Source organism: Dermacentor silvarum, chromosome 2, assembly GCF_013339745.2.
Source record: "Dermacentor silvarum isolate Dsil-2018 chromosome 2, BIME_Dsil_1.4, whole genome shotgun sequence".
NCBI lineage: Eukaryota > Metazoa > Arthropoda > Arachnida > Ixodida > Ixodidae > Dermacentor > Dermacentor silvarum.
Genome location: NC_051155.1, coordinates 43,011,311 through 43,128,776, shown reverse-complemented (window position 1 = coordinate 43,128,776; position 117,466 = coordinate 43,011,311). Strand labels below are relative to the sequence as shown.

General features: G+C 47.1%; 1 protein-coding gene, 1 long non-coding RNA gene and 1 pseudogene across 3 annotated transcripts; 1 reads left to right on the top strand and 2 right to left on the bottom strand.

Annotated features, from left to right (window-relative positions):
• Positions 1-39,289: 39,289 nt before the first annotated feature.
• On the top strand, positions 39,290-77,008 carry LOC119441426 (uncharacterized). Of its 2 annotated transcripts, none has more exons than XM_037706048.2 (6): positions 39,290-39,458; positions 58,602-58,888; positions 60,140-60,238; positions 75,671-75,748; positions 76,018-76,083; positions 76,276-77,008. In XM_037706048.2, the coding sequence occupies exons 2-6, from the start codon at positions 58,655-58,657 to the stop codon at positions 76,324-76,326; spliced, it is 528 nt and encodes a 175-aa protein (XP_037561976.1). In that variant the 5' UTR covers positions 39,290-39,458; positions 58,602-58,654; the 3' UTR covers positions 76,327-77,008. The 2 variants fall into 2 exon arrangements, with proteins under 2 accessions (XP_037561976.1, XP_037561977.1); XM_037706049.2 differs by lacking the exon at positions 39,290-39,458 and adding an exon at positions 52,021-52,146.
• Positions 77,009-87,795: 10,787 nt separating this feature from the next.
• LOC119439985 (uncharacterized) lies at positions 87,796-94,773 on the bottom strand (annotated as a pseudogene).
• A 234-nt stretch (positions 94,774-95,007) lies between these two features.
• LOC125942987 (uncharacterized) lies at positions 95,008-97,885 on the bottom strand. The gene is made up of 3 exons (XR_007465463.1): positions 97,671-97,885; positions 96,530-96,563; positions 95,008-95,184 (listed from the first exon to the last, which is right to left on the bottom strand). It is a non-coding gene; the product is annotated as an uncharacterized LOC125942987 (long non-coding RNA).
• Positions 97,886-117,466: the final 19,581 nt, after the last annotated feature.

Sequence of the window (117,466 nt, the reverse complement as noted above, 5' to 3'; positions counted from 1 at the left end):
GTCCGCGAGTATAGCTTTGGATTTCCTGACGTTGAAATAGCTAACACATCATGAACCGCCGTAAAGCTGGCGTACCCCGGGTTTTGATACTGAGAACGTTCTGTATAAACGTCGCAGCCTCGGCCAGGCGGCGCTACTGAGTCCTGGTAATGCTAAATACAAAACGTGTATAGCATACCTGATTAAATCAAGTAGGCTAGGTGACTTATTTGTCACCGCCCGTTTCAAAGGGGATGCCATGGATGGATGGATCCTATGAGCGTCTGGGTGGCGGGTTGCACCACCAAGCAAGCTGTTCTTATTTTGCATAATGTCCTACCTATATTCTTTAGAAAGCACCCAGGTAGAAATAACTCCCAGCATCGAGCTTTTTGAACCATTATTGGGAACTCTGTTTTTGTATGCCTCGGTTCTTTGCGGTCTCCCTACTTTTCTGCCGCCAAACCTCGTATCGCCTCTTCCGAAGCTCTATTGCAGACATGTTTCCTTTCCCCCTGCCATCCCTGAACCCAAGGGCTTCAAGGAGGCCAGAAGAGCCTAACCTGGCAGCTGGGTAGATATCTTCACATTCCAATAAAAAAAATGTTCCATCGTTTCCCTAGCTTTAGCGCAGCAAGCACATGCGTCTTCGTCCTTGGTGTACCTTGCTTTATAACTACGCGTTCTAAGGCACCCTAATCTTGCTTCGAAAAGTAACGAGCTTCCCCTTGAGTTATCATAAAGTGTTTCTTTCCTGATTTCGTTGTTTTCTTTGAGGTAGTTAGCCGTTAAATCATATGAAAGCGCCCCCTTGTTTAGAAATATGTCCCTGGTCGGTCGCACACGGTACCCGCCGCGGTAGCTCAGTTAGCTAAGGCGTTGCGCTGCTGAGCACAAGGTCGCGGGATCGAATCCCGGCCGCGGTGGCCGCATTTCGATGGAGGCGAAATGCAAAAACCCCCGTGTGCTTGCGTTGTAGTGCACGTTAAAGAACCCCAGGTGGTCAAAATTAATCCGGAGCCCTCCACTACGGCGTGCCTCATAATCAGAACTGGTTTTGGCACGTAAAACCCCAGAAAGAAGAAGAAGGTCGCACACGGTGCTCCGTCGGCTTTTTGATTACATTGCCGCTGCATGCTCTCTCTTGGCTCGTGGCGCACGTGCTGCGCGTGCTCTGTTGCTGGTGGCGGTCGCGCTTTATGTTGAACAGCAGCGCGCGTGCCGATAGATCGTATGCTCACTCAACCCGATGTGAAACTGCTATGCTTAGGTAGCTGAAAAGATGCGGGCGCATCAAGTTAACGCTCTTAGGCAAGTTGCCGATGAAACCTAATATTTTTCTATCTATGCGAGGACAAAACGCCTTTGTTGTGCGCTTTATTTAGGGGCGTAGCCAGGAGCCGCATTCTGATTCTGTAACGCTTCGCTTTTCGAAGAATACTCTTTGCGAGCAGCGATTGGTGCCGCCTGCGTGACGACATCGCATCGGCGCGCCCACGCATAATATGATGACGTCACGCACCAGCAATCGTTATTCCGTATCGTTCAGACTCCCGACTTTCACCGGGCCTCCTCACTAGCCAGGGGCCCACGTAACAGCACCAGCAGCGCGCAGAACTGTTGTCGACGCCGTCCGCATTTTGCCCGCGTTCGCAGCGAATGCGCGCGGCGTCCGCGACTGTTGCCGGTGATTCTTGCGGCGGCTCGGAGGTTTTCGACCGGATCAGAACTGGACACTCGTAGAGCAGCGTTGGAATGAATGAATGAATTCTTTTATTAAGAAAAGGGAGGACCGAAGGTCGCTGGTGGGGGAGGAGGGACATACGAGGAGAGGTAGACACCCACTAAATCGCGCGAGCCAGGCCGCTAGCAACGCCGAAGTGGGCTAATTTTACCAGGTGATCGGGGTTTTCGAGAATGTCGTTCTGAAAAGCTTCAATGTGGCAATGCAGAAAGATGTTGCTGTCGTCTCGATACATATCTAACGTGGGACAGTGTAAAATGAGATGCTGCAAGTTGGCTTCGCATACGGAGTGGCAGAAGGTGCATATTGGGGGGGAAGAGGCGTCAATGCCCTTCTTTTGGTCAGCCACTGTCTGCCATTTGTGAATTCTGTCAGGGGTAGTAGCTGTGTTGGCAAGTATTTTATTTATAAATGTTTCCTGGGATCTGCTGAGGGCGAGGTCCTTAAACATGTGAGGAGGAGTGAGATGTTTGAGTCTCTCCCTGTTAGCGTACTTGAGGAAGCGACGTATTCGTGCCATTTCGAAATGAGAGTTCGGCGACAAATCCGCATAGGGGTGGTCACCAAGGTCGGGAGACCCGTGTAGGAGAGGTTGGAGACGAAAAGGTAAAACTCCAGATTGTGAGGTGGCAAGACCATGCGCCACCTCGTTACCTCCCCCCTGGGCCCCCACGTGTCCCGGCGTCCAAGCGACCCTAACGTCAATGCCATTCTCCTGCTTGTGCTGTAGAATATGGCGGATGCGTAGAGCAGTGATATCTTCCACACGGGGCTCCTTAATGTCTTTTAATGCTTCGAAGGAGTCGGTGTAGATGGTGGATGGCGCTGCATTGTCTTGTAAGGCGGTCCAGATGGCCAAAAGTTCTGCCTGTGCAGGTGTCGCGTAGTTTAGTGTACAAATATAGCGCCTGGCCTCACCGGTCGAGGGTTTGAACTAGGCCAGAGCCATGCGGTCGCCATCGAGTGCGGCGTCAGTAAATATTGCGTTAGCGTCGCACTGATTGTGTCTGTGAGAGAGGCGCTGTCTGGCCGTAGTTGCCCCTGTTGCGAGTGGCGTAGACATCTTGGAGGGGTAAAGGGTAGGAAAAGCAAGGGTGGTTTCTTCGGCTGCAGTGTTCCGCGGTTCTACGCGGACGCGTCCGGTGTCCCACAGCAGTGTGTCTTGGCCCTGTGTCGTGAGATGCAGTCGATTATTCAGTGATGTCTGAGCATGTTTGATGATGTCGTCGATGGATGGCAGGCGCGTTAAGTCTTGCAGTTTGCGTATATTCGTGAACTTCCGGAGACCTGTAATTGTCCGAAGGATTTGTCGGTAGAGTACCTGAATTTTTTTTCGGCTGTTTTTGATGGTGTTACGACTGTGCTTCCATAGGTGATTTTACCAATTGCGATGGATCTGATGAGGGTGGTGCAGGCTGCCTGCCGTGCCCCGCCGAAATTGTTGGAGACGCGCTTTATAGTGTGCAAGAGCCTGGGTCATTGCTTTTTGAGCTCAGTCGTCCAAAATTGTCCCGTATTGCAACTGTGGATGAGAATCCCAAGAAAATTAACGTGACTGTGGGTGGCCCTGAGTTCATGCTGACCCAATGTCAATACTATTGCTTGTTGTGGCAGGAGGACGATTCGTCTGCCATTGACACATAGAAGTTGCGTTTTCTCAGGTGCTTAAGTGAGTCCCAGTTTAGGAAGGGCGTGTTCGAGTGCAATAAGGGCAGCTTGAAGTTCGGTGGTCATGTGCTCAATATTCCCGCCATAGTATTGTGCTTCTGTCCAAATGGTTATGTCATCCGCATATATGGTATAGCGGGCGCTAGTGCTTGTCTCTAGTTCGCGGGTAAGCATGGCCACATTAAAAAGCAGTGGTCCCAAAATCGTACCCTGAGGGACTCCTCGATCAAGATAGTGAGTGGCTGGAACGGCATTGCTGTTGCTGCGAAGTCGAATGGGTCTGGCTTCAAGAAATCTTGCGATCCAGTCGATTGTTCGTTGGCTGGGATATATTCTTGCTAGATTTGAGAGAATTTGATCCTGCTTGACATTGTCAAATGCTTTCCGCATGTCGACAGCTAGGATGTAGTCCGGTGGCCCACTCCTTGAATTCATATTTAGGACCCTCCGAAGCAGCCAGAGGTTATTGTGGGTTCCCATGTTGGGTCTAAATCCGGCTTGGGACGGATGTAAGCCTGGTTTGCGATATTCGATGTAGTGGGTTATCTTGGTATGTATCATCCGCTCAGTGAGCTTACATATGGTTGGTGTAAGCGATATTGGGCGGAGATTGGCGATTTTTGTAGAGTCTTTCCCTGGTTTTGGTATCGGATTGATTATTGACAGGCGCATGTGATCCGGAATAATTCCTTGGGACCACTGCTTGTTTATGACTTCTAGGAGAGCCATTTCCGTTTCTTCTGACAAGTTTCGCAACATTTTCCAGGTAATACCATCGTGACCTGGTGCAGAATCGCTTCTACCCTGTTTAATGGCGGCATGAAGTTCTCCCAGCGTAAACGGGGTATCTAGGTCACGGTTCGTAGAGTCTAGCTTTGGCGTTTCGAGGCGCGTGGGCGGCGTAGTTTATGCGTGAGGGAAGAATGTTTTTATGATTTCCTCTTCGTGCTTGCCGGTGCCGTGTCGGAGTGTAAGGGTTTCTAGTGGGGATTGTCCTCTGCCTTTGCAAAGCATTTTGCGAAGGATCCCCCAGAGCTGTTTCATGCCGTTGATCTTGCCTAGTCGCTCGCAGGTAGAGACCCATTGCGCTCGACTGAGGTCTTCGCCATGCTGCCTGATAAGGTCGAAGTTGCCTCTGATGCGACGGAGAGTCTGATACCTTCTACCATTGGTCTTGTACTTCTGTGTGAGCTTGTTAGCTTTCTTCCAGAGAGCAATCATCCTGGAGTCTATTACTCCCTCGTCTTCTTCCCCAAGTGTTTCTTCGGTGGCAGAACTGAGGTTGTCGCGCATAAGCTGAGCGAATTCTTCAATGGATTCGAATTTATCTCCGGCACTCTCTCGGAAGTGCGACCAGTTGATAGTGCGAATAAGTTCGCGTTGTTTGCGAATCTTCTTATTGATGGTGAAAATAATGGGGTAGTGATCACTGCCCCATGTGGTAGGATGAGTTTCCCAGCGTTTTACTACTTTCGGGTGTGGTATCGGCTTGCTTCGCATGAAGCCCGGCTCGGGTATGCACCCCTATGGTGTTGCAAATATGAAGCGGTAATGACTCTAATTCATCAGCCAGGATGCGTCCTCTTGAATCGGCGGTGGGATATCCCCAGATACCATGTTTGGCATTGAAGTCGCCTCCTATGATGATCTCAGTGCCGTTGGCCTCGTGCAACAGCTTCGGAATCTATGCGTAATCGTTCGGCGATCTAGTGCCACTACGTGGTCGGTAGTAGACCGAGGCCACCACCAACGAGTGCTGTTTGCCTTTGCCGGGTAAAGCAAGCTTGACTGCCACGATTTCTCTGTAATGATTGCTAGCCTGCGTTGTATCCATGAGTATTGCAGTACATGACGTGTGAACTAATACTGCTGCCTGCCCTTTCTGCAACGGCACAAGGTCTGTGCCCCTTCCGGAAACGTAAGTGATAGTTGGGTGCGTGAAGGTCTGATAATTATGTATTGAAACTGGGCCCCAAGTTTCCTGAAGCAGAATGATGAGGGGTTTGTATTGATCAACTTGATACCTTAACGCTCGGACATTCTGAGAGATGCTCCTGCAGTTCCACTGGATACATATATTGTTGGGAGTTTTCATGATTAATCCCTGCTGCGGTTGCGGAATCGCCGCCAATTCCTGTTGTATTCGTCTAAAGTAGCCTTATGCTGGGCAAGCTCCCGCTCGTTGACCTTTTTGCGCTGCATGATAACCTGTTCTTGTTGTTCGATGGCTCGCTCAATTGCCTCCATACGGGAGTTCAATTTCTCGAGAAGTTGCATGATGGAGTCAATTGCCCGGTCCACTGTAACGGGAGATTTTCTTTCGACAGAAGCCGGGGAGTTCTGAGACGCACACTGCGTTTCGGTGTTTGGCAGCGACGTAGCTTTAGATTGCAAGGTGTGCTCTGGTGGAATTAGAGACGGTTTCTTAGGGGGTGCTGGAGCAAGTGGCTTTGTAGCTTTTCCGAGTTGTGGTGGGTTGATTGCTGCTTGTGCGTGTTGTCCTTGGGAGGCTTGTAACCAAGATGTGATCTGCTTTTGCATAGCATCTAATTTCTGCTGCATTAAGTTTTCCATTTGTTGTTGGAACTTGCTCCAAGCGCCTGCCGAGACTGCTTGGACTTGCTCGAAGCGTTCGGTCTTATCCTCTCCCTTGCCGTTACTTTTCACTCTGTTCGAAGTCATTACCTGCAATCATGTCTTGAGAGGAGTGCCTGTACTATTAACTAGCGGTAGTTCCTGCTCTCCACGTTCTGTTTCAGTAGCAGGAGATTTCTTGGGACGTGGTGAGCTTGCAGCTTTACACGCTCTAGTAGGGCAGTTGGGGGGCAAAGAAATAGGCCCCGCTGCCTGGCAGGCAACGCAGAATGGTGTCTCTTCACATTGGCTATCTTCCTTATGCGTTCGACCGCAGTGATGACATACCGCCGGCGAGAGGCAGAACTTGGCCATGTGGCCCAGTCCGTGACACCGGAAGCATACCAGGGCCCTAGGTCGGTGCTCGTACACTGGGACAATTTCGTAGTCCAAGGAGAGCCTTCTAGGAGGATGTGGCGTATCAAACGTGACCAGAAGCATCTGTGTCTTTCCCATGATTCGAAATCCCAGAATGTTAGCGGATTCGCAGCGAATGTGATTGGCGATGTATTCCTCGGTGTGCTCCGGTCGAATTTTCACGACCCCCTTGCTAGTGACTTCAGCAGGTTGGGTTGCATCCACTATTTCAACAGGACTCCTATGCGCCTCACCTGAAGTTCCCGGCGTTAGTGTGAGCTCGCGCTGTGCCAGCAAATTGTTCAAGTGCTGTTGATCCCAAATGGAAAGTCTAACTGCATTGGCTTTAGGTATGTACCTAAATGCCGAGTGTTCGGCTGCAACGCTAGTAAGAGCAGTTTGTCCAATGAGGCGGGTAATGGTTGACTTTGGGACCTCTTCTATAGACATTTGAATAAGCGGCCTGACGAGCACGAAAAAGTGACGCCTACTCACCCGCTCCGATCGCAGTTCGCCCTTGAGTCTTCGCGTCGTGTATCTGCGGTAGTTGACCGGGCTCCAGTCCGATGTGTCATCATCTTCATGCTCCATGTTGTCCTCCAGGCTCGTCGTCATGACCGGCGTCGCCGTCAGGGACGCCGAGCCGGCCGCATCCACCTTCGCGTCTACCTCAGATACCGGGCGCGTTCCCGGCCGCGTTGAGTTGGCGTTCTGATGTTCCACGGTGATTTCATTCGTATGAGAGGTCATGGTTGAATCCGTGAGGCGTTCTAATTGCTGAATTGACCCTGTGATGGGTAGAGGGGCTTTCATCGAGTCCATGACGCAGTTGGCCTACCCGCGACGGCCAGCTGGCACGGCTGCACTCGAGCTAAGCCTAGACGCGGCTATAGGCGTAACCAGTCGATTCGGAGCACAAGTGGTCCATTGAAGAACACGTCCAAAAATGATCAAAAATGGACACTGTCCACTCACTACGGAGGGGTTCACGGTCCTGTGACCGAAGATTCGTAAGTACACTGTGAGAATACTCACCGAAATGCTGAAAAAAAGTTGTCCAGCTTCACCCGAAAGGCGAAGCACCAATTGCGATAGCAAATTATTAGAGCTGTACGGAGTAAGTATAGTAGTTTTATCAGCTGTATAAACTTGGACATGCAGCAGCACCACTAACGCGCAGAACTGTTGTCGACGCCGTCGGCGTTTTGCCCGCGTTCGCACCGAACGCGCGCGGAGTTTTTATATAAATACGTATTTGGTGCCGCAGCTAAACATCGCCTCCCCTCCCTCCCTCCCGTCTCCCCACAGCCATTCGTGCGACGGAGAAAGTTGCGTTTGCTCTCTATATATGGAAAGGAGGAAAGAGACGCTTACTTCTGCGGGCCTTCAGGGAGCCCGGCGCATTTTGGCGCTGAGCCGTGCTCCCTCAAGGGCTGCAGAAGATAGCGCCAACCTTTCCCTTTCCCTCAAGAACCACTTATCATCATCCCGGCGCAGAACGCGCGTTTGCTCTCCGACGTGCGTTCGCTCCCCGTGAAAGCGCGCGTCCCTCGCACCCTTTCCCTCGCACATACAGCGTCCGGAGCGCGGCGACGATTTCATCGCCGTTGACGTCATACGGAACCTCACGGCGACGGCGACGCCAGAAATCTGGTTTGGAGTGTCCATATAATTGCTATTGCAATAAAACGCAGAGCCCATACGAAGCACGTCTGATCCGGCTGCGCGTTCGAAGCGCCCTCAGCAGCGTTGGAAGTCTTTGCCACCTACTCGCCTCGCAATGTTTCTATATAAATAAGTTTCTGTTTGTAGATGAGTGCTTACTCGTGGTTGAGCAACTTCTTCACGTGCAACACATGCACGCTAGATCTACAAGTATAATGAAGTGCCAATATACGAGAAATTAGGGAAGAATATAAAGAATATCAGCGAGTAATTAGCATGAAATTGTGATTTTGCACAGTTCGGTGTTATGGGACACTTAGAGTCCTTCACTGCAAGGGTATCACACGAACAAGTCGTTAGTATGGTAATTAAATCATGGTTTATGGGATCTCATATGCTTTATTTATTCCGTAGGGATTACATATCACGTCAGATTTCCTGGTATGTCGCACATATTCAAACTGCTGTAATGCGCTTGGAAGCGAACATAGTGATGACGGTGCTTGAACTCACCTGTAAAAGTATGTTTAAAGTGCTTTCAGAGGCTTATGATGTAATTGATGATCCGCGCTGCAACAGCGACGGCTTTGAATTGTTCATGAAAATACTGACCATAACAGCTATGAGTAGATCTGTGAGAGACAAGCTTTATTAATGTCAACTAAAGCACTTTCTTTGAACGCTATTCACTTTCATTTGCGTGCAGCACTGAGATGTTTTGACATATCGGGGCACTCTAGGACAGCTTGCCCAAAAGTGTAGTTGTGCCGGACGTAGGCAGCGACCTCAACGAACATTGCCCGGCGATGCCGTTTCTTGGAGATGCCCGGTGGTGCCGTGGAAAGATCATCTCGCCGTTTTTCTAGAAAAACCTTCTTGACACCAGCCTTGAACTTCGAAAAAACTTTATTCGATTGGATTGAAGTATGGGCTGTGCGGCGGCAGCCGCTTCACTGAGTGCTCATTGGTGGCGAGGACAGCCGCCTCAGCACGGCGGTGCGCTGGCGCGTTGTCGAACAAGAGCTCTGCCTCAGCGCCAGCTAGGTTCCTGATGTCCAGAAGTTAGTTGAATACCGTCCAGAAATGCGTTGAATGCCGACCGGGGGACCTTGTCCACTAAAGCGTAATGCAGTAGGCCGTTTGCAGACATGCAAGCCAAAACACTTATATTTGCGTCCTTTTAGCTGGTTGCACGACGAATAGCAGGGGCACCTCGTTTTGCTCTGCTAAAACATATTGCGCACCACACGTTGAAATTCGTGTCGCGTCAATGTAGTACCACGTGACTGTGGTCCCCTCGTTTTGAAGACATTGACCGAACTTGCGGTGCTCTTCCTGGACATCAGGACGGTTACGGTCAAGCGCGGCCTCTGAGTTATTAACTGAAGTGTTTAACCATGGCCACCGAGAAGCTGTCCATGGTCGATTTGTTGATTTCGGTACCGGGAAACGTCTCCGTCAAAGATATTCTGATTTGCATAAGCGTGAATGATGGATTCTTTTCTATAATTTCCCTAACGGTCTCCACCACATCTTGGCCAAACTTGTTTGACGAACCACCACGTTTCTTGGTTATTTCGCGTTTCGCTGCTCGATTCGTATCGATTCAATGGCCTGGCATCTGTGCGAAGTTCCGTCGGTGCAGTCGGATCATAATGCGCTAAAATAGGGGAAGTCGTGAGGGCATCGATAAGCGCTGAAAAGGCAGCAGCTTGAGGTGAGCCCCAAATTAAAGCAACGTCTTTTTTTAGGAGTGCAGTAAGGGGACGGGTAATGTCGGCGAAATTACGAATGAAACGTCGGAAATAGGAGCACAATCCTGTGAAACTGCAACGACGACACGGTGGCAAATGCGATACCGCCAGGTAGCACGTGGGTAGAAAGTCCAAAGCTCAAAAGAGGTAGGCGGGATTTGTTGTCGCGTACGGTAACCACAATGGGTGGGAGGACGACAGAATGCGTCAGGACCATGTCGAGAATCGGAGAAACAACGTATTCACCATCACACACAGGAGGAGAGGGACTTAATGGGACGTACGTGGAGGCTTGCGGCGGCAGGTGGAGGAACTCGATAGAACATAAGCAGCTGGGAGTGCCCGATAGTACGTGGGCGTCAAAAGGGAGCTCCAGTTGAATTACACCTGTGGAGCAGTCGATAAGGGCTGAGTGCGTCTAGAGAACGTCTAGGCCGAGGATCACGTCGTGGAGACACTGTACCAGCACGGCAAACAAACCAATGATCTGATGACCAGCTATGCACACTCTAGCAGGGCACATTGCAGAATGGCAGACGAGCTGCCATCAGCGACCCGTACTGTGCTCTGAATTGAGTGCGTAATCTCACTTTGCGGAGCTGTGTACGGAGAGCAGCGCTATTTATTGAAATCTGCACTCTGCTGTCTATGAGGACCGTAACGGTAACATCCTCCACTTGAATGTCCAGAAGGTTTTGGCGCGTAGGTGCAGTCAACAGAGGATTTGTATATCGGGTCCCTGATGCAGCGTCACCTCCGAGAGCTGCACGGCTCAGTTTTTCGGAGCGTAGGTGCCAGGCCGTGAAGGGGACGATGACCAGTATGGTCGTGGCGATCAAGGTTGACGGCCTTGTGTGGACGGTGAGCGGCTAAATCTGGTGTGTGGAAGGGGAAACTGTGGCAGTGAAGCAAAGTGTCCAACGCGAGAGCAGTTGAAACATATGGGTCGGTCGTCTGCCGTCCTCCAGTCAGTCGGGTTTCTGTAGCGCGAAGGGTAGACTTGGTTCTGGGTGAAATTTGCAGGAGTACGTTCTGGTGCACGGATGGAACAGACGGCCGGTGATAATCCCATGTTCGCAAACTCCTGGCGGACGACTGCTTGTATGAGCGACACGGTGGACAGGTTGGCTGACTGAACGTGTGGAAGGACGGCCGTAGGAGCTAGTGCTTCGAGTTCGCGGGGACAATGCGCGTTACATCTTCCGACGCTGTAGCCTGTGCAGGCATCGGTGGGTCTTCGCATGATGATGTGGCGGCGGTGTTAGGTAGCCGAAGGAACTGGCGGGTGATGCGCCGACTCTTCGCTTGTTCAAAGCGTTGACATTCCTTAACTATGGCGCCGACCGTCGTACAATCCTTAAATACAAGTAGATTAAACGCGTCGTCGGCTATTCCTTTCAAAATGTGCGAAATCTTGTCAGTTTCGGTCATTTTTGCGCCAGATTTTTGACAAAGGCCCAGTGCGTCCTGTATGTACGAAATGTACGATTCAGTGGTCGTCTGCACACGATATCCCAGCTCCCGATAGCGGACGGCGAAATTATCTGCCGCATAACTCACGCAGCTTCGCCTTTCAAGCATCCAAACTTGTAAGATCTTTTTCATGCGTCCGGTATCACAAGGGTGCCGTTCATTTCAGATAGAATATCACATTGGCTAACATCACTGTGGGGTCCCACTTGTTGTGGTTGCTGACGCGTTCGTACATGTCGATCGATTTTTCTATATCCAAGCCACCCGTGCAAGAAAAGGTTCCCGGGTCTTGTGGGTGCAAAAGAATCACAGGAGCCGTTGCCTGCTGCACCGTTGGCACTTCGCTGGTCATCGCGGAGCAACCAAGACGGCGACCGCTTCGAAGTTCCGTGCTTGGTTGATGGAGCCGACACGTTGGTAGGTTTACCCAGCACCTCCACCAAAAGATGATAGCGGAATAACGTTTATTTAGAAATTTTAACTATATACAAGGTTTAGACAAGCAACCGCGACGGATGTAAGGCTGTCGCGCCCCTCTGGCCACTTCGTCGCCGTCGTCTCCGGCCGACCGACAGTTTCAGCCCCTTCACTGTCTCGTGGCAATATGAACGTGTTCTTCAAGTGCAAAAATAATTGCCTTTGTTTTACCTTCGTTAATTTTTAGTCAATTGTGCAATGACCGTTTCATGAATAATGAAAGAACCCTATTGGCAGTGTCAGTTATTTTCAGAATGTTATTCGACGAAAAAATCATGGATGTATCATCTGCATGTATAATGAATTTTGCCTTGTTAGTGATATTAGTAATGTCATTGGCATAAATGTGAAAGAGCAGAGGTCCCAATAAACTGCCTTGCGGGACGCCATTTTTTATTTGCAGGACTTTAGGAAAGAGAAGATACAGCCGTCAGGGTACACGTTACGCCGACATAAGGTACCATCCTTCAGGGTGAACATGTGCACAGATACGTCGCTGAAACAGGCTTCCAGACGCTTGATTATTTCCCTTAAGTAGCCATCCTGACGCTCATTGTAGGCGATGGCAAGCAACTGGCTCACAGAAAAGACGCATTCTAGGGATTCAGTGCGCGAAGTGTCACAGTCGGCCACAGGTTCGCTTTACAAACAATTCGCATCTTTGTGCAGGCATCGGTCCATCTCTGAGTTAGAAGCAACCGTGTAGGTGCACTCTTGCAGGCTCAGGGCCCATCGAGCGAGTCTGTCTGAAGGATCTTTCAAAGAGGCGAGCGAACGAGGGCATGGTAGACAGAAACTGTGAACGGTCCGCCAAATAGATAAGGGCTAAATTTTGCAAATGCCCATACAAGAGCCAGGCACTTGTGTTCTGTAATGGATTAATTTCACTCCGATGCGGACAGCAGCTTGCTGGCATAAGCGATGCATAGTTCGTTCCACCTTGACGTTGGGCAAAACAGGCCCTATCCCGTAATCAGTCGCGTCATTGCGGACTTCGGTTTGAGCGGATGGGTCGAAGTGGGCCAAAATGGGAGGCGTTGTCAGGAGTGCGCTTAACTCGGAGAAAGCCGCAGCTTGTGCAGGACCCCAGGTAAAAGGGGCGTCTTCTTTTAGACGATCTGTGAGCGGTTCCGATATCACTGCAAAATTCTTCACGAACCGACGGAAAATAGGAGCAGAGCCCCATAACGCTGCGAACATTTTGGCAGATTTTGGCACAGGGACGTGTTTCCTGGCTTCAATTTTCTCTTCGTCAGGTTGTACGCCGGATGCGTCAACAATATTACCAAGGATTGTAGTGCGGCGACGGTCAAAACGGCACTTCGATGAATTCAACTGGAGTCCGGCACGGTGGAAGACGTCAAGAATCGCTGAGAGGCGTTCGAGGTGTGTATCGAACCTAGGCGAAAAACAGAATCAAGGTCATCATCAATTCGTGCTAACGGGTGAGCATCTCTCTTTGTAATGTTGCTGAGGTAGGCAATAGTCCACGCAAAAGCACCACGATTCATCCTTCTTTTTAACTAAACCTACAAGGGATGCCTAGGGTCTACAGGATGGCTCGATGATGTCCTCCGCAAGCATGTTGTTGACTTCTTGGTGAATAACGCTTCGCTGAGACGCGGATATTCGATAGCGGCGCCCCTGAACAGGGATGGCATCACCTATATGTCTGCGGTACGCGACAACGGACGTCTGGCCCAAAGTCAGGGGTATCTCGTCGGGCCAATTTAGATCACGGGTATCTGACATTGCAAATGTGCCGTTCTTCCTCAAACTTGAATCACTGCGTAGTCTATGGTCTAGTGGTTCACAGCATCGTGCTGCTGTGATCAGGGAACCGAGTTCGAAAGCAATCGTGCACCAACTTCGATCACGGGTATGTCACGTCGGGCCCCTTTGTATCAAGGGTATTTGACATTGCATATGTGCCGTTTTTCCTCCAACTGGTTGACTGGATAGTCTATTATCTTGTCGTTCACAGAATTGCGCTGCCGTTACTTGTGAACAGCGTTGGAAAGCCGTCGTCGTACCTACTTTTATGACGGGAACCTGAAATGCTATATGTGCCGTTTTCCTGCTAAATTGGATAACTGCGTACTCTATGCTCTAGTGGTTCGCAGCTTCGCGCAGCTGTGATGAGGCAATCGGGCTCAAAGGGAATCGTCGGGTTAACTTGGATCAAGGATATGTGACTGCATATGTGCCGTTTTTTCCGCAAAGTTCTGTTACTGGTATTAGATATCCTTGGAGGCTTGGAGATATCTTGGCAGGCGTTGGTTGCGGGAGTTGGGGGGCGTTGAGGCGGACTTGGGGGACACAGGGTTTATTTACATTATTTACAGTGAGCATATACAAAGTAATGAACAGTCATACAGTGATCGACGGCCGGCAGCAAATCGGACGCTGCGGCCCGTGGCAAGAAGAGGAAATTCCTTCTCCTTGATTTGTCCATATTCGGCCAATGGGGACGCTCCGAGGGCTCCATTGTCCGATGGTTGATTTGCCCCGGCGTTGCCTCCTCGCCTGGAAGCGCTCAGCTGCAGGAGACCGGATGTTCTCGGAACGATCCTCCAGAGCTGCAAAACCGCTTTGCTCTCGACCAAGGCCTCCTACCTGGAACCGTGCCCGTCTCCCGTTGCACTTTTGGGAAGAGTCAAGCAGGATGAGAGGCAATAGCTTGATGTGATGCGCATGAGGGGGAGGGTGTCGCCAACCTGTCTAACGGGTCCAGTAGCGTGGTTGATGCGCCCCGGCGCACCATAATTGGAACGCGACGGCGAGTTCATGTAGTGGGGGAACTTAGGTGATTCCGGGAAAGGGTCCGTATCTAACAGCTCCTCCTCGCCCCGGAAGTTCGGAATGGCCGGTGAACTCAATTCGCTGGCCATGAGGAACGCTGAGGGAACATGTAGAGTACTGGTGACGAGCCTTCTTGTGACGAATCTCAAGATCCCGGGTCCTGGAGAACGTACGTAAGACAAACGAAACAACATAACGCTGCACCACGTGCAAGCGCAGGCTCTCCACCCCCGACTCGCCAGGTTATTACTCTATAAAAATCAACCCTGTGCTTTTCTTCTCTTTACCCAATTTTGATACAGCAGTCCCAACCACCTTTCTAAACAGCTTTCCATACCTCTCCGAATGCCGACAAGCCCAGAATGCTATTGTCGCAAAAGAATCGTGAGGAAACGGAACAACCAATGGAAACAACCATTTCAGTCATAAGCAAGCGAAGTTTTGACGCTACGAGGATGACTTCCAGGCCATAATACTATGCCATACATCGTTATTCAAATGAATGAAGGCAAGACGTATAACCAAACAAAATTCCATCAATAACCAATGCTTCAGAACATCTTAGGCGGCCTCACTCCACGAACAGCCTGTTCATAAACTGTCACGATGGGCGACTTTTCGCGCGTACTGAGGACAATGAACAGCCTCGCCAACCTAAGGATGCATAATTAAAATCACTCGAATTTTGCGGGCACTTTTCTTAATGCCTTCTTTGCGTCTCACGCAGACGTTTTCTAACGCTTACTGAGGTTCCTTCCTTTCGTCCACATAGGACATATCTTAAATGAACAACAAAATTAAACTTGCGTAATTTACGCACTCACAAGAACCTTTAAGAGAAACCGCGTCTGCTATTAACTACTTGTACGCACGCTTAATAGAAAACTCGGAACACTGCCGCCCTCAACACACACGAGCCGACCCAGTCACAAAAGTCCTGGTTCCTTCTGTCCGCGCAGGACATGTGCTAAGTGGTATCGTACCAACGCTTCTCAATGCAAATTATGCCATTACGGAAAACTAACGCGCTTAACCTTAAAAGATAGAAACTTATCCTTTTAACCAAGGTTAATTGATACACACGCGCGTTACTATCTGCTTTTCTTCTTCTTTCTGGGGTTTTACGTGCCAAAACCAGTTCTGATTATGAGGCACGCCGTAGTGGAGGGCTCCGGGTTAATTTTGACCACCTGGAGTTCTTTAACGTGCGCTACAACGCAAGCACACGGGCGTTTTTGCATTTCGCCTCCATCGAAATGCGGCCGCCGCGGCCGGAATTCGATCCCGCGACCTCGTGCTCAGCAGCGCAACGCCTTAGCTGACTGAGCCACCCCGGCGGGTTACTATCTGCTTTTAACAAATGACCTAGACGTTTGAAGTCACTCACAAAATAAAGAAAGCCTAATTACACCTTAATGGTTACATGCGCGATACTAACGCTTAACTCAAAGCACATCTTTCAAACTACGGAGCTTTTCAAACTAAAAAATAAACAAAGCTCATAACTTACATTTTGAAAGAAAGTCTAATTGAAATCGCGAAATTTTTCCAATGCTCAAAAATAAACAACCAAAACAATGTTTGCTTCTACGGAACCGCTATTTTTGTCTATCGTTCCGACTGTTTATGACGAACTCGTTTTTTTTTTTTTTTTTAGCCGTACACGAGGTGGTCGCACGCTGAAAGCTATTCTAGCTAACCAGGGACAACAAAAGGCCTGACCGCCCATCAGCTCTTTAGAGACGTCACGGTACCCTGTCAATTTGCGTCCCAGCGACACGCTTTGGCCATGACCTCGTCTGACCGCGTCGCGTCTCCTTAGAACCTCCTCTCGTCCTGCCAACTTGCGCTTTCTTGGAATGCGTGCTGCACCCCGAAAAGATCGACGGAATGACGGGGACACTACTTGCCCCTTGTCCTTTTTCCGCACCGAACACGCTTCTCTGACTCGTTTTCTCCGGTGGCCCGGATGCGCTTGAATGGAATCGCACCTTTCTTTCATTTGCGCACCGCTGATGGCGTTTGACACTTGTCACTTTCTTAGGCGTCGTCACACTCTTCGCCGCATTCTGATCTTTACATCGCTGCTTTCTAGGGCGCTTTTTCCTAGTGCTCCTTTCTGACCCACGTGCTCACGCCTCGTGCTGGCCGTTGCACACCTCGTCGGGTCGGATCTCTGTCTCATCCGCACAGTCCGAGTGATTATCAATTAAATCATCTCTCTCTTTGCCTTGACTGGCGGACAGCTCGACCGATTCTGGTACAATGCAGCAGGCTTTACTCGAGCTACGCAACTCGCTCTTCTGCGAACTGCGCACTACTACATTCTCCAGCTCATTCTGTGTATCGGCACACAGCACTGCGGTCTCGATCGCTGTCTCACTCGCACAGTCTGAACGATTCTCGCTCATTTGGCTATCTGGACTGGCGGACAGCTTAACTGATCCCTGAACAATACAGTTGTCTGACCTTGAGCTACTCAGCTCGCACTCTTGCGGTCTACCCTCAACAACATCGTCCAGCCTGCACTGCGCTCCGGCACTCAGCCCTGACTCGACATGGGTGCTCATGTCGGTCGGGTCAGCAGCATTCACTATTTCGTTAACGACCTTGTTAACATTACATGCGACGTACACACGCGGTGACTGTGCCAATTCAGTCACAGCTGGCCTAGCTGTCTCTACGGTGCTCTGTTGGCACAGCACCTCGTCGCTCTTACTACGGCCTTCAACGGCCTCCGTTGCCACTAAGGCATTGCTAGCAGATAACACTTTTGGTTCACTTATGAACATGCTGCTAAACTCACATGAGTTACTCTTCGGCTTTTGACGAAAATCTGCTAGCGAGTCCCTCATACTTTCTCTGCGCATTACCTACAGATTTTTTTGGCTGCGGTTGTCTTGGTTCGATCAACGCTTGAATCTTTTTGTTCAAGGCTGCCATTACCTTTTCGTGCTCTTGCCGTTCTCGCTCGTGTTCACTGTCACGCTCTCGTTCTTGACGCTCACGCTCGCGTTCCTGACGCTCGCGCTGTACTACCTCCCAAGCAATCTCAATGCTTTCATCATAAAAGCCACTATATATTATTGCATTTTCGATAGCTGGCCTTTCCATTGTTTCTTCCGCCTCAACTCCCAAATCCTCGCATACCAACAGCAAGTCTGCCCTCGTCAACCTTCTAATGAGATCCATGGTAGCTGCCCCGACTGGTGGTTACAACTGTTTCCTTAATTTGTGCAAACTCAAAATATGCTACAAATGCCCGATTCCCAGAACAATCAAAATCAACACACAATATTTGAAGTCTGGCGAATCACAGGATAAAACCACGCATCACGCATTTATTCTTTTATCCACGCATTTATCCTTTTATCAAAGGATAAAACCAAAGTAATGTCAGTGATTATATTGTGAAGCGACTATACGTCGCTGCGCGCTAGGACCGGTTGGGATTGGTGGCGGGGGATGTTAGCTTACGCAAGCACGGACGCTTTATCGTCTGCTACCACCTAGAGAGGCTTTTCCGTGAAACTCGTTTTAATTTCCCATGCGAGCCGCAATGCAGCGCTCGTTGGAACAAAGGATTGCCTTCAAGATTTGTGTGAAACTCAGCAAGTCCGCAGTGGAAGTATTTCCTATGATAAAGACGGCCTTTGGTGATAACTGTTTGTCAGAACGTCAAGTCTAACAGTGTTGCTTCAAAACTCCAATGAAAGAACATCCTTTCGGGACAGTTCACAAACTCAAAGAGGCTTGCACCAAGGCTGTAAAGAACATTCCGGAGGAGGCCTACCGTGATGCCTTCGATCCCTGAAAATCTCGCTGGAAGTGATGTATCGAGGCAGGAGGAGCCTATTTTGAAACCTTTTAATGGGTTGCACTGATCTGAGCAATAAATTTTTTTTTCGACTCACTGACATTACTTTTCGGACATACCCTGTACACCACAACACATTTAAAAGCGTTGTGGTGTCTACGCCACATGTTTGTACATATCTGACGCATCACTTCGCGCTTGTGAAGTACAGCCTGGAGCGTTGCGAGCTGGCTAGAATATAGCGAAACAACTTATTTCGCTGAGAAAAGGGCTTACTTGAGGCTTTCTGCACCGTCGTACTGGATCAAAGTACAGAGCGCGGTAGAAAATACCTACAATTCCAGTTTGTAAATGTACTCTGTTATAGTTGTCGTTGATTCATTCTGCCGCTTTCTTTACAGACAGGCACACCACGTTACTGGGTGTCTTAGTTTATTCATATGGCCATAGTGAGGTATGTAACCCAGCCAAGCAATTACCGCCAGGCTTTGGCCCTTGATCAGAAAAGCAAGGCGGGAACTGAAGTTCATGATTTCAGCATGCATGCCTCCCTGTATTTGATGTGTGCGTAATCAGGGCTCTTGCAAAGCAAGCCATTCATAAATGCTACAAAAGGCATTCCCGAAGAACCCGTACATAGTGCACACTCAGCACGCAGCACTATTTACACCCGCTCAGTTGGAAGACTCATTTTGTTTTTAAGCACTTATTAATCTTGATGTCTAGACTAAAACCTGACAGCTGAATCTCTACTGAGTATATTTTCCGCGTATAATATTTTCCTCTTGAAATAAGGTTATATTCGGCAAACATGTCGAGGCTCTATTGCCTGGCGGGAACAGCGCGCCAGAAAAAGGCGTGCGATTAGATTTATCTATCGTTGTTTTTATCGCCTTCTTCCGCTGACTGGTCCGCACGCTTCCTTGACTCGCAAGAGAAGGACGCTACAAGTAAAATAAAATCGAATAAAGCGTTTATTCCATTCGGAAAACTTTAAGGGATGCCAGGGCTCCAAATAAGTGCTTCTTGGTTCCAAATAAGACCGTGTTCTCATAGCACCGTTGCAGTGTACGTTTTATGAAAGCGAAATATGGTCATGTATGTCAGCAGCTCGAAGGTGTAAGAACAATCCAGCGCTTTCTTTCTGCCAGTCCTTCAAAATCTTTCAGAGAAACCTTGCGAGTTTTCGTTATAGCTTCCACAAAACTTCCGCTTCCCCGTTACCGATTTTCGCCATACTGATTTGCTGATGTGCTTTGTAGCGCTTGGAAGCGTCAGTGGCTTGTTTGCTATGATGGCAGAGCGCAGCACCGTCTGTGCACTTCTCACACATTGTCCTCAGCAGCGTCGGTTGTTCGCAATCTTGGGATGAATCCAGAAAAGTCCGCTTGCGTAGCTACGTGTAAATGTACCTGTGTAAATACAGGCGAGAGTCAATGTCACACTGAGCTCCTGCCATATCAGCACGCAGCCTCGAACGAGTGCGAAATGCTCTACTGCATCCGTCCGGGATGTAAACATCTTGCGAGCTCGAAAACAGACGTCCGCGTTTCCGGTGATTGCCTGAGGTGTGTCAACGTTCGCTCGCCGTATTTCTCTCCAGTATTCACTTATGACTAGACTACCGAGAATGAGTTCCCGCCGCAGTTTTAGCATTCTTTCGGCCCTGCCTTAGTCATCGCATTTTCACGTGAAAACAATACAGAAGGCATGGGAAGCGAGCACCGTTCTAACCAAGTGCTTGCAGCAATGGGCCTATTTGCACTTCATGCAGTGAAACCGGGCTTAAAGATAAACGCCTGCTGCACGATAGTCGGCACCACCCTGGGCTCCAGCTAGAAGTTTACAAGTACACAAAGTCTGGTGATATTGTAGGAGTTCATGGTTGACCCACAGCGCCAGTTAAGTGAAAACAGACAAGAGAAAATGACGTCATGCGCTAACTCTGGGGTTAGCGCATGACGTCATATGTTCGGAGAAGGGCAGACAGAGGGGGGCCCCGACTATTTTTAGTTTTAAGTAAAATTTTTATGAGGCAGGAAAATCTCTCGGTAGAAAGGAATCAACCTTCATTTTGCGAAACTTAGTACGGATTTCTTGAAAGAAAATTCGCTAAAGGTACAAAAGAGGGTTTTAATGAGCTGCAGATGTTACACATTCCAAGGCCTATCACTCTCATATTACCGCATTGTACCCCGCCAAATATTTTCGGTAAATCTACACCACTAGTACTATTGGCCCACAGGAAATTAAATTTGTGTCACCCACAGTATGTTTTGAAAAACTGCCTAAACTGGTCCTTTAACAGCTGCCTCAGATTGACCTAGAAATCAGGGTTTTGGCAGGCCATTTTAGCTAAGGCGCTAAAGCTTGAAAATATTTCTGGCCAATGTTCAAAACGTCTCTCGCAATGTAAAAAAGCAGTATGCAACTACACCACGTATTTATTCGTTATAAAATCCCAAAAATGCTAACATTGTATAAGCAGCAAATATTGGAACATTTTAGACACGTTTTAAAAATTTACCATCGCTGATTTTTCGGACAATTTTATAGAATACCCACCAAGGACTGGTAAAACTAGTACAGCAAGAAATATGTCGCATTATTTTATTTTAGGTGAAAAAATTGAGCCTATCTTAACACACATGTATGGTCATCCCAACGACGTGTCTCGTTCTATTAATAAAATAAAAATTGTCTCATATTCAATTCTGAACTCATTCTTCTTGCTGTAGTAAAGAAGAGTGATTCAGATTGCGTCTTTTTTGCCTCTTTTTAGTCATGAAATGACTTCGACTACGCTACGTTCAGGTAGCATGCACACGAGAGCGCGTACAGCAAGTTCTTAAAGAATAGTCGGGGGAACCTATATCTGGCATTGATCTCTAATTGCATCTGAAATGATCCCCGCGTGTACATGAACGACGCACCAGGCTAGCGGGAAAGGGCGATGACGCCACTGCAGTGGATCCGCTGCAGCTTGGCGCAGTCACAAAACGGGTCCTGAATATTTTTCATTCTCACTTAAATTTGTATATTGGCCATAAAAATCTGTCCACACCGCGGAATTGCGATCACATTTCCAACACACATTTCTTTTTCAGACACAGCAGCCTTAACTGAGACAAGGTGCAAAAAATTCGTTATCGAGTGGCAAAAAGTTTTTATTTATTTTATTTATACAAGTACCTGCAGCGCCACAAGGGCATTATTGCGACGGGGAGGGGGGGACATCTGTAGTGAAAAGAGAGAGATAAGCAAAACACGAGGTGTTTCGAAGAAAGCATAGAGCAAGGCACAAACGCAACCTAAAAAAGAAAGCAAAAAAAAAGGAAAAGAGAGAAACAAAAGCCTGGCAATGGGCTGGCATGCGCATTCACATCAAGTGATAGGAAAGGTTGCTTTTCGTACGAAGCGCAATGATATGCGTTTACGACGGGTTAGACGATAAAAACGACAGAAACTCAGAGCACGTTTTATATCGAACTATACTCTTAGGCATATTCGGGTGGTCGTGGTAGAGCCCTCTGGTACCGCTACAAAGGTCCTGTGAAACCGCTACTAAACGCTTGCATAAACGGCTTGCTCTAATGATAACGAAGCAGGATCATCACTTCCATACCCGGTTATTGTCGTAATACCGCTTTAAAGTTGCTTTTCACCACTTTTGTAGCACGGCCAGAGCACTCTGAAACGACCACTCGAATATGCCATTAGGAAGCTCATTCCAGTGCGTTGAAGTAAGCGGGAAAAATGATTTGCGGGATACGTCAGTGCGACAGAATGTTTCAAGAACTTTATAAACTCGTGATCACATCGCAAAGAATTGAAATGGGACGGAAAAGTGTTCAAGTTCTCGTTTATTCCTGTGAGACCAGAGTAAATTCGTGAACTAAGTTCTGATTTCCTAACTAAGCGGTGTTGTACTGGTATTTTCCAGCCAAGTTTTCCATTATTTCATGTAATACTGCTGTGTCGGGGAGCTGTAATTAAAAAAACTGCCAGCGCGGTTTTGCATGCGTTAAAGTTTTTCGATAAGATAACATGTTTGAAGGTGTCAAACCGCGCAAACGTATTCGAGTATTGTACTAACATTTGTGTTGTAAAGCTGATCATTTATACTTTGGGGGGCTTTATGAAAATTACGTCTAATGAGGTTGAGCATTCTTGATATTAATGTCAGATATTCAATATGTCTATCCGCAGTCAAAATTTCTGAAAAGTAGACCCCAAGATATTTATAATGTTAAACCCGTTCAAAAGGCAGTCCATACAAATCATAAATGGTCTTACAGGGAGGCGTTTACGGGTGAAAGACATCAGTTTACATTTTGCACTGCATAAATACATGCGAAACTTCGAGTACCAACCTCTAATTCTGTTTAAATCAATCTATAGGCAGCTAACATCATGATCGTTTTGTATGACGCAGTCGTCTGCATATAATCGCACTTTGCATCAAGTCCTTGCACAATATCATTTATCTGGAATAAAATAACGAGGGCCCCAAAACGAACCCTTCGGGCATGCCAGAAGTTACGGTGAGACCAGTTGAATTAACTCCGTAGCTCCGGTGCTGCGTTCGCCCAGTCAAGTAATTTCTAAACCAATCGACTATAGCAGCACGAATGCAGATACATGGTAAATTATGTAAGAGCAAGGCATGAGGAACGGTATCAAAGGCCTTTCAGAAGTACAAAATAAACACTCTATCTGGTAATCTAAGCCGAAAGAGAAAAATACATCATGGCAGCCAGTAGAGTCGTACATGACAAGCCAGGCCTGAATCCATGTTGGGCATTTGAAAAGAAACTCTTGCTTTGCACGTTTTCCATAACAGCACTGTAGATAATGTGTTCAATTATTTTGCATCACACGGATGTTAGAGACAACATCTATGAATGAGCGCTACAATCAGCTACTTTCCATTGTGCAGCAATTGAACAGCCAAGTAATGATATATTGAACAAAACAACCAAGAAATAAGCAATTTCTTGAGAGCAACATATGGTTACTCGGAATGGGATACCGTCAAGACCTCCAGCAGATATTTTTTTTCATTAGAAAGCAGCTTCAGAACACCGTTATCGGTGACAGTAATCATGGGCATATCCTCGTGGGCTATTTCATGCATTTCAGGAAGTGGACTAGTGTATGCGGATGAAAACTGGCATTTAAAATAGGGATTAAGAGAGCAAGCCTTCTCATAATTGTCAGGCACCGTTTTACATCGAGAAATAAATTAGGGACTGTGGTCATTTCATTGCTGTTAATTTTAACAACGTTCAAACTTTAAGAGCACGTGGTATAAAAAACAGTTTTCTGCACGTTAGCCATTTTAAACCACATCTATACCCCCGCTCACGCGAAATTAAGATAATTTGAATTTAATTAGTCTGGGGACGGTGCGGAAAAAAACAGCGAATGTTCTTTTTTTTAAAGAACAAGGCGGAATTTGGGGTTTCCAAATCAATGTTGATGGTAGTTTACGAAAAAAGGTGCAACTGTAAGTATTTTAAATGCTTGTATGAAACGCGTCTCACATTACGTCTTCTTTGGACAAAACTGCAATATTCAAGAGCATAGCCTGTGGTGATCCCAGCAACATCAGCAAAAACTGCGCTGCTTAGCTTAAGACCAACAAGGAAACAATGGAACTTGTCATTCAAGTGTTCTTGAGAGCATTTTTGAGAGCAAATATTCTGTGAACAGTGTAGCTGGCAAACTTACAACCGTTTTCTTACTGCACATGATGAAGCATGAAAGAGAAGCCTTCAGAGAGCAGAACAAAGAAGAATGTAAACGTTTCAGGCAGGTGCAAGAAATTCAGACAACCGGCATGTGGAAGAACGTAAGATCTGACAGAGGAGATTCCTTGTACGTAGCGTAGTGCGTAAACACAGAATGGAAGAAGCTGTAAATCTGCACTTTGCAAAACATTATTGCCGACTGATTATTACTGTGTTGTGTATAATTCAAATAAACTCTTTCATAAATGTTAAACCTGATAGTGTGGACCGTGGTTGCTGCACTTTTTTTTATTCACTCATACTGTAGGCCAATAGGCCGTTACAGGGTGGATCAAAAGCAGCATTTCAGCAATTAGCAGAGTACATGAATAAGCTAACATAAGCATAACAGTAAAAACATGCGCGTACATAAGCGAAATATTCTGTGCATACACCGATCAATGATAAAAGACTATAAATGCAATATTAACAAACGAGCTCATACACAGCCAACAGAAGTGGTGAGCACGTGTACATGTGTGCACCTTTCAATGTAGTTTTACGTTTTTCTCAAATTGTTCTACACTACTTTCTTGCGTTAACACCGGTAATTCATTCCATTCTTTAATGGTTCTTGGGAAGAAGGAAAATGCGTAAGCGTTAATGTGCATCTCAGGTACTTGAAAACTGCCATCTTCGCTTCTCCATAGCGTTCTATCATGTAGTGCTATCAAATATTATTTACTATTAGTGTTAAATGTGTTTTAGTGAGCAGGAAAAAGAACTTTAACCTAGCTATGCGCATGCATTCACTAAGCTTAGACATATTCAGCAAATTGAGCATTTCAGAGACTTCCCCACAACCTCCCTTTCAACCCACGTTGTGAATGATAGTCAACCTGTATTAGCCTGGCAATAGCTTCTAAATAACCCTGTAATACGATAACACAAGGACTGGCTGTGTTTATTGTGATCAAGTCCAGTCACCTTGAAGATCATTCCTTTATAAACCAAATCAGGATGAGTATACGCCGTTGACCATGATAATTGAAGCGGATCAAAATTTCTAGTCTACATCAAATACATTTATTAGTAATAGAGTATAGCAACACAATTTTTGCACGAAGTTCATCAAGAGATGGTCCGCAAGTAATTTTACAGAAGTTAGATTTTTTTTATTTAGAGAAAAAAAAACTAGGCGCAAACCTTACTTTTCATGCCCTCTTTTTGTAACTTGGCGTCCAGTTTCAAGCAAAAGCAAGAAATTGGTGAACAAACTATTTTGTAAATTGTGTGGCATTGAACAAACAATACAGCAAGACAAGTTGAAGTTGAACCCCTAACCCAAAACACCTTTAAAAAACGCCCAAGTAACGCTCTTTTTCCCATATTGTCGCATCAAGACTATTCAGTTCGCCTTAATTTCGTATGAGAGGTGATAGAGATGTGGAGTAAAAGAGTTAATGTGTAAAAAACTATGTTCTCCATACCGCGCGCTTCCAAAGTTTGCAACGTTTTGGGACTCTATAACAATATTTTTGCACCTTCACTCATTTAATTAATTAATTTGTAAAGACGTTTATTAGGCACCAGCCTTTTGGACCGACCGTTAGTTCAAGGCCCGAGATCTCAGCACGAGCGGCGTTTCTCGAGGAGAGCCCAGGAGGGATCGACCCACTAGAAAGGGCTGGAGAGCATGACCCACTATGGCGTTCGTATCCTTCGCTACAATCACCCCCGGGAGCGAAAAGGGAGCCGTCGGGCGACCTAACGGCTGGTCACTATGAGTGGGTCATAGTAGGTTTTGAGGCGCTCGACGTTGACAATGTCGCGTCCACGGCGGCGCATGTCCGTAGAAGGTTCAACTGGTTCGATCAGGTAGTTGACGGGAAATGAGCGTTCGACGATACGGTAGGGGCCTTCATACTTGGGCACTAGTTTGGATGATAGACCAGGTGTAGTGGAAGGAACCGAGAGCCACACAAGCGCTCCAGGAAGGAAGGTGGGTGTAGAAGTGGTGTCACCGCGTGTGCTCTTCTGGCGCTCTTGGTCACTGGACGAAAAGACCCGTGCGAGATCGCGGCACTCTTCAGCGTGTCTTGCCGTGTCAGAAATGGGCGCACATTCGAATGCATCCGGCCGGTACGGTAGAATTGTGTCGATGGTGTGCGACGGATGCCGACCGTACAGTAGGAAAAAAGGTGAAAAGCCAGTGGTGCTCTGAGTGGCGGTGTTATAGGCGTAAGTGACGAAGGGCAGAATGGCGTCCCAATTAGTATGGTCGGAGGCGACGTAAATAGCAAGCATGTCCCCGAGGGTACGGTAGAAGCGTTCGGTAAGGACATTGATTTGGGGGTGGTACGCCGCAGTTGTGCGATGAACAACGTGGCACTCCTTGAGAATGTCTTCAACGACTTCGGACCGGAAGACAAGTCCGCGATTACTAAGCAGTTCCTGGGGTGGCCCATGTCGCAGGATGAATCGTCGAAGCAAGAAGGAGGCAACATCGCGCGCTGTAGCTGCCGGTAGGGCGGCAGTTTCGACGTATCGCGTCAGGTGGTCGACTGCCACAATGGCCCAGCGATTTCCAGCCGACGTCAGTGGAAGGGGCCCATACAAATCGATGCCGACGCGTCCAAACGGCCGGGTAGGCCAAGGTAAAGGTTGCAGACCGGCCGGCGAGAGGCGGGGCGAAGATTTCCGGCGCTGGCAATCGGGACAAGAGCGAACGAACTTGAGAACGTAGCTGTACATCCCGCGCCAGTAATACCGCTGTTGAAGACGCTGGTAAGTCTTGAAAACGCCGCAGTGCGCACACTGTGGATCAGCGTGGAAAGCTGCGCATACTTCGGAACGCAGACTGCGGGGTACCACTAACAACCACTGGCGTCCATCGGGGTTATGATTGCGTCGGTGAAGCAGGTTGTCGCGAATGGCAAAGTGGCGTGCTTGGCGACGTAACGTGCGAGTGATTGATTGGGCCGACGAACCAGAAAGCAAGTCTAGAAGGGAGGCAATCCAATGGTCCTTGCGCTGCTCAGAAGCGATGGTGTTAAGGTCGAGCGAAGAAACAATAATCTCGGATAGGGAAGAGCAGGTATTGTCAGGAAACGGAGAGCGCGAGAGGGCGTCGGCGTCAGAATGCTGGAGTCCGGTGCGGTACAGCACGCGGATATCGTAGTCCTGCAAGCGAAGTGCCCATCGAGCAAGACGGCCAGAAGGGTCCTTCAAGGACGACAGCCAACATAGTGCATGGTGGTCCGTGACGACGTCAAATGGACGGCCATATAAATAAGGTCGGAACTTAGTCAGAGCCCAGATGATGGCTAAGCATTCTTTTTCTGTCACACTGTAATTTGTATCAGCTTTCGTAAGCGTGCGACTTGCATAGGCGCGACATATTCAAGAAACCCTTGTTTGCGTTGGGCAAGAACAGCGCCGAGGCCAACGCCGCTGGCATCTGTATGCACCTCAGTAGGAGCTATCGGATCGTAGTGGCGCAAAATTGGCGGGGAGGTAAGCAGATGACGCAGCTTTGCGAAGGCCTCGTCGCACTGGGACGGCCACAAAGTGAGGGGCCCGTTGCGTGCAAGCAGTTTCGTCAGGGGTGAGATGATGGCGGCGAAATTGCGAATAAAGCGTCTGAAGTAAGAACACAGACCTATGAAACTGCGCAATTCTTTGACGAATGTTGGCTTAGGGAATTCAGCGACGGCCCGAAGCTTGGCTGGATCGGGGAGTATCCCGTCCTTGGATACGACGTAACCGAGGATCGTCAGCTGCCGAGCTGCAAATCGGCACTTCTTGAGGTTTAGTTGTTGGCCGGCGTTTGTTAAGCATGTCAAGACACACCGTAGGCGTTGAAGGTGCGTTGTGAAGTCCGGCGCAAGAACAACAACGTCATCAAGGTAGCACAAGCATGTGTGCCACTTCAAGCCACGCAAAACGGTGTCCATCATGCGCTCAAATGTTGCGGGCGCATTACAGAGCCCAAAAGGCATTACGTTAAATTCGTATAAGCCGTCGGGTGTTACAAAAGCTGTCTTTGGCCGATCGGCGTCAGCCATGGGTACTTGCCAATACCCTGAGCGCAGATCTAAAGATGAAAAAAATTATGCGCCTTGTAGACTGTCAATGGCGTCGTCTATGCGCGGGAGAGGGTAGACGTCCTTGTGTGTGATCTTGTTTAGGCGCCGGTAGTCGGCACAGAACCATCTTTTTTCGTAACGAGGACCACAGGGGATGCCCATGGACTGTTGGAAGGTCGTATCACCTCGCGGCGAAGCATGTCGTCGACTTGTTCGTTGATTACACGACGCTCTGCAGGAGATACACGATACGGGCGTTGCCGCAATGGCGGTTGCGAGCCAGTGTCGATGCGGTGAGTAACGGCTGATGTCCGGCCTAGGGAAGCTTGCCCGACATCGAAAGAAGAACGAAATTCTTCTAAGAGGCACAGAAGTTGAGATCGCTGGACCGGCGTAAGGTCATCGGCAATGGAAGAATCAAACACATCACTGGACGGTCCCTCACAGGCAGAAATAGCGGTGAGCGCATTAGAACTAGCGCAGTAATTGTCATCGGGCACGTCCATAACTTGCACATCTTCAATCGCTTCGACATTGCCTAGACATTCCCCTCGGAGCAGCATGACAGGGTAAGGGAACGGGTTGCTAACGAAAATGGTGCTATAGCTGTGCTTGATGTCCACTGTCGCAAAAGGTAGCAGCAGGCCTGTCCGACTGAGGAAGCGGTCAGATGGAGACAGCAGCGCAACAGCCTCTGAGATTCCGCTGCAGTACATGGTCACGACTGTTGACGCGCGGGGAGGAACGTGGGTGTCGTCGTGGACAATTAGCTTGCTCGACAGGGAAGTATTGTCGGTGATCGGCAAGTCTAACAGTGGCGATAGTTCCATCTCGGCCCGTGCGCAATTGATAACGGCATTGTGGCGCGAGAGGAAATCCCAGCCGAGGATAACGTCGTGAGAACACGAGGTGAGGATTATGAATTCTATGACGTACAGAACGGCGTCTATAACAACACGAGCAGTGCAAGCCGCTAAGGGGTGGATATGCTGAGCACTGGCTGTGTGGAGGGACAGTCCTGAAAGGGGCATCGTGACTTTCCGAAGTAGGCGGCAAAGCTTAGCGTCCATAACACATACGGCGGCTCCAGTGTCCACGAGTGCAGATGCGCGAACACCGTCAACAAACACTTCGATCACATTTGAAGGACTGCGTTGAGGACTTCCACGTTTCGACGGCGCCGCAGCCCTTGCCTCTTGGACTACGACGATTAGTTTTCCTCGTCCCGAGTTACGGGACGGGGTCGCATCGGCGACACTGAGCGACGGCATGGAGATGGTGAACGGCGGGCTGTTGGCGTTGGGCGCGAAGTCGGTGACATAGCCGAATGGGGTTCGTAATATGGACGGTTGAACTGGCTTGTGACGGCTGATGCGGCGCTAAGCGGCTGAGCGCGATTACAATAACGAGCGACGTGACCGGCATAGCCGCACGCAAAGCATATCGGCCGGTTGTCGGAAGTACGCCATCGGTTCGCTGGGGCAGGTCCCATCCATGTAAGAGATCGTGTTGTACTGGGCGGATGCTGGTATGACGGCATGGCGGGCTGCGGTCGGGGCCTAGCCGCAACGTCGCAATAACGGAGAGGCACACTCGGAGAAAGTGGTTGAGACCTCGCGACGACTTCAGCGTAGCTGAGTGGTGCAGCCGTCGGAACATGTGGGGGTGTCGTGACGACATCGGCGTAGCTTAGTGGAGCGGCCTCAGGACGATGGCGATGCTGGTCTGGCAAGACCTCGGCGATTTCCTGCTCGATCGCGCGACGGAGCGTGGGCATAACATTCGTTGCGGGCTGTTGCACATGCGGTGGCTGAGCGAAGGTTAGCAAGGAGAGCTGGCGTGCAACTTCCTCCCGAACGAACGCTTTCACTTCTGTCAGCAGTGCTGTCTGGTCGGAGATGTTGGCCAAACCAGCAATGTGTCCGTCACGCGATGAAGGGCGACGTGTCAAGGAGCGCTGCCTTCGTAGCTCCTCGTAGCTTTGGCATAGAGTGACGATGTCAGTCACGTACTGAGGATTCTTCGCAAGCAGCATGTTGAACGCATCGTCTTCAATCTCTTTCATGAGATTTCTTATTTTGTCGGATTCCGACATCGTCGCATTGACTCGTCTGCACAAGTCCAGACCATCTTCGATGTAGCCGGTAAATGATTCACCCGGCTGCTGTGCCCGTTCTCGCAGACGCGATTCCACTCGGAGCTTGCGCACCGCAGGGCGAACAAACACCGCCACCAAAGAAGTCTTGAACGTGGACCACGTCGGAAAATCGGTCTTATGGTTGCTGTACCAGAGACTGGCGACACCCGCGAGATAGAAGATAACATTGCTTAGCTTTGCGGGGTCGTCCCATTTGTTGTGACGGCTGACACTCTCATACGTTGTCAGCCAATCCTCCACGTCGGTTTCATCCGCGCCGCTGAAGATGACAGGGTCCCTGTGGCGAGGCACACCAGAGCACATGACAGACTGAGGAGGTGCTTTCTGGGACGCGTATTCTGGCATGGTTGAGCGAAGGGTACTGGATCGAAGCTCCAGGATTCACGCTGAAGGCAGAAGCACTCTCCACCACTTGTAAAGGCGTTTATTAGGCACCAGCCTTTTGGACCGACCGTTAGTTCATGGCCCGAGATCTGAGCACGAGCGGCGTTTCTCGAGGAGAGCGCAGGAGGGATCGACCCATTAGAAAGGGCTGGAGAGCATGACCCACTATGGCGTTCGTATCCTTCGCTACAAATTAATTAATTTATTTATTCAAAATACCCCTAAAGCCCCTCGCGCAGGAGGGTATTACATAGGGGGTGTTCAATACAAAAAATGTTGTACAGTGGGATAAGTCAAACGCGCAAAGAACAGCGCATGAGCGAACAAAAATATCACAAAATAATATTAGCTCCAAATAACACAAAGATAGACATGGAAGAAGCAACAACAAAGAAAGAACAATGTGTCTGAAGTTATACAATAAACATAGCGATAATTTTATTTTCATTTCACAACTTCTGTCAGTATTAGTTCATGAAATTTAACAGAATCAATGACGGTGTCTATGTGTGATGGCAGTGCGTTCCGGTCAACGATTGTACGTGCAATGAATGATTGTGAATAGTTGAAGGTAGACACGCAAAACGCTTTACTTTGAAAGAATGGTCACGTCTGGGAAGGATGGCAACTGGTGATGAAAAGTCGTCATGAAGGAATGGGTGATCATGAAGTGTGTGAAACAGTGATAACCGTGAAGCTGTGCGACGTTACAATAAGTCTGGCAGTTCTGCACAAATTTTCAATGCTGAGACACTAGAATGACGGGAGTAGTCTGAAAAGATGAAGCGAACTGCGCGGTTTTGGAGTGATTCGATGTTGTTGCTTAAGTAAGCTTGGTAAGGGTCCCAAATGGAACATTCATACTCGATTTTAGGCCGTATTAGGGTGATGTAAGCAAGTCTACGTAGGTGTGATGGAGCATGCATCAAGTTATGGTTCAAGAGACGTAGTGAGCGGTTAGCAGATGCGAGTATGACGTTGATGTGATGATTCCAGGATAAGTCTGTACTAAGGTAAACACCAGGGTATTTGTAAGTAGTAGTAAGTTCAACTGTAGTATTATTTAAAGAGTACGAGGTGGAAATGGGATTAGGGCGTTTAGTGAAGGACATAAGCTTAGTTTTAGAAGTATTATAGCACATTAACCATTTAGAGCACCAAGAGGTTACGCAGTCCAGGTCACCCTGTAGTGTCCGTTCGTCATCTTTACACGAAATTTTGCGATAGATCACGCAATCGTCCACTAAGAGCCTGATTTCGGATGAAACTTTGTTAGGCAAATCATTATTAAAATTAAAGAAAGCAATGGGCCCAGGACGCTGCCCTGAGGAACGTCTGAGTACACTTTCCCAAGGGATGAGGAACGGTTATTGACGGATGTGAATTGGACTCTCCTAGAAGGGAAATCTTTAATCCATGCGAGTACAAGCGGATAAATATTAACCTGTGTCAATTTGATTAGCAAACTGTGACGAGGCACACGGTCAAAGGCTTTGGAAAAATCAAGAAAAAATGCGTCAGTTTGTATGCCAGCGTCAACGGAAGAATGTAAATCATGAACGAACCCGGCAAGTTGAGTGTCGCTTGAGTAGCGCTTTCGAAAGCTATGTTGGTATTTCAAATCAATGTAATGCTCTTCCAGATAGTTAATTACCTGCGAGTGAATTACATGTTCGAGAAGTTCGCAAAATGGCGCTAGTTAATGATATTGGTATATAATTAAGTGGGGATGAACGATCTACAGATTTAAAGATGGGTGTTATTTTAGCGATTCGCCAGTCTTCAGGGATTAAACCAGACGACAAGCACTGAGTAAAGAGAGCAGATAAGATGTGATGAATGCCCTGAGCAACATTTTTTAGTATCTTGTTATTGAATCCAAGGTGATCATTCAGATGCTGAAGTCGTTTGAAGTTTGCTGAGTAAGGAAAAGATACCGGCATCGTTAATAACTATTTCAGGCATTGAGTTAACGGAAAACGGGATTACAGCTGGCGATGACGCAACGTCCTCTCGAGTGTATACTGACAAAAATTAATTATTTAGGACCTGCGCGCACTCGTCCTCCGGAATCGTGTCACTGGCAGCATTTGAAAGAGTGATGTCGGGATGATTACAAGGCTTTATTGTGCACCAAAACTTTCTTGGGTTGTTGGCTAACATTGATGGCTAATCGTGAGTGAAAAAGTTACGGCGGGTTGATTTTAGCAGCGATTGGTACTGAGTGTCACAAAATTTGTACCGGGACCAGGAAGCCGATTCTTTATGTTTATTAGCTGGCCTGTAAAGGCGTTTCTTTTTTATATTAAGTCGCGGAAGCTGATTATTAAACCAAGGAACTATGTTAGTACATGGAATTGTTATGACGGGTACAAATTTCTTTACGAGTTCGGCAAATTTAGTTTGAAACAAACTCGAATTTTCATCTAGTGATTGGGTTTCATGATCGTCGAGAAACACTCCTGCGAAAGTGGAAAATTCCGCGTTTATACTATCGTAGTTAGCTCTACCGAAACACCTAATTTGCTTTTTAGTAACGCTTCTTTAAATGGGTGAAATTCAGGTTTTCTGTGATAATGGAGTGATCGGAAAGAGCAGCATGATGTACAATATCTGAACAAAGATTAGGATAGTTTGTTAAATTTAGGTCAAGGATGTTAGCCGAGCTTGAAGAACGTCGTGTGGGCAGACTGATTAATTGAAACAATGAGAAATCAAGGCAGGTGTCCAGGAAAGCACGAGGCTCCGATTCAGATAAGGTAGACCAATTGATAGTGGGAAAATTAAAATCACCAAATATGACTAGCGTTGGATTAGACAATTTCGATGATATCTCGGCTAATACTCTGCGAAATTCGACTGTGAACATTTCGTGACGAGAGGTGGAGTTTGCGGACTGGGTGTACGGGACCTGATAGGGGTTGAACGCATGAGGTTCAAGGCTCCAGCACCTCCACCAGTGTCGCAACGTCAAAAATAGAGGTCGTACAGCCCTGATCAAGAGGAACAGCAGCAGGTCGCCTGTTTAATACAGCGCGCTACTGCACAGCGACTTCTTCTTCACCGCACCTGGATAGAAACGCGCATGCCAGCTGGCATAGTCCTCCTCTTCATCAGAGTACAGGCGCGGCAATATTATCATCATCATCAGCCTATATTTTATGTCTACTGCAGGACGAAGGCCTCTCCCTGCATCTCCAATTACCCCTGTCTTGCGTTAGGGTTTTCCAACTTGCGCCTGTAAATTTCCTAACTTCATCCCATCTGGTTTTCTGCCGACCTCGACTGCGCTTACTTTCTCTTGGTATACATTCTGTAACCCTAATGGTCCACCGGTTATCCATCCTACGCATTACATGGCCAGCCCAGCTCCATTTATTCCCCTTAATGTCAACTATAATATCGGCTATCCCCGTTTGTTCTCTGATCCACACCGCTCCCTTCCTGTCTCCTAACGTTAGTCCTAAGTTACAACAAAGAGGCAACAAAGGCACAATCTGGGTCACTCTTCTTTACTACAACAAAAGAATGAGTTCAGAACTTAATATCAGTGTGATTTTTATTTTATTATTAGAACGAGACACATCATTGGGATACGCATACATTGGTTTTAAAATGGGCTCAATTTTCTCATTTAAAATAAAATGATGCAACATATTTCTTGCTGTACTAGTTCTGCCACTCCTATAAATGGGTATTCTGTATTATTTGCATATAATTCGGCGATGATATTTTTACACGTCCCTAAAATGTTCCAGTTCTCGCTGTTTTTGCAATTTTGGCATTTTGGAGATTTTATAACGAAATAAATACGTGGTGTAGTTGTGTACACTATCGTTTTCTTTTATCTGGCGAGAAACATTTTAAAGATTTGTCTGAAGTAGTTCTAGCAGCTTCATCGCCTTCGATGAAATGCCCTCCGCCAAAGAAAAAAAAAACGGCTTTCGGGGTCAGTCAGAGACCAAAACCTTTGCTCAAAAACCAAAGTTTGACAATTTTTCAAGAACGCAGTGTGCGTGACAGAAATTCTATTTATTTTGCGTGACTAGTACTAATGGTGTAACTTTGCCGAAAAGATATTTGCCGGATACAATGCGTTAATTTTTTGAGTGGAAGGCTTTCGAATTTTTAAAATCTAGAAGTTGTTAAAACGCTATTTCCCACCTATTGTGAAGAAGAACTTAGTTTCAACAATGCGTGCTAAGTTTCGCAAAACGAGGGCTGATTCCTTTCAACGCAGGCATTTTCCCACCTCATAAATTCTTTTGCTGACAACTAAAAATAGTCGGGACCCCTCCTAGTATTTCCTTACCTGAAGACACCCTTAGGCTTCCATGTAACGCTTATTCCATTAAACAAGCTGCATTGAACCACCGTAAAAACATGGTCGAAGCCAAACAAGCCAAGGCTCATGCGCCCAAAACAGGCCCGAACTAAGGCAAGGACAGTACGCGATGATAAAAGAAATGACTTTTCAGGATACACCAGGTTATTGCCAAACAGGTTTATCGAAGCATCGCTAACACACGTGGCGCTATTTATTTAATGTGGAAGGCGCCAACAGTTTCTCCGGGTTATACCACCTGGGTGCTTTAATCCAACCGAAGTGTCCTGCAATAGAGATTCGTACCCGCATTCGCGACAATCTAAAACAAGATGCGAACAAGGCGCCCTCTTTAGCGAGCTGTTAAATTTACTCACTGAGCCTCATAATCAAACAGATATCTATGTGTCCAAAGCAAACGCGCCGACATAAAAAAGGAATGTGGCAGACTACGCAACCTACAAATGCACAAAAGTTTAGTCCATGCTCAGTGGGACTGTGTGCCTTTTCACGCATTCTTTTCCTGCGGAGGCCCTTTTCAGGACTGGACAAATGTCGCCCAGCTTGCTCCTGTCCGATAAAAAAACTACGCCTGCATTTTATCGGGCAACAACGTTTTCTAGTCGATGCAATAATAGCCCGTGAACACCTTGGAATACCATGAACTATTGTGTTCCTGCACCCAGTTATAACTCCATGATGGTCGTTAGTGCGATACGATAGACCTCTAATTTCATCTAAAATTAAAGAACAATCGTTGCTTAGTTACTTCTCGCCGTTTCTCCAGTAGCTGCCGTGCCTATTCGGTTCTTCCCAACCATTACATCATCCCTGGAATTTTGTTCGCTTCGTCGTGTCTTGTTCTTTCGATCCATTGCAAATATGTAAAGGGACAGGTATAGCGACAGACATAGGGGCGCTCCTCCAGCTCCTCCAGGCGATGCCTGTGTATGCAGAGGCTATTGCTTGGTAAAGAGCGGCCCCACATTTCACCACCATCACTCTATTTTATGTCCAGCATGTCCAGTGCAAGACGAAGGCCTCTCGAGCTCCAATTACACCTGTGCGAGTAGCACCCGACTATTGCATCATATTCCTGCAAATTTCCTGACATAATCGCACCACCGAATCTGCTGCCCTGGAATGCATTCTACGCACCCATTGGTGGCCATTCTCTTAATTTAGTAGACCATTGGTCGTCCGTCTGTTGTATCCATTACATCGCCTGCACAACTTCACTTTTTTTGTTTGTCTGAAACGTAATATGAGCTGCACCTGCTTCTTCTCTAATACATACCTTTCTCCTAACGTAACGCCTATGTTGCGTTTTTTTTCATCCCTCTTTGAGCGCTCCTTTGCTTCTTCCCAAGCTGATTTGGTTATCTCCAATTTTCAGCATCAAACTTTAGTGGAAGTATGATATACTGATTGTATACAAAACACTGTATGTGTACTCGTGTAAGAGATGCACACTTTTTTTTCGCTATCTGTATCAGGTGCGGCCGTTACACGGGGGCAGGCCTCCTCGCACCATGCGCAATAACCGTGATTCGTCTGTGCAAAAAGAGCGAAAGCTATTCTTTTCATGACACATTTATTTGTTCACGCGTGTACGTTCCACGCAGCTGGTTCTCGTCTGGTTCTTCTCACACGCTGCCGCCATCACCGCTTTTCAGTGTCGGTTCGGTAGAACTCTCGGCACGCTCAGTATACGTAGGACAGCGTGAACAAAAGACGAGGACGGACGAGACAAGCCAAAGCGCTTTGGCTTGTCTCGCCCGTTTCCGTCCTCTGTTCAGGCTGTCCACTAGGGGCGCGATCTTGTACGCGTTCCAAAATGGAACGGAGGCGTTCCGTTCCATCGAGCCGCACACGATTTGTCAATTTGAACGTCGCGGTTGAAATTGACCAATCGTGTGCGGCTCGATGGAACGGAACGCCTCCGTTCCATTTTGGAACGCGTACAAGATCGCGCCCTAGGTGGTGTTCAAAACACAGCGTCCATGACGTGTTTCTCGCGCTGCAATTTGCTTCCGGCGCATGACAGCCAGCGAAAGCATAGCCTTTGAGATTCGTTTACGCAACTTGGAGGGAGCCGTCACGGAGCCATGGATATTAAACAACACCTATTCAGTACTAACTGTACACATTTACGTATATCTGTAAGCTGCTGCTCATAACTTCCTTGCCCTATGCTCTTAGCTCATTTCGATTGGCTTAGAAATTTCTTTCTCGTGATCTGGATCCGCCGTTACTTCTCCTCTAAAATACTGTAGTCTTGATAACGTGTACATTTTCACAGCGTGACCCCGGACACGGGAGGGACGGCAACAACATATAGCTTTGTTATTTCTGTGTACTGTGTCGTGCAGTTGAAATCTGCTATATTGCCAAAATGTGCCAGCCAGTCAAAACTCACCATGCTGTTAAATGCCTTTTTGCACGCCTTCAAGAAGCTGACTACCAATCACAAATTCTTATTATCTTTGCATTCTTTGAAAATCCCGCTAGTTTCTTGCATATTTATCCCCTTACCTATGCCATGATACTTTGCCGTTTAAGGTCTTCGATCATTTGTTGTAAGTCAACCCGCACCCTATTGAGAAAAAAAAAACATACTATTCTTTACTACAACCGCCGGGGTAGCTTATCGACTATAGCACAGCGCTGATGCGACCCAGGACGTGGGTTCAATCCCGGCTGTGGCGACTGCGTTTCGATGGGGTGCAAATGCAAAAACGTCGGGTATTTTTGATTCAGGTTGATGTTCATTTATAGGCGGGTGGATCGCATTGAAATTATGCTTTCTCATTTTTTTTTTTAAATGCCTCGGTATTTCTAAACTTGAATCTCTTATCTGTTGATGCCTTTTCCTCCCCTTAATTCCTCGCTGTCCACGACCGTGTTGCTGTCATCTGCAAACACTCTACTGACGAGATATTACCCGTTTATCCTCGCACCTATTCATTCCCAAAGCAGCACTTCGAGTACTCCTTCCAAGCATGCAGTGAATAGAATCGTAAAGGATTTGCCTCATCGCCTGACAGCCTTGTTACTCGGTATACTACCGCTTTTCTTCTGGGGATTTATCACTCTCGTGGAATAGATGCATTTGTTTCCAAACATAATTCCGTATGCTTACTCTACTCCTCACAGTTCTGTTGCGTCGACGCCATATTTGGGCGGGTGACAAATAACCGAATGAACTAACGAAAACAGACTTGGAGGATCCTGTATTACTCACTTATTATATACGTAAATCACAGTTTGCACGCGTCGAATTTCCCACTGTCTTTACGCCTTCAAGCGTGTACCCGCCGTGGTTGCTTAGTGGCTTTGGCATTGCGCTGCTGAGGTGGCTGCATCAAATCTCGGCCGCAGCAGCCGCATTTCGATGGGGGCGAAATGCAAAACACTCCCGTGTAGCGTGTATCGGCTGCACATGAAAGAACCCCAGGTGGTCAAATTTATTCCTGAGTCCCCCACTACGGCGTGCCTGATAATAAGATTGAAATTGTGGCACGTAAAATCCCAGAAACTATTACTTTTGTGGGGTGAACGTATGACCAACTATAACGAAAAGCTCGGTAGACGCAAATACCCCCCACCACCACACACTAAATTAAGTAAGAAGCAGATAGTTTCGTGGAGACAACTGCAAACACACACGTACCCAAATCCAGTGATCTTTCGTCTCTGTTACCCAGATCTTTATTCGACGGATAAATGTAGGGTGTGCGATGCCAGGCCAACCAAGGGACACATGCTATGGGAATGCTCGAGTTTAGACGACGAAGTACGCAGAAACCACGAGAAGGCAGTCTAGAACCACAGGGAACACTGGGAGGCGGCTCTGCTCATCTCCGCATTAGAAGACCAACTCTGGGCCGTCCAGCGAGCCGAGGAAGCCGCCCGAGCCGACGGGCTCGCGGCCCAAGCCTGTAGGCCGCGGCTGAGGGCCGCCCCGAATTAACTTCGCAGGACTCTCAATAAAGTTGTTTAATCAATCTTAAACGCAAACGCGCCGACGAGGTGTATATATGTGTTTTGGCTGGCGCGCGTGCTCTCCTTTACCCTATAAAGCGGGCGGAGATTACGGGCTTGCACGTAATTCGAGGAAGGCCAAGAAGGCAACCGCGTAAGAGCCTTCCAAAGGGAGCGTTTTATGGCGGCGCGACACGGTGTCTTGGCTGCGCCTGTGTGGCACGGAGCGCGCTCGTGACAGATAAGATAGGCCCGGAAATACCACAATCTTGCGAGTCACGCGCAGTGACAAGACAAGAGTGACTCCATTCTCGGGCGCACAGCTACACTGACGGGCTAGACAACTGGAGAACGCAGAGTGTAGCGACCCTGCAACGTTTACAGGAGCGTGAACTGCATTTGGGAGCAGCCGACAGAGGTAAGCATACGTTTGTTGGTGCTGTGCTCTCAGAACGAATATGCCGCGCAGTGTAAAAAAAAAAAAATTAGAAAAAGTCGGATGAAACCGAAGCGGCGCATATCGTGAGTCTGCCCTCGGTATTCCAAATAAGTTTTTCAGAAAAATCGTTTTCTCGTAGAGCTTCTGCTCTACCATTACGGCTGCCATCTATGCCACCTCCCATATTTGGGCGCCTGAACTATATGTAGTGTTCTGCGTTTTTGGCTGAAACCCGATAATAGCTAATTTTCGCACCCCGAGCGAAATTTCTGAAAGTCGGGTTAGAACCTCTATATCCCTGAAGTTTGCCCTGTCGTAAAGGATAATAATAAATGCAGGTGTGGCAAAACATTAGCACTGCCCTTTTTTGTGAGCAAATGGTCTAGATATATCATAACATGAATAGCCATATTATATCAGTACGGTATATGCCTTGATTTCCCGTACAAAAATGACTGTTGATTTTCTATTGACGTATTGTTGGGGTATTGTTGAATCAACGGACTCTCAACAAAGTCTCTAAAGTCTTTGAGTTCGCTCAACAGTTGCACAATGATATTACCATTGAGAGCTTCTCAATAAATAATTTATTGAGTAATTTGTGTTGATTTTCGTAGTTGTTTTTCTGTTGTGTAGCAGTTGAGTTTAGCATATACTAATTAGGACTTGCATATGAAGGCGACAATTCAAAACTTTATTAAGAAGCATTCTTTGCCTAATTCTTGTCACTTTGCGGTAGGTACGTAGGTTCTAGTTTGGGCTCGCTTTCGTAAAAAGAAAACAGTGTGTGACCGACTTTGGCACCGAACGTTGACCTTCGAGCGCAGCAGCCCGGTGCTCTAAACTTTAGGCCACGAGCGCACCCGTACGTCTCTCGTTCCGAAACCAGTCAGCGCTTTGAATGCTCGGCGCGCGCGCCCCATGTAACTTCCTCGTCTTCTTGCGACAGCTCGCGCTTTGAGGCGCCATGTTAGACTGTACTATGTCCGGGACCAGCCCGCTTTCGTAGCCGTTTACGCTACGTAGAAACTGCGACGTTGAACCATCTTCATGATCGCCCACGAGTGACTTGCTCGCCGGCGTACAAATGCCATCGTCGTTTTAACATACAACATATGGCATAGCCATAGGTGCGATCCAAAATGCGCACGTTTTAGGGAGCAAAAGAATGTGAAATTCACTTGCAAACACGGTGACTGCGTGCATGGGGAGTTCCCCAAAAGTAGACACGGCGGCAGCGCGGATGATGACGATAAGGCAGGCGCCGACAAGCGACGACGCTACCTTTGAGCACCGGACGCGCTGTGCGAGCCGTAGGATGCAAGCGCGCACAGGCTGTAAACATACACTTCAGAGGTCTTAGAATTTCCTGTGCCACACCCTGTGTCTCGAAAGCATAATACATTTTTTTATCCAACGGCCGTGGTACTAGATATCAAACAACGAACGCGCTTTGAGACCACAGCGCGTTGAAAGAGTTTCGGATTCAGCAACAGCCGCAACATTACGCAGCTAATCGCTGTCTCAGCGGCTGCTCCCGACACTCGCCTTGCAGAAGCATGCGATAAAATTCTTGCCATGGAAGCCTCCCAAGCCTGCAGCTCTCCTATGTTCAGTGAAACAAACGAAGGCCAAAGAGAAATGAAAGAAACAACAGTTACGCGCCCACGTTATACCCTACTTTTTACCGCGTCATCTGCAAACATGCTGCAAACTACTTAAAGAAATTATTGTTCACAAAAATAAAGATATTAGTAATAACTTTTACTCATAGGTGACGCAATAAACGCCAAACCAGTGTTTGAGCATGAGTGTTTAGGTGTGTGCGTGCGTGCGTGACTTTATTGTGAGCAGTCTTTTGCAACGGTATGCAGTGTGCCGTTAGTTTCGTAGTCGCAATTTTGTTAATCGTATTATTTATTTTTTACGCTACAAATTAAGTTTTCCTTCAAAATTTTTTTATGTTTTCTATGAACAAAAATTATCAATCATTATTTATGGATTTTAGTGGTTATTTTTAGTAGGAACGATTTTATTAACTTAATACGATACTGAGGCTGCGACCGGTTTTCGACTCTGTCACTCGTCTGAACTTTTGCGGTGGTTCGTGCCGCGCGCGCTTTGTTGGAAGCATTTTTCTTTTGTTTTTGGACATCATGACGCAAGTTTTAGTGAAATTGCTCTATGATGATAAGTGGGATGTTTGTCCGTTGAAGACGTTCGCTGACGCAGCCACTGGTCTTCGGGCGATGTTCGAGCCTGGCAGTTTAGATGAGTTGCGCGGCAGAATTCATGATGGAAGGAAGGCGAACAAAGCCGCAGCCTAACTTCTGCACACAGGTGAGTGATTTCGTTTTGTTGAGAACATAGCCGCGTTTTTTTTTTTTTTCACTTGGACGATCGTGAGATGTTAAGCACACCGTTCACTTTCTGCAGGCAAACCGCATGCCCTGGAGCGAAAGCGCGCGAAGCTAGCGCTTGCTGCCGCCGCTGCTTCGATTGAAATGTTCGTAATATTATCTACTAATTTGCTATCGCAATCGATGCTTCACCTTTGGAGCGACACTGCGATATTAAAAAAAATATTCTTAATCTGTAGTGGCTCATCGTATACCTTAAGGCTAGTGTGCACATTTTCTCGCGTAGTCGTTAACTGCGCCTCTATTTGCGTTGTGGCTAATGTCGCGGTGTGCTGCAAAATATATTTCGCCTTTTCGGTATGTGCGGAGAACAGCCCACCGATAAGTCCTGCATCGGCGCGATGATTACACGGATACACAGCGTAAATGAACAGAGGCGTGGTGGCGACGTCGGCAAAGCCGCCGACGGGCTGGCCTTATCACACATCGCCACCCCAACCGCAGTAAGCATATTTATCAAATGTGACGTGTTGCTGTTTAAGGCGTACTGCACGCTTTTAATAGGCGATAACTCAAGCGCGCCGCCGTTCTCTGATACCTCTTTGAGCTGGGCCGACTCGAATGTGCGTTGCTTGCAGAAACGAAAGGAACGCCAGACGGCTCATCGGCGCCTCAAGCTAAGCGCCGCACTCGAGCACCGTTAGCGCGGCGAGGAATGGCACGTTCAGGAAGATAGCTCACTGCACAGACGCAAGCGTGCAATGCGCACAGGACGCGTACGCAACGCGCGGCACACAAATCGCGCGGAATGTTCTTAGCCACGCAGCAGCGGATACTAAGCTTCAAAGAAGCGGTGCCGGTTCTCACTAGCACGCTCGCGCGCGCATCGCTCTCGGCGAATTTTTAGGTCTGCCCTGCTGCTCCCGAAGATTCGGACTGCTGCTTGGTATCGGCTGTGTACTATAGCACGGTCTTTCGTGTTGTGAGAGAGCCGGGAATATATTTCACCGGTGTGAAACAAACATCGCTGTGCGTATCTTTGGTAACATTTACTGTAACAATCCATTTCATCATTTTCGTGACGGCCCTCTTGAAAGAGACGCAAATTTTTAATTGCCAGTGTAGTGTGTACTAATATTTAGTGCGTGGTTATGTATATTGTGTGACAGATTTTTAATTTGCATTATCTAATTCTATCTACATTCTCTTCTCTACAGGTTACACATGCACCAAAAGCCCAGGTGCTGACGTGTCGTTCGTCAAGAACAGCTTGGCGTCGTTTCGCGCAAGAGACATTCATTGATCTGCGGCTGATTCACCAGGAAGCTCGCATCTCTGTTGCCACTCTGCGTCAAGTGGGATTTTTAACTATTTTTTATTCTGCCCTGTGGTGTACGCTGTGACGCTGTGAAGACTTACTTTCATGGACGCTGTGAAGGCTTACTTTCGATGTGCTCTGCCTTTTAGTTGTAAAGAATTGGCTACCTTGTGAGTGGAGGTAGTTCCTTTTTCTTGTGAGAATGTTTATCAGCCGAACCAAGTGGTACATGCGTACTTGAAACAGCAGCACAGACGAGGATAATGAAATAAGTAGGAACACACACAAGCGCCGACTCAACTAGAAGTTTATTCTTGAAGACAGGTTGTAAACACATTGGAACTTGACAAAGATAAGAAACCATGTATGCGTGGCCTTTGTGATTAAACAAAATTGTGTTTTCTGCTGTAAGTAAGGGGTAGAACGAACAATTGTTTCATCACAAAGACCAGAACACAAGAGAAATTATGGAAGCCTTATTTATTGATTGCAAAGAAGACAAATGCATAAGCTATCTGTTGCTCTTAATGGGAAAGAGTTGGGATATTTAAAAGAGCTCTCCTTGTTTGGTGGTATCACTTATAGGACATCTCTCACTGTTTTTTTACCTGCATATTTATACTACAAAACACGTGTTTTGTTCCTTTTTTTGTTGCACCGGGCTGTCTGCCACGCATGCATGGCTATTTCTTTGTGAAGTTGGCCAGTGTGCTTAATATCTTTGTCGTCACGAACAAACTTCTAGTTGAGTCAGCATTATTGTGTGTTCCTACCTTATTTCACCGTTCTCATCTTTGTTTGAGCTGTTTGTAAAGTATGTACACACCAAATTACCAAAGTATCCGGAAAATTGAGATACATGAAGTTATTTGCACTATTCATTTCTGCAAGAATGGTATAGCTTCTCATCTCGTTTGTTCTTAACGTTGTTGTACAGTTTTTGTAATATATAGCTTGGAAAGACGTTTTCTGTCAGATTAAATATGCATGTATGTCACTTTTGATATTTTTTTCCAACATGGGTAGTGCAGCTCCTTCCGTCTTTCAGTTACTGCTTTGTCGCAACTTTTATATATTTTATGCAGCGAAATGCTGGTGGAATCATATATATTTATGTGCGCAAGTGTGGTAAATGGTGTTTTGTATGTGCATTTATTTGCGTTTTTTACTAGCTCTCCAATCTGGCTGTACAGTTATTGAAACCTTTTCTCATGCTTTATAATGAGTCGTTCTGGGCTCTTTGATGATGCAGGTGACCATTTATTTCACTGTTGGGAATTGCATTAGCTGTTTGTCACTCCAGTTGTCTGTGTATTTTATGCAACTTTATTATATCATTGAAAGTATTAGCCTTGCATTAGCTTTTTATTGACCGAGGTACCAGTTAGTTGCTGTGTAGGGTGGAAAAGGCCCAAAGAAATGATTTCATTAGCTTTGTTCAAGTCCAGAAAAAAATTCACTGATGAGCTCACTAAATTAGAAAATGCCACCTGTAAACTCTTTCGTACCCACAAGTAACACAAGAAATTAAATACTGTTCACACTCGAGAGGGAAACAGCGTGAAAAAACACGACAAGAAGGGAGACACACACCAGCGCTTCTTGTCCCTTCTTGTCTTGTGTTTTTTTGCGCTGTTTCCCTCTCGAGTATGCACCGACTAGCCCAAGCCTCTACTGTCTTGAAATACTGTGCAGTTCTTGACTTATGCCAGGGAGGTAAGCTGCTTTTACAGCACAAATGTTTTAGAAGTTTACCTCTGAAAAACACGATTCAGGTGTTTTGTATATATATACATGAAGTCATTTGTTTCCAGTTTACTTGTTATTTTGCCTACTCACATGCAGCCGTAAACCCTTCTGTGAGTGTTTACTGGGTGTGTGAAGCATTTTACTGTAAGGTATCCAGTGGTCTTCATTTTTGTATTTATGCATGCAAGCCAAGAGTTCATGTGTTCAAAGTTAGTTACAAGGGTATGCTTAAGGTCTGCCTTTGAGTCACTTGACTGTTGTTTTTACAAAATATATTTTTTTCTGCTGTAATTGTGAAATGTAATTCTTTCTGCTGTAATAAACTTCAAGTTGAGTGAGCATTCGTGTGTATTCTTGTCTTAATTCAGCGTTCGCATCTCTGTTTGAGCTGCTGTTTGTCAAGTCTGTACATACACCAAATTGCCAAAGTGCTCGTAAAATTGTGACACATAAAGCTATTTGCATTGTTTATTCTTCCAAGAAGGCTATAGGTTTCCATCTTCCGTTTGTTTTTAACATTGCTGTACATCTTTGTAGGTCAAGTTCAAGGAGTCCCTTAGGTAGCCAATAAGAGTGATAAAACTTTGTAAAGTTTATCAATTACATCCATCATCATCGTAGTTTTAAACCCACTAAGTTCTACTTTTCAGTTCTCATGACCCTGATTTGTGCTGTGCTGTACAGGCACAGGAAGCTTTTTTATGCTGTAAGTGCAGGCGGTGTTGTATATCTTCCAGAAAAAATTGTTGCGAGTTTAACTAGGCATGTGTACGCTTTTGCTACATTTTTTCAGCATGTGTGCCATAGTTCTGCTCCCTTACACTTAATAGCACTGTAGGCTGTATGAAACCTGAAGACAGGTTTCATACCTGTCTTCAGGTATGAAATATAATAATAATAATAATATACAATAAGTTGTGCCTTATATACTGTAATAATGTGTCATGTGCATGCTATATTACATATTAGGGTACATGAAATATGTCAGTCACTCCTTTGCTTCCGTTCGGATTAGGGAAAGTTATGTGAAGTTTGCGTGTACATTGTATAAGTGTATCATGTCTTATTAATTTGTTAAGATGACAACTGACGCAGTTTCCAGCAAGACCTCGTATTGCTTCTTGTACACTGTATCTATTTATGCCCTTAATTTGTTTTAAGTTGTTACTCGACTAATCTATTTCGTATACTGTTTTATTTGTGTATGTTGCTAGTCGTCGTACTTATGTATAATTCTTTTTTTTTCTTTTTTTTTCGGTAACGCGCAAAGCTCGAATTTTTTCCATGTATCCGTACCCCCTATGTAATACCCCTTCGGGGGCCTTTAGGGGTATTATGAAATAAATAAAAAATAAGAGGCACCGGGGCATGCAAGGGCAAATAGCAAAGCAATTTCAAAATTAAGCGCACTAAAATGCCACAAGCCCAACAAAATATCAATGATATTTCAGTGGCAATTTTCGAAATATCAATGCCATCTCAACAGGTGCACAATGTACTTTTCAATGCTGTGTCAATAATCACTCAACAAATGGTCAACAGAACAATCACAACAGCATTTCAAGACTGCATCAATGGAAACCCAACAGAAATTACACAATGATATGTCTAAGCACAATGTGCTTTCAATACTAACTCAACAACTATTCAACATTGACTTGCCCAATTGTGTTTCAATAAAATTTCAGTGGCCAATATTCAAGAGCCCTCAACACTTTGCTCAATGATATCCCAACAAACTCCCAATGAATGCTCAATAAGATACTCAACATTGACCAATGATATTTCAATGCATTCTCAACAAAAATTTTTGTAAGGGTTGGCCTCACACTCAAGAGAGAATCGGTGTATATATATATATATATATATATATATATATATACATATATATAGTAATAGGCAGCGCCTGCCACCGTTGACGAAAGCTTGTGGCTTGTTCAGTAGGGATTTTACATTAATATATTAATACCGCATTACATCGCATTTCCAGCAAGTCGCATAAATGTAAACGACGGTAATGTGCTAGCAACCGCTCGCGCTTGCAGCGAAAACATGGAACGTTGCATACTGGAAACTCGAAGTTGCACAAGTGAGACGGGATCTGACTCAACCTTACGTCCACAATTTCAAATTGTAATGTTTAGGTAGTTATTCCGTAGAAACTGTCGCACATGCAAGACAACCGCACTGCGAAACCCGCGTAGGGAAGCTTAATTCGGTGATCGCGCTACTTGGGTAGCTTTCGCAGCGTTTCCTACTAAGCGTGAAACGGAGTGTAATGCGTCCCAGGCGCATGCGCGGCGTCAGTCCCATTTAGATTACTTAGAGTGGGCGCGAAGCTAGCCTGAGGACGAGGCTGTAGCGGCAAGGAAAAAGCGCTATAGCGCTATAACACTTTGCCCAAACAGTGCACTCGCGTGACATTTTACAGGCTGCACTAAGACTACTGAAAGAAAAGGCTTGCTCTTTGTATGTCATTTATGTCTAAATTAGTAATGAGAGTGGCTTGTTACTTATGTTGATGGCCCAAGCAATACGCGTCGTTACCGAAGCGTGGCACGCGAGTCTCAGTTGATGTGAATACGAGTCATATTGTACATAAGCCTCTGTGTTTCTTTGTGAGTGAAAGTCAACAGCCGCATTTTTTATATTTTTAATCCTTTTCATATTTCTTATTTACCGGTAATTTACCGGTAAATACGTGCGCGATGCGACGTGAGACCGCCATTGTAGGAAAGGCAAGTCTACGTACAAGTGGATCTAGGCCGTTGAGTTGACTCTGAATAATTAAACAGAAGATAGAAATAAAGTTCTTGTCACCGTCACGGCTTACGTTGAGCAGATGGATACTGCTTCGTGTTGAGTGCGCAATTACAAACTCACACTGATTCGTCGTATGTAGACATATACACATTTGCACCGCCTTTTCTCCATGAATGCACTGTTTACTGTTTTCTTTCTCCTGCATAATATATAGCATGTTACTCACCGGCTCATTCTTTCTGCCAGCGCAGCATTGTGATGCTCGAATCGGTGCAGGCAGCGGCTAAGTTTCGTTCGTGGTTATTGTCTGTTTGACTTTGTTGGAATGCACTGTATTAGTCTGTCAGTCGCCACGGACACTTGTCTCGTGCATGTTCTTGCGACCCTAGGTGGCGTTTGGGCCAGGAATCCACGAAGCCCATTGATGAGTACGTCCGGTAGTAGGAATGAAGGAAAAAGGCTTTAATTTACACTATTTACACTGGCTCCAGATATGGAAGCCCACTCCATCAGGAGCATATTGAACGTGTAATTTCACATCAGCACACGTCAGCACCATCCCACTGCACCAAAAGTATCCGCTTTTAAGACACTCTCTTCCCTTGGAGACCGGAGTAGGGAATCTGATGATGCTAGTTCGGTCAATCACAATCGTTGAATAGGTGGCAACGTCCCTCCTAGGGCGTCACACCGTCCCGCGGTCACTCCTCCTATGTTGAACCTTTGCCCGTGCATTCTTGAATCTGCGTGGCCATCTGGGAAACCGAGCGTGACGCTATTCCTACGGTCTTGGTCGACGTTGCTGCTTTCATTAAACAGTGCGCTCTGCGTGACGGTCCGCTTTTCAGGATCAGGATGAGATAGAGTGGTCTTCACGGTAATTACCTTATCCATGGATGGCGGAGTTGTCGCCTCGATGCGAGCTCCTTTGTTAACCCGTCATGATGTACGACACGCCCGGTCGCTGTCGGTGAGCGCGCTGAAGAATGGACTGAATCATGTAAAACGTCCATGGAATGCGCTTTTACAGGTTTATACGTAGCAATGTATTAATCATAAGGTAGCCTAAGTGCACCTATGTTTTTTTACAAGCGCACACGTTAAACAATGTGCCTTGTTCAGATCAAAACAGCTAAAAGTATGCGGAGTATTTCAGACTTTCAAGGATATTTCTCAAGTGCTTTATATGTTCTTGGCTGTTCAGGATCGTTGAGAAAGTTAATATCGCAACCTATAGAAGCTACTGCTTCGCGTACCTTTGTGTTCAAGACAACCGAAGCCCCACGCCTTGCTCGAAAGCGGGATTCTTGTGCCATGCCACTCTGTTTTAAGTCGAAAACGCGAGCTCAAACACAGGGGTTGTCGGTCTTTCTTTAGGTGATCGCTAACGCCTTAGATAACTCTTGAATACGTAAAGACGCACAACAGAGTTGAGAAGCACTATTTTCGGGCAGTAACGCACAAGCAAACATTCCACATCGACTTCTCCAGCTCTTTAAACTTAGTGCAAACATACCAACGTTTTCGGACGTCGACTTGCTGCTGCAATCGCACTTAGACCTCTTTCAAGGCGACTGTACCATGATCGATAGGTATAGTCGTTAGATATTTGCTAGATAGAGGGTGCCCAGTACTTGAAAGGGCACTAAGAAACCGAGCCGAATCAGGTTTACTTGTAAACCCTAGCTGAAAAACTATGTTTTCATTAATTTGGCAGGAAGTTGTTGCTATGTAGCAAAGCAAGGCAGAATTTATCTTTCTAGAATTCTATACCCGAACCTCACTGCCCGTACGTCAGTTTGCACTGTCAAAATCCGTGTCTCCATGACCTCGTGCATGAACTTAATGACGGCGGTGCAACAAGTCCTCTTCTTGCATATTTCTCCCTTCTCTGTCTTCTTGTAAAGGTAAAAGTGGCCGGTTCGCTTCCTCTGAAGCGTTATTTACAAACACAGCTTAACTTACTACATCTAGTTTATTGTCTATTTAAATTCGTTGACAGCATGCGTCAAAGTGCGCTCATAAACACACATACACTGTTACTGCCATTACTGCCGCTTGCACCGACGAACCCTTTATTTTGCTACGCAGTCACTCCGCTATGATCTACTGCTGTGTGGTCGTCTGTGTCCCGCAAGTTGCACGGGGCTGTTGTCGCCACATAAATGTTAGAAGGACACACGTAGTAACATCATTCTTGGCAAAATGTTCCAAGCAAAATTAACCCATGCGACACACCGACCACAGCAGCTTATGACACGGTACTCTTTGGTGATCCATCTTTGCACACAGCGCCGAACCAGACAAAGGACGCGAACGAGGCGCGTAGACGAGCGCTGACTTCGATTTTTCTTTTTCGAAAGTAGCGTGTGTACGTTTGTGCGTATATATATATATATATATATATATATATATATATATATATATACAGGGTGTTTCAGCGAACACTTTCAAAATTTATTTAAGGTTGCTTGTGGCAGATAGCCCAAGTGTAGTTAATGAGCTGGTCTACTCGAAGAGGCGGACATTACTTGCACACGAAATTGAAATGCTTAATCGACTAATCAAAAAATTCACTAATTAAGTTCTTAACTAATTACCTGATGGCCCATATTGCAATTTACAAATTGTAGCCGTGCAGCTCTCAAGGCGGATCCAGTTGGAATTTATTCTCAGGATGACACCAGTTTCGAGGTATTAATTCCCGAACTTTGCGGAGAAATGCATTGGCGTTCCAGTTATATTTGTGCTTCAATGCATAAAGGGACGTTTTGTTAAGATCCTAACTGGAACGCCAATGCATTTCTCCGCAAAGTTCGGGAATGAATATCTCGAAACTGGCGTCATCCCCAGAATTCGTTCCAAATGGATCCGCCTTGAGAACTCCACGGCTACAATTTGTAAATTGCAATATGGGCCATCAGGTAATTAGTGAAAAACATAATTAGTGAATTTCTGTTAATTATTCGATTATGTACTTCAATTTCTTGTGCGAGTAATGTCCGGCTCTTCGAGTAGACCAGCTCATGAACTAGAATTGTGCTATCTGCCACAAGCAACCTATAAGAATTTTTGAGTGTTCGCTGAAACACCCTGTATATATACATGTGTGTTGCTTTCAAAATTAAAAAATTGTTGGAAGTCAGCACTTATCGAAAGTCCCTCCGTACACACTTATATACATCCCTCGTTCGCGTCCTCTATCCGGTTCCGCGCTGTTTAGCAATATGAATCACCACAAATAAAGCAAAACATAAACGTGTCAGTCAAAACGTATTCATTCACAGTATAAATGTAGCATACGAAAAGTACCAGTGGGTAATTTTTGCCGTGAACTATACGCATATTGAGAGAAGATGGGACTCTTGAATCGATCCTGACTGAAGGATGCGTCCCACTGCCTCTTTCCACTTCCACTGCGTTATGACCATTTTAAATGACGGTCGTGCGCCTGTGAACGCGTGGAAATGTACTCTACAATATAACTATTGCGTTAAAGTTCTTTCATGCAAAAATAACTCGCATGCAATAAAACGTAGGTGAAATAAAAGATTGACCGCCTAGCCCCGAGTCAGCGACTGTCCTAAGCAGCTCCAATGCCGTTTACAATCGCGCTCAGTATGAGCTACAAAGCGTGAGCGCTTGGCGAAGCGTTCTGCCAGGTTTATTGTTTCGAACGCTAGCCACCTGGGAGAGTGCGTTGTAGCTCATACTGAGCGCGGTAGTACACCTTCGCATGACCTTTCAATTCCAGTCACACGACGGACCTAGTATACAGGGTGTTCCGAGTGGAATGAACAGTAATTTTAATAAACACCGCTAATCTAGCTTAGTGAATGCAACCCCTGGTAGATTTCACCTCTTAAAAAACAAATTACACGGTCGGCCAGATTTCGTCTAATCACAGCACACCTCACGAATAGGGACGGACAGCTGCTTATATACGTCACAAATCCACCCGTTGCATTTCGATTCGTAGGCTGCTTCGCGAGACCTTGAGCGTAGACATGCAAATAAGGCGATGCTGACGCATATGCTAGTGAGCGAAAAGGATATTTGCGTTTGAAACTTTTCTCTTGTTTGGCTTTTTTCTTATCACTTGTTTGACGTTTAAACTAGCAGCGCATATGTTGAGCCGCAGCGAGCACTCATTCCTCACGTACACGTAGGGCACACGCTGTTTTTGCTTATGCAGAAGACAGACGAATCGGCGTGGCCCTCATTGACGTCATTGTGTTCACGCAGCTACGTTGGCATTTCTTCGGAGCCCACTGGGCGTAAAGGGCTTACATAAAGTCATGATACTTGCACCAGCCTTTCTTTCTTGCCTCGCGCTTTCGAAGACGCTGCATCTCGTGTGCAAAGAAATAACGTCCTTCGGAATGGAAATGGGAGTCTTGGAACGTACCAACCACGTATGAACTGTACTTTGTAGTGCCTCAAGTTATCTACGTTCCACAGTGATAGCGAATATACGGTGAGTTCCTTCCCTATCCAAAAAGACCATATGCCCTATAACGTTCATATCCAACAATCCCATGTGAAGCATACTGGCTTCCATAAAAGAACGCCTATGTTCCCATATATCATATGGGATTATTAAATATGGGAGTTTTGGGGCGTTTTGGACGGGAATGTAATTTGCTTTCCTTCATTGAAGACCTTATTGGCAGCATTTATGTTGATAACAATAGAAATAAACAAATATCAATGCCGGATAGAGCTCCGCACCTCTTGAAGATTATCCGGCAGATTCCTAAATGGTTGAGTATGATCATGTTTATTAAAGGCAGAGCGTCAACACTGTTAATAATATCTGTGAATAGACGTTATACGTGCTCCTCGTAGCTTTGTTCATAATAAAATTGGCGTAAGATCAATTGTTATTACCGAATGGACTGTTACAGACCTTATGAACTCATTGCTTAACAATCTGCCACGAAAATGTGCTCAAATAAGTCTGTTTACGTATATTCACGAAGCGTCTTACCAAACTAACATCAAATGAAAGGCACTCACGCTAAGCCTAGAGTGTGTTGGTTTCTCACGTTCATGGTGTAGCTCGAATTGAGACATCTGACATTCAAATGTGCTACTTGCTCATCTGGACTCGTGGACCACATCTTCTTTTAAGCACTTTATGCGACAGACAAAGCTTCAAAATTACGTGTCGCAAACTTTTGATGCCGAAGGACAAAAAAGCATTACCAAAACAATGTGCTGCACAGTATGCTTGCGTATGAAAATGGTGTGTCCAAATTGAAAGCTTGTATACAGAAATTATTTAATCCTGTAGAATATGGTGCCGCGTGATCTCGGACCCTAAAGTCACAACGAAATTTTTTGTGGTTTTCGTTACCAGAGCCAAGTTTCGTAAGGACTCCATTGCTCCAATTCTTTTTATTTATTATAGAAGATTTTATTGTCAATTCATGGGTACAGTCATGTGTTACATGAACAGTTTCGCAACTTTGCGTGCAGTGACTTGTGCGACACAACAGCAGATACAAGCACCCGCTATCTGAACGTATAGATTTTATACCGGCGTCAACATACATTTACCAAAAATAAAGAGCGATCTTGTCTTCAGTACACGTATGTCTGTGTGGTAAACAATTATACAGGGCGTCTCACTTGCTAAATAAAAGTTTTTTTCCGAACGTGTAAGAAGCCCACGAATGGACACAAGTGCTTCGAGCAGCCAGTCGCACGGCAATTTTGTGTGTATTTCCTGGCAACTTTCACGCTCGGAAAACACACCTTTAAGTATCACTTATTGAGCAACAGAAAGCTGTATCGGGAGTTTCTCATGTTGCTCTTCAATTTTCTCATTGACACTTTTCATCTAATTATAATAATTGAGAAGTTGGTTAATTATTTAAGACTAATAATCTAATTAGGTGATAAAGCAAAAAATAATACGAGTATCTCCAAGAGACGGCAAACAACATTACCTTGGTTCTGTCCAGCTACGTTGCATTTGCATATTTTTATAGTTAGGCCCAAGTTAAGTGAAAACCCTGTATGTTCAGAGGGCAGACACTTGTGTGCCATCCGTTATAAGGGAAATCTTCCTCGGCCGCGTATACAGAGTATTGGAGCAAATGGGTGGGACAGCCGCAGCCCTATTTCGTTACGTTAACATATATCTGGTCTTTCTCTGTAAGGAGAAATACACCCAAAGGGCCATTACCATTTTAGAGCATTCCCGAGAGTGCGGGTTTGGTTTGACCTTCGCAGTGGAGTTGGTTCAGGGCAACGTCCTCCAGCTTATAATGCGAAAGCATTATTCACCTCATTAGGCGAAAATCCGTCGGTGCGACCGAAAGATGGTATCAAAAACTGCTGACGCCGCAAGGAGTAAAAACACGAAAGAAAATGCTCGAATTGCCGTCATATTTCTCAGGGAGGTTCCTGTAAACAACTGAAATCAATGGCTTTAAAAATAAAAATTTCGTAAATTTTGGGTCTGAGTGGGTATCGAACCCGGTCCTCCGGATTGCGAGAGGAGCACGCTTCTCCGACGTCACGGTGGATCCACGGTTCTGGCTTAAAAAAGGTGTGCCTAGTGCGTGCTTGATTGCACACGTCACGTCGCAGCCATGTGGCTGACTAAAGGTGTTACCTAGAGTAGCAGTCTGGATCAGTTGGTACATACTGAATAGTAAAAGCCAGTCAAAAGACGAAGGACAGAGAAGAGACGTGGCACACACGACGACTGGGTTTTTTTTTTTTTTTCAAAACACGCGCCCGGCATGTGATGAAGGCAATTGCGCTGACGCAAACCGTTGCCTCACTTTCGGGGGAGTGCACATTTAAAAGGTTACCCAGCGAAGAAGAGACGCATTGCAGTAGAGTATAATGAATGTATAAAATGAGCGCGTTCATGACGTTCCGAGGTCTACAAACGCTCTAATGCTTTCGTAAGCAGTCTTTAGTGTATCTGCCGTATTTTTGGGCACTAGGCTTGCGTTTAACTTGGTCACGTATGTTGAAGGTACAACCCGCAAGCGAAAATATCGTTCATTCATTTTTCGTTTAACCATTGTGAAGTAGTAAACAAATTGCGTTGTATTTTTCTCATTTACGCTCCTCGTTGCGGAGATCTTTGCTCCGTGAGCTTGAAACCAGCTTTCGCGATCAGATAGTACGGGTATAGAGTAAACCAAATTCCCTTGTCATGTAATGGAATTGCTGGTAGCATACCTATTCTATTGTAAAAGGAAATAGAAAGAAGACTCACAGTTATAATCACGGTAGAAAAAAACGGTGCAACCTTTCCGTACATGCACACTGAGTTTGCGCACAGACAGACAGACGGATGGTCCTGAGAGGCTCCGATGCCCCCTTTTCAGGGAGGTGATGAAGCCGCGGGCCGCTCCCACGTTGGGACGGAAAGGCCAAGCCTCACCGCCGCATCGTGGGCTCTCTGGGCAGCCGATACTTGACGTAAAAAAAATGCCACAGCACGCTACAGTGTCAAGACAGCGTTTACCGCGCGAAATAGGTTTTTCACAATTGTGCTCGCGGGTCAGGGAGAGCATTGTAGCCCCCGTTGCGCACAGTAAAGGTGGTTGTTTAATAAAGCGCCAGGGAGCGCTACACTTCGTGGAACACCGCAGTAGTCCAGAAGGTGCTATTTACCTGTGACAAGTCATAATACGTCAACCAAAGCGGCAGGTGCTAACTAGGCTTGCACATTACGAGCTGCATGTAAGGATTCAATTACATTTCTTGCTAGATTTGTAATTTAGCGATTACTTGCTTTTACTGGGTAGTGGTAACGTAATTTAATTGCATATTCAGTACCAATTATACGCAACCAGTTACTTTATTGGCGGTACAAAGTGTAAGGAAAGACGCAGGTTTTAGCAGTTTATCCTCACGGGGTCGTCCAACGCAGTAGCCTTGCGGATGCGCAGGTTCAGGCAGTCAAACACGAGTTTTGCACACCTCTGCGTTGACGGGCATAGTGAAGAACCCTTTTAGGTTCGTCCTATACTCTTGGAAGATGACTATTTCTCCCTTTCAAGAAAGTGAAATAATATATGCGCTACCACGCCGGAACAAGACATGAACGGGGAAAAATAAAACAGTACACCTCTCAGGCCTGATTATTTCAGTGTGAGATGTATGATCGGGGCGTAGCTGAGGATTAAGTTCGCTCTGTCCCTGAACCTAATTAAGCCTCTGTAAATGAATAACTCAGATGTCACACACATCAGCGAATTAGGAAAACGAAATTAGCCTTTGATAGTTTGCTTTCGTGTTTTATTCTGGCGTAGCTGTACAAAGCTTCAGTGCCTACGAGCAACCCAGAAGATGATACAAATCGTGGTTACCTCGCTTCTCCCCCACCAAAGACGTTCGCTCTTTTCATTTCTGAAAAAAAAAAATCGGCAGAGACACTGCAGATTGCTTTCGTGTGATAATGCAAAAGCATTAAAGTCCCTTTGGTGAATTTTTTCACAGCGGAGCTGTTTTAGCCAGCCGTAATTTGTCGTGCGTAGCTGTGGTAGCCATGGCAACCCGTAGGAGGAGATGACCGCGTGCATGCGTACGCGGGCTGCTCCTCCTACGGGTTGCCATGGCTACCACAGCTACGCACGACAAATTACGGCTGGCTCCTCGACAGCTCCCTGCCTTCCTGGCCCGTGCCTCTCTTCTCTCCACGGCGCGCTGAGCCAGGAGAAAAAAAAGGCGAACGCTCGCACTAAGCCGCGCAAAGCTCAAGACACAGCGAAGCATGTCGATTGATATCGAGCGGTTAGCCTCCAACGCGTTCGGCGTCGGCAAGCAGCAGCGTTCTTGGCACTGTGCCAACCTTGGTTAGCCTGCCTGCGTTCGTAGCATGCCAGGAGCGATGTCGCTCCTAGGCGCCCACGCGTCCAGCGCTAGTCACGCGAAATGTCGCGAAAAAGAAGGTACCTCCGAAAATGATCGCTCGAGAATACCTTCCTACATGTGTAGTTAAGTTAAACCAAGTTAAGACCTAGCAGCAACCAAGTTGATACCTAGCAGTAGCAGCCATTAATCTTCGCTGTGCCTAAGCTTTGCGCGACCGAGTACAAACTTGCCTGATTTTTCCGAGCGTTCCTTCTCCGCGCAAGCTCTCGCCTGGGTTCTAACTACGACTCGGTAAGGCCATATGAAAGCGCGCCAGCGTTACAACGCACTCGCTTTGCTGCGAGGAGTTAATAACTCAAAGGACCACCCAGCGGCTTTTAATTGGACATTAATACATTTTATTTCATAGACTCACTTTAACGGCAGAGCTTTAAGTCGACCGTCAGTCCGTGGAGCGTGTACAAAAAACCTCGCTGGACGATGACGCCACCGCGCGTTGCCTAGCAACCACCTCGCGCAGCGGCGTGTGCTTCGCCTCCTCTCCGTGTCGTGCACATGTTGCCTTGACATGGGTCGTTAAGGAGAGGGAAGGAGAGCATGCGCGTCGCGCGTGCTATGCTCGGAAGAGAAAGAGAAATTGAGAGCGAGAAAGATAAATAAATTGTAGCAGCACCAACGAGGCAAAGCGCAGAGCTGCTGCCGAAGCCGTTTGCGTTTCCCGGCATTCGCGCGGAACGCGCGCGGTGTCCGTGACTGCAGCAGCCGCTACTGGCCGCGGCGCGGCAGGTTTCGACCAGCCACGCCCCGGCAAGTGTGGAGGTGCATCTCGTTCGTGAGGTCACCGGGGAGACAAAGTTCAGAGCCGCCACGACAGCGGCAGAACTCTCACTGACTCTGTGGCGAGTACATGTAGCCTTGACATGGGACGATCAAAGAAGATCCGGACACCCGAAGAAGAAGCCGCTCATCTTGAAGCTCGTCGCGCGGCAACCTAGATTCTGCGCGTCGGCGGCGAGTCGATTCGTAATACGGTGCCTTACAACACTTAGCATTAGCAAAACTTAGCCAAGCCTAGTAAAACCTGGAAGAAGCTAGGTCGATCACCAGCTGCGCTGTTCCCGCTAGCCTTTCATCACGAGTGCAAGCTGTCCACGTTTTTTTTTTACTCATGACGTGGCGCCACCTCCTACCCATTGGCTACGTCGCCAGGTGCCTAACGACGCACGCATAAGGCCACACGTTTAGTCAGTCAGATGGCTGCGACGTGACGTGTGCAATGACGCACGCACTAGGCACACCTTTAGTCAACCAGAACCGTGGAGCCGCCGTGGCGTCTAGAAAAACGTCGTCAGACGCCACGGCGGCCCCACGGTTCTGGTTGACTGTTGGGGAGGTTGCTTCTTTTGGGGTTTTCTTCAAAGAACTACTTACCCATAGATACCTACGGCATTAAATTTTTACCGGTCCATAACGACGAAAGCATTCCATTTGTCATGATAATGCTCCAGCCTCCTGGTCCTACGTAGTATTTGGTTGTCAAGAATGGCCGTGCATCGCAGAACTTGACGTGAGGCCAATAAGGAGCTACTTTCGCGAATCTGTAAGCAGAATGTTTCAAGTGTATAAACTGCAAGAACCAGAACCACACTGGCTTCCTAGGTTAGAAGGGCTGATGTGCATGCCAGAGTTCTGATTGCTGCTCTCCTCAGTCCTTGCTGGGCTAGTGTGATTATACAATGTATTTCTGTGTAAATTGAATAAAGGCAATAAAGAAAGCAAAAAGAGCCGCCGTGGCGTTGGGGAAACGTGCTCGTTTCGTACTCCGGAGGCACGGGTTCGCTTCCCACCCAGACCGAAATTACCTAATTTTCTTTTCAAAGGCATTAATTTACTTTGGTTCCAGGAACCTCACTGAGAAATTTGACGTCAATTTGAGTACTTTTTACATATTTTTACTCTTTGCCGTCGGCCATTTTTGGTAGCATCCTCCGATCACAACGCCGACTACAACGCCGGATTTTCGCGTAATTGGTCATATATAACGCTTTCGCATGAATAAATAAATGAACTAATTTCTCATTCCAGACACGGAGTTCCAGTGAAGTAGAGCCTCGCAGACGGAACAAAAAGGAAGCGAGATGGCCGCATTTACGGTGACGGTGCGCGACTTCCCCGACCTCAAAGACCGCACGCGCATCATCCTTGAACAGCGGCCTCCCGAAGGGTCGCAGTGCCTGCGCTGCGGCGACCTCACAGGACTGGCGTGGCGGGCCGTGTGCGGTCACAGCTTTTGTAACGACTGCAAGGACGCCCTCTCGCGGGCGCACGTACTCACTTGCCCCGTGCACTTCGTGAAGACGCCTAAAGCCATGGTGAGCACACTGACTGCGCACATGTGTCGTTTCTTTCTGAACGCGCCGGGCATTTTGTCGGCACTGGCAGCCGGTCCGCTGCCGCCGGCCGCGGTAGGGCTAAGGGAAATGGGAGCGAGTTCAGCTCAGCTGGAAAGCTAATTGTTTAAAGACGTGAACGTAGGCCTTCCTCAAACAGCGAGCTAGGGGGCGAAGATAGGTAGGCACATTGCCAGAACATTGACGCTGCATACGGACATGGTTTGGCTATTCGGAACGTCACCACGAGGGAAATTAGGGAAAAGAAGTTTTTTTTATTATTCTGTGTATTTATCGAAACATTCATCAAGAACAACCACTCTTCAAATGAATAGCTTCACCACCTATCACTCAAAGGTTAATTACGGTAAAGGCGTTCTGGTCAATCCTTACCCTCATAAGCTGCAAGCTTCTATGGCAGTAGGCGTGAAAGAGGACATTTCAGACTTCACCCTTGGAGAAACCACAGAGACGTTGCCACCTGCGATAAGTCTAGAAATTGACAAAGAAACCTTCCTTACAGAAATGCATGGGACAACGAACTAGGCGGAAGTCCTGCTTCCGATGCGAGCATGTCGCCAAGAGTGTTTTTCGTAAGCCCAGACCACACGTACGCTTGCGGACGCCCGCAAGCTCGCGCCTGCGCGCCCACGCATGCGCAGACGGTGAGGCACGGCTCGTACGCGTCGAAACGCGGCGCGATCTAGGTGATCAGCTCCTCTCTAATATTGCGCGCTTGGGCTGCCTCGCGTCGGTGCGCCTGGCTACGCAGCGACGGCGCGGTACATTCAACTCTCAGTTAAGCAGATTTATACCATGCAAGCAAGCGCTTCTTCCTCACTTTTTGTGCCGATTTAACAGCTCTAAATATATAGCAATTACGTTTAGAGATATCGAAGCATTTTGAAACACTGTCGACAACGAAGTACGAAGTGACGTCTGTCAAGGCGTCAACGAGTGAGGCCAGGTGAAGGCCAGTGAGCGCGCGCTCTCGCGCGTATTTGTGGATACAAACCGCCATTCCTCGCTAGGCGCGGCAGGCGCAAGGCGCGTAGATGCGAGCTTGGGCGCGTCCGCAAGCGTACGTGTGCTCTGGGCTTTAGGCAAAGACCAATTCTGTTGTCGCAAGAGTCCCACAGGTTGCACGCATCCGCTAAATACGTAGCGGAGTTGTAGAGTAGCTATCGTGGTCGTCATGCGACACGTCTCGAGTGGGCGTCTTCATCTTTCTAGCTCAAGCGGACGGACCAAGGTCTTCAGGAGACCAAGGAATGTCAAGCAGGCTGTGCGTGGAACGGATGCACCGAGTCGGGAAGCCTGCAGTCCATCCTGGTAAATGCTTCACCCATTTCGACAAATTGAATTATTGAGTGTAAAGCTGCGTTTGGGTATGACTACAGCTGGTAGTCGAGGCATCTGGATTATTCTTGATCACCTGCGTTTTTTAACATGCACCTAAATCTAAGTATACGAATTGCATTTCTCCTCCATCAAATTCTGCTGCTGCAGCCAGCAAACGAACCCGCGACCTCACGCTCATCAGCAGGACGCCCTAGCCACAATGTCACCACGGCAACAGCTTCACAAAACGTATAGGAAAAGTCAAGGTGGATCCATTGAGTAGGTTTGCGAAGTGGCAAATAGCTCGTTTTCGCCAACAACAATATATTTGTCGCAGTAGGAGAGAATAAACATCTTTATTAAGTAAATGCAGCTTTGGAGAGGCGTCCTCATTCCAGAATGCCTTGAGCTCGGGCCGCGTCCTGGGCCCTCGCAATCAGCCGTTGCTGACGTTCGAGGTCGGAGCTGGCCAAGGTTCTCTCCCAAAGCTCGTTGGTGTGGTAAGGGTTCGGAGGATTGAGTGGTGCCTCTCTGCAACCCCCTACTTTGTGCCTGAGGGACTCGGGCTCTGCGCAGTAGCGGCATTGCGGAGAGAATTATGTAGGGACTATAAGGTGGTTTCAGGTTGGGTGGGGGAATGTATTAACCTGTAGAGCTCGGAGGAATCGCTCCTGCTCTCTAGGTAGTGACTTGTGTGGGGGTGCAATGTTCTACGGGTTAGCTTGTAGTGTTGTGTGATGTCTTGGTACGAGACTAGAGGGTGCATGCGGTCGGGTTCAGATTCCTTGGCGTCGGCTCGGTGGGTCAAATCTCGAGCCACGTGGTTGGCGGCCTCGTTGCCCGGAATGCCGTGATGAGCTGGCGCCCAGATGATCATGATCTGGTTGAGATGATCATGATCAGATGAGATGATCTGGTTGGCGGCTTTTGATTGATGATCTTGAGCGTAGTGGCATGAATTCTGCCGCTAGCGAAGTTGCGGCACGCCTACTGGGAGTCGGTCACTGTGACTTCAACCTGTGTTTGGGAGAGCGCGAGCGCTATGGCCGCTTCCTAGCCTTGGAAGGGCTTGTATCGGGTGAGCGAAATGCTGCTCCGATGTTCTTTGTTGACCATTACGGTGGCTGTTGTGGCTGCGCGTCTGGGGTAAGACCCCGCATCCGTGTAGGCTGTAGAGGGCAAAGTCCCGTATCGCTTGTGTATGGCAGTAGGAAGCATTCTCGAAACACGGGTGGTGAAACCGTGTTTGAATTTTCGAAGCAGCTTCTTACACTGCCACAGATTAGGAAACGTTCGGTCAGTACTAATTTATTGTTGTTCGAAAAAACGACTGCCATTCGGCGACACAAAAAGAACATTCTAACCACCTACCATTGCGCGTGATTGTACAAAGATATATATACATTTATATATGTGCATTATATATATATATATATATAATGCAGATCCTGCTCGCTATGGGAACCAGTGTATTCGTTGCTTAGTTGAATGGGTAAGAAACGGCGCATCACGAATATACAGGGTGTCTCAGCTATCAGGCAGCACGACTTAAAAAAAGAGGAACGGCGTTACGCGAAGCAAACCTAGTGCGTGTTGTTCCCAGTACAGTGGAGTAGCCGCTAGTAATTTTATTGCGATAGCAATTATATGGACACTCAAAAGCAGATTTCTGCCGTCGGCGTCGCCGTCGCCGTCGCCGTGAGGTTCCGTATGACGTCAATGGAGATGAAATCGTCGCCGCGTGCCGAACGCTGTATGTGCGAGTGAAAGGGCGCGAGGGACGCGCGCTTTCACGGGGAGTGAACGCACGGCGAACAAACGCGCGTTCTGCGCTGTGCTCGCTTAAGGGCTGCAGAAGTAAGCGTCTCTTTCCTCCTTTACAATCACCATATATGTAGAGCAAACGCGCCTTCTTCCGACGCGCGAGAGGCCGTGGGGGAGGGGGGGGGAGGGGAGGGAAGGGAGGCGACGTTTAGCTGCGGCACCAAGTGCCTATTTATATCAGAGGCTCCGGCAACAGTCACCAACGCCGCACGCATTTTGAGCGAACGCGGGCAAAACGCCGACGGCGTCGACAATAGTTCGGCGTGTTGCCGGTGCTGCTGCATGTCCAAGTTTATACAGCTCATAAAGCTAATATCATTACTCCGTATAGCTCTCTACAAATTTGCTATCGCAATTGATGCTTCGCCTTTCAGGTGAAACTGCGACAACTTTTTTTGTTACTGATATTTAATTAGCTAATTGTAATCAATTATCTAACTCGAGGAGTACTGTCCTAATTATCAAAGTGTCAATGAGAAAATTCTAGAGCAACATGAAAAACTTCCGATAGAGCTTTCTGTTGCTCAATGCGTGCTACATAAATGTGCTACATAAATGAGTGTGAAAGGAGCCCGCGAATACACGCAGAATTGCCGCGCGACTGGCCGCTCGAGGCACTTCCGATTTGATTTTATTGCGGCCGTGCTGGACACGTGGCACGTCACTGTCGCCTACTTGTACCGAACGTCTCCAACAATGTGCCTCCATATGCGCCACGTTTCCAACAACGGCGCAGTTATTCGGACAGCTATGATTCTCCTCCTGCCGCTGAGACCGCCTTCTCCGCTCGCCGTTCACAATCTCCTCGCCGGCGCTCCATTTCGCCCATGCATCGTCGGCGGAGCCCTCTCCGCCAGGAAAACTGAATATCGCAGTTCAGGAGGCAAGAATTGCGGTGTCAGCAAAATGTATAAGGTCTCATAGTTTACCGAAAAACGTTATTGAAATCGCAATAAAAGGAATAGATGCCCGTATTTGCCGCATAGTTGGAAAAGTGACGACACCGCTTTCTGGATTATCCCTTCGGACGGCCAACGCGCAGCACGTCGAGCCATCCGGTGCCTGCACCGCTCGTGTCGTCATTCAGGAGGTTCTATATGTCATCGAATTCATCGTGTTGCCATCATGTTCTCACGACGTCATATTAGGATGGGACTTTCTCTCCACACATCATGCGATCATCGACTGCGCCCGCGCCGAAATTGAGCTGTTTCAGTTTTCGACAGATATTATCCATGCCAACGAGGACTCTTGTCGCAAACCCCTCAACCAACTTCTTCAAGGCGACAATGCACTTTCTAATTGGTCGGAAGCCTCTGAGGAAGCGTTTACCACTCTTCGCCGCCTACTTACGTCTCCGCCAATCTTGCGCCATTTTGACCCAAGCGTACCTACAGAACTTCACACTGACGCCAGTGGTGTAGGCCTTGGTGCCGTGCTCGCACAACGTAAGAACACTAATGCCGAATACGTGGTCGCTTATGCCAGTCGTGCCCTTACAAAACCTGAGGTCAATTACACAGTAACCGAAAAAGAGTGTTTTGGCCATCGTATGGGCACTTCAAAAATTTCGCCCATATCTCTACGGTCGACCCTTTGACGTGGGGACGGATCATCACGCTCTTTGCTGGTTATCTAACCTCAAAGACCCGTCGGGTCTCCTCGCTCGGTGGGCCCTCCGCATCCAGGAATACGATATCCGTGTCGTCTATCGCTCTGGACGCTGACACTCTGACGCGGATGCCCTCTCGCGCTTCCCAGTTACTTCAGACGCCAGTACTCCTACGGACAGTCATGACATCTCCCCAATTGACATCATGGACATGGCCTCCGAGCAACGAAAAGACCCATGGATCGTCACGATATTCGATATTATGTCCAACACTCCGGCGGCTTCGGCAACTCGAGCGTTACGCCGACAGGCCCAGCATTTCGTCATCCGCGACGGACTTTTATACCGTAGCAACTACCACAATGACGGCCGCACATGGCTCTTAGTCGTGCCCCGCCACCTTCGAAACGATTTATGCTCCGCTTTTCACTCCGACCCCCAGTGTGGTCACGGCGGAGTGTCGAAGACCTACACACGGCTTCGCCTACGCTACTATTGGCGCGGCATGTACACCTTCATCCGTAAATACTTACGCTCCTGCATTGCCTGTCAGCGACGCAAATGTGTCTCGCACCTCTCCAGCCAGCTCCCTGCCCAGCTCACCCATTTGACCGTGTCGGCATTGATTTATACGGGCCTCTTCCATCTACTGGCGCTGGCAACCGATGGATTGTTGTCGCCGTAGATCATTTGACACGATATGCTGAAACCGCCGCCTTCCCTGCCGCATCAGCAAAAGACGTCGCCTCGTTCATTCTACACAACTTTGTTCTCCGCCATGGTGCACCTTGTGAACTGCTGAGCGATCAAGGTCGCGTATTCCTCTCGGACATGCTGCAGTCACTCGTATCGGAATGCCAAATTATTCACTGCACAACTACCGCTTATCACCCACAGACGAATGGCTTAACTGAACGATTCCACATAACTCTTGGTGACATGCTATCAATGTATGTGGCGTCAGACCATTCCAACTGGGATGCTGTACTTGCCTTTGTCACATACGCATATAACACTGCCTCCCAAGCCACTACCGGATTCTCACCATTCTTTCTGCTCTACGGCTGCCAGCCCTCCAGCACCATTGATACGGTTCTCCCGTATCGGCCGCACCCTACCGACTGATCACCTGTTGCTACGGTCGCTCAGCACGCCGAGAAATGCCGACAACTTGCCCGTTCGTTGACGTCTGCTCAACAGTGTCGCCAAAAACAGCGTCATGACCTCAAACCACCTCCTCACCCTTTCGCCATCGACTCCCTCGTGTGGCTTTGGGTCCCGCCTATTTCTGCTCCTGGTCTTTCCTCAAAGCTCCTTCCCAAGTACCACGGGCCCTACCGCGTGGTTGCGCAAACATCCCCAGTTAATTACGTGGTTGAACCCGTGTCGCCATCTTCCGATCTCCGTCGTCGCGGGCGAGAGACTGTACACATTGACCGGCTCAAGCCGTATTACGATCCACTGCACTTTCCCTAGGTCGCCAGGATGGCTACTCTTCCATACCGGGGGGTGATTGTGAGGAAGATCGGCATGCTGAAAAGCCCCGTTGCCATCGTGTGGCTCGTACCCAGTTCGCTCTCTGGCCACGCCCTGCCTGCTGGTGCTGCGTTGCTCGCTGCCGCTCTACGACCCAAATAAACCCCCTTTACTATATATATATATATCATAAGAAGCCAACAAACATTGACACCAAGAACAACATAGGGGAAATTACTTGTACTTACTAATCAAATTAAAGAAATGATAAATTAATGGAAATGAAAATGGATGAAAAAACAACTGTCCGCAGGTGGGGAACGAACCCACGTCTTCGATTACGCGTGCGATGCTCTCACCATTGAGCTACCGCGGAACCGTTTTCCCATCCACTTTCTGGGGTATTTATGTTTTACAAGTGGAACTAACCTGGGAGTGTTAGCCAGCGCCACCACTCACAAACCTTGGGGTGGAACATCCTTTCTGCCACAGGCGTCACGAGCACGTTATCTTTTTTGGGTGTTGGCAACTGGTCAATAAACCCACATATGCTACCTGAAGGCATCAATGTTGCCGGATTCGAGCCCTCGTTATCGAGAAGAAAGGGAACCGAGGGGCCCGATTTTTATTAATCATATCATAAGAAGCCAACAAACATTGACACCAAGGACAACATAGGGGAAATTACTTGTGCTTACTAATTGAATTAAAGAAATGATAAATTAATGGAAATGAAAACTCCCAGGGTTAGTTCCAGTTGTAAAACATAAATACCCCAGAAAGTGGATGGGAAAACGGTCCCGCGGTAGCTCAATGGTGAGAGCATCGCATGCGTAATGCGAAGACGTGGGTTCGTTCCCCACCTGCGGACAGTTGTTTTTTCATCCATTTTCATTTCCATTAATTTATGATTTCTTTAATTCAATTAGTAAGTACGAGTAATTTCCTATATGTTGTCATTGGTGTCTTGTTGCGCTATTGGACGAGTTCCATGGCTGCTTTGCGTCGACGTCAAGTGTCGGTCGAACGCCCCTAACCTAGCACCCAATAATCACAGAGGACGCAGCGAGACCGATTCACCAAAACCCTTATCATGTAGCCATAAAGGAGCGTGAGGCGACACGACAGAAGGGTAAACAAATGCTTGAAGACGATGTTATTCAGCCTTCCAAGAGCCCCTGGGCATCAGTTTTGGTCAAGAAGGACGGCAGTCTGCGTTTTTGTGTGGATTATCGAAAGCTAAATCAGGTGAAAAAAAAAAGACGTGTACGCGCTTCCCCGCATAGACGATTTACTTTACAGGCTTCGAAATGCTCGTTATTTCTCTTCAATGGACTTCAAAAACGGCTATTGGCAAATTATGGTAGACCCGAGAGCCCGTGAGAGGACTATACAAATATAAGATCTTGCCTTTCGGCTTGTGCTCTGCAACTGCTACTTTTCAACGGCTTATGGATACCGTACTTTCGGGGCTGAAGTGGAAACCCTGCTTAGTCTAGCTCGATAATTTTTCCGCAACGTTTGAAGAGCACATTGAACAGCTTGAAGCGGTTCTGCAATCAATACGGTCCCCCGGCCTCACCCTAAAGCCGGAGAAATGCCTCTTTTGCTTTGAGAAGCTAGAGTTTCTTGGTCATGTCGTCAGAACGCGGGTGTCCGCCCAGATCCTAAAAAAAATTGCCGCTGTCGCACAGTTCCCTGTACCTTCAGATAAAAAGCCTGTCAGGCGCTTTCCGGGCCTCTGCGCATATTATCGGCGGTTTATTGCAGACATTGCTCGCATTGCGTCGCCGTTAACTTGCCTCACGAGAGATGACGTTGCGTTTGATGGGGCGATGAACAGCAAGCTGCATTTAACGATTTGCGGAACCATTTACAAATGCCCCTTGTGCTTGCCCACTTTGCCGAGACAGCTCCTACACTGCTTCAGACTGGTTCCAGCAATGTTGGTCGCGGTACTGTGCTTGTGCAGTGCCAGGACGACACAGAAAGAGTGTTTATGCAAGCAGAACGCTCTCACACGCAGAAGCAAATTACTCTAGAACTGTGAAAGAATGCCTCGCCGAGGTATGGGGGCTTACAAAATTTCGCCCATATTTGTATGGACGCCCCTTCAAAGTTATCAGCGACCATCATTCACTTCCCTGGCTCACAAATCTTAAAGATCCTTCCGGGCGATTAGCCCGGAAGAGTTGGATATGACGGTCATGCACAAATCAGGTAAATGACATACCGATGCTGACTGCCTGTCTCAGTCACCCATAGGGTCGGCTCCTTCTACCGATGAAGAGGAAACAGCATTCCCCGGTCTTCTCGACATGTCTACCATTGCACAACAACGCGACGACCCTGAGTTGCTTGGCTTGATTAATTTCTTCGACGGACCAACTAAGACGGCACCTGAGGCTTTCGCAATAGGATTGCCATCGTTTTGCTTAAGGAACAAAGTTCTGTGCAAAATGAACTTCTCATCGAGCGGATCAAGCTATTGCCTCGTCGTTCCTACTGCTGCTCTTCGTAGTCAAGTACTCGAAGCATGCCACAACGAGGTCACTTCTAGGCACCTAGGTTACACGCGAACACTGAACAGAGTGCGACAACGATACTATTGGCCAGGACTGCCCGTTGCCGTGAAACATCACGTTTAGACCTGCCTTGATTGTCAGCGGCGCAAGTCAGCTGCAACGAAACCAGCCAGTTTGCTGCAAGCCGTTCACGTACCGCAAACGTAAACCTCTTGGATCCACTTCCTACCTCTACTACTGGTAACCGCTTGGTTATTGTAGCAACTGACTATCTTACTCGCTGCGCCGACACAAAAGTTATCCAGAGAGGCACAGCAGCAGCGGTGGCACGATTTTTCATAGAGAATATTGCGCTGAGACATGGCGCACCAACCACCGTCATAACTGACCGAGGCCCCACATTCACAGCCGCGCTCATAAATCACGTCTTGATGCTCAGTGGCACGACTCATCGAAAGACAACAGGCTACCATCCACAAACAAACGCACTAACCGAGCGCCTGAACAAAACACTCGAAGACATGCTTTCAATGCACGTGCGTATAGAGCACAAAAATTGGGACGAGATTCTTTCTGCCTTATATCGCGTTTGCTCGCAACACGGCTATACAAGAAACTACACGGATGATTCAATTCAGCTTTGTCCACGGAGGGAAGTAAAGACGATGTTCGATGCCATATTACCAAACGAACCTGACGACACGGACACTGTTGTGATCGGCCGTTTAGCCTTCAAAACGGTGGCTCACGGAGATAATGAATGAGGCGTGAACGAGCCCTGAACGAGCCGACGACCCTGTCCAAGCCATCCTGACCATGACTAATGATGGCCGGCAGTTGGGCTCTGCCGGCAGGGGACCTTCCTTCAGGTTCCTCGTCATCCGCCCGCACTGCCGCGCCGGAGATGGGGTCAGTTTGCCTCCCTCCTTCCCCGTTCGTGCCCAGTGAGGTGCCTGAGTGGGGCATAAAGCTCTCTTCGGAGAAAAAGCGCTACCCACCTCCGGAATGGCGGGACATGGTGAAATCCGTCTCCTGACGCCGGATTGGGGGAAGGCGACGGGACAAATGGGAACAAAGGTGTTAAAAGAGGCGACGAACGCTCGGTCAACTCTTCGACAGCTGGAACTTGAACGAAAACCTCATATCTTCAGCACTTCTTGAAATACTCTTGTAAATATGTAATATAAACGTGTGTATTTAAACGTCCTGGGTGTTGGGCCAGCCCCACGTTCCCTTACTCCTCCTGCGGATACCACAAATCATCGGACCCCCGGTTGCAACAACACGGATGCCGATGCATTTACGCAACGTACAGAAGACAGGCAGCCCGCACACGTGCGAATAAACCAGCAGCAAGAGTACGATGTAGGTCGCTATAATGCCCATCATAGGCCTGTCACTTACGAAACTGGTGACAGGGTATGGGGCTGGACGCCTATACGAAAACGGGGACTACCGAGAAGCTGCTTAGACGATATTTCGGACCCTATAAAGTTTTGCGACGGCCAAGAGACGTCACATACAAGGTCGTTCCAGATAGCCCTTACTGTTCTGAACCGTTCTGAACTTGTGCACATAGTGCGTATGAAGCCATACGTGTGCGAGTGACTGTACAAGGGACTTTCGTTTTCACCAGGCGAACTTTATTGTTTAGCATCGGGGCGATGCTTTTTTAGAGAGAGAGAGAAAATGACGCGTGCGCTATGTAGACATTTAGATGACCATGACGATATTTGCTTTAACGGACTCCGAGTAGTGGGACAGGGGGAATTCGAAGACGAAGAAGGCCTCTTTGTTCTGGTGATTATTCAACAGGCTGTTCCGCCGTCTTGTTCACCACCGACCAACGTGTTGGTGTCTCTAGTGCGCGTGGAACCGCGACAATACTGTAATGGAAAGAAGCAGAGAAGAGGCCGAGGCCTGAAAGCCTTCTTCACCTTCTCTTCACGCTCCCGCAGTCCGAGCGCCCAAGCCCAAGTGCGGCTCTTTGTCTTCATGAGATTCATTACACTGGGGCACGCTGCGGTTTGCCACGCCACGACTTGAAACGCTGCCGAAAATGGTTGCAAAGGTCGTTCTGGCGGTTGTGAGGGCGGTTGTGAGGGCGTGCGGGTGGTGAGCACAATAGACGACAAGAATGGAAATGGAATTCGTTGTCCTTGAGCCGTCCAGTGCATGCACAACCATCTTCTCTGGTGGGCGGCACTGAGTGTTGCGCTCTGGTCGCTGGTCTCGGACACGATTAGCCTGTCGCTGTTGGGAAAACGCGGCATGCAGGAGATCCTTGACGCTGCACCGCTGTTTGTAGCACTGAACGTGGTTGGTGGCATTGATCACGGTCGATCGCATTGCGTCGGGGTTGTGTATTACGCAGCTTCTTCAATGAGGAGGTGAGCATCCGCGCCCAGTATGCGACGCAACTTGCGCTTTTGCAGAGTTGCCGCTGGCGGAACCAGGCTCCTCAAAATGCTGGAACCGTTAGACCGTGATAGAACGCGGAGTGCTGCCCCAACGTGCTGGTCAGTGTTCATGCCATCTGCAGGAGATGACTGGCCCTGATCTGCATTTCGAAAGGCGTATGATAGGAAGATCTGGGTCACATGGGCAGGTTTTCAATTATGATGACCTCGGACCCGCTCAGGTCTTCAGTAATGATGGTCACAGCCGTGCTGGTCTCCCTGGATCCCTTCAGCGAGACGTCGCTAGGCGAGGCATGAACGTCTCCGCATTCGGCCAATGACTGCTGTGAAGCCCGGAGGTGTCGGTCTGACGGGTTTAGAAGTATGTAGTTCTTTCGAACCGTGGACATATCGGTGTGATCGTGGGGTGTTAGCGCTCCATCATCGCAGCTGGACGACCAGTTGCGTACAGTGGAGCTGTCGAAGACTCAGGGCGGGATACTAGGTGATGGTCGTTCAGAAGCCGAGGCCACAGAAGTTGACAGGCCAGCGATGTCCACGGGGAGAGACGGTCGGTGCTCGCGACCTCGAACTTCAATTCCGGCAGCCGTCATTCTGAGCTGAACATAGCTTTGGGAAATCCAGAGCCCGGAGGCCACCTGGCGGTAGGTCAAAGCGGAGGCGGTGGTTCGCCAGGCGTTTCCCACAAGCTCGGATTGAGGTGACGGCGTCACCCCGTGAGACGGCGTCTTCGTATGTCCATTCGATGACGAGCTTGGAGGGTGCGTCGCCAACTGCTGTAGATGGGAAGTGGTCTCGACCTCTGGTGCAAAGGCGTTTTGACCTCTGGTGCAAAGCACTGCAAAGGCGTTTTGCTTCAACCAGCCATATTTTGTGGTCTGACCAAGCATGACGACCACCCAATGCATTGATAGCGCGAACCCAAAGGATGGTGTCGTCTTGAAAGCCGCGAAGCGCAGGCTTTTGCAGGCTTTCGCAATTCCACGAAAGCCGGCTGCTGTAAGTCGCACCGGCTGATCGATACCAGTTTGCCTGTCCAGCTGCTCGAGTAACTAGAGGCGGTGTTAACGGACAGTGCGGTCGTTGTGGTAGTCACGGCAACCGGTTCTTCCACCACGGAAGCGTAGACGACATCATTTGGTGGCTTGGAGGTCGAAGTAGCGCTTGGGAAGATATCCTCGCCAATTGAAGTGTGGACGGCGTTCCCAGGCAGAACGGTAAAATACAGAGGTGCCGTAGCCTTGTCTCAGTATAAGGTCTAAGTCTGGCACAACCGCTGACCTATGCGAAGGTGTTCGTCATAACACGGAGCTGTTGTGTCAGCTTGGTAATGGCTTGGAAGATTTCACTGGTACAGTCCTGCCCTAGAACCGCTGAGGAGGCTCGGATGCCGTCCCCAGAAGGTGGTGCGGGTACTGGCGACGATGGTAAGGTAGTGGGCTCCATAACCGAGGAAGCGTGTACGGCGTTCCTTGGCAGGAGGAACCCGGCACGCCGAAGAACCCCGAGGACGCAGTTAATACTGGAAAGCCTTAGTTGTAGACTGCGTCATTATTATGGATAGAATACAACGCTCCGAACGACTTCTTCACTTTCTCTTGTCTCCACGAGGGCGCCGTCCGAGCGCCCGAGTCCAATGCGCCTCCGTGTCCTCATGTTATATATATATATATATATATATATATATATATATATATATATATATACGTGTGTGTGTGTGTGTGTGGTGTGTGCGTGCGTGCGTGTCTGTGTGTGTAATGAAAGACATGACCCGAAGAAAAGCTGCTGGAGAAGACGGACTAACAGTCAATTTAATCAAAGGTGGAGGAGATATGATGCTTGAAAAGCTTGCGCCCGTTTATACGCGACGCCTCACGACTTGAAGTGTATCAGAGAGCTGGAAGAACGCCAACATCATACCAATCTATAAGACGAGAGACGTTAAAGAATTGCAGAATTATAGACCAATTAGTTTGCGTTCAGTATTGTATAAAATATTCACCAGGGCCGTTTCCAATAGAATCAGGACAACGCTTGACTTCAGTCAACCAAGACAGGCTGGCTTCAGGCAGGGATATTTTACGATGGATTATATCCACGTCATCAATCAGGTAATCCGGAAATCTGCAGAGTACAATAAACCCCTCTATATGGGTTTCATAGATTATGAAAAGGCATTTGATTCAGTAGAGATACCAGCTGTCATATTGACATTGCGTAATCAAGGAGTACAGGAGGCATGCGTGAATATCTTTGCAAATAATTCCACAGCTACATTGGTTCACTGCAAGAAAAGTAGAAATCAGGCAAGGAGACCCAATTTCTGCAATGCTATTCACTGCATGCTTAGAAGTATTCAAGCGCTTAGACTGGGAAGGCTTAGGAGTGAGGATGAGCGGCGATTATCTTAGCAACCTTCGGTTTGCAGATGACGCCGTCCTGTTCAGCAACACTGGGGACGAATTACAACAAATGATTGAGGATCTTAACTGAGAAAGTGTAAGAGTTGGGTTGAAGATTAATATACAGAAAACAAAGGTAATGTTCAACAGCCTGGCAAGAGATAAATAATTGAGAATAGCGAGTCAGCCTCAGATCCTGATCATGAGAAGGAAATTTACAGAAGAATAAAAAATGGATTGGAATGCATACGGCGGGCATTGCCAAATCCTTACTGGGAGCTTAACACTGTCGTTGCATTCTACCGGTGTTAACATATTGGTGTAGAAACTTGGAGGTTAACAAAGAAGCTAGAGAACAAGTTACGGACCGCACAAAGAGCGATGGAACGAAACATGTTAGGCCTCACGTTAAGAGACAGGAAGAGAGCGGTGCGGATCAGAGAGCAAACGGGGATAGCCTATATTCTAATCGACATTAAAAGAAAAAAATATGGAGCTGAGCAGGTCATGTAATGCGTAGGATGGATAATCGGTGGGCCATTAGAGTTACAGAATGGATACCACGAGAAGGGAAGCGCAGTCGAGGACGGCAGAAAACTAGGTGCATGGGGTGATGAAGTTAGGAAATTTGCAGGCACAAGTTGGAATCAGCTAACACAGACAGTGGTAATTTGAGATCGCATGCAGTGGACATAAATATAGGTTAATGATGATTATGATATATAATAAAAATTCACTCAGAGAAAACGGCGTTGAATAGCTAAGTACGTCCACCGAGAATCAATATTCATCTGTGTTTCGGCAAGCAGAATTGACATATAACATGACCCTTCATGACCCCAGAAAAAGGCTTATGGTCCATTTGGGGGCCATGACAAGTAGTTGATCTGTGATCGTGCACGGTGAACGTTACCGGCTGTGTTCTCATGCATATGTTCTGTCACTAACTCTCTCTCTCTCTCGCTTTGTGCACATGCGTGTGTGCGTGTTTTACTATATTTCTACTTCCCCCTACCCCCCCCCCCCTGTGCAGGGTAGCAAACCCTTTTTGTTCTCTAACTCCACCTTATAGTGTGAACCGTTCGACAAGTGCAAGAGCAAGACGCATAGCATTATGGTAGGAGCTGGAGGGGGCCATTCGCAAATTTTTCCAATGCGAAGATTTTTTTTTTGCCTAGTAGGAGCGAAAGTCAGAGCAAGGTCACGCTCAACGTCGCGCCAATTTCGTCTGCGAAAAACGTGGATCGATGCGGCGATAGTGCAGCTGGAAAAGCAGCCGGACATAGTGCAAAAGAAACACCGGATATGGTGCGAATTAAAGCGGCCCGATTGGCTAGTACCGGACCTAGTTCAAGAAAACGCCAGATATAGCGGGAATTAAGGTGGCCCGCGGAGACAGGGGATTCACGTCAGCAGACATGAACTCCAGCGCCAACATGCCGTCGTTGTTAATGCCATCGTCGTTATCTCATTGCCTCCATGACATTGGGATCATTCGTTCGTAGCCATGTCATCGTCATCTTTCCGTCGTTTTTATTCCATTGCTGTCACTGCGTTTTCATATCGTCGTCATCACGCTGTCTTCGAGCCGTCGTCGCGATACCGTCGTCATGGTGACATGGTCGTCATGCCATTTGTGATGTCAGGTTCCTCGGGAGTGAATTGTTTAACTGAGGCAGAGCCTCAGTTCAGGAAAGACGAAGCCATTTTTTTTCAAAACAAGCTTAATATTCAATGCAAGAAAAAGGAGAAAAAAAGAACACTAAACAGCACACAGAAAGTACCTAAAAACCAAAAGTACAATTGACCCCGTTAGTCCACGCGAGAAGAGTCTCAATCTAAAACAAAGAAACAAAAATCATCGAGTCTTATTTACTCGGGCACTTGCGTTGACGGCGTGCACTAGCACTTGCGTTGACGGCAGTAGTGACGTGGTGGGCAGTGGCATATGAGGGACGCGGACGCACGGTAGAACGAACACCGGACGTTCGAGTCCAAGGTTGTCGAAGTCGAAGGCCGTCCAAGTGGCGACCGCAACAGCTGAGCAGCGCACGTACTGGTTCTCTGGCTCGCGGCTTCGCCCTGGCGCCTCTCGCCAGCGTCGTTCCAGGCCTCTGGTCACCCCCAGGTGACCTCTGCTCTCCGCACGGCGGCTCAGGAACAGCAACACAGGAACAGCCACGCCAGCAGGAACAGGAACGCCAACAGGTACAGGAACGCCAGCAGCAGCAGCAGCAGGAACAGCAGGAGTAACCGTGCCCTACGCTCGGCAGATCTCTCCACGGGCAGCCAGGGCCGTGCTGGTTCTGTCGAGGCTCTCGGGTTCGGGTCTGGACCCCGACGACACCGACCTCAACACCAGCGATCCTTGCAGCCCCGTCTCCGAGCGATCTCTTCTCCGAGCGTCCCAGTCTCTTATTCTTCTCTCTGCTCGTTCCTCGTACCACAGCCTGTGTTTTCGTGTCCACCACTGATTGGTCGATTATCTTCCTCCCTCGTCCGGCCGCTCGTGCCAGCGCCCGCCAACATCGCATTCTTTGTCGGCGACTCGATGGCGTTTGGAGCAGACGCTCCTACACAGTGCTTTGTCGCTGACCACTCACTTATAACACCATTAGTCGACGTCGCGTCGCCATTACGGCGTCGTGATCCTTCCGTCATCGTCATTTTGTCGTGAAATTGCACTGTCGTCAACCCGTTGTCGTCATATCTTAGTCGTCTCCCTTTGTCATCGTGGCATCATCGACACGCAATCGTCGTCATATCATTGCCGTCATCGTCATATCATTGTCGTCATCGTCCTATCATTGTAATCATTTTCCCATCGATATCCTATCGGCATCACTCCAACATCGCCAACACACTGTCGTCACGCCGTCGTCGTCACAACATCATCGTCATACCACTGACGTCACTCTAGCGTCGTGATCCCACGGTAGTCGTACAGTCGTCTTCACACCATCGTCCCGCGTCTTTGCACACACTTGCGTCCTGTACACCTTTAATAAGTGCTTCACGTTGACGAATAATCATCCAGGATAGCATCTTCCTTAATTAGTTTCGTTTTTCATCCTTAACTAATAACATAATTTCCTAGCCTGCAGTGTTCGTAGATGTGACTTGTCCTTTAGTATAAGTTAACCAATCCTCCTATTCTCTTGCAGAAACATTGTGAAAATTGCCCGAAGAAGCCTCGGATGCGGCGGAACTACTCTTGGCAATGCTTTGAAGAGGAGCTGGAGGTGAGAACCCTCAGTCACGTCAAGCACTAATTGCGGCACTAAATTTGCAGCTGTTCTTAAAGTGTTCTGCAATGTAAATCGTACTTTATGCGTTTAGATGTACGCTCCTGAGCTTCGTATTATTCATACTTATTTGCCTGTACATGGGACTAGGGCGACAGCCAATTATTTTGTATTCTTCTAGTGGTCATTTCGGTAGAATGCCCGAATGTCTGAACGCCCCATTCCAACCAGCGCACGAATTTTTCTAACGCCTTCTTTCTCAACAGGATAATCTTCACTGTGGGCTTGTGAAGATCATCAAACCACCCTCTCCGTCGTCGTCTAAGATTGAGGTACAGTTGTTCCGCCCGAAAGAAACATGTTTCGTATAAGTATGTGACGCATGTTTCATAAAACTGAACAAACTGTCATATATTCGTGCAGCAAAATGCTTCTCCTGCTTCGATAAGTACACAACACGATGAAATGTTCCGCTGTTGTGCCAAAGAACGCAAAGTTATTTTATCTTTCTTTTTTTTACGCAGGTGTCACATCCCCTGGAATTTCCTGTAGTGCATCAGTGCCCCACCTTATAGCCTCCCAGTCAACTTCCACTTATTATGTCCACCATTACGTGCTCACTGCTTGCCCTTTCTGCTATGCGTACACCAGTACCTAAGCTCCTTTTTGAACGAAGTGCTAGCAGCCTTCGATATTTTGCGGAAGAGCGATGTGTGCTACGTGATAGGTCACACGCTTTTACGCTCCGCATTCTGCGTATTCGCTTCTGTTTGCGCGTTGGTTTTGAACTCCCTCAGTGCTAACTTGACCTGATGACACAAAAAAACTTGAGCGAGAGCACGCAGTAAGTAAAACGGTTTGGTGACGGACAATTGCAGAGATTGCAGAGACATTTCTGCAGTTTCAGCACAATGCAGATTTGGATGCTTTTATCCGACTTTATTTTATTCCCGTGTGCCTATTGGCAAATCCTCCCAAATAAAAAGAAAATATTAGACGTTAAAAATTAAGATTCCATCAAATGTACTCGTTTTTGCATGATCACGAATTATAGTCTACGTAACTAATGTTCTGGAATACTTATTATCACAGTGTCGTGACAAATTGGCCAAATCCACCACAGCCTCTCATCACGATCGTCATTGCGATAATTTTTCGACGCCATCTTCATACGCTCAGCGCTTCCTTCAGCACCGTGGCAAACGCGTGTTGCTCCTGCCGATCGCTGTGCTTATCATACAGATTTTTATTGATAATATGCAGCATATGACAATAAAATTCTGCTTTTTTTCTTCACAACCCAACAAACCACTGTTTGTACTACACAACTGACAACATTGTTTGGATCTATGTTGCGTATTATGGCGTGCAACTTTTAGACTTTTTTTTCGAAGTGTTTGACTTGATGTACTTAGCGTCGGAAGGCTATTCAGAGATCTCGATTTTGGTTTCGCTCTGAAATGCGAACACGCACTTCTGCGTGCTGGGGCTCAAACCCCAGGTTTCTTTCTATGACAGATGTCAGCCGGAGTAACGCAAGTTTATATTTCAGTTCTTTTGCTTTTTCGGTATCATCATCATCATCGTCGGCCTATATTTATGCCCACTGCAGGACGAAGGCCTCTCCCTGCAATCTACAATTAGCGCTGTCTTGTGCTAGCTGATTCCACCTTGCGCCTGAAAAATTTCTAAATTGGCTGGCCATGTAATGCGTAAGAATGATAACCGGTGGACCGTTAGAGTTACAGAATGGATACCAAGAGAAGGGAACCGCAGTCGAGGACGGCAGAAAACTAGGTGGGGTGATTAAGTTAGGAAATTTTCAGGTATTCGCTGTTTTTTCTCCGAGCGATGCTCTGCCTATGTTGTCAGCTGGATCGGTTGGTCGTGAAGGGTGGATGACATAAGAGGAATATCATCGAGCAAAATGAATCGTTAGATTATACCTACCCAGTGCTCATAGTGGTACAGTAGGTCGCGCAAGAATTGCTTCTGCGAAAACAATTAACGTATTTACTCAAATATTTGTCGACCATTTTTTTCTGTTTGAAATGTTACCCAACGTGAGCTACCGACTATATCAGTGACCAAATAATCTCGACCTATATTTGTGAACAAAGACAGGAAAAGTGCAGAGCTAACGGAGTCCAACACACTCGACGACATGAACGATACATTTGGGGTGCCGAGGACACCTGCATAGCATCCGACGAGGCCGACATATCTGGCGTTTACGAAGAGCCTGCAGCTGGTGGCATCGACTAGCGAGATTTATTAGCCGAACTTGCGGTAAATAAAGTTTCTCATGTTCAAAGTCTCGTAGATGTAGTTAGGTATGGGTCGACCTATATTCGAATTTTATATATATATATATATATATATTGTGAGCAAAATATTAATCCTTCATCTTCTTCACCTGTACATAATCATCATCACTGTGCGCGTCGTCTTCGTTCAGCGCGTGGCTCAGCCAAATAAAGGCGTAGAGACAACAGCTGTGCTGCTGCCTTACAAAGTGGTGGAGATTGCTTTCGATCCCCTAGACCTCTACGACGTCGAGTTCCACTGGAGCTTCGTTCGGGTCGCCGTTTGCTCCGCCTGTCCACTGCCATGACCCAAGTACCGCAACCCGGAGCCTCCGGCGTCACCCCCGCTGCGACTTTCTTCCTGGAAGCCATCTTTCTACGACATGGAGCGCCACGCGTCCTTTTGAGTGACCGTGGCAAGGCGTTTCTGTCGAAGCTACTCGAGGACGTCCTCCGCACATGCAACACCATCCATAAGACGACTACCAGCTACCATCCTCAGACTAATGGCCTCACAGAGCGCTTCCATCGAACTCTCTCTGACATGATCTCCATGTACATCAACGCTGACCACACCAACTGGGATACCATCCTGCCATTCGTGACTTTTGCCTACAACACCGCTGCACAGCGCACTACTGGCTACTCACCATTCTTTCTAGTTTACGGGCGTCAACCGACCTCTCTCCTCGACATCTCTTTTTTTGATGCCCCCGTGAAATCGTCGGCGTCATTGAGTGAGCAGTTAATATCTCGCCTTGCCGCGTGTCGCCATCGCGCCCGCCTCAACACCGAGGCAAGTCAACAGGATAGCAAGACTCGCTACGATGCATTTCACCGCATCGTTCAGTTCAGCCCCGGCGATGAAGTGTTATTGTGGACACCCACTCGAGTTCCTGGCCTGTGCGAAAAGTTTCAGTCGCGTTTTATAGGGCCCTACACTGTTGTAGAGCAAACTTCGCTAGTGAACTACCGCGTCACTCCCGTTGTCACGCCTTCCGATGGCAAATACCGTGGCACAGAAATTGTCCACGTTTCGCGCCTAAAGCCCTTCCAACGACGTACCGCACCGCTATAACCAGCGGCCAGGTTGGCCGCTTCCGCGCGAGGGGGTAATTAGTGTGAGCAAAATATTAATCCTTCATCTTCTTCACCTGTACATAATCATCATCACTGTGCGCGTCGTCTTCGTCCAGCGCGTGGCTCAGCCAAATAAGGGCGACGAGACAACAGCTGTGCTGCTGCCTTACAATATATATATATATATATATATATATATATATATATATATTTGGCGAGTTCGATACTTAACCTATATTCGCATTCAACGTAGTTTCGAGTAAATAGGGAAATATTGAAACCACATATACTGTTCACAAACCCTCGTGGGGTATACTAACTTTAACAAAAACGACAAGGCCGAAAACATTCGCTATACGATAGAGTAAAAACCTGCGACCGAATTCAGATACCTCATCGTTCATAAGTGCTGTGTCCCTGGCTGCCGCTATCGCTGAAATGTCCGTCTCCCCAGGTAGCACAAATTAGATACATAACGTTTTTATAGCGTTTATCAGATACGATAAAAACGGTGTAACCCTTTGTCAGGCGCGAGAAATGTACTCATGGTTTCAGCTATACCTTTTCCCAATTGAACTTTACCACATGGAAGAACAGCAAAAAATATTATTTCTTGTACAAGAATATCTGAAAAATCTGCGGGACAGCACCTGTCCCACAGATAACTTGAGGACATGAGCGAAAGTGGAACACACGTTGTCCCTCTGTTCACCTTGGGCTTTTCATTCTTTTAGACTCTGAGGTGATGACGGCTTCTTATCGAAGGGTTCAAATCACGCAATGCGAAGAGGCACTTGGCAGGCTTTACACAGAAGCTTTGTGCGAGTTTCCTGCGAAGTTTTTGAGCACTATTGGCACCTTTTTTGCGTAGTGGTGGTGCACGGGTAGTGTAACTTCCCATTGAACCGAACATCTGTTGGTACCGCTGTCATAATTGAGGAGTTGTTGCTTCCTCCCTTGTGATATACTACACTGCGCCGGCACTTGCGAAAGCTCATCCCATTGATGAGCTGTCTGCACAGTATCAACCGAAACAGCACGTATGTCAAGCCGTTTCACTCGTAGTGCTGGACGTCATCAACTACTACGTTCAGCATATTTGCAGGCAGCTGAAAACAATGGCTCACTCTAATGCCAAAGCTGTCTACAGTTGATCTAACTGCATCACTGGAGTGCAAGAAAAAATTTTTGCACTTACCGGTCAACTTATCCGTGGCGCATGAGCGAGGAAATTCGCGCGCTTGAAGAGCGACAACAGCCGAAAAACATAAGAAAAAGCAAAACAACTTGAACTATTAGTGCCCCCTACCAATTCAAATAAAAACTTAAAGTTATATTTGCTTAATCTTCCAAGAGATAGCGCTACCTGTTTCTGTGGGGCTACGTATGTCCCGCTGCGCACTTGGGGCAGCTTTCGCTTATGGATGCAGGTGGGACATATATGTCCCAGTGACCAACAAAGGGTTAAAGAAGACACGAGTAAGACAACTTCGGTGTTAAAACGTCGTATATGTCGGCTAATGTCCAGCATTATTACTTTTCTGAGACGATATAAAACAGATCATCAATATGTATGCAAGAAGCTGGTGTTGAAATAGGATTGGGATAGACACAAATAATCCCTTTGCCAGGGCTATTCATATATGATTTCTAAACGCTTTTAAGACGTTATCTACAAGCTGGTCTAGAAATGGCCTTGAAAGATTTACAATAATCCGAAGCTGGTTTTTGAGGGTTCCAGATGTGTAGAAGCGTCGGTGTCTAGTGCAAACAGAGCTCCTGGCGCAGTGCCGAGCCCTGTTGCCGATAGGGGCCGCGCATCATCTACCGAGTCACATGAAAATCAATATGTCGACGAAAATTAATCCGGAATACCGCCTTTGGTAGGCAGCGAAGCTGTTTACAGCCAAAATGGGAATAACATCCCGCTAAGAAAAAAATGAACGCATCTTGACAAGCGGCTAGGCCAGGGCTTTTGTGCCAAGAGCGAATCCAATGAGAACATTATGAAAAACTTTGTTGAAAAAGTAACCCTTATGCAAGGTTTGATCAAAATGTATGAGAAATCCAATGTAAATCGAAAAAATCGTCTGGCCTTCCACTCCGTGAAGATGGATGATAAGCGAACCTTGTCCCTTTCTATACCTAACCGTCCCCTTTGCCATCAACGTTTTGTTGACTGGAATGTGCCCTTGGGATTAACGAGATGTGTATTGTGTGGATACTGGTGACATCAACGAAGACAAGTTAGCAGTGAAACACATGTTTATTTGACATCGGAAACTGCACCGGTCAACTTTGTTGCAAGTGAGCAGAGTAGTCTTGTGATCTCTGCGGTATACTACAAGGGGTTCAGTCATCTCGATGTCGCGCTCGTCGTTTGCAAATGTCAAATCTACACATGGACGTCTTATAGTAGTGGGTCCGTTCACCTGAGTGGAACACCGAGGTGAGAAGCGCCTAAACATGAATGTAATCATCCACTGTCCTTGCTTTGGTGTTAGTGAAATACATGTTTATTGAACATCGGAAACTTTTGGAAACCGTGCTGAACGCAGGCAGTTTTCCTTTGATTAAAGATTCCTTACACATACCGCAAGCTCTAAATACACCAAGGTATCCTCCACTAGTAGCGTACTGTTCATTCAACACTTCCAAGGCATTGTGTCGCTGTTCGTCGGAGCGGATCACACTGATGAGGTACAAGTTGTTGTCGAACCACAAACGCTTGCATTCGATGTCTCGAGTTTGCTAGGAGGCGTGGTTAGCAGCATCCGCCTGCCATGGCCGCTTGCGATTCTTCAAAATTAAATTGTTTCAAAGTTAAATCTGTCCATCACGTAAGATCATGAATGGCTCATACCCCCTTAAGCAATGGCTCTTAGCCCCGTAAACGCGGCCTCCCCATTACGACGACAGAATAGAACTGAAATTCTACGCTGGAATGATGAGCGCCAACAGAGCCCGCTGTGGAAGACGACGACGACGCTCGAGCCATTGCTGATGATGATAGTTTCTGCGAACAGACACGGGCGTTCCTGCTAGACAAAGACAAGCTTGTAAATAAAAACAGAACTATTTTAGGACAAGCTTGATGATGTCTTTTTCCATGAAGTATTTGCGAAACCATCATTTTTCCTTAACTCCCTCAGCAATTTGGACATTACGGACGCCTTTCTTACTGCTTTAGTTTTTATTAGTTATTTCAGTCATAGGCTTGGTTTGAGCGGTGAATTAAATTTTATGCGTTAGTGTCAAATGACCATTGAGCGAAATGCAGCTCCACTAACATGAAACCGGGGGAGGTGCGAAGCATGCAGTGATGCACCGCTAATGGGCTCATACTGCCTTAAGCATTGGCTCATAACCCCGTAAACGCGGCCTCCCCATTACGACGACAGAAGAGAAGTGAACTTCTACGCTGGAATGATGAGCGGCAACGCAGCCAGCTGTGGAAGACGACGACGAGCGCAGGAGCGCTTGGCACGCGTTTGGAACGAGCGCGTGCCGAGCGCGAGCCGCTTGCTTTACCGTGACGACGACGACAGGAGACGCCGACAGCCCGAGCGCATAAGGTGCTTCGCACCTAAAGGAAATTAGGGGCAGCTTAACATAAGTGGTGCGAAGACTTGGCAAACAGCGAAGCTAGTGGCCTTTTCCTAGTTTTAACTTTGCTTTTTCCTTACTTAACTTGGTTTGGCTTGGCTGGTTCTTAGCTTTAAATTTGCTTAAATTGGTTTGGTTTGGCTGGTTATTAGCTTTGTCTTTGCTTTTCTTTGCTTAACTTGGTTTGGCTTGGCTGGTTCTTAGCCAAACTTAGCCGACGATACTCGGGGTCGGCGCGCAGTCTTCTGAAGGCCACTTTATAGTCCGACGTAGCGTCGATGCGCAAGCGCGCTCAGCACGGCGACGCCAAATCAGCGAAAGCGCAGCACTCTGAAGTCCGGCGCGAGGCGTGGCCGACGTATCCGGCGTTCGTAGGCGTGCCCCGGCTATAGTGCCTAGAATATTGACCCTTTTCGAGGCGATCTCGTGGGCGCTGCCATGTTTGATCACGTGGTGACGCGTTCATTGCTTGCCTCAACTGCCTCCGTTGCCTCCTTGATTACAATGGAAGTGTATGACGCCGGCGCGGCTTAGAAAACCTCTGTTTTCGGAGATATCGTAGACGGTGACTAGGTGGACGACACGAAGCTTTGATCACAGCTTCAGAGAACATGCAAAAGCGATTTCGGAGCTGATTAAGCTATGTCCAAAAGGCGCAAGCAGCGTATATGGTGCTTGTTCTAAAAGCGGGGCTAAATATGTATTCCAAGCTATCCAAGCTTTCCGATTATAAATTCAGTCAGGATTAGTGTGTTTTGCTCTTTGTTCTTTATTCGGCAAATATTCTGAAGCAGTACCTTGTCAGTTTCTGACTCAGTGAAGTTCCTCGGTGCGGCCACTATCTGATTATTTTCTGCCTAATCGCTCGCGGGTGTGCTCAGTTGCGATATATTTAATTGTTCTTGCTGCGCACAAGGCTTGAGACGTAGCAGTTTTGTACATTGGGTACCTTGTAGCAAATATATATTACAGCTAGTAACTCGCTTACTCTTGTGGACCGTCACGGAACATTCAGCTTCGACCATTCGTGGGCCATAGGTGTAGTCCGTCATTTATTGTGCGTATACAGTGCGCATATATTCAAGTGTGCGCCCATTCACTTATTCTTGATACGTCGGCGATAGAGTGGGCGTAAGTTTTTCTGCCATTTGGTAAAGATGTGTATAGATTACGTGCGTGAAACTTACTATGACAGGAAGCGGCGCTACTCCCTTTGTCATTTTTTAACGAGTGGTACTCACTCTTGCCGACGTCCTGGGGATGAAGCCCTTTCTTTGAAGGTTAGCGATACAAGGCTGGTGGATGAGCAAAGTTCTGTATCCTCGAGGAAAGCCCTACATCATGAAGTGCCGGTAACACGTTCGGACAGTTGCAGCAGCGGTCCGCAAACTTGGCCACATAGATTCATTCTATTCCTTGACATGCCAGTCACTATTTTTGCAGCCAACTACTGCACACGTCTTCAATCCACACGATTCAATCTAGCATAATTGGAGCACAGCGAAAACTCAGTTGCATTTCCGGCAGCTAATCGCACAGAAGCAAGGTAGAAGCGGTAATGGTTTCGTATTCGTGCGCGGTCGCCGAGGAGAGGTATGGCGCGCCGCCGTGAGCGCCATCTCGTTTCTCTAAAACACACTGCTCCGCGAAAAGGGTAAATACTTACTAGTGCGCCGACCGCCGGGCGTTTTCAATAGGAGACGCTGGCACCGCCGGTGATGCCTTCCGCCGGAGTCCACCAGACGGCGACACTCTTTGGGACCGTGCCAACCGAGCGGCGCATCACGCGTCGCTTACGCTTTGGATGCACTTCGGATGCGTGTTCGTAAGCGCAGTCGGTTGCGGCGCGTTGTTGATTTCGAGCAAGCAGCGTGTGGTGCCTCCGCATGTCATTGCTGGGTTTTTCTGTGCGCGTGATTCACACTTGTGTCTGTTCACGGACGGAACCGCGACGTCATCGCAGAAAACGAGGCGTAAAGACAGCGCCTGTTTTGTACCATATTGTACGACTGGATACCGCTCAAACAACAAGCAAGTCTCATTATTTAGCGTGCATGCTGACCCAGATCGTTTAGCTGAGTGGGAGAAGAATATAAGAGGGCAGATCGAAGGCTAACTCTGGCGGCTGTCGCCTGTGAGAAACACTTTAATAATTGCTACATTGAGCGCTCGTTCAAAATTAGTCGACGGTGTATCGCCCATGAAAATGTGCCCTGTTTAATTACCGTCAGTCGTAATAAGTGCATTTAGGTGGTTAAACAGATCATTAGTAAATTTGTGGTAATTAGATACAAATTGGTTTGAATTTAGCATTTGTGGACGTGTCTGGCATGTAATAGTTTACTGTGGAAAAAAGTTACACTTCTTCGGAAACCACGTATTTATTTATTGCTATTTTTCGCACAAACACCCGATATCGTGTAGCGTTATAATGATAACTGTGCGTACGATCGTTTGCAAGTGCAACGAAATCATATTCTTTCGATTACGCTTTGCACCTCAACCAACGTTCCGCAGAACGAAAAGGGCTGGGACAGCCCATCGGCGTCTCTCGCATACGCGCGCGTTGGCTGGAGACGCCGCTCGGCATAGCACGGTCCCATACGGCTATCGCCGTCTGGTGCTGCCGGCGGAAGGCATCATTCTCTGTGCCACAGGAAAGCCCGCGGTCGGCACACTAGTAAGTTTATTCTACGCACTCTACCGCAGCTGCAGCCGGCGTCGAGATGCGACATGCAGCATTTCGCGCCGGCCTCGTCACCCAGAATGCACCGCATCCGCGTCAAGTCGAGCTGGTGGATACTGGTGGCGGCACGTACAGCGATTTCGCAGTTTCGTATCATCCTGAAACTTCTAGTTTCGTATAAAATGCGCATGCGTCTATTCCCGGGGTTATGAGCAAACGGGAACACCCCCACTTGCGCTAGTCTGCAAGAAGTCGCTGCCACATTTGTGGAAAAGCTTTCCGGCTGCGTTCAAATCTTTACGACAGCTCCGTTCTCAAGGACGGTTCCGCATCAGCAGCCTTCACTATCGCAGGGCTGTCAATTCGAAAACCGTGCCGCCTCCACTGCAGTTGTTCTTCAACTCTGGCCGAACTCGCGGTACTGTACCTGGCTGCCGACCTTGTACTTTAACACATCCCTCCAGCTGTTGCCATACTTATCGCCTTCCGTGCGGCTTTACAAACGCTCATCAAAGGAGAACGATATCCACTCAGTGCAACGACTCTATATGATGTTTGCAAACGCGCAACAAATGGGATGCGACCTCGTTTTCCAGTGGGTTCCCTCACACGCCGGTATTCGCGGAAACGATCTGGCAGATGACCTCGTCAAAGAGGCTCACGCCCCTGACGTGCCCTGCACAAACTTTGTCCTTTTGATGCTGCACGACATGCGATCTCTAACGCTATCAGAGCTAAGCACCCTAACGGCGAGTCTCTGGCTCTCCGTCCCGTCCGCTTCAAAAGTTGGGGCTCTCCCGAGCCCACCGGGTCTTTCTCCTCCGACTTCGCGTTGGTTGTGCCAAAACGGCACAACGAGTCGCTCGGCTATCTGGCACCGGCAGTTCTGTCTGCCTCAACTGCACCACAGGCTCAGAGGAGACTGTGGTGCAGACTGTGGCCACATTCTCCTCGACTGCGCCGGCTACTCTCATGCGCGCGATTCACTATCAACCACTTACCGCAGCCTGGGAGTTCCCACGGACAGTGTTAAAGCCTTCCTTTTTCCATGTGGATACTCATCTGTAGCCAAGCGAGCTTTCACAGCTCTGCTTGAGTTTTTTGAGAGTACACACCTTTACACGCGGCTATAAGCCCCGTTTTGCTTTTTCTTATTCTGCTTCTTATAGCCTTACTGATCTACTTCTTTACTCCTCCCTTTCTCTCCCCACACTTTCAGTACTGTTGAGGCGACCTCCTAGCGAGAGACACAGTACTGCATTTTTTAAATTCTTTTTCTCATGTAAAAGTCACTTACTACATAGGCGGCACGGCGCGGCGCATAAGTTGGACGATAGAGGGATCGGTTTTCGCGCCACCGTAACGTGGGGGAGCGACTAAATCCCCACCAGAACACACCAGTGTTGCCAGATCTCGTCTTGTGCGGTTCCCTACATTTGTGCAGCGGAGATGTTCCTAGTCAAGTCACGTGACTGCGTGCCGCCACTCCTTCTTTTCGCCTCCCCCTCCTTGTGCGTGCGTGCGCCAGATTGCACCGTGGGTGCACGCTGGAGATAAACGTGCACACTAAACAATTTCTCACCCATAAGGGTGTAAATCAGCTTGTCCCCAGACGAGCACCCTTTGCCACCTATTGGGTGCTTAAAAAGGGTGCAGAGGCCAGCACCCTTAAGGAAGGGTGCACAGAATAAAATTTTAAAGGGTGTAGTGGTCGCACCCTTACTAAAGGGTGCTATTTCACCATAACACCCTATGAAATGGGTGCTGGAAGGGTGCTCCACATTGATTCACCCGAGAAGCAAAAGCCGAGGATTGATGTACGACCGCAAATGTGTCCAGAAAGGTAGAATGCTCTCCTCCGCAGACAATGCCGTGTGACAGGCCGCTTGCTAGCAACTGATATTTGGACCAAACAATGTGTGTGTGTGTATATATATATACACATATACACATTGTGTTGTCCAAATATATATATATATATATATATATAGTGGGAAAATATGCATCTTTCCCATCCATGAATGGCACTTGTCACGCATTTTATAAACGTTGTATAGCTATACCTATTTGTGGACCAAAATGCACAGCATCAATCCAAGGCCCCTGTGTACCTGCACACATGCATGCCCAGGAGATGGATGCTTGGTCTCCATCCAGACATGCATGCCATGCAAACAAAAAATGATTCAGGAAAACACTGCATAGAGGCCATTCGTTTGCAAGGAAATATACGATTGTTGAACTGTAACAGTCATATTTCTCTTGCAACAAAGGCAGATAATATACACTATACAGCACCTGGTCATCTCTTGCTCATTTGAAAAATGCGTGGCACAGGTGGGTTTTTGTACACATGAGATTGCGGATTAGTTTTGGTATCAAAGTAAATTTATTAAGAACGTCAGTAAAATAATTAACGCAACACAAATACATATCACCTGACCTATTTTAATGCAGCATACAACTTCAAAAAGAACAGTTGCTAACATTGCATATGGGAAATGATCCGCAGCATCGTGTATACTCTCCGCTGACCTACCACAACAATATATGATATCAGCTTTCGTGACTATGTAATAAGCCAGAAGTACGTATCAACCTTCTAGAGCTTTTAATTTTTTTACGACTAGAATCTTGCTTAGCTATTGAAACTTAAAAAGAGCTAATGATGTAATAAAAAAGACAGTTTACCTGTAACATTTAGATAAGAAAGGAGTGTTGAATAGTTTAACCCTTTCTGTAATGCATATGAAAAATGCCAACAGTGACCGAGACCAAGGAACGCACATGGAGAATGCTTCTAAGTTTCAACGATTTGTGGTGCTGACAATAAAAAATTGTTACTGTAATCATTTTATGGCTGACAGGTAAATGATCAGAAAGCAGAAAACCACATGCTGCCAGTGGGATTCCAACTAACCACATCTGAAAATAATTACACTAATAATTTCCAATTACTAACACTGCAAATTAAAAAAAACGAATAGCGTTGCCATAAGCTTGCCTTGTTCTCGGTGACTGTTGGTTTCCTTCATATGTATTGCAGAAATGGTTAGACAAAACAAAACGTGCATCAGAAAATTACAGCTAAACTCATGATGAGGTAACAATGCACAGCTTCAGCACATTCAGCATGGCACACTTTTGGCGACATTGTTCAAGAACTTTGTAGCCACCACTCTAGGGGTACTCAATGTGAGCCCAAGGAAAAGGCGCTCCAACACAAGAGTGTTGAACAGCTTGCGGTCGTACTGCATAATGACGAGCCAGTAATAATTTAAAACAGCCCAGCCCCTCCTCCCCATTTTTCACTGCAAACAACATCTCGCGGTCCACCTTGATGTGGAGGTCAGCCTCTTCAACGTCTTCTCCAGAAAATACGATGCAAGAGGTTGCAGGAATGCTCGGGTCCTGTAGTGGCAAGAAAAAATATTGCATCATCACCAACAGACCATGAATAGTACATTGTCACCTCTTCCTACTTATTCACCCTTTATAAACCTATATGCAGGTTATACACGATTTCAATGTAAAAAAAACATTGTTAACAATACAAATGGCTAGTTGACATTTATGCACCCAATTTTGGTTTATGCCCGACACAAATTTTGGGACCACACTCGGCAGTGTCCAGACTTCTTGAGATGGAGGCTTTATTTTATAATAAATATGTTCCACAGGATTTGCTGAGGCCAAAATTTGCACAGAATTTGCTTAATTTAAACATTGCTGAGAACTAAAACAGCGCACTTCTCTACCAAGCTGTTTTGTGCATGCCATTTTAAGATTCCACTTTCACAAAAAAGTGAGTGCATCATAAGGCAGAAGCGAAAATTGCATCCATAATCCTTCATGTGATAACACTGTGTGACACCACTGGAAACTATCTGGCATATATATATTGAATAAACATATAGATGCAGGTATGGGCCCCACTTTTTGCAATTTAGGAAGGAGGGGATTGGCCCTTACTTGAAAATGGCATTTTCAGTTCCATTTTTAAAGGACTAGACACCTTATTTTAGTCGCATGTTTTCTTCTTTTAAATGATGCGGTAGACATAATAAATGGTTGGCCATATGGTATTCGCATTGCCAAATAATTATTATTTGAATTTATTTTCTCATGTTCCAATTTCAGTTTCATCAATCCAACGAGGGCTGTGACGTGCAGTTGAGGTCACGCAAGACATGATAAAACAACAATATAAACACTGATATAGTTTCAATTGCCTACAACGCTTAAACACGTTTCAAGAGCTATAGACCACAAATGATGTATCAGCAGTTATATTGCAGCTTTTTTGCTGTCTCGCGTGACCTAAACACCAACTACACATCACATTGCAGGCATCGTTAGGATGATGAAATCAAAACAAACATCACGAAATAAATTCAATTATAAATTATTCAGCGTTCGTAGGCCAATAATACTGGGTGATCATGAATATTAATGTCCAACGCATCATTTGGAAGAAAATGTGCATGCAGAAATTTGGTCCTTAAACTATAAATTCTTGGTGAACTATTGCCCTATACAATTTCATGTTATTTCTGGCACCTAGTTCCAAGACATATTTCAGGTTCTTTGTCGCTATTACTTCGTAGTTGCTCGGGCCCTGCTCATCACCACACTTGTAAATGAAGTCTCTGTTCAGTCCATTGGCATTCAAAATTCCAGTAATGTTATGCTTGCTCAGGCCCTGGTCGTCACCACTCTTGTAAATAAAATAATCTCTTCAGTCCATTGATTCTGAAAACGCCAGTAAGGTTAAGCGTATAAAGTCTGAAGACGCAACATGCTGTGCATTCATAATAGTAGCTGGCAGCTCCCCGGGGAACACCTTTATGCTTTTAGAGTACTTGCTTTACTTATTTCTTCACTACTTTGTTTGCAATATGATTCTTAAGATTGTTTTTATATTATTGGCTCCCAAAATTGGGGGGAGCCGCCTATACAATAGTGCAGCCATTGTCCGTATATGGTATTTATCTACCATGTTTATGTGCCACATGTTGCTAGGTAGCAAATACACAAGATAACCAACAAATGCTTAACAAAAGTATAAATTTCCTGAAAAACAAACACTGCTTAAAACATCAGTAAAAACGCAAACAAATGCAAATTATACAGTGGATTCTCTTGCCCAGAGAAGTCATGGCTGCTTCAGGTCCAACGTGATTTATTTGATTTAAACATGCGCACCACCAGTTGGGAAGTGTTCGCCTCAAGCACTAGCTGTAGAATGAAATCTCAGTGCAGTTTTTGGAACTATCACAGGCGCACCATATGGCAAGGTTTTATGACGTCCCTTACCAGACAGCAGCAGTCCTCGAATAACAACCATATATTTAGGGAGTAGGACCTTTGGTCATTTTTTTATTCGACAAACTTTTCCTGTGGTTGTTGTCAAGCATGTTTATTTTTTTTCGGTGAATTATTGACGAATGAAATATTGATTTTTTCAAAAGTCACTAAGAGTCCAAATCTCAGTGTTCTTGCTCGCGTGAAAAGTTTAAACAGTAATTATCGTGTAATGGTAATGCTTCGAGCTATGCTTGTGGAAGGAATTGCTATGATTAAAAAATAACACGAATTAAGTCAGGTAGCCAACAGACAAAATCGCAAGTGGAAGTTTTACTTCTCGAAGGACTATAGGCTGACATGTTAGCACTGGTTGGTAACGGTGGGTTCAGCACATGGCATGACGTAAAAAAACACCCTCTTTCCTTGATGTGCTAGTGAAACTCGTGGAAACTGTTCGAGTTTTTGTGTATATCGAAAGCCTACACACACAGCGGCAGATATCTGCAGTTTGGCTCAAACCACTCCATATCCCACAATACACTGGTAGTCGCAACGCAACTGCAAAGACCATCTGCAGTTCAAGAGAGGAGAGAAAAATATAGGAGAAAGCGATTATCATGGACCTCTTGAACAATGGCTACAAAAGAAGCTTCATTCACCACGTGTTGCAACAACTTGACCTGGGCGCTCACACACCCCTCAAACACTTTCCTACATGAACCGTCAGTAATACTGCCTTCCGACAGCCATCCCTTCGGATCTCCGTCACGTACATTTATAGTATAAGCAAACAGCTAGCATGAGTGCTGGGGAAGGAGGGTATCCATGTAGTGCAAAAACCCACATCAATGCTTCAGCGGCTCATACCACGACTATAAGATCGGCCTCCAAAAGAAGAGGTGCCTTGTGCCTGAGTGCTACACCTCCTATATCGGTGAGACGAAGAATTTCCCAGAAAGAATTCGGCTGCACAAAAACGATGTAGGCAGTTTCAATGCAGAGCGCAATGCCCTCGCAGAACATTGTGAGAAGCATGACCATCGCATCAACTTCGACGGCACCAGTGTCATTGGCACTAACGCTAACCACTTGAGGAGGCTCTACCTAGAATCGTGGTATATGCAAGCCATGCAAGGAAACCTGAACAAATCCACGGGAGCACTTCCAAGCGTATAACTGCACGACCTTCAATACCACCGGCGAGCACGACAACAAAGAGACCTAGACCAGGAAAGGTGGAAAGCACAACACAAGACTGCTCAAGAACGATATGTGTGGTCTTTCCGAGCGTCAGTTTTAAATTAAAACAAATCTTGGCTGGAGAGTCATTCTTTACTGACAATTTTTTAATAAGCCAGACAGACATCTGTAGATGTTTACCTTTATAACCAAGATATGCACTCGCGTGCGCACTGCAGGCGTTGCAAAAATGGTGCGCTGCACTTTGACAGTGCTAACATTCTAGATGAAAGCAAAGATCACAAGTAAACTCCTGGAAGCGCATCATACGAGGAAAAGATGCAATACCTCCGAGAGCAAACCTTCAGTTTTCTTGTACAGATAAAAATAAGACCTTTTTCCGCCTCAAGATAAGATGCACCTTAGAGTGTATGTCGGCCCTAAGTTCACCAATGGGACACGTCTTTCGTTTTGCATTGTGTGCATGCATGCACGATGCAGCGTTTATATTTAGCCTGCCATGTTGCAAGAAATTATTTGCAAGTTCTTGCGCTGCAGTTATGTCCTCGAAAAATCTAGTTTTTTCAGAGATGAGGTGTACCTGACTACGCAGAATGAGAACTTATCTTCACAGGAATTCAGGTCGGCCATTTAAAAGTCATTTATTCGTTTTTTTAATGGGCCCAGATATCTGTTCCGATATAAATTAAGCTTCCCGTGTTTGATGCAGAACTATCACAGTAAATCACAGTGCGTTTACGACCAATTTTGAGCTAAGCTCATGGGTACTAAACATTCATTGTAGCAGAACAAACTCGCAAGAAACTTATCTGCTCTTGCACAAAGATGACAGACCATTAAGTTCTTTGACATTGAAAGACAGAATCCGAAGTGCTGCAAGTGTTAGGATGTCTCCAAAGCGAAAGGTTTATAGCGAACACTTTAATGCACTTGTTTAGTATCTTCCTAAAGTTCCCTAAATCTGTGACAAAGGTTGGTTTTGAAAACTATTAATGCTGTGATTTTCTGTCACTAAAAGCAAATGAACACTGGTGCTAAGGTAACATCCCCTTATTTATCTCCACTGCACCTTGAAGACCTTTACCGTCAAGAATATTCTGTGCCTGCCATGGCACAGAATATTCTTGATCTACACATGTAACTGTGCAACACTAGGCCAGTTTATTTCCATTCCACAGATCAAACAAGCTACCATTAAAGAATTTAAGTTTTAGACAAGATATGCGTTGAAAACCTGAAGAACTGTCTTAAAAGAACGAAATAATTAAACACAGATGTACTCTAATGTTATGCCTATGAGACGAAACCCTGCAAAAAAATGTCACGGAGTGTAGGCCTAAAAGCTGCCGATGAAGCCTTTGTAACAGTACTCACGTCGTGTTCGCAGCCTCTCCGGTGACATCTCACGAGCCTTTTGAAGTGATGCCATTACACTTGTTTTGCAAGGGATGTGTTTCATTTCTGCCATTTTCACAATTTTGTTGATCCCTTTTGCAATACAAGGTGATGGGTAAATCTTATCAATCTTAATCAGCCTTGCAAGGTCACTGCAAAATTGCAAAAAAAAAGATGTGTCCGAAGTGCACTACAAGAACCAAGCTAATACATAGCAGTTATTTTTACCATCATGTTATCTACAAGCACACAATTTACATTGAAGATTTGGCAAGCGACAGATGTAAACAATCCAAGTGAGCACTCTGACCTCACGAAATAGAAATGGCATTTTTCTTCTGAAAGTGTATGAGAAACTGAAAATTTCTAGTCACACAGAAAAGAAAACCAAGTTATGGTGCTCATTGTTTACTCTTTTTTTATTGAAATAAAAATGAATAGAGTTGTCACCATGTCTTAGCCACCACTACCCTTTTTCGCTTAACACAGAAAAGTAAAAAAAAAATTGTCGCAGTTTCACCCGAAAGGCGAAGCATCAATTGCGATAGCAAATTAGTTGAGAGCTATATGGAGTAAGCATAGTAGTTTTATCAGCTGTATAAATTTGGACATGCAGCAGCATCAGCAACGCGCAGTACTGTTGACGCCGTCGTCGTGCCCGCGTTCGCACCGAACGTGCCCGGCGTTGGTGACTGTTGCCGGTGCCTCTGCGGGTGGCTCGGAGGTTTTCGATGAGATCTGAACAGGACACTCGTCGAGCAGCGCCAGAAGTCTTTACCCACCTTCTGTCTCCCAACGTTTTTACATAAATAGGGATTTGGTGCCGCAGCTAAACGTCGCCTCCACTCCCTCCACCCCCCCCCCCCGGCCTTTCACGCCACGGAAGAAGTCGCGTTTGCTCTCTCTCTCTATATATATGGTGATTGTAAAGAAGAGATGCTTAATTCTGCAGCCCTTCATGGAGCACAGCGCAGAACGCGCGTTTGTCTTCCGCCGTGTGTTCGCTCCCCATGAAAGTGCGCGTCCCTCGCGCCATTTCAGTCGCACATACAGCATATGGCGCACGGCGATTTCATCACCGTTCGTTGACGTCATACGGAACCTCACGGCGACGGCAGAAATCCGCTTTGGAGTGTCCATATAATTGCTATCGCAATAATAAAAAAAGAAAGTCTTGCTTTCGGTGAGTTCAAAGGTTATCTCTTCAACACAGTTCTCTAGTATTTTTCACACATAAGCACTATGCACACACACACACACACACACACACACACACACACACACACACACACACACACACACACACACACACACAATGTAGTTCAGTCAGTATTCATCACAAATGCCAGTGTCTTCATACAAGCATTGAACGACTTTCATTGCTTTGTGGTGTACCTTTTGATGGCCAAGCGTCTGTGGCGCAAGGACAGCCTTGGTGACATAGTTAATGAGTCTTCTGCCCGAATACATTAGAGCACTAACTTTTCATCAGATAAATATGTAGAGAGCAGTAGTCTTTCTTGTAGTACACTAGAACATGTGTGTGCATTAAAATTAGTTTTTAAACCATTTACAAAACCTCTAGTTCTTTTTGCATGCAGCCGCCTCCACAACCATGCAGGCTAAGTTAATGTAAATGCTGTTTCATACATAGTAGCAAAAGTACTTACCCTCTCAAAGCTCATCATGTATGGGTACATCCTCTTCGCCTCAAGAATATTATTTATCAAGGCTAGCCGTTCATTGATTTGATCCTCGTTAGGGGAGCGTTTGTGACATTCACAACTGAGCCAGTCCGTGTGCATTGCAAAAATTGTTTCGTCTTCTCCGGCTATTGTAGAGATAGCAACGTCCTGAGGGAAGCAACACCAATATAGCTGATTGCAGCATAAATATACCTGCAATATGCAAGGAAATATTTCAGTAAGGTTCAAGAGGTATTGTCAAAAGTTAACGGCCTCATTTACAATCGTTTTTATGTGATACATTTACACCAACACACAACTACGTAGGATTTCGTCAGCCATGAAAATAGCTAATTAGGTGGATTAACATATGGCCTTGTTCCCACCTGCTAGACAGGCAGCAAAACTACAAAGGACTGTGGTCGAGCATCAAACAACTTTATTAGTACCCCAAAGGCCTCGTTTCAACTGTGTCCTTGCATTTTGTTGCAATTGGTCTTTCTGATTTATAGTATTTAGTTTTGCCTAGCTAAATTGATTTGTTAAGTATTTGGCCAGCCTAAATTGTATCACGAATCCAAAATACTTTGATACCACCTCAAAACAGAGAGCACTCAAAAGACAGAATTAAATTCTGAGCGCTTCTACTCAGTGAAAATTAGAAATAGTTGAAAGCATTAGCAAATGAAAATACTACGGTCACCATTAGCTTGCTACACGTCATCCTAGATAAACAAATCAACATATTGTATTTTACTGCGGAATGCCTCCCACGATCTTTTGCACTTTCTGCCACTGGAGCTCCACTGTGGCTGTTTCTTCACTGCCCTTCTTGCGTGACCAAAACTTCGTACGGTTCTCGCCCACGCGACCATCACTAGGGAGAACCCTTCACTAATTCTTGAATCTGTAGCGCAAGGCTACCTTCCAGGAGTCCCGAGAGTTGCATGAACAATAAAATAATATTGTGCTCCAATTCAGAGGTCACTTATTGTAAAGGGCCAAATGAAATGTTTAGTAGGCATGATAGAAACAAGGAAAGGGCAAAGCAGTGCAAACAACACAAATGACAGAACACATGCTGATACTACCAATTGAAAGTGGTTTTATGAGCATGCGCAATAAGTTCTCCCAAGAAAGAACAGAAAGATTAATGACACCCCAAAAAACAAAAGTCAGACACAATTTCTCAGAGAAAAGAACTTAAGATTTCAGGTAGAGCAGTTTCTTTACGAGTGTGGTTGAAGGCGGGCTGACGCAAGTCAGCCCGCCTCATGTAGATAATGAAAGCTTCATAGGTTTCCCTAGGTGTCTTTCCTTGATATTAAAACGCATGTCTGGTGAAGCTTCTGTCCGCAGTTATTACGTTTGGAGTGTATGGCAATATTGCTCTCTGTTCCAGCCTCAATGAATTTGTACGCTCAAGGATTTGTACGATAATGGATGTGCCCAGAATCACATTGTCTAGAATCCCCACAGCTGGCTGCCCCAAGTAAAATAACAATTTACTTACAGCTCCACTTCCTACTACGTCCCTCAGTTGCGGGCTGTAAGCACACCGCAAGCAAATTACTACATCTCGAACTTTCTCACCAGCAAAACTATTTGATCATCTCAACAACTCGGCTAATAAAAAAGATCACAAAAAATTTGGCGGGGCTCCAAATGCTCTGATGTATACAATGTGCAAAATACGCATGCTGCCACTCCAACCACGTTCCACCTACATATGCTCTTGTCATTATCAAACAGCAGATGCAAAACACGTAGCAGGTGCATTTGAAGTGGAAGCGTGCTCTGTCTTCAAATTTATCAGCAAAATTTAAGCTAGTTAAAGGCTACACATACACATACCTCGAGAGCCCCACGGGGGGTCTTCAGAAAAGTTCTAGCATCTTTTCGAAGATTCCGGAAACACCCGTGTGCTCTTTGAAGTCGGAGAAGCAGTGTCAGTGACCTGTGAGTAACGTTACATTGTAGAGCCCACTTTGCAAGCGAAGCTGCGAAATTTTAGCTGCTAGTGCATTGGCTTCTTGCCCGTTCTGCGGTTTCCTGCACGTCAGCGTTAAATACATCGGAAAACCGTTCTTCTGAATCCTCACCGGCTTCGGATAGTCACCAGTCGACGGAAACCTCCGCATTACGATCTGAACAATCTGAGCTGCTTTCTGTGCAACCTGGGCCGGTATTTTGTAGCGATGCCTTATGCTTTATTTACTAGTCTTATCATCCACCACTCACGGCCGGCTGATCCCGTTGATAACGTGAACGGACCGTCGCTCTGACCGCTGACCAAGCGCGAAAAGCGCGAAGGGGAATTAGCATCGGAAAGGCATCGCTACAAAATACCAGCCTTGAACAATACCCTGTAGCCGCGCTACTGCTAACAGGCGTTGCGCTTACTGCACTGAAGCTAGGATACTCGATTTCGGAGTAGCTCGCTTAGGTTCACTTTTGGGCACGCTACTGCTAGCCCGTCGCGAACGCTTACTGAGCTGCCGGTACGCAAGGCTGTCGCCTGCCTCGACAGGCTGGCCAAGCGCTTCAAACAATTCGGCAACCTCGCGGCGTGCTCTACTCTTGACATATCTCAACATAGTATTCATAATCAATACACATAAGCGTGCTGGCTGCGCTAACAAAAGTTTACTTACCGTTACGAGACAAAGGGCTGCTGTTCCCACCGGAGCTCGCATCGCGCTTTCTGTGCCGCCGCTTTCGATGGTGCGATAAAGAGACGTTCAAAGCTTGCGGTACGTACGACTTTCCGATCGGTGGGCACTCTGGAGGACGCCAGTGACGATCACGCAGCCCCAGCCCCAACAGCAATTCAAAAAACTAATGCAAACACGCGACTTCAATTTCACTCCGGCTCGGCACGCGCCCTAAAGGACACTAATAAAGTTATTCATCCATCCATCCATCCATCCGACAAGAATGATGCAATCGCAACGCAAATACGCCGCCAAATCAGGCAGAAGGAAAACGCGAGACGTTGCGCCACAGCTGCTTCTTGCCAATTCTTCTTTATAATTGCTACTACAATTACGGTATTATTTTATAGTAATAAATGTAATAATGTGTAATAATAATTATACAAAAAACGCAACGTTCAGAAGGTTTTATATTTAAAGTATAAACGAAAAGCTGTTGATTATTGTAAGCGCCATTTTGTTAAGGACAATTTACAGGTTTTAGGCGTGAAATTTGAAATTTTACGTTCATTTGCTAGAAAAAGTTATTTCTAAGAAACAAGCAATTAGCACAATACTAATACCGATTGCTAGACTTACACGTGCACCAACCAAAAATGATCGAATTGGGGTAGGCAAGAGATAAAGGCGAACTTTGGACGCAATGATTTATAGCGCGTCGAAACAAAAAGATAGCAATTTGTAATATTGTTTATATTTCGGGAACTGTCACTTCTTGAGATTATTTAAACCAGTAGGTTGTGATTTAAACTATACAAAAGCAACAAAATTAACAACGCAATTATATTAAAATAGGGCATGAGATATTAAAATTATAAAATAAAATAGCACAGCAATTATATAATAGAAATTTAGACACAATGTCGTGTGCAATATTACGAGGCTGCGCGGGGAATATGCTTATATTATGGAGTGGATTGCAGATAAGCCTTGAAGGTCAATCATATAAATTAACACGACAGCGTTAAGGACCCAGTGTCGCAGAAAATGCGGCGTTGGTGTCGGCGTAAGCGCCGGCGTCCGTGGTAGAGAAAATCATCCCGGACCACCCCGACCGCGCAGGCCCTCCGTGTGGCGCAAGGTGTTAGCGAACAAAAATTGAATTTCTCACAGTAAAATCCATCAGAAAAAATGGTAAAGTACGACTTAACCACAACCTACAGCCATGGTGGCATCGGATTATAATTTGAATGTACGAGAAAACAATTCTGGTACGAGGAAACGCAAACAAAAACCCCTTTTCCAGCATTTCTACTATACCAACAGTGGCGCGCTCGGGTAGTTTACTTGCGAAAATCCTATCCAGATGTCGCTCGCATCCTCGACAAGGTCAAATTGGGACTTGGCCTGCCTAATGCGTTCTGAACACGCGCGCGCGCGTCGGGGCAATAGCAAACAATTAATAAAATAATTAAAAAGGTCCCAGGGCCTTCACATTTTAATATAAGACCACTTATATTGCCCCTGTAAAAACGTCTTCTCAGCAATCCATTTCTGTTTAAAAGTGAAGCCCACTTTAAGGGGATTTGTGTAAGTTTGGTCTTTTCAGCTGGATTTCCCACATTCTGTGTTGAAGTGAAGCCTAGTCATAAAGAAAAATGCGATGCGAACGGGGCCCGATAACTCTATCGCGTTCCACTCTTAACGGCGAAGCTTAAGCTTCCCTCCATTTTTTTTTTTGCTGCGCGAGATTTCAGTATAATTCTCAATCACTTAAACATCTCAGCCATTAAAATATATTATACTATAGCACTTCCTAACGTCGGGGTAAATCTATCCGTAATTTCATATCAATAACTTCGGGCGTGTTAAATACTAATAATAACAATAATAATAACAATAATAATAATAATAATAATAAAAACCCAATAATAACAATAACAGTACACACCACGTAAGTGCATACATAAATACATACATACATACATACATACATACATACATACATACATACATACATACATACATACATACATACATACATACATCCTGCACGCCTAGCTACGAAACGTAGGAGGTATGGTTAAAGTGCTATGTGTACCAATTAATTTTATGGTGCCTGAATGATATCCTACGTACATCCATAGTACGTTATCTGGTAGTCTAACATTCATGTAGATAGTACATCTTATAGACATCCATGCATTTCCTTATAAAAAGGTACCTACTCGAGACGTAATATGTACGTCACCTCAAGACGTTGACGTTTGGATCAATTATAGACGTTGAAGAGAGGTTCGTGGTTCACTGGGTATGACTGAGATGTCGGCTTTTTATATTTTGTGAATCTCCGAAATCTGTGTGGAAACAGAAGTTGCACCATTCACTGCAAGAAAATTTATCACTTGTATTTGCCGCTGCTATAAATTTGCACGAGCAATATGCATATAGAATTACAATGCATTTTCGAAGGTAAGAAATGACATAACAAGCTCGTATTTTCCAAGACAAATAAAGATTTATCCTGCACAATACTACTACACTACATGTACAGTCGTAGACAAAAGTTTGTAGGCCATGTGTTCCGCAAACAAAGCCGATAGATTTATTAACCGCTGGTTGGAGGCCGCACTTACGGTGAAAGTGAAAATGCTGTTAATTCAGCTCCCCAAGTGCCGTACACAGCCGACGGCAATGAGCTTGCGCGTAATGCCTGGTCAGCGCCGCTCGCAAGTCGCAGAGGTTGAGGCTGCACGAGCGCCAGGAAAAAACTGGACCTTCCCCTCGGCCGGACGCTGCCGGCGCTCAGCCGATCACTAATTTAGCAAGGCTCCTAGTGAGGCCGCGGTGGCTAGCCAGGCGACCACTAAAAGATATCCGCTTCGTTTGCTGATCACGTGGTCCACAAAATTTTGTCCCATACTGTACATCCTTATGAGCACTTAAGCACCAATTGTTATAGCACCCTTCTTGCACCCTCGTTTACACCCTTTTGGTAAATGCACCCTTTGCGTCCTGCTCGTAGGGTGCTCCGCCCCAAATAGAGTGCTCGAAGGGTGTGCAGTGGGGTGTAAATTTATGGAGCACCCTATTTTACACCCTTAAGGGTGAGAAATTGTTTAGTGTGTGGGCGCAAGGTTTAAACTTGTAGCTTGTTCTGAAGAGAAAGTGAATAAATAAATGAAACTATGCTTCATTTATTTGTGAGAAATCCAAGTTGCACGTGTTACGGTGGGGTAGGTGAGCCTCAGCTAGGCGACTGGCCACGGCCGTCTGGTGTTGAGCGATCGGGCAGTGACGAGACGCTCTCGCTATGCCCATAATTATCCGCCGACTATTTCTTGACGCCTTTTATGCGGTGCCCCCTTCCCATTCTTAAAATTATTTTCTGTTACTTTAGTCACTGTCGCACGCTTCAACATTCACCATGCAGCGGATTTTGAACGGCGTGTCGGCCCCTAGCATTCCTATATTTATTTCTGCGTAGACTTCGAGGCCACTATTCACCTACTTACCCTCCCACCTGTTTGTTGTGGTTTCTTAGCTTCCCTGGCCCAGCACACCCGTCCTTGCCATATCTTGCCGTGAGCAAATGAGCGTTCTGTAAGTCTTTCTTGTCGATGCTCAACACATTTAGCAAATGTAATGCTATCTTTTCCGCAAAGTAGTTACGAAACTAATGATGGTCAGTTAATTTGCAATCAGCATGTCATTAGCACTTCGTGGTTCCAGCTATGATCTAGGCAGTCTGACCTGAACCGATTATTTTTTAAATTTTGCACGTCTGAGAAAACTCGATCTCGGTTCCGTTTGTGCCTTTGTATATTCAGCATCTCATAGCAGCACACACTACGCGACTTATCGATTCACAAGTTCAAATAAAGTCAGCCTATCTCCTGCGTTCTCAAACGCGCTCACGATCTGCAGATGCATTGCAAGAGTCGTCTTATTTCTCCGACCTGCCACGCCGACCTCCCGTAGCTCTGACCGGCAACAGCTCACTGGTTCATGAAAACGCAAAGATCATGTTTCTAACGTGACTTTTTTGGAATTAGGAGGTTAGTGGGTGCACAGATGTGAACAGATTGCGAAATTTGATAACAATGAAAAAGCCTGACGCTTGACTGCGGAGCGAACTAAATTTCTGGTCAAATAAACACACACACAGCTTCATGCGAATAATCGATTCTTTATCGCGCACAATCGACCACTTACATACACAAAAAGAGTCAGCAATCGTCGCCACCAAAACGATTCATTAAAATGATCGCACATGCCACGTACAAGTCCATAAGGCATCGCCAAAGATGAAATTGTTGACAGTCCTAACAATTTCCTCGTGAATTCATGTGAGCGCTCACGAGATAACGGAATCCTGGCTAAAACAAACAAACAAAGAAAATATTATAAACAGAACAATGCACATAGGCGGGTCCATCTTTGATCTCATATGGGCAGCGGCGAAAAAAATATGCACAGCGAGTTCCACTTTGCCTCTTCAACTGGTCGACTTGACTAGGGAATTTCGGCCTCCATTCTGGGTACATGAAAGAGCTAGTTTTGGTGAGCAGCCCAGAATTGCCAGCATGGTGTTTTCTATACCGCTAACCTTGGGCGATGTTACGGTTGGTATTTAGTCTCGCGCGTAACGTGGTGCGAAACTGTGACGAGGCTAACCAGGGAGAGGGTGGTAACCTCGCCGAGCGACGATTGAGGTGTTGGTAGGCGACACACGTGACGTAATCGCTTGGCGAGGTTTTCCATTATGCAATTGACGGGGCCGCCGCGGTAGCTTAGTTAGCTAAGGCGTTGCGCTGCTGAACACGAGGTGGCGGGATCGAATCCCGGCCGCGGCGGCAGCATTTCGATGCTGGTGAAATGCAGAAACGCCCGTGTGCTTGCGTTCTAGTGCACGTTAAAGAACCACAGGTGGTTAAAATTAATCCGGAGCCCTCCACTATGGCGTGCCTCATAATCAGAACTGGTTTTGGCACGTAAAACCCCAGAAAGAAGTATACAATTGACGGCAAACGCCCAGGTTAAACAGCTTCGCTGTTAAAAAAATGTCGCAGTTTCGCCCGAAAGGCGAAGCATCGATTGCGATAGCAAATTAGTGGAGAGCTATTCGGAATAGGGATAGTAGTTTTATCAGCTGCATAAACTTGGACACATTGGCTTACTAACGGAATTACCAATCGTGGTGTCAGCGCGCACAAGCAAACATGAATAGATCACACTGCATGACCGCAGCCAACGACTGTCAAAACGCTGGCAGCAAGCGCAAGTTCGCGCGGTCTATCGCTTCAACGGAAACTGAGCGGCGAATGCACAGCGCATACAAAGGTCAGAGCGGAGATAAAAGACGGCGCGGGCGACCACCTGGCAAAGCTCAAAGAAGTTGTTGGCAGAGGAGAAGCTGCCCCCCCCCCCTCTTCCCGTTTCTTGCTTTTGCGTGGGAGATTGAGTGGCAAGATACGCTTTTGGTGCCGGAGCACAGCGCCGCCCCGCCTCCCTCCCTCCCATACCCCCACCGCCTTTCGCGGGACGGTCGCGTTTGCTTTCCGCCGTGCGTTCCCTCTCCGTGATAGCGCGCGGGCGAGTTCGCCCTCCGTGATAGCGCGCGTCCCCCGCGCGCTTTGGCTCGCGCATTCGGTGCGCGGCGACGATTTTATCGCCCTTGGAATCTATACGGAACCTCACGGCGATGACGACGGCAGAAATCCGGTTGAAGTGTCCTTATAATTGCGATGGATGGATGAAGAACTTTATTAGTGTCCTTTAGGGCGCGTGCTAGCACGCAGCGGGCCGCTCCTACGTCGGGACAGAAAGGCCGAGCCTCTCCGCCGCGTCGCGGGCCCGTTGGACAGCCCATAACTGTTCTTCGAGGTTGGGGCTGCGTAGAACCGCATCGCAACGTAAAGAACTGTTGCTTTCATCGCCGCGTAACGCGGGACACCGCCAGAGCGTGTGAGGTAAGCTCGCTAAGTCATTGCATAGTGCACATGTATTTGTGGTCTGAATTTCGGGGTACATTTTGTGAAGAAGTAGGGGGTTTGGGTATGCCCCCGTCTGTAGAAGCCTTAGTGTTAAAGCCTGAGGTCTATTGAGTTTACAATGCGGGAGGGGGTAGATCCTACAAGCCAAGTAAAAATGCTTAGTAATTTCGTTGTACGAGAGCGGAGAGTCCCGATAGTCAGTACCCCCAACGTCACGCTGCCCGGTGGTACTCGTAGCTACGCGGTTGACAATCCCTCGCGCAGCATTGTGTGCCGACTCATTGAGGTTGGGCGGGGCACCCTCGATCTGTCCCATGTGGGCTGGAAACCAGATCACTGTGTGTGGCTTGATCTGCTTGCTTCCTAGTATCCCTAGGGCCAGCTCGGATATGGTTCCTTTGGCAAATGCCCGAACGGCTGATCTCATGTCACTGTAGATTGATGTCCTCTTGTCGTCCATTAAGGCCATCGCTATTGCAGCCTGCTCTGCGGTCTCAGAGGACGTCGTCCGAATCGAGATTGCGTTCGTTACTTTACTTTCATGGTCTACGCTAACCGCAGCGAAGGCCTGTCCATCGGCGTCGCGAGCTGCGTCTACAAAACTGTTCTCCGAAGCCCGTTCACGAGCATTTTCCAGGAGGGCCTTCGCGCGCGCCCGACGTCTTCCCACGTTGTGTTCCGGATGGACGTTTCGTGGGATCGGGGCGACAGTGATGCGGTCCCCGCTGCTCTCGAGGGATGCTGCAGAACTTTGTTTTGACTACTGTGGGGGAACGCCCAGCTCCTGCAGGATGTGTCTTCCAGCTTGTGTGGTAGATAGCCTGACGAACTGGGCCCTCTCCTGCGCTTCCGCCAATTCCTCGAGCGTGTTATGCATGCCGAGTTGAAGTAAGCTTTCCGTGTGTGTATATATGGGGAGGCCGAGGGCTCTCTTGATTGCCTTCCTGATTAATGCGTTGAGCTTATCCCGCTCCGATGTTTGCCAGTTGTGCATGGCCGCGACGTAAGTGAAATGACACATTACGAACGCATGCACCAATTTCATGAGGTTGTCTTCTCCGAGGCCTTGCTGCCGGTTGGCCACTCTTCTTATTAATCTGATGGCATTGTCCGTCTTCTTAGTGAGACGCAGCACTGTCTGGTTGTTAGAGCCACTCGACTCGACCATCATGGCGAAAATCCGGATGGCATCCACCCTCGGAATATAGCCTCCGTATTTTGTCCGTAGTTTGATGTCGCATTCGGCGAGTGGCTTCCATCCCTTTGGTTTGGGGCCTCTGCGCTTGGGTCGATATAGTAGCAGTTCCGACTTGTGAGGTGAGCACCGAAGGCCCGTGGACTCGAGGTATCTCTCGGTAGCATCAATCGCCTCTTACAGGGCCGTCTCTACCTGTCCATCGCTACCTCCCGTACACCAGGTGGTGACGTCGTCTGCGTATATGGTATGATTGATACCGTCGATAGCAGAGAGTTTCCTGGATAGACCAATCATGGCGAGGTTAAAGAGGGTTGGGGATATGACTGCCCCTTGTGGCGTCCCCTTAGACCCCAGCTTGACCATGTCTGAAGTCAAGTCCCCGATCTTAAGGGTGGCTTCTCTGTCTGACAGAAAAGATTTCGTGTAGGAATGGAAGTGCTTCCCCAGGTTAAGGCTCGAGATTGTGTCTAAAACGAACGAGTGAAGAATGTTGTCAAAGGCCTTTTCCAGATCTAGACCTAGTATGGCTCTCGTGTCCCGCGTATTAGAGTCAATAATGTGATGCTTGATGAGCTTCATCGCGTCCTGCGTCGATAGTCCAGCCCTGAAGCCGATCATGTTGTATGGGTAAATGTCGTGGTCCTCCAGGTCGCGAGAAAGCCTGCTTAGGATTGCGTGCTCAGCAACCTTCCCCACGCACGATGTGAGCGAAATTGGGCGGAGGTTATCGAGGCTGGGCGGCTTGCCTGTCTTGGGGATGAGAATGGTGTTGGCCGATTTCCACATTTCCGCAACTATACCACTGCTCCATGCTTGGTTAATGATGTCGTTTAGGAATTCGATGGACTTGTCGTCCAGGTTCCGTAGAGCTTTCTTCGTGATCTTGTCCGGACCCGGAGCCGATCTGCCGTTGAGGGCGTGGAGCGCCTGCCTGATCTCCTCAATCACGAATTCTGCGTCAAGCTCAGGGTTCCCGCAGCCGTTGTAGTCAGGTGAAGGTGGTGTAGGGCCCGATGCGCCAGACAGGTATTTCTTCACGAGTCTGGATAAATTTCCTCGCTCAAATATTCTCGCTTGGCTGCGTGTAGGGTGCGCGCCAGTGTGTTGTGTTGGTTGGTTTTAGTGTTCGTCTCGTCGAGGAGATGCTTTAGAAGGTTCCAGGTTCCCCCGTTACGCATCTGCCCGTCGATCGAGTTGCACACCTCATCCCATTGCTGTTTAGAGAGGGTTCTGCACTGTTCCTCTATAGTTCTGTTGATTTCTGAGATCTTTTTTCTGAGCCTGCGGTTGAGCCTTTGTCCCTTCCACCTGGCGAGGAGGGACTGCTTGGCCTCCAACAGGTGAGCCAGACGACTGTCCATCTTTTCCACCGGGAGGTCGGTACAAACCTCTTTTGTGGTAGCTTTGATGTCGTCTCTAACCTGTGCCACCCATTGTTCGAGGCTAGGCTTGTCCTCACTCTCCGTTCGCTCTTCCCTAATCTTGCGAAACTTGTCCCAGTCTGTGTACTGGAACATGCGCTGTCTCTTCTGCTCGACCTGGAGGTGTGTGGCCAAAATATAATGGTCGCTACCAAAGTCTACCCCGAGGTTCGTCCGCTTAACCGCTGCGATGCTCCTGACAAAGGTGAGATCCGGTGGCCTGTCACGGCTCGACGATGTCCCCCATCTGGTGGGGAATGCCGGGTCCGCGACTAGCAACAAGTTTAGGTTTAGAGCCTCACGCCAGAGGTCCTCGCCCTTGTTAGTGTTGTATGGGTAGCGCCAGGTGTGGTAGGGGGCGTTGAAGTCACCAGCTACGATCAAAGGGGAGTCTCGCGCTAGTTGCGTGGCCTTGGTGATTAGGGCTTTGAAGCGTTGTCTTGGGTTTTTGGGACTACTGTATACATTTAGGATGAATATACTTGCGCGGTTCGCTGGGATGGGGATGATTTCTATCATTATATATTCCACTTTACTTGCGGTCATCCTAAAGTCGTGAGTGATGTGGGTCAGCTTGTTGCTAATCAGTACAGCGACCCCCCGTCCTTCTTCGTGCTTCGCTACGGGCCTGTAGCCGGACAGCGTGACGTTAGATGTGAGTGTTTCTTGTATAAGGATGACATGTGGCTTCTCTGTGTGTGATCGAATATATTGCTGCAGGGGAGCCCTCTTGGGTACGAAACCCCTGCAATTCCATTGCCACATCCTGAATAAGCTAGTTTGAGTGGCCATCGTATTGCTGTGGAGCTGCTGTGCTAGCCTTCGGAGGCCCGATTGCCCCCGTGCTGTTACTAGTCGATGCTGTTGTTGGGGGCGTAGGAGCTTTAGGTACCAGCACAGGTGCTACCACGTTTTCCAAGAAAGCTTCAATTTTGCTGATGCGCTGATTAGTGCGCTCCTCCATGGAAGCCATGTTGCTTTGGAAGAGCGAGAACTTCTCATTTATCTCTTTAATGCTGTCACTGAGAGCATCTCGCGAATCTGAGATTTGGCCCTACCTGAAGCTCTTTCTGGCTCATTAGTGATTGCCCTCTTTTTAGCTGGCCTCTCCGTATCGCTCGTCTCAACCACAAGGACTTCCATTGGCTGGGGAGCGGCCGGTTGATTATCCGTATCGCTCGTCTCAACCACGGGGACTTCCATTGGCTGGGGAGCGGTCGGTTGATTATCCGTCTCGTTCTTCTCAGCCATGGCGACTTCCATTGTATGGGGAGTGGCAGGTTGCTTGTCTGCCATGGCCGGTTTCCTATTACTGCTCCTCTTAATCTCGGCAATTTCTGTCATGAGTCGAGCTATTGTGTTCTTCATCATCTCGTTTTCGCGCTCAAGTTGTGCTAGTCTGTTGTTACCTCTATCATGCTCTGGCGGTGAGCCCAGCGTTACCTTTTCCGGCGTTCCTCGAACTCGGTCGGCCCAGGTCGGGTGGTACTCGGGTATATAATTGCTTTCGCAATAAAAAACTTCATTATCTACGTCGGTACTACGTCCTTAATGAACTTCGGCCAGAATCTTGGTTGCCAAGCATGATAATCTGAGAACTAATAAACTTCGTTGTTCGTGCACGAAGAAATGGTTGACTTGGTTCATTGTTACTAGTTGACTCGACTAGAGTACGTACCTTCAGTCATCCCAGTTTGATCACGGAAGCAGAGAAACCAAATCTTCTGAACATACACGCCACGCAGCTGATGACGTTAAGTCCCTTCTGTTTATACTGGCAATCTGAAGTCGACGCTTATGTGCAGCCGTAGCAGCTGAGTTAAGAGTAACCGCGGGTGAATTTGCACTTCACATTCGCTTCCAAAACTTATTATTGCGATAGCAATTATATGGACACTCAAAAGCAGATTTCTGCCGTCGGCGTCGCCGTCGCCGTAGCCGTCGCCGTCGCCGTGAGGTTCCGTATGACGTCATTTGGAGAAGAAATCGTCGCCGCGCGCCGAACGCTGGATGTGCGAGTGAAAGGGCGCGAGGGGCGCGTCTTTCACAAGGAGTGAACGCACGGCGGAGAACAAACGCGCGTTCTGCGCCGTGCTCGCTTAAGGGCTGCAGAAGTAGGCGTCTCTTTTCTCCTTTACAATCACCATATATGTAGAGCAAACGCGCCTTCTTCCGACGAGCGAGAGGCCGTGGGGGAGGGGGAGGGAAGGGAGGCGACGTTTAACTGCGGCACGCAGTGCCTATTTATATCAGAGGCTCCGGCAACAGTCACCAACGCCGCACGCATTTTGAGCGAACGCGGGCAAAACGCCGATGGCGTCGACAACAGTTCTGCGTGTTGCCTATGCTGCTGCATGTCCAAGTTTATACAGCTTATAAAGCTAATATCATTACTCCGTATAGCTCTCTACAAGTTTGCTATCGCAATTGATGCTTCGCCTTTCAGGTGAAACTGCGACAACTTTTATTTTTCCAGCCGAATACAGCACAATGGCAGGCAGTCGACCTCAATTAATCAGACGTCAGAGAAATCGCACGCGAAACACGTTAGAATCGCAGTAATTAGCAATAATACTGATAAAGCTCCTACCATATCAAGCTGCCACGGGGATAAACGGCGATCCGCACATACCTGCGCGAGGAGAGGGTGCGACTGTTTTCACAACAAATCCGTGCAGGAGCGGGGCCTCGCCTCGATGACATATCACCATTTTTTTTTCTCTCTGTTTGGCGGTGCGGTCGGTGTGCGGCGCCTCAGTTCGGATCAGCTCATTCCACGTGAGCGAGAAGTTGGCGAGCGTATCATATTCGCGGCGTGCGCTGTTTTGTTTCGCTTACGAAAGCGCGGAATGCAACGATGAGCGAGCCTCCTGACTGACAGAAGGTGATCGAAAAGTGCCTCCATCATCATGAAAACAGCTACTCCCATGGCTACCTGAAGCCAGGCGATGAGCTTAAGCTTTCTGAGAGGTCCTTGGCTGCCGTCAACGAGAGGTATACTGTGCGGACATCAAGAGACCTGAACAAGCCGTCTTAATGTAAGGATGTGTCGACTGCTGCTTAATGTTTTGCTTTGCGCATAATTTATCATTGAAAAACGTAGTATTAATGTTAACCGGGCACTCAACCCGGCAGAACGACTTGTTTTCAGTTGCGGTTAGTGCGCAACACTAGACAATAGATTTATCTTGATTCGCCTTTTTGAAGATCGGGTTTTCATTGTTCTGGTTACCGGTTCAGAGTTCCCCTGGCACCGATTTATTTCGGTTTGAGTGGAGTATTGTTCTGGTTACCACGACATGACCCGATCCTCAGAAATGTTGATAAACGTGAAAATAACTGAACTGTTATTTTTCGGTTTCAGTAATGATTAGAACGGCACATGCAAGCTAATTGTGACTTTAAAAAAGTCTGCCCCTGTGCTCTCTACATGAATGCTTCAGAGCTGCGCTTGGGCTTTTGTTTTGTAAGCATCTGCGCATGTTTTTTTTAACATTGAATTCAATACATTCTTGAATACATTCATTGAACAATGAATTGAATTATTTGAAAATAGAATTTTTTAACATTGAACAGTTCAATATCAGGCGCCTTGTAGCAGGACCACGGATGGCACACAGGGTAGAGCACTGCACGGGCTCGGGCTTACCCTAAAGCCCGGGCCCGGCCCGGCCCGTGGGCCGGGCCGGGTAGAGCAGTTTTTTCACGGGCTCGGGCCGAGCTCGGGCAAGGTGTGTGCTTTTTCACCCGGGCCCGGGCCGCGCTCGGGTTTTTTGACGCGGGCTGGGCCGGGCTCGGGCTTTGTGCGAGTTATTCTCGGGCTTCTCAACTCTGAAAAAACATGTATTTTTCGGTCTCGGGCCGGGTTCGGGCCGGTTTCGAGCCCGGCTCGGGCCGGGCTCGGGCTTAAGGTAAAGGGGTGGCGGGCCGGGCCGGGCGGGTAACGTAGATTATTTCCGGGCCCGGGCCGGGCGAGGGTCTCGCCATAAAAGTTTTGATCGGGCTCGGGCGGGCCGCCCAATGTGAAAACGGGCCCGTGCAGTGCTCTAACACAGGGCCGTGTCACGACACGAAGTACAGCTATGGTGGCCCTTCGATCTAGCCACCTTAGTACAGCCTTACCGCAATTCGTGTCTCGTGTTGCGCACGACTGCTTTTTAAATGTTCAAAGAAAAGAAAACATGCGCAGATTCACTTTTAAGTTACTTTGAGTAAAACGCTCGAGAAATAAACATCGTCATCATCCTTGGTGTCATTATTATTAGAATCATTAGGCATTTTATTTGCTGTTCGATTCCTCTGGCTAAAGCAAGGAAATTGCATATTATGCAAATTGCTTGCTCCCCCCCCCCTGAAAAAAAATTGAACCCCCTCCTGGCAGAAATCCTGGGTGCGTCGGGATAAAAAGCCTGGATATCTTAGGGCAAATAACTACAAAGATTCCACAGCCACAAGAAAAGTAGAAAGTTGCCTATCAAGTAACCGGTGAGGCAAGAAGACACAATCTCTCCTATGATATTCACTGCATCCTTAGAAGTATTCAAGCCATTAGACTGGGAAGGCTTACTATTGAGGATCAACAGCGAATATCTCAGCAACCTTCAGGTTGCAGATGACATTGTCCTATTCAGCAACAATGGGGACAAATTACAACAAATGATTGTGGACCTTAACCGAGATATTGTAACAGTTAGGTTCAAGATTAATATGCAGAAGACAAAGTTAATGATCAGCAGCCTGGCAAGCGAACAAGAATTCGAGATAGCCAGTCATCTTCTAGAGTCTGTAGAGGAATGCATTTACCTAGGTCAATTACTCACAGGGGACCCTGATCATGAGAAAGAAATTTAGAGAAGAATAAGATTGGGTTGGAGTGCATACGGCAGGTATTGCCAAATCCTGACTGGGAGCTTAGCACTGTCGTTGAAAAGAAAAGTGTACAATCATTGTAATCTAGCGGTGCTAACATATGGGGCCGAAACTTGGAAGTTAACAAAGAAGCTCGAGGACAAGTTAAGGACCGCACAAAGAGAAATGGAACGAAAAAAAGTCGTAGTTTCGCCCGAAAGGCGAAGCATCAAATGCGATAGCAAATTAGTTGAGAGCTATACGGAGTAAGCACAGTATTTTTATCGGCTGTATAAACTTGGACACATGCGTTCACTAACTGAAATAACAAGCATGGTCTCAGCGCTTACAAGCCAAATATGAATAGATCACACTCGATGACCACACACAAACGCTGTCAAAACGCTGGCATGAGCAAGCACGCCAGCAGCAGCGAGCGAAGGCTTGTGCGGTCTATCGCTTCAACGGAAACTGAGCGGCTAAAGCACAGCGCATACAAAGGTAGGAGCCGTGTTGCAGATCGATTTCAAAGTACGTTGCGTGCGACCACCCACCGCCGCGCAAAGTACAAGTGATCAGTTTTTCGCAGAGCAGAAGCCGCCCCCCCCTCCTCCGCCCGCACTGGCTTGCCGCTTTCCTCCTTTCGCCTGCGAGATTCCAGTTCCCCTTGCGCCCGGTTGCAAGATACGCATTTGGTGCAGCAGCACAATGTCGCCCCCCTTCCTCCCTCCCATTCCCCACGGCCTTTCACGCAACGGAAGACGTCGCCTTTGCTCTCCGCCATGCGTTTGCTCCCCGTGAATGCGCGTGTCCCTCGCGGGCTTTCACGTGCACATACAGCCCGCAGCGACGTCTTTCTCGGCCTTGGACATTATACGGAAAATGACGGCAACGACGACGGCCACAACGACGCCGACGGCAGAAATGCGCTTGGAGTGTCCATATAATTGCTGTCGGAATAAAAAGTTAGGCCTAACGTTAAGAGACAGGAAGAGAGCGTTGTGTATCAGAGAGCAAACAGGCATCGCGGATATTCTATAGTTGACATTAAGAGAATGAAATGGAGCGGGGCAGGCCATGTAATGCGTAGGATGGATAACCGGTGGACCATTCGAGTTACAGAATGGGTGCCAAGAGAAGAGAAGTGCAGTAGAGGACGGCAGAAAACTATAAAACTAGGTGGGGTGATGAAGTCAGCAAAGTTAGAGGTGGAAATTGGAATCAGCTATCGTAAGACAGGGGTAATTTGATATCACAGTGAGAGGCCTTCGTCCTGCAGTGGACATAAGAATAGGCTGAGGATGATGATGATGAAGTATTCCGCAATGCATATATGCAAGTGCTAATGCTTGCCGATGACGAACGCAAATGTATAATGTACGCTGCATTTCCGTATGCAACTTTTGTCAAGCCGTTGTCGCAAGATATTGTTGCGAATGGTTGTACACGACAGTTGTAGACTTGATCGCTATCGTCCCGGCCTTCAGTAAGCTCTCTTGGAACGCAGATAATCAGCGCCGTCCTTGCCCGGTGAACTTGCGCCGCCTATCCTCTAAATGTACCCCAATGTACCCCCTCTAAATGCACACCCACTGAACACAAGACGTTTTGTAGCCGTCTTGGACCAGCCAAAATGAACTAGAACGTCTACAACTATTCAAGACGGCTACAAGACGTCTTTATATGTACGTTATGAAGACGTCTTGCGAAGGATGGCTTGAAGGCGTCTTGTTAAGTTGTTTTAAGCTATCATCTTGCTAAGACGGCTAGAAAACGTTTTGTAAAAACGTCTGGAAGATATCTGTGCGGATCCTTATCCAGATATATGTATAAAATATGCATTTCAGTTCTTTCCGCAGCTTTATACGGTTGTTTGATATCTAGCAACCATACTGGTCACACAGCCGGTACTTAAAAACGTGCACATGCACTGCCTTTCTTTTGGTCTGTCATTTTACCATCCTGTAAGGTGTACATTTACATTAGCTGCACATGTGTCGTTGCACTGTAGGTCCAGTCGTAGCGTCTATACGTATTTCATGAAGAAAAAAAAAACATGATGCAAACGTAAAAAAAATATGCTAGATTCAAGGCAGCATACATGCAAGACCCAAGGCCTTTAACCACGTTAATTGAGAAAACAGAAAAAGTGAAAAATAAATCCAACGGTTGTACGTGCCTAAACTATCAAGCATACCATAGGTGGAGACTCCGGATTAATTCTGACCACCTGGGATCTTTAAGATACACATCAATCTAAGTACACGATCGTTGTTGGGTTTCGATCCTATCGTACCCGCGATCTCGAGCTCAGGAACGCGATGCTATAGCCACTTAGCTACCGTGGCGGGTAACGGAAAACGTGTGCCTACGCTGAGCAGTTACGCAAATTTAGTGTGAGCGTTAATTTCAGATAGATGAATAGGTGAGTCCGATTATATATTTTTGTGGCAGAAGATCGCTCGAGTTATTACCTGCGCGGTTTTCTGCAGGCGGTCGCAATCGGCGTTTTTCGCACGATGCTAGTTCAACCTCCACGCCAGCGCGTTATTTGACAGTTTTTCGCTCCTACCGAAATCTGCACATTGAGCTGCATCACAATTCCGCTGTCAGCTGTTCAATCATGTAGTAAAAACTATAGTATCGCAAGTTCATCAATTCCTTATAACGCCTTTCACCGTCGTGTACTCCGAAGTTGCGAGACTGAATCGTTCATTTCATCGCTCTTTCAAATTAAATACCTATATACGCTCAAAAGCTATACCTAAAATTGGCGGTATAAATAATTATGTGTACTTTGGGGGGAGAGCAGTATAGCATGGCATTTCACCTAGACGTGTTTCTTTTGCCCAATTATTTGCAACCACAGCACGGCGATTTTAGAAGTGCACCACATATTATAGTAAGCGTTCCAGGAATTTTAATACTGCAAAGTTTATTTGCGACCTCTTTGAAATGTTTTGAATGACCCTACTTTGTATATTTACTTGGAATATTTGTCACATACATAGAAGCGCTAAGTTAACCAATTGGTAACAATATGTAACAAGACCGATATTGCAGTTACCAGGCCCGAGCACGGTTGGTCCGCAGCTCATGATCAGTGCAGCCATATACAACCGATGCGTGGCGGGGGTATTATGCAAGCGTCTACCAAGATCGGAGCGCTTAAAGCGGGCAAGCTGGCTTTAGCAATAAGTTTGCAGTCCACGTGTACTTATCACAACGCTTACAAGGACATTGCAAAAAAAGGCACATTCGATAATTAGCGGTATCTTTCAGAGCCGCGTATACTGCATCTATTTTGTCTGCTTTGGACGTGTTATTAGGTGCACATTACAAAATTGCGATATCGTTTAGTATTGCTATGTCGCAGAGTTGTAAACGTGATGCTTTCCAATTTTCGAGACTCTTTCGAAAGACAGCGCCGACATTAAATCAACATCTGCTTCCAGCCCATACTTTATTTTACATTTTATTTTAAATGCTAGAAACGTCATCGAAATCGGTGTAGCGATTGCCGAGAATGTCGATTTCACCATTCCTGAGTATCCGGAGCTAACGCTGCAAGCATTCCGCATTTCAGTGCGAGCGCTCTGCTCGAGCGCGTTTCCGGAGTTTCCTTTCTCCGTGCAAACGAAAGGCTAACGGCGCCGCGACTGGCAGACATGGAAGGAGGAAGAGATTGGAATTTTCTACATCCCCCATGCCCGGCGGCCCTGGCTGCATAGCGCCTCTTCCTCTTCACAACCACTTTCTCTAGACGCCTCCAACTATCACGTGACGAAAGCCATGAGAGAGGGCGTTGGTTTGGTCGCGCGAGCTCAACCTCCCTTTGCCGTTCTCTCTCGTGGCCTGCCCTCTCAATCTTTTCCGTTTCACATCTTTCACGGCGGGAGCGGCGCCGGTTGTTCGGGCAAGTCGGTTCGCGCGTTTGTTTTCGACTTCGAAAACTGGCAGAGCGTGTTCTCCATTTTGTGTCTTCGATGCGTTAACCAAGAACCCTTGCTGACCCTCGGAGTACGCGGCGTGGCTTCTTTGACTCGGAAAGCGGATCCTGCCTCGTCGATACGGACAAAAAAAAAAAGTGAGTACCGCACGAAAGTGCCTTATTTCTGAGAATTGTTACCCCCAAATGCCCTTTGTGTGGGCATGTCACGTTTGCGCGACGCGCTCGAAAAGTATACTGTGAGCTTGCCGCCGTCTTAAATTAAGCGTTGATACATGTTTGTCACAGATAAAATAATGCTTGCTTTTTCCACATTGTGAATAACTATTTTATGACGCGTTTTCGTGTTTTTCTCGATGATCCTTATAACGTGCGAGATGTAGCGCTGCACTGACAAATTTAATTCCTAATTATATTGCAGTCATCCATAGTCCGTGGAATGCGTTCGGGACAGTTAGTGACCTGTGGGGGTGAAATGCTAAAACACCCGTGTACTTAGATTTAGGTACACGCTAAGGAATCCCAGGTGGTCCAAATTATTCCGGAATCCCTCACTTTGGCGTGCCTCATAATGCAGATAGTGGTTTTGGCGCGTATAAGCCCCATAATTTTTGAACGTTAAGGAGAGTTAATTACTCTTGACAGGCTTATCACAGCTGCTGCTGTACGCATGCCGAAACTTTAGGGCTTCAACTAGTGTCGCTCGTTTGGCGATACACAACTACGCTGCTTGCTCTTCCAGTGGCCCACCATTCCCGCATTAATATTGTTAGCGATCACGAACGTGATCAGGCAAACTTGCGTAGCCGACATGATTTGTTTGGCATGTTTATTGTTATTCAATTCCTGGTTGACGCGGTAGCGTCGTTCAAAAATATTTTGCCTCGAATCTTGATCCCCATTGTTCTCGCGTAAAATCGCGCGCTTGCTGTTGCGTGTTACTGCGCTTGCTTGCAACGTGTTGTGTTTCAACTCGCATTGTACTGGTTGCGTGTGACTCACCTGTTTTATTCTTTTCATTTGCGTTTAGTGACGGTGATGTAACTGTGTACTGCGCATTTGGTCGAGCTACACTCACCCACGCTTCGAATCTATTGATTGCTGGTAGGCATTTCTAAAATATTGCGATCTTTGTGGGTGCCTGCTCATGGATGGAGACTCGGGAACACGCCGCTTTGCGCATAATTTTCTTTCGCGCTATCAATTTAACCCATAAATTGTGCATGGCTTAAATTCGCATCGGCGTTCCTACCGCAAGTCATAATCTGAATATGCTAAATCTAGCGGGCTGAAAACGAAACGTTAGGTGAACTCGTAACTAAAATTCATGAAAATCTGGGGCTTTACATGCCGGAAGCTTGATATGATTATGAAGCACGCCTTAGTAGGGGACTTCGGATGAGTTTTTACCACCTGTGGCTCTCTAGCGTGCACCCAATGCACAGCACACGTACATTTTTGCATTTCGCCCCATTCTAATGCGGCCGCCGCAGACGGGATTTGCGCACCTTCAGCATGCCCCATATCTTGTTTCCTTGTTTGTTTCTCTGGTTAAAGAAATATCGCCAGGCCATCTACGCGTTTCCACGCTGTTGTGTTCTTCTTTCGGGAGTTTTACGAGCCAAAACCATTTAGCCGACTAAGCCACCGCGGCGGGTCACGCTGTTGTGAATTGTTGCTTTGTTTGTTGTTTACCCGTTATTTTATCAGAGCTTTATGGGATCGCGGAACGCACTTCTCTGGAAGGGAAGAGAAATTGAAATTTTAGTGTTGTTACGAACGTTTAGCATAGCGCTATATATCGCTTTATACCGTTGCCGCGACGTTCTCAGGCACAAGTCTGGTTGGCGCATGCTCGCTAAGCTGCGCCAGTTGTACGCGTGGCGTGCTTTTTAGGCAATGCAAGCAAACCAACCGGTAGCTGGTGGATACGGTAGCGGCAATACTAGAACGGCATATGGTAAATGCTTGTTCATTTAATGTTCCAGTGGGAACCCGTGAGGTAACTGGATAATTAAATAAATTGAGGTATATGTACCTACTCGCCCGTAGCGTCAACCGTTGAGCAAAATCAGACACTTGCAGCGTTCTGTCAGCAAGCTGAAGCGCTGGTAAACAGAACGATGCATGAGAGAGTGGTTTCCTGTGATCCACATAACGATGGGCCTTTGTTATCGCAAGACCAATTATTTGCAACGCTGAAAAGGTCATTTCTTATTCCTCTTGTGCCCTAGACATGCGGAAATATAGTCTACAAGTCAGGCCGCCTTATTGTTCCAGAGTGGATTATGTGTCCATATATACGTGGTGTCTTTTTTTTAGCTGTACCATTTTTTTTAAAGTTGCCTGTGGCAGATAGCACAATTATAAATCTTGATCAAAAT

Coding starts and splice junctions, on each gene's coding strand:
- LOC119441426 (XM_037706048.2), top strand. CDS start 58,655: ATGGCCGCATTTACGGTGACGGTGCGCGACTTCCCCGACCTCAAAGAC. Junction 58,889..60,139: donor TGAAGACGCCTAAAGCCATG/GTGAGCACACTG, acceptor TCATCTTTCTAG/CTCAAGCGGACGGACCAAGG. Junction 60,239..75,670: donor GAAGCCTGCAGTCCATCCTG/GTAAATGCTTCA, acceptor ATTCTCTTGCAG/AAACATTGTGAAAATTGCCC.